The 112,008-nt window shown below is 35.3% G+C and overlaps 3 protein-coding genes across 6 annotated transcripts; 2 read left to right on the top strand and 1 right to left on the bottom strand.

Moving 5' to 3' along the window:
* The first annotated feature begins 30,712 nt into the window (after positions 1-30,712).
* Positions 30,713-51,137, top strand: LOC150095007 (uncharacterized). 4 transcript variants are annotated; one of them, XM_090411511.1, is made up of 4 exons: positions 30,713-30,774; positions 45,082-45,235; positions 50,334-50,498; positions 50,640-51,137. In XM_090411511.1, the coding sequence occupies exons 2-4, from the start codon at positions 45,086-45,088 to the stop codon at positions 50,736-50,738; spliced, it is 414 nt and encodes a 137-aa protein (XP_090267637.1). In that variant the 5' UTR covers positions 30,713-30,774; positions 45,082-45,085; the 3' UTR covers positions 50,739-51,137. The 4 variants fall into 4 exon arrangements, with proteins under 4 accessions (XP_090267637.1, XP_090267638.1, XP_090267636.1 ...); XM_090411512.1 differs by lacking the exon at positions 30,713-30,774 and adding an exon at positions 39,562-39,657; XM_090411510.1 differs by lacking the exon at positions 30,713-30,774 and adding an exon at positions 39,562-39,670.
* Positions 51,138-57,872: 6,735 nt separating this feature from the next.
* Positions 57,873-62,130, bottom strand: LOC150095006 (uncharacterized). Its single transcript, XM_090411051.1, has 4 exons — positions 62,119-62,130; positions 61,280-61,388; positions 58,110-58,292; positions 57,873-58,015 (listed from the first exon to the last, which is right to left on the bottom strand). The coding sequence occupies exons 2-4, from the start codon at positions 61,385-61,387 to the stop codon at positions 57,893-57,895; spliced, it is 414 nt and encodes a 137-aa protein (XP_090267177.1). The 5' UTR covers position 61,388; positions 62,119-62,130; the 3' UTR covers positions 57,873-57,892.
* Positions 62,131-69,006: 6,876 nt separating this feature from the next.
* Positions 69,007-96,526, top strand: LOC150095005 (UPF0764 protein C16orf89 homolog). The gene is made up of 8 exons (XM_090411595.1): positions 69,007-69,214; positions 70,146-70,316; positions 77,990-78,143; positions 78,328-78,430; positions 83,776-83,935; positions 86,280-86,405; positions 86,850-86,912; positions 96,418-96,526. The coding sequence occupies exons 1-8, from the start codon at positions 69,022-69,024 to the stop codon at positions 96,516-96,518; spliced, it is 1,071 nt and encodes a 356-aa protein (XP_090267721.1). The 5' UTR covers positions 69,007-69,021; the 3' UTR covers positions 96,519-96,526.
* The last annotated feature ends 15,482 nt before the right edge of the window (positions 96,527-112,008 follow it).

Raw genomic sequence — 112,008 nt, 5'->3', positions numbered from 1 at the left:
TATTGCCTAAAGAAAGTTTTGGCCTAGCCCTTCTGTAGACAAGCGTTGCTTTGAAGATCACATGATCCCTCAAACAGAATCTGCTTCTATAAATGAGAAGACTCTTGCCGAAGAAATCAGTCCAACAATGTTTGCTGTGGTAATCAGTTGTAACAGAAGCGAGTATGCCAACCCTTGGGACGTTGTCAGCAATGACGAAGATGATGATGACGACGACACATATGTTCTAACTGATTGTGCAAATCTCAAAAACGATGCATTATACGAAGATGATATTAAAACTCCACAAAATCACGTGTTTCTCTCAGAGGAAGGATTCTTTCCCCAAAACACACCTAAATATGCTGAAAGGTTTTGGTGGCCAATAGACAAAGCAAAATTTTTCATCACGGAAGATGATGATTTGGGTTTTGTATTCAATTCTGATGATGATATACCAAAATTGGAAATGGCATCGGTATTGGATGTGCTTCAAGACGTTAAAAAAATAATTCCTGAACAGTTAATGTTATCAATTAATTGTCCATTAGAAATTACCGGATTCAGTGTGCAAACCACCTACGTTTTAAACCGTTGATGACATTTTTACAGGAAACGAAATTCTATTCGAGCTTTCGAATGGTGTCAGTTAAAAACTATTCTGTGTATTATGAACTAAACAACGGAACGATAATCAGATTCCTGTGCAAAGATTCTATATTTGTACTTCAATATCATTGCTTTCTTTCACTTATAGTGGATAATGAAAAAAAAAAGTCTACCATCATACTTATGCTACTTGAAACATTTATCCGGAGCTTTACAGGGATTTTTACTATGTTGATACCGAAGACTATTATGAAATGCATAGAGAAGGTTATATTTCTAATGTAGCTAATCCTAAAGATGGTTGTTTTCCTGCATCATCTGACTTGACTAAATTCGGCCTCAAGTACTGCCTCTTTCTCTCTTAGAAGAATGGGACAAAGCAAAGAAGATTTCATAAAAGAAGCTACCAAAAAACACTTAGGGATTTTACAATGCACTGTAAAATTGTATATGTTTTGTAGATGAAGCTTAAAGCATTTTTACGAACCAGGCGAAAGAGGATACAAACTTGCATTTGAACATTATGTACGAATGCAGAAATGCATGAAAATGTAATAAAATTTACTTTTATTATCGGTTTGTGCAATTATTCAAACACATAACATCTAAAAAAAATATGCTTGCTTTTAAAAATTATAATTATCTTAAATAATCTCTGAAAAATGCAATATAAGAGAGATCTTTGCCTTAGCTCGTTAGATTAGATGACAGTGTCGATCGAATTTAGGTATTGCAACCATTGGGACTTTCATGAAAGTGATGAGGATTCAAGTGAAGACGAAGAACCAGATTCATTTGAAGGCTTATTCAATCTAACCGATTTTACTAAACTCAAAAATGATGCCCTATATGATGATCACATAACAGCTCCCCGAAAATTGAAGAGGACACAATTCTATATGAAGACCAGTATACAAGGAGTGTTCCTGAATCTCCTCTATGGTTTGGAAACGACGTTCTTTCAAAATGGTTTTAAGTTTGGGAAACAGGAAAAAGTATTGGTGTTAAGTCCAGAGAATATGGTGGATGGGGCACAAAGAATCATTTTACAAATTTAGAATTTTTATTAGCAAAAAAGAGTAAAAAGATAAATAAAATTATTTTGGAAATTTAAGTTATTTGTTTCTAATCACAAATTTGAATAAATCATGATCACAAAAAATCATGATTAATTATTATATGTGATACTATAAAACAGATGATTTTATGAACCAGGTAAGTGTTTCTTTGTGCTGGAAAAAAAAACATCGACTTGTAAATCTGTTAGGTCAAAATGTAGCCATCTATTTGTAAATAGATTGAACATTAAGTAAATCTCCTCAGTAATAGGTTCTACCATTTGTGTTTTGATAACTTATCCTCACTTATGAAGATGAGCTAATCAAAATCAGATCAACAAATTATAACTTGCATAGAATTGATATTGGCATTCTGGAGAAGTACCAATGAAACCATCTTGTCACCAATTCTAAAATAGAGGTTGATGTTTGTCTTTATTAGGTATTGTTTTTTCACAGTGTGTCCATTGAATAATGAGACATAATACATTTTAAATTGTTTGTTTTTCTTATTTGATTCTGTGTGAAGGGGTATCCAAGACATGGTCACACACACACACAATCAAATGGGAAAAAAAGGCAAAAATACTGAACAGAAATTATAAGTTGCAGTGACTGTTTTTGGAATCAACGGGAGCTTTAAAACATTCTCAAATCCTCAAGTATGTTGAAAGTCCTGAAGATACTTTCAGGTGCAAACTTTGTTTGCTTACACTTGGATAAAGGATTAAACTAAATTTATTATAGTCTAACCAAGTGAAAAATAAACTTTCAACATCTTTCTAAATCTAAATCCAGAGTAATTTATTAAAAAGGTGGCACACCATTTGGCAACTACTATAGGTAGAGATGACCTTGCTAATGCTTCTATCTGGTATCTCCACTTGGGCCTGGCTCCCACTGAAGAGACCTCAATAAAGGTCGAAACTAGTCTGGGTAGTGGCCCTCCCCTTAATGCATAACATTATACATATCTGCAAGGAGATGTGTTTTGCATTGTGGGAGATACTGAGATAGGAGTGATGTTAGCTTGCTCCACCTTTGGAAAGAGTTGTCCTGGTGTTGTACCACCTTACCCCAGTCCTGAAGATACTTTCAGGCGCAAACTTTGTTTGCTCACACTTGGATAAAGGATTAAACTAAATTTATTATACTCAACAAGTATGTCTCCCAAATATCTGGGAGACAGTCATTTTAAGATCAAATTAGTACTTGTTAATTCTCTCTATCCAACAATAGATGGTGCCAATTAGAACTTTTAAGTCCTAGTGTTGTCCATTACAATTTTTAAGCTGGTCCCACTATTAATTAATTGTTACTATTCACATACTGTGACAAACTATTTCTTTTTGAAGTTTTACTCTGAAGATGCTGGGTATAATATTAGTAAATAAGTTAAATATGTACTAATTTTTTTTCTGATTATTCTTGTCTTGTGAATTGAATATTAAATAAGCTAAACATGAACTGCCAATACATAATCTTTTCTACTCATTTTTTTAAATTAATTTAAGGTGGGAAATAATGCTTCACTACTTGCTATTATAAACATGGGAAAAGTTATCTATCTGGTAAAGTTAGAAAGTACTGTAGTTTTGTTCAAAATTATTTACAATTACTACTTTGATTTATATTTAAAAAAAGTGCCCTGAATGTATAGGATAGTAATAGTTTTGTTGTAGTCTTGTATATTAGGGAAGGGAGGGTATTATTTCTGGTTATTTCATGTGAAAAGGAAAAATATAGAAACAACTACAGGAGACAGCCACAGGTTCAAACCTTTCCCCACTTTGACTAATTTGTATGTAGAACACTTAGAGAATCAAGCACTCAACACAGCCATGCTCAAACCAGTGGTTTGGCTGTGTGTATATGTGTGCTTGCGCGTGCGTGCATGAGCTATTTGGCCACACAGTAGAAACACATTAGATGCATCTTTTCGTTCTAAACATTGCTTCTTTTACTCTCAACTCCTAACACTCTAAATCCATCTAGCTTTGGAGTACTGTTCCCACATTTGGGGTGGAGCACTCAAGACCTCTCTTTACACAACCCTTCCTTCACAGAGACCCCCCCCCCCCCTTTAGTCACTTTGTCATAAGTGCTTTGTTTCAGCTCTCGGCCTTTTCTATAAGTACTTTCATGGGTATTGTTCCTTTGAATTGACTGCTACATTCCTCTACTCTCTTCTAACCATAGAAGAACTAGAGTAGCCACTGGTCGACACCCATACCCTGTCCAGCTTCGAACACACCGAACTAACTTTTTATCAGCTTTCTTCATTCCATCCACCTCTATTTTTTGGACCAGTTTCCCCCCATACTGTTTTTCCCACTGAGTACATTCTCCCACTCTCTAAGAAACATATCAACAGGCTACATTTTTCTCCTTAATCACTTGCCCACACACATATCACTATAGTGTTATAGGTCTTGTGACCATATATGTATGGACGGTCAACATTAAAGAAAAAAAAAAAAAACCTTAAATAGCTAACATCCTAAAATCCACTTTGCAGTGGAAAAGGAATCAGTCATTTCTTTTTTCTATTTACAAAAAGCTTATACATATTGGAAGATATTTGTCCAGCACAGCAGTGTGATATACTAAAAGCACTAACACACATAGCCAGCGTTTTCTGTTTCAATGATATTATTAATTTGCTTATCTTTGCCACATGTTTTTAGCCAATCTGCAGAAAATGCTCTATGCCCACCCCCTCCCCTCAAATCCCTTCCCTAATACACAAGACTACAGCAAAACTGCTACTATCCTATACATTTAGGATGCATCTGAAAAAATGGCCAGAGTACTTAATAAATTATACTCTTATGAAAAACTCAACATAATATTGCTTATGTTCTGCTGCTGTTATAAATTTAAAAAAATCTACTCTGTATTCAAAAATATCTTTTCAGACTAATGACAATTTTATAAATAAAAATAAAAAGATAAATAAAAAAAGATGTGCGAGTATCCATCACCTACAGCAGTGATATAGCAAACCTGTAGTTAGCAAATATGCAATAAATACGCAAGAACTTTTCCCAATTTGCATGCTAGTGTATTACAGATAAGATCAACTGCTCAACATTTTTTTTTTTTTTTTTTTTTTTTTGTGCATTTACATTAAGTTATAAAAGAATGAAAGGTGGATTCAAACTGCAGAAATTTCTCAGAAAAACAGCTGGATTTACCAAGTAGGACCATAAAGCAAATGAAGAAAGTTTATAGTCCCTAAATACAAAACCAATTAACTGCTATATAAGTAAATAAAAATAATAAATAAATAAAATGGTTGGGACATATAAATCAAATAGACAATAGCTGACTACCAAAAATACTATATGGATATACAGGGCCACCGAGAGGGGGTGACATCTGAGATTTTTGTCACGGGCCCCGACTTGTCGCATAACTATATTTATAATGCATGGTTTTAATTCTCGTAATACAACAATGACAAAGGATAATGGCATATCGAGAAAGATACTGTTTTGTTTTAGACGGATGGCTGCGCTCTTTAGCTCGCCACGAGTGTTCGGAAGACACTGATTCTCTTGGCGCAGATCGCTGTAGTTAAGTGGGTGATGACATCAATAGGCATTTGTGCAAGGTTGTTGCAGTTGGCTGTGCTAGCTCTAGCTAGTAATTGCATTCACAGTAATGTTTCCTGCCAGAATGCTTCGTTCTTGTTAGTATTTTGATAGACGAAGCTTTTGTGATTGTAAAGTGTGCAACTGTATAGTGTAGACCGTGTGCTAAAAAAAAGTATTCTTATTAATTTGATTTTTTAATTATTAAAATTATATTTTTAATAATAAAAATTTTACCAACAGAAATGTATCATCATAAATCTGGAAATCAAAAATGAAAGGAGAAACTTGTGGTCCGGGCCCCACTTAAAAAAGTGGGGTCCAGACCACAGACTTGTCACAGCCCAAAAATTTCTCTCAGCGGCCCTGTGAATATAAAATAAATGGAAAAAGAAGAATTGAAAGACCAAGAAAGTAATGACATGAGACCAGAACAGGCCACTTAGCCTAAATTCTATGATAGGAACAAGACATTAATTTATAAGTTAATATAACTTAATGACCTTTTGCAATTATAAGGAAAAAACACATCCAGACTACCTGTCAGAAATTGATTTTATGGACCAAAGAAAGAAAACTCAAGAAAATCGACCGGAGAACCCGCACTATTTTCAGATATTAAAAATATTGTGATAGGCTTAAGTATCACAAGATGGCGCCACTTGTTAGTTGTTTCTTCACTGCATGCTGCTTAATTAGTGACCTTTGGCCAGCTATCTCTGATTGGCTACCAGTGGAAATTGAACTGTCACTCAGTCTCCAAAAGTTAGATAGCTAAAACAGCCTCACCTACTCCTTATATGGGAATAAAAAGGCATTAGGTGATTTTTTTTTAGAAAGGAAACCCAAAAGAGTTAGAATCAAAGATAGATAAAAACAAGATAGCAAACAACTCTTTAGCATGAAAGGAATACAAAAAAAAAAAAAATGTTGAATAATTCACCAGTGAATGTTGTTGCAGATATTTTGCCCAAAATAATAATCCAAAAAGAACTTCCTATTAGGTGTCCAATTTTAAACTGTACTAAACCCAATTGGAGATAATAATGGATTAAATATAGAGGAGTGGAACTTGGGAAACAATTCCTAAATATCTGCAGTATGGTTCTAGCTATATCTAACATTCCATCCCATTGGAGGGAAGCCCTTTTAATATGAATGCTGAAGAAAGGCACTCTAAACACCCAGAAAATTAAAGTGAATTAACACAGCTTGCCACACTTAAAAATCTATAATCTGTTGTGCACTGAACCATTTATAATGTCCCTTCTGCTCAAAAATCAAGCAGGTTCCTAACAAACACAACTTAAAGTGGTTGTGTCCTTTCAAACACAACCACTGTTTTTGGAAGGAGCAAAAGATAAAAACCTGCATTTAATCTTAAACTTCATATATTTCTCCATAGCTTTTTGATTCAATTAATAGTTAAAGGGTTCAGTATTCCTTGTTTTCGTGGTGTACCCTTGAAAATAATTAAAGTGAGAGCAGAACTACCATGTGGGAGTAATGGTCCATGAAGAGATGACAGACCTTTATTATTTCCACTGGAATTCTTCAGGGAGACTTTAGCACTATATCTTTTTATTATTACTCTTGAATATATTTTCTAACTCACAGGAAATGGGTATGGAAGATCAACAATTCAAACCCACACAAGCAGTCTATTTTGGATGATGCCCTAATCAACTGTGTAATATTCAGGCTATCCAAAACCATCTGGATAATCTCTGTAAAAATGCAGCACTGACTGGGTTGGTGATCAACAAGAGTTCAGCTAAAGTCTTAAAAAAAAATAAATAAAAATAGAAGGAACCATTAAGCTGAACAACCACACCCACTTAAATAAGAGTTTCGTTACCTTGATTCCAACATCAGTATGGTTCATTCATGTGTAATTATCAAATTAATAATTAAATTAAAGCTGTACAATTTTGATGAAAGTGGGTTATTTAGTTATTAAAAAAGCGAGAAAATATCTCAGATTTTTCCTGTCATTCTATTCATTATGGTGGCCATTTTTATTTGGTAGATCCACAGAATGTATATCCAGGTGTGTACTTTGATTTCTTATTTTAATTCTTATTTTGATTTCTTTTCTTCTTTTAAGACATGGTAATTTTTTTTCAATGTAGTGGCTACCTGCTTTAGATGCGTCATGGTAGAGTACAAAATGAGAAAAAAGACCATTCTGATGCTCTTTTTATCCATTTTGTATACTCTACACTCCACTGGCTTAGTTTGAATCGATAAATGCTTCATTTATACATTTAATAGAATACATATGTTTAAAATTGCCGTGATTGAAGCATTTCTTCTATGAAACAAGTCTCAAAGTTTGCAAGAAATTAAAAACAGATGAATTTGAAGTAAAAAAAAAAGCTACCTATCAAGAGTATATGTCAAAATTTTGATTTGTTTTATGAGAGATACTCCCAATTGGGACAAATTTTACTTTATAGCTTTATACCTTTCTGTTATTTCATCTCTTCAGCAGAATAGACAGCCTTTTGAAAATGAAAATCACAATTTTATAATAAATTTAGTTTAATCTTTTATCCAAGTGTGAGCAAACAAAGTTTGTACCTGAAAGTATCTTCAGAACTGGGGTAAGGCAGTACAACACCGGGAAACTCGTTGCAAAGGTGGAGCAAGATTACATCACTCCTATCTCAGTATCTCCCATAATACAAAACACATCTTGTGGATATGTATAATGTTATGCATTAAGGGAAGGGCCACTACCCAGACTAGTTTCCACCTTTATTGAGGTCTCTTCAGTGGGAGCCAGGCCCAGATGTGGAGATACCAGGCAGAAGCAATAGCAAGGTCATCTCTACCTATAGGAGTTGCCAAATTCTCTAAATCCAGAGTAATTTAATAAAAAAAGGTGGCACACCTTTTGGCAACTCTTATAGGTAGAGATGACCTTGCTATTGCTTCTGCCTGGTATCTCCACATCTGGACTTGGCTCCCACTGAAGAGATCTCAATAAAGGTGGAAACTAGTCTGGGTAGTGGCCCTTCCCTTAATGAATAACATTATACATATCCGCATGGAGATATGTTTTGTTATGGGAGATACTGAGATAGGAGTGATGTAAGCTTGCTCCACCTTTGCAGCGAGTTGCCCGGTGTTGTACTGCCTTACCCCAGTCCTGAAGATACTTTCAGGCGCAAACTTTGTTTGCTCACACTTGGATAAAGAATTAAACTAAATTTATTATAGTCTAATCAAGTGAAAAATAAACTTTCAAAATCACAATTCCTTTATTGCATCTTTTGGTGTATTTAGTACGTGCACCTATGAAGACAGTTTTTTTTTTTTCAGGATCAGTAGTAGTGAGACGTGACAACAACAAATGATAGAGTAAGAAATAAATGCTTTGAAAATAATATTTATGCACATGTTCATAAATCTTTGAATCAGAGGAACTCTAATTAAATTAAAAATAAATTATTTGTTAATAAATTAATAAATAACAAATGGTAGAGTAAAAAGTAAATGAATACTTTAAAAAATAAACATTTATACACAGCTCTTTGAATCAGAGGAACTCTAATTTAATCTAATTTATTTTTTTAACACTTCTCTCCTTCACATCACTTTTAAGGGAGAGAGCAGCATTTCAATAACTAAAGTGATAATGTGGTCATTGAGGGTTATATGGTCCCTATCTGGTTTTAAGATTAGATATGATAATCTAGGAAAGAGTAGGATATGAACAGGAATTATATAAAGTATTAAAATTCTCCTGGCCAAACCGTTTTGAAGTTAGTCACTTTAGCATTAAAGCACTAATGTGGATGATTGGCTGTGTTTACTTTGGAAACTATTAAAATTAACTATAGAAACACTATTTAAATTGCCAACACGATTATACATATCATTTGGAAAAATAAATTCCATTTAAGAGATGAGTACCAGTTATTTTTATTACTTGGATAAGGAAAAAACTGGTTCTTTAGCTAATAAAATAAAAACAAAACTTAATAATTTTAGAAGCACTTCAAACTTCAGTGTACCTGTTCTTTGCTACCCCTTAGGTTGAGTCCCTTATAGATAAGAGCCTTCTGCTGTTTTCGGTCCAAGGCAAATTCTTTCATATGTTTCCAGTTTTTTTTTTTTTTTTTTTAAGAATCTGTCAGCTGAGATAGTTATAACACTTTTTTTTTAGAAAGTTCCATTCATTTTGAACATTAACTTCTTGTTTTGTGTTATTGAATTTTCTTCACTGCAGTGGGAATCTGTCCAGGGGCGCGCCGGCAAGGTGTGCAATATGTGCAACGCATAAAGGCGCCAGAGATTTCAGGTGAGGAGCAAATACTTTAAAAAGTATTATTCATTAATTATATCAAAATAAATTACATTTTTTTAATTTTAATTATATTTTATAGATTTGTCTTAAACAAATTATAATCACTTAGTTATTATTCCTTAAGATCTTATTTTATTCTGATCCTAGTTCTAAATTACTTGTTTACGCTAAACAAGTAGTTTAGCGTAAACAAGTAAAAACTTGAACTTGCGTGAGTTTACTGTTTACAGGATGACGCACGTTTGAATTTGTTTAATCTTGTTCACACTCGCATTTGCTCTAAACATATATAAGAAAATCTGCTGCAGTTTTTAACTTTATTCTATATTCTGCTGTTGCAGTGTACATACTTTATCGTATCACTAATCAAAAGGTATCAGTTGTAAGTTTTTGTAATTAGACATAGGACAGTACAGTAAAGTGCAGTACATAAGTAATAACATAATAAGAACAAGTAAACCTGAATTTGAACTAAGATCCAAGGTAAGTTATTCATTCTTTTCTCGTACATTTAACATAATATATTTCTTATTTTTTAATTTTGTTAAACTGTCATGAAAAAATTAAATTTTCATGCTTTTAGATATTTTGCTAAAAAAATTAATATATATATTTTTAATAATTCGACATTTTCTTTTAATATTAATTTTTATTTAAGTTAGTAAATTTATACATGGAATATTCATTGTAAAAATTGTGTTTTGTACTATTTTTTTTTAATTCATATTATATAAAAAAAATACCTAATTTCGAATTTTATTTTACTCAATTATAATAAAATGTATTATAATTGAGTATTTCTTCTTTAATTTAATGTCCCAAGAGGGAAAAAAAATGAAACTTTCCGGATATCAAAAATTTAATAAATAAAAGAAAACGGGAAGAAGAAAGAGAGAGAAATGCTTCCAGAATTACTCAGTACTTCACTAAAAGTAATGAAGAATGACTTGGAGCCAGTTCCTGGTTGCAGTAAGGATATTTTTGATACACTCAGTCAGTTGGAAAAGAATTCCAGTGAAGATAGTGAACATGCTGAAGAAACTGTCGCTCATCTGGGGGCCCAAAGACAATACAGAAGGAACAATAAGTGAAGATACTGAAGACATTTTCGCTACTTCGGAACGTGAAGAATCTACTGAAGGTACAACAAGTGTGTTTAATTTATTGATCCCGTACTTTGGCCGGAAACATTTTCTCATACAACAAGGCAAGCCATTTTAGAAATGGGTCCTAAACAAATTAAAGATTTTAATTTTCCACGCGATTCTTCCGGACGAAAATTTTCACATACATATTATAAAAGGCATTTAAAAAATGCCTTTTTAAATGCGAAGAATACAATAGAAATTGATTCATTTATTCAGTTTCAAAAAACGCAGTTTATTGCTTTTGCTGCAAACTTTTCGAACTTTACAATTCCGAACATAATAAATTTATTCAGGGACTTAATGACTGGCAACATCTTGCTATGTACCTGAATCGTCATGCGAAAAATTTAAATCATTTGAACAGTTACAAAAAATGGACAGAATTAATAGAATAGATCAAACATTAGAATCTTTGCAGGAAAGATTTACTTTATTAAAAGAACATATGAATTCACTTCAGTTTTTGTATTTGTTAAGTACTTCACAAAATAAAGAATATTTATTATCTTGTTGTAAAAAGTTACGACAAAAATTAACACCTGAGAATCATTCAGACATTGACGCAGACGATTTATGCGAAGAAATTTTACACTGTCAACCATTTATTTATAATTTAAAAAACGATATATATCAGATAATTCAGTATATTTATTCAAACAACTTAATCACGGTTTATCCAAACTTTACAATTGCTCTTCGGATTCTTTTGTCATTACCGGCATCTGTAGCATCTACGGAACGGTCCTTTTCTAAACTAAAAATTATTAAAAAGTACTTGCGCTCCACAATGGTACAAGACAGACTTTCAAATCTTGCCATTATATCAATAGTGTCAGATATTTTGGATCAACTTGATATACATATTATTATTCGAGAATTTTCATTAATGAAAAATTTCACTAAGTGATTTTTCTTTCTTGTAAGTTTATCTGTTTCTTATTTATACCTGTACACATGACAAAATGATTTTCTTAAATAAAAAGTTAGTTTAATTTTGTACCCTTCTTGAATGTTTATTGTTTTTTATATATTCTTTTTGTAATTTCTGCTTTTTGTTCAATAAACTTATAATATATTTCATTTTTACTCACGGATACCTTTTTATAAAGCGATTTTTTATTGGGGGGAGGGGTTTAGGAGCGCCAACTAAAGTTTTGCACACAGGTGCTGGACACTACTGGCATGTCCCTGAGTCCGTCTTCTCTCTCAGTTGGTTGCCTTACCTAAATAGGCAAATATAGCCGAGGAATGGTAGGCCAGTTACATTAAATTCAACTGCCTCAAACTCACATGGATTATATTGCTAAAAGAAGTGTTGATAATGTTGAAAGTTTTTCCACTTGGTTATATTATAAATTAAAGGTGTCAAGAAATTATATTCTTGGTTTAATCCTTTATCCAAATGTAAGCAAACAAAGTTTGTGCATGAAGTAACTTCATAACAGGCCAACTCGTATATAGAGGCTAATGACTTCTTGGCACTTTTAATTTATAATATAACCAAGTGGAAAAACTTTCAACATCAGTTGCTTTAGTATCCCATAATGCACTGCACTTATCCTTACAGACATGTATAATGTTATGCATTATGGGAAGGATGGGATACTAAGTCAATTGATGTTGAAGTCATTAGCCTCTGTATATGAGTTGCCCTGTCATGAAGTTACTTCATGCGCAAACCTTGTTTGCTTACACTTGGATAAAGGATGAAACCAAGAATATAATTTCTTGGCATCTTTAATTTATAAGTGTTGATAATATGGGGAAGCCAATGTGTTGAATCTTATGCCACAGAGATATGATGAAAAATTGGTTGTGGTTAGCAAAATCCATTCGCTACATACTCACTGTAAACATTCGGACATTGTACAATCCTGGAAAAATGTATTTGATGGAGAATGAGCTAAAGAGATTTAAATGGAGTGTCGTGGGTCATTTGGAAGCACACTGGACTGGACAAGGCCATATAAATCTAAAATATTTAACATTATATTACTTGCACAGGAATGATTTGGCGCACAGAAAGTGTAGCTGTCATAGTCCATAGATCACTTTCCCACAGTGTTGTAGAAGTTAAACCCATCTCAGGAAAGAAAGAAAAAATACAAATATATGCTGATTTTTCACATCCAGAAGGAGATCATATTGATTTCTATCAACTACAATAGGAAATTGACAGAAGATGCAAAAAATCTGATAATTATGGGTGCCAAAGTGGGACAAAATTTGGATGACATGCATGATGCAATGGGTAAATTTGGAATTGGCACAAGAGATGAGTTTCTCCTTGATTTCTGTAGAGGAAATATTTCATAGTTGCAAACACCATGGTTTATCATACACTTGCCCACAAATACACGTAGACTTCACCAGCTCAAATACTAAAAACTGCATTGATTACTTCCTAATTTGCATGTAAAATCGTATATTTCGAATGTCAAAACCCTTCATAGTCGTGAAATGGATTTCTGAAAAAAGAAACAAAAAAGTACTTCAGATCGAATCTGCAAGATTTTTACTTGGATACTATTAAAACAACATCAAAATGAGATCAGTCGATGTATGGAAAGACGAAAGACAAAAAAAAAAAAAAACCTGAGCACATTAATCCAGATATGGTCGTATTAAGACAATATAAAGAGGAATTATAACTCCCTTATCTCTGCTTGTTAGTTTGTTCTTCAATAACCAAGTAATCCTGTGAGCTACCCTGGCTACTTTAGCAATATGCCTTCTAAACTTCAACTTTTGATCTCTTACTACTACCTCCAAATCTCTGGCTTCAATTTCCTAGAGTACAGTTTCCCTTGAATGTAGTAAACAAACACTTGTAATTTTTGTATCCTAAATTTGCACACTTTTCCATATTAAACGTATATCCATTATGTTTTCTCATACCTGTCAGCCTATTTAAATCATCCTCCAAGCTTTCTACATCATCCTAATTAACTATCCTATCCAACTTTGCATCATCAGCAAACAACTGAATATTTCCTTTCAGATTGTTTCCTGTATCATTTATGTACAAATTAAACAGTGGTCCAAGCACAAATCTTGCCGCACACCACTAGTTACCTTCCTTCGATTGGATTCTGTTTTTCAATTTCAATATACTACTTTTTGGCATCTGTCCATCAGCTGCCCTTCTACCCATATCACCAGTTTCATATCCATCCACATTTATTGCAGTTTGCATAAGTGTTCTTACGTCGTATTTGTCAAACACCTTTGCAACATTCAGCAATATCATCATGTAGTCAATTCTTTATTCAGCTCAGCTGTCACTCTATTATAAAAAGTTAATAGATTACTAAGGTATGACCAATCTTTCACAAAAAGTATAGAGTAAAAACCATGTATATAAACAGTAATGTTTATATCGCCGAAATGAAGCCTTTGGCTCTTTATATTTAAGTAAAAATATATAGAGTATTTTCTTATCCACTCATTTCTGAATTCTCTTTTTGACTAACTTGCCACTACTTCTGAGATGAGATACTGATTACTCTATAATTGGCTACCAGGATGGTAGTCAATTATAGAGTAATTGAGATCCTCCTATGCAAAGGAATTATTTTGCCTTCCTTCCAATAGCTGTATTTGCATCCTGATTCTCCAATATTCTGAGCACCTTCAATTCATCAACTTCTGTTCTCACATCAGTCTCTGTCACCTCTGCCATAATAACATTTTCACTTGGGTGATAGATCCATACAAAAGGGTCACTCAGTAGCTCAACAATTTAATCTTCTATCATCTGCTTGGCTAATTTCTTTTCAGTCTGATTTTGTCTTTCGTGCCTGACCTTGCACTATTTATGATTTAGCTGGTCAACTTTCTTCTTATGTACCATCCACAATTTTTTTTTCTTTTTCGGCTCTTGCTTAACGATATTACTGATTAATATGTTATCCGATTTATCTTCCTGACGTTGGGTATAAAGTGCGATATTGCTTCCTCAAGATATCCCTTGACTATTTTCCATGTACTGTGTGAATATCCTTCTTTTGTAATTCTTTATGCCATGGTACTGCTTCAAGCTGCCTCCTGTGTCATACTCACCTTCTACATTTCGACATATACCTCTTTTTAACCATAATTTCCACCTGTTTTGCTAATCTCTCCAAGTCAAGACCACATGATCACTTTCCCCCAGCTGGAGGCAATGTAGCCACCTTAATTATGGACAGATCCACTGAATCTATAACAAGATCTAACACTCTCGTATCGCAATCCCCTCCATCACATTCTTATTCAAGTATGATAATTATCTCTTATATGTCTCTAAATTCAATTTCCTTCCTGCCACATGATCTTTCTTCCAATCTGTCTCTGAAGTTGAAATCCCCCTATTATAATTACTTGGCTTGCACTCGTATTAATCTGCTGATTCATTTGGGTCTTCCACATCATCCCTGGCCTATTGCAGCAACCAATTTTATATTTTGTCCTTTTGCTTCAATCTCATACCTGACTGATTCAAATGAATTGCCATCTACCCAACTTACTCCTAATCTTGTTGGCTGCAATTCATCTGCTATCATCAGAGTACCCTTACTTTAATTATGGCAATATAAACTGGAATCAAGAGACTGTATCTGGGGACAAAGAAAATGAATTTCCGGAGTTTTTGAAAGACAATTACCTTAAGCAGTACGTAACGGAGGTTACACAAGGATCAAGAGTATTGGATTTGATCATTTCATCAGATCATGTTATTATAAATGGGGTGTCAAATCTTCCACCAGTTGGTGAGAGTGACCACGAGGTGATCACTTCCAGGGTAACCAGTCATTCGAGGACATCTGTTAGAAAGGGATATTTGTGGGATTATAAGAGTGGTAATTATGAAAAGCTCAGGAAACAGCTTGTGGTAATAAATTGGAAAGAGGAACTGAATGGAAAGAATATCAATGCTGCTTGAGCCATATTCAAGAACTACTTGGTGGAGGCCATATCAGAATGTATTCCAAAAGTTAAGAGGGTAAATAGAGCAGGTGTGGAATGGATGAATCAAAAGATAAGGTATGTAATCTGGAAGAAGGTATTATGGAAGAAGCACAAGATGAGTAGTTATAACAACCAGTTGTATGAGAAGTACAAAGAGCAGGCGAGGAAGGTGACTCGTTTGATAAGGGTGGTAAAAGTGCAGTATGAGCAGCTTAGCTAAAGCCGCCAAAATAATAAATAAATAAAAATAATATTAATCCTAAGGAGTTTTTTCTATATGTGGCCAGTAGAAGAAAGAATGATTATGGTAAGATGGGATTAATTGGTGAAAACGAAGAAATGATGTTCGCTGCGGAGAATATACTTGAGATATTTAATGAGAAATTTATAAAGGTGTTTCATTCTTGTGAATGTGACATCGTGCAGAACTCGAAAGCAGTTGGAAAGGAAGAGGAGGAATTGTTAATAAGTGAACAGGAGGTATAGAAGGAATTGAATAGACTTGATCTAAATAAGGCTATATGACTTGATGATATTTCACCACGTGTTTTGAGAGAATGTTCCAGGGAGTTAACAACAAGCTTTTGCATATCTTTTCAACATGAGTCTTTCACTGGGTCAAGTTCCAAAGGAGTGAAAAGAGGATAAAATTGTTCCAATTCATAAGGGGAGGTGATAAGAGTAGGGCTTTGAATTATAGAGCAGTCTGTATCTGGAGTTGTGTTTAAGGTGTTAGAGTAGTTAGTTAGTTAGGACCAAGATTCAGAATTAAGTTGACAACAGAAAAATACTCTTTGGTGGCCAGCATGAATTTACTAAAGGAAAATCGTGCTTTAGCAATCTACTTACTTTTTATAATAAAGTAACAAATTCATTGGATAAGGGTGTTGCATATACAGTGGTATATTTAGATTTTGCAAAGGCGTTTGATAAATTTCCACATGACAAACTGGTAATTAAATTGGAACGGATGGGACTGAATAGTAGATTAGTTCGCTGGATTGAAAATTGGCTGTCTGATAGGCTTCAAATAAATGATATTTGAAGAGGTCAGAATGGTGATATGTAGTTGTTTGCTGATGATGCAAAGTTGATGGGAGCTACCAGGAGTTGAGTGGTTGCTGTTTCTTTGTAAGAGCGCTTGAATACACTCGTTGAATAGATAAATGAGTAGGGATATCAATTCAGTGTTGCAATTTGTAAGGGTTTTTAAATTTGGGAAGAAGAGACGGGATGTAGAGTACATAATCGGTGGAAATATCTTGGAAGGGGTAGAGGAGATGAGAGATCTGGGAGTGATTGTAGACAAGGACCTAAAATTTCAGGGACATGTTACTGAAATTGTGATGGGAATGATGCGAAGGGCACTGACTTGCAGAAATAAGGATGTTATGGATGATCCGGCCTTATAAAAGGCCTGATCAATGCCTTTTATAAGCCACATATATGGATTACTGTGCGCGGATTTGGTCACCTGGTTTTCAAAAAGATGATTTATGGTCACTGGAATGCTGAGTATGAAATTCGTGGATAGATGGAGGATAGGGGATATGATCGAGACATATAAACTCTTAAGAGGTTATTACCAGATTAATGTTTTTGCGCAGAATGGGTGAAGATAGAAAGTGAATAAGGTCATACATGAAAGCTGTATAAGGAGAATGTGGGGGCGAGGAGCAGGTTTTTTTTAAGGAGAGTGGTGGGTGATTGGAATGCATTGCCCGAGACAGTGAACATATTTAAGGCGTGGTATGATAAATTTATGTATAACAGTGAACCTCCGACGATGAGGCTTTGACTCCATGGAAGTTTTTTCAACCTCCCAAGTCAATACCGCATGATCACTCTCACCAATCGGAGGTAACTTGGGCACCTTACTTATGTATAAGTTTTCTGAACCTATGACCAGATCCAACACTCTCACCCCCACGAGTTCTTTCAGTTATGCAGTAATCCCTCGATTAATGTGACCGCGATTAGTGCGTCATTTTTTTCGATACCCAAATTCGACATGACAGTGGCCTATATACATCTTAAAAATAAATGTTACAGATTTAAAAAATTTTCTATCTATACATTTTTATGGCTAACTATTTTAAAAGATTTCTCACCAAAATGAAATAATTTATTTACGATTTAAAACATTTTACAAAGTTACTTTTAATGGCATTCTACACTACTTCTATGTGCACTATGTATACTATGTTCCAAATTTTTACTGCCAAAATTTATGTCGTCTGCTATAGTAAGCCCACAGATTCGAGACCCTTTGACATTTCTGCGCATGTCACAAAAAGAAGAATCATCATCATCATCATGCGTATCAAGGATTTAGGCCTAGCATGGCCTGTTCCGGCCTTAGAAGTCATCGTTGAATCGTTTAAGTGGACGCCCTGGTTTTCTTTTTTCTAATGGTTTGTACTTTAAGGCTTGTTTTGGTAATCTTTCTGTTTTCATTCTTTGAACGTGTTCCATCCATTTATGTTTATATTTTTTAATTTTTTCTATTACTGGTTCTTGGTATAATTCTTACATTATTTCTTCGTTTCTTTTGTGATCAAATAGGATATACTTTGCAGTTTTTCTCATAAACTTCATTTCTGCTGTTGTTAATCTTTGTTTGTCTTTTTGTTTTTATTGTCCAGATTTCGCTTCCATACATTAAGACTGGTAGGGCTAATGTATTGTATACTTTTAGTCTGGTTTGTTTTTGAACTAGGCTTGGTTTAAATATAGAGTAAATTACATCTGTTATTTTTAAATATTTTGCAATTTTTACAGTTATATCTTTTTCATTTTCATATGTGATCATTCCGGCCTTAGAAATCATCGTTGACTCGTTTAAGAGGACGTCCTGGTTTTTTCTTTTTCCCAATGGCTTGTTTTGGTATTAAAATAATAAGAGTCTTTCTTTGAATCTTGTTCCTGCGTATTTATATAGTTCTGAACTAGCGTAACTTCTCCAGGTGATTTTCCGTTTCTAGGTAGTTAAATGAGTTCACCTGTTCTAAGATCTTGTTATCTATTACTATTTTAGTTCTTGCTGGATTTTGTCCTTTAAAGGCCATAGTTTTTGATTTTTCTGTTGGTATTATCATACCATAATCTTTGGCTATCTCATTTAGATCTAAAATAGCTTTCTATAGTTTATCTTCAGAATTTGTAATTATTATTTGGTCGTCGGAAAAAAGGAGAGTGTTTAAGTTTACTGTAGGAGAAAGTTTAATTCCTTGATGTAAATTTTTATTCCATTTTATTATTATTTGATTTAAGTAAATATGAAAAAAAGTTGCTGAGAGGGGACATCCCTGTCGGACCCCTTGGTTTATCTCTCTTGTATATGATAGCTCGTGATTTAATCTTATTTGTATTTGTTTATTTTCATATATACTTGTGATAGCTTTTAGAATATTATTTAGTATTTGTCTTTCTTTTAATATGTTAAATAATGTTTCTTTTTAACTTTGTCAAATGCTTTTTCAAAGTCTATAAATGCAATATGCGTTTCTAAATTGTATTCTCTTCTTTTCTTTATTATTAATTTTAGGCAAAAGGCAGGGTCTACACATGATCGTCCTTTTCCAAATCCATTCTGTACTTCTAAAATAAAGTTTTCGGAATATTTCGTTAGTTTGCTGTTTAAAATTCTGCTATATATTTTGTAACAGAAATTTAGTATACTGATACCTCTATAGTTTTTAGGGTCATCTCTATGACCTTTTTTAAAGATAGGAATCACAATTGCTTTTTTCCATTCTATTGGGGGATACCAGTTGAATAAATTTTATTTTAAAATAATAAGAGTCTTTCTTTGAATCTAGTTCCTGCGTATTTATATAGTTCTGAACCTAGCTTATCTTCTCCAGTGATTTCCCGTTTCTTGTTTCTTTCAGGCTGATTTCTAATTCTTCTTTAGTTATTTTCTTTTCATTTTCATTAATTGTTTGCCAGTTGTCTTTTTTAAAATATTTGTCTGTCCACAATTCTGTGTAGTAATTTAGAAATTCTTCTAATTTCAGTTCGGTGTTTAATTTTATGTTTTCTTTGGTATCTGCATTTAAGCGTTTCAAAATCTTATATACATTGGGTCTTATTTTATATAAATCATGTTCTAAATTAGAAACTAATTTATTCCATGATTCTCTATGTCTTTTTCTGACTTCTCTTTGAGCTATGGCTCTTATTCTTTTATATTCTATTTCACTTCTAATCTTTTACTGCTTAACCATTTGTGATAGGCTTCTTTTTTCTTTTTGATTATTTCTTTGATTGTATCATCCCAGATCTTCATCCAAAAAGGAGAATCCATTCCGATAATAGGGTAATCAATCCGTCTTCTGGGATGAGTTGTTTATTATGACATGTCGGAAAATTAACTTCTCTTTTATGATCGTTGTAGTTTTTAAAGTGGTAACTATTTTGCTTGCATAACAGTTGGGAAATAAATTTTATCTATAAAGCACAAGATTTCGCGTGTTGGCGACCAATTCGTACGTCGTTCATTTCTTTCTCCCTTTCAGTGATAACGTCCAAGAGTTAATTAAATCTCATTCTGAAGAATTGAGTGATCCTGACCTGCTAAATTTAGATGCACAGCGGGAAGATCCTGAAGAATATGAAGAAAATGTAAGCACCGATAGTCAGCCAAAGGAGATTTCACAGAAACAATTTGAAAATATTTTTCGTACAATCGAAGTTTTTAAGCAGCAATGCTTAGAGGCTGACCCTAGTGAAGAGAGAAGCAGTAAATTTTGCAGAAGAGTAGAAGAGGCAATAGGGCCATACATCGGTTGTATGAAATGCCCTCCAAACTACGTTAGCTCAATTCTTCGTTAAGAAGTAGAATAATAAATTTATATTCTGAATATGTTTTATTGTCTTTCAGCTTCATGGTTTTCCTTTAACTAGGCTCTGAGATATACCTTAATTCTCTTATAAAAAAATTAAGGTTAAAAAAAAATTCGAGGAACGAATTATACTTTTTCCCATAGGGTATTATATTCGATTAGTGCGTTTTCGATTAATGCGCCTGTTTTCAAGAACGCATTAGGCGCACTAATCGAGGGATTGCTGTATACTGTTTCAAATAATCATCTCTTAGAAAGTGTATGAATTCCATTTCTTTTTTTGCCAGGTTATCTTTCTAGTCAATATTGCCGTAGTTAAAATTCCTCATAATTACTCGATCTGCACTCATTGCGCTAATTTACTGATGCGTCTTCTATATCACTGTTTGTACCCCTGGCCTAAATCTCGCACACTTGAAGTGTGCGAGAAAACATGTATGTTTTTCATATATATGCATTTAAATTAAATTGGAGTTCCAACTTTTCCAATATTAAATCATTTAGTTCAATAATAAACGTATCAGTACGCAAACACATGTACAGCAATCCCTCGATTAATGCGCCCCCAATTAGTGCGTTTTCGATTAGTGCGTCATTTTTTTTTCAATACCCAAATTCGGTTAGTGCGCCTATATATATCTTAAAAATTTTCGATCTATGCATTTTTCATGGATAACTATTTTAAAAAATCACTCACCAGGATGATATAATTTAGTTACCGATTTGAAACATTTTACAGAGTTATTTTTTAATGGCATACTACACTATTGCCATGTACACTATGTTCCATATTTAACGCCAAAATTTGTCATTTGCTTTACATAGCATTTTGCTGATCATATCACGTGCGATTGTTTTCCGTACTTTTTTATTTTAAATTAATTTCCTAACCTTTAATCAAGAGTAAAAGAATTAGTGAGCAAAAATAGAAATGTGAAAATGATTCGAAAAGTAATCCGATTGGTAGAAAAACTTGAAATAATAAAGAAAAATGAACAAGGCGAGTCCAGAGCAAAGATAGGACAAAAACACAAAAATGGGTGAATCAACTGCTGAATACAAAGAGAAAGGTAAGGCTGCTTCAAGTTCATCATGCATGCACTGAAAATCAAAGTATTATAATGATTGAATCAGAGAGACTTCTTTTTACATGGATCGAAGATTGTAACCAAAAACGTATCCCGCTAAACACTGGCCTTATTAAATCAAAAGTCTCTTTGTAACCTGGAAAGAAAGGGTTATCAATGATGGAAAAGAAGAAGAATTCAACGTTAGTGTTGGGTGATTTGAGCGTTTATAAAAGAGAAATAGCCTACATAATGTTCTAATCACAGGCGAAGCTGCAAGTGCAGATAAGGAGATATCCAGAGATTTTGGAGAAAATTGTGTAAGAAGGGGGCTATTGTGATCAACAAATATTTAATGTCGATGAAACCGGCCTTTGTTTTTTTTTTTTTTTTTGGAAGCGAATGTCTTCCAAAACTTTTCTAGCCAAATCAAAGAAATCGCAGCCTGGTTGGAAAGTCGCAAAGTCGAATGAAATTACTGCTAGCAATATGCGAGCCGTCTGGTAGCACATTGTTCCACATTGTGCAAATGATTTTAGAAGCTTTTCAAATGAATCTAATTAATTAAATCGAGTGATTCCGACCTACTAAATTTAGATAAACAGCGGAAAGATCCCGAAGAATATGAAGAAAATTTAATCACTGACATGCCCAAAGAGATTTCACAGAAACAATTTGAAAATAGTTTTCGTACAATCTAAATTTTTAAGCAGCAATTCTTAGAGGCTCCCTGGTGAAGAGAGAACCAGTAAAATTTGCAGACGGGACAATAGGGCCATACCGTCAGTTGTAAGAAAAAAAAGAAACAGAATGCTCGCCAAATTACGTTATCTCAATTCTTTGTTAATAAGCAGAATAATAAATTTATATTCTGAATATGTTGTATTGTGTTTCAGCTTCATGGTTTTCCTTTAACTAGGCCCTGAGACATACCCTAATTCTTTTATAAAAAAATTAAGGGTCAAAAATTAAATCTGAGGAACAAATTATACATTTTCCCATAGGTTATTATATTCGATTAGTGCGTTTTTCGATTAATGCGCCTGTTTTAAAGAGCCCATTAATCGAGAGATTGCTGTAATATGCAATGTATTCTTAAAAAATAATAATAAATAAATAAATTAATTAATTAATAATAATAAATAAATAAATAAATAATAATAACAATACATAAATAAATAATAATAATAATAATTAATTGCACTTTTCTTACAATATAATTTCATCATAAAATAAACCGATAATTATAAACCCAAATTAAAATTGGCATATTCTAATTAAATATTTTGGTGCATCTATACATTTTATTCTTTGAACACCCCTTAAGTAAGTGTGCAGTTGTAACATGGTATTAGCCTAAACTTAATTTTACAACTCACCACATGAATTAGCCCAGTGTATTTAAATACGTGAAACTTTTACATAATGTAGATTTTTTTTAATACTTATTTTTTTAAAGAAATTATCTTGCAAAGACAAGTCAGACCGGATCATGTGACTGAGCGCATTGTGAAAAGTGAGTCTGGTTCCAAATCCAGTGCTACCTACCTACTTTCTTGTATTCGTGTATTTTATTTTTCTTCCCTGTTAAGCTATTGTTCATGGATAATTTATATAAAATTATCCTCAAGTATGAACAAAAAAAAAAAAAAAACTGAGTTGTAGCGTACTTTTTTTTTGGGGGGGGGGGTAGATGTGCTGAGTCCTTGAGTCTTTATCCCTTCATCTGATTGAATAAAATATGTGGATGGGATGTTATTGAGCTAAACGCTCTAGTCATGGCTGGGTAAAGGCAAAGCCTCAGTTAAAACTTCATTGGCTACTGCATCGGCATCTAAACTCTGGACCATTTTTTCTTATTTTTACCTATATATTGTGATTGTTCATTTTTATTCGGTAGAAAATATTAATAATTAGTTTAAATGACTCATACCGAGAGATAAAGAGATGACGGTTTATTTAAAAAGATACTACTAGTTTACTAGTTTCGTTGAATGGATCAACTTCTTCAGGTATCGCAATCAAAGAAATATACAAAAAATAACAGAGACTTAAAAATTGCATTAACAGTACTAGTACAAAAGACAATAGTACATTTTGAAAATAGTAATGTGAGCTTGAGTTCCAAAGAAAAGTTGACTGCGTGCTGTCACGAGTGCGCCAGTATTGAACAGAGGCAATGTGTGCGTCAGAGAGATTGAAACTTAGGCTGTTGTTGATATGAGAAGAATATCTAAGGCAATTTCTCTAGATTCGACAATCTTTCTTTCAAGTTCATCACAGCACACATTGATATTAGAAGTTTCTGTCCAGTCCACAATGTGTTGGCGGCCTTCATCAGAGTTAACAGAAAAAAGAACGTGGCTAGAGAGAGAGCCGGCCCTAGTCCTGTTGTAGGAAATATCTCTAAGGTGTTCTTCCATACGTAAAAGGATGGATGTAGCAGTTTGGCGATAGTATGGCTTTCCACAATCACATAAAATCTTGTAGACTACTGGAAACTGAGTGGGAAGATGTTTCTCTTTAGGTTTACTAAGTATGAAGCGAAGTGTTGGGAGCGTAGAGAAGCAAGTTCTGAAATTAAATTTCTTGAGAATTTTAGCTAGTTTTGGTGAAAGAGCGCTGATGCAAGGCAAAGAAATAAAGGCTCTGGGGGATGAGGGGGGTCTTCAGAAGCAGTTCAGTGACGGAGAGAAAGAAATGTATCAATCTTATAAGGAGAGAAACCATTATTAATAAAAGTATTTTTAAGAAAAAGGAGTTCACTTTTAATTTCTGTTTCTTCTGTAAGTAAAGATTTGGCGCGATGTGCTAAGGTGGAAATAATACCAAATTTTTGCGGAGGATAGTGATGGGAAGAAGCATGAAGGTATCTGTCAGTATGAGTAGGTTTTCTAAAGATTGAGATTTTAATAATTTCAGAATATCTTTTAAGCTTCAGATCTAGGAAGGAGAGGCAGTCATCGGATTGCAGTTCGAAGGTAAAAAAGAGATTTTTTCATGAAACTTGTTTAGGTGGTCCAAAAATATATTGAGGTTGTTGACACCGTCTTCCCAAATGAGGAATATATCGTCTATATAACGATTCCAAAATTTTGGTTTAAGGGGAAGGAGTCAATAGCTTTTTCTTCAAAATCGTTAAGAAATATATCTGCGAGAATCGGAGAGAGCGGGCTGCCCATGGCCAGACCCGAGTTTTGTAAGTAGATCTTATTGTCATATTTGAAGTATCCTGCCTTTATGCAATGGGAGAGCAAAGCAATGAGTTTTTTGGATAATTTGTTCTTAAGAAGATTGAGGAAATCTTGAGCAGGCACATTTGTGAAGAGAGAGAGACAATATCGAAACTAGCCATTAAATCTGTGTTTTTAAGTTTGATGTACTTGATTTTTGACACAAAATAAACAGAGTTTTTAATATGGGAAGAGGAAATTCCGGAAAGATTTCTTAAAAAAGTTGCGAGGTATTTAGAGAGGTTGTAGGTAGGTGAGTGTATGCCTTCAACTATTGGTCTGAGCGGACAGTTTGCCTTGTGTATCTTGGGGAGACCATATAATCGAGGGATTAAAGGATGAAGTGACCTAAGTGAAAGGCAGATGTTTCTTGGTAACCTCCAAGGTGGTTTTTAGTAAATTATTAGTCCTATCGTGCAATTCAATTGTAGGGTCACTGTTAAGTTCAGAGTAAGTATCACTGTTTAAAAGTTCCAAAATTTTATTATGTTAATCAGACTTGTTTAAGATGACAGTCGCATTCCCTTTGTCAGCAGGTAGAATAACGATGTCATTATTATTTTTTAAAGACTTAATAGCTGCTCTTTCCGATGAAGAAATGTTGTCTGGAGGTGGTTTAGCATGATTCATGGCGAAAATGGCTTCCATACGAAGGAGGTTGGCTTCTTTGTTTGGTAATAAAGAGGCCGTCTTTTCTATCTTCGTTAAGAGTTGTTCTTTAGGTATGGAGGTAGGAGCAGTGACAAAATTGAGACCTTTAGCAAGTACACTTTCTTCTGCCGAAGACAGTTGATGGGAAGAATTATTGATAACAACTTTTTTCAAAAAGGTAGAATCAAAATGAGAAGTTTGGCGGTCTTGCATATATTTAAGAGAATCAAATTTTCTGATTAGGTTAATTTTGTTTGAATTCTGGATTTTAGAAGCTTTAGGAGTGCTAATTTCTTTTAAATATTTCCAAGATGAACTATCTAGAGAATGAGATAAACGGGTTTTCAAGATAGAACTTCTTTGAGAAATATGCGGCAAGACAACGTTTGGTTTCAAAAGTGCGTTCCGATAAACGTTCCAGTTTGACTTTGCGGTAAATTCTTTCAGCTTTAGCGGGTTTTATGATATTTTCTACGGAGTAAAAATGAACAATCACAATATCAATTTTCCTGATGACGAGGAATTAAATTCACTTATCAAAGAATATCAGAAGAATCTCAGGACCATTGGATTATCCATTAACAGACTTGTATTTCTCAAAAGATATAAGTGCAATTCCATTATTACACACTTCATTAATTTTATAGAATCCATAAAAACAGCTAAAGCTGAAAGAATTTACCACAAAGCCAAACTGGAACTTTTACCGGACGCATTTTTGAAACCAAACGTTGTCTTGCCTCTTATTTCTCAAAGAAGTCATATTGAAACCTGTTTATTTCATCCTCTAGACAGCTCATCTTGGAACTATTTAAAAGAAATTAGCACTCTTAAGGCTTCTAAAATCCAGAATTCAAGCCAGTCTGGTTGGCTGAGTGGCTAGCGTATCCGCTCTCCAGCCAAAGGGCTGCGGGTTCGAATCCCCACCGTGGGCATGAATGTTTGTGATTGTCTGTGGAAATAGTAGTGGTGGTATTGGACAGTAGATGGTGTAGGTGAGACGGTTTGTGGATGTAGTTGAGTGTTGGAGAGTTGTAGAGTAGGTGCACTCCCTCGATGAGTCTTTGGACTCCCTGAGGTGTCAGATCATCATAATAATAAATAACCAAGACCAGGGGCGCGCCGACCATATGTGCAATGTGTGCGGCGCACACAGGCGCCAGGATAGCAAAGGCGCCAAAGACGAGGAAATACTTTAAAAACGTTTTTATTTTTAAAGTGATTTTTTTATTGGAGGGAGGGGGATAGGGGCACCAACTAAAGCTTTGCACACAGGTGCCAGACACTACTGGCGCGCGCCTGTGCAAGACCGCCAAACTTCTCATTTTGACTACCTTTTTGAAAAAAGTTGTTATCAATAATTCTTCCCATCAACTGTCTTCGGCCGAAAAAAGTATACTCGCTAAAGGTCTCAATTTTGTCACTGCTCCTACCTCCATACCTAAAGAACAACTCTTAACGAAGATAGAAAAGGGGGCCTCTTTATTACCAAACAAAGAAGCCAACCTCCTTCGTATGGAAGCCATTTTCGCCATAAATCATGCTAAACCACCTCCTGACAACATTTCTTACTCGGAAAGAGCAGCTATTAAGTCTTTAAAAAATAATAATGACATCGTTATTCTACCTGCTGACAAAGGGAATGCGACTGTCATCTTAAACAAGTCTGATTAACATAATAAAATTTTGGAACTTTTAAACAGTGATACTTACTCTGAACTTAACAGTGATCCTACAATTGAATTGCACGATAGGACTAATAATTTACTAAAAACCACCTTGGAGGTTACCAAGAAACATCTGCCTTTCACTTAGGTCACTTCGTCCTTTAATCCCTCGATTATATGGTCTCCCCAAGATACACAAGGCAAACTGTCCGCTCAGACCAATAGTTGAAGGCATACACTCACCTACCTACAACCTCTCTAAATACCTCGCAACTTTTTTAAGAAATCTTTCCGGAATTTCCCCTTCCCATATTAAAAACTCTGTTTATTTTGTGTCAAAAATCAAGTACATCAAACTTAAAAACACAGATTTAATGGCTAGTTTCGATATTGTCTCTCTCTCTCTTCACAAATGTGCCTGCTCAAGATTTCCTCAATCTTCTTAAGAACAAATTATCCAAAAAAACTCATTGCTTTACTCTCCCATTGCATAAAGGCAGGATACTTCAAATATGACAATAAGATCTACTTACAAATCTCGGGTCTGGCCATGGGCAGCCCACTCTCTCCGATTCTCGCAGATATATTTCTTAACGATTTTGAAGAAAAAGCTATTAACTCCTTCCCCCTTAAACCAAAATTTTGGAATTGTCATATAGACGATATATTCTTCATCTGGGAAGACGGTGTCAACAACCTCAATATATTTTTGGACCACCTAAACAAGTTTCATGAAAAAATCTCTTTTACCTTCGAACTGCAATGAGATGACTGCCTCCTCTTTCTAGATCTGATGCTTACCAGATATTCTGAAATTATTAATATCTCAATTTTTAGAAAACCTACTCATACTGACAGATACCTTCATGCTTCTTCCCATCACTATCCTCCGCAAAAATTTGGTATTATTTCCACCTTAGCACAACGCGCCAAATTTTTACTTACAGAAGAAACAGAAATTAAAAATGAACTCCTTTTTCTTAAAAATACTTTTATTAATAATGGTTTCTCTCCTAATAAGATTGATAAATTTCTTTCTCTCTGTCACTCAACTGCTTCTAAAGATCTCTATTCCTCAAGAGCCTTTATTTCTTTGCCTTGCATCAGCTCTCTTTCACCAAAACTAGCTAAAATTCTCAAGAAATTTAATTTCAGAACTTGCTTCTCTACGCTCCCAACGCTTCGCTTCATACTTAGTAAACCTAAAGAGAAACATCTTCCCACTCAGTTTCCAGGAGTGTACAAGATTGTATGCGATTGTGGAAAGCCATATGATCTTCCATTCTTTTACGTATGGAAGATCACCGTAGAGATATTTCCTACAACAGGACTAGGGCCAGCTCTCTCTCTAGCTACGTTCTTTTTTCTGTTAACTCAGATGAAGGCCACCAACACCTCGTCGACTGGATACAAACTTCTAATATCCATGTGTGCTATGATGAACTTGAAAGAAAGATTGTCGAATCTAGAGAAATTGCCTTAGATATTCTTCGCATATCAACAACAGCCTAACACACATTGCCTCTGTTCAATACTGGCGCACTCGTGACAGCACGTAGTCAACTTTTCTTTGGAACTCAAGCTCGCATTACCGTTTTCAAAATGTACTACTGTCTTTTGTACTAGTACTGTTAATGCAATTTTTAGGTCTGTTATTTTTTGTATATTTCTTTGATTGTGATACCGGAAGAAGTTGATCCATTCAACGAAACTAGTAAACTAGTAGTATATTTTTAAATAAACCATGTCATCTCTTTATCTCTCGGTGTCAGTCATTTAAACTAATTAATATATATATTAGGGGGGCTCCGCCCACCTGATGCCTACGGCGCCCCCTCCGAGTTCCGGACTGGTAGGCTGGCTCTCCTTGAATTCTGATGACTCAAATTTTGAAGACTCGAAAGGGAGTTTCCACCCCCCCCCCGCCTGGGGGGGATGGAAACTCCGCTTTCGATCTTTCGAAAGCGGAGTTTTCGAAATTTTTCGATCGAAAGTTTTCGATCTTTCGAAGTGGTAGGCCGGTTCTCCTTGAATTCTGATTACTCGAATTTTGAAACTCGAAAGGGGTTCCTCCCCCTGGCGCCTACGGCTCCCCCCCCCTCCCTCGTGTTCCGGACTGGTAGGCCGGTTCTTCTTGAATTCTGATGACTCAAATTTTGAAGACTCGACACTTAGGGTAGCCCTGAGTTTCAAAACATTTCAAATAACTTGACAAAAAACGTGACAGATAAACATTACAAAAAAAGCCTTATCATTTTATATTATAGAGTAGATTTATTATTATTATTATTATTCCTGATACCTCCAAGGAGTCCGAAGACTCATCGCGGCCTACAACTGTCTCAACCTTTCAAACTACACCGAACCTCTACTACGAATCATCTCTATGAACGCCATCTACCGCCTACCTATTCATATATTATTATTATTATTATTATTATTATTATTATTATTATTATTATTATCGCGGACAACTCCAAGGAGTCGACAGACTCATCGAGGGAGGCCCTAACATCATGTCAAGAGCAACTATTCGACATTCACACAGTATCTATCATACCTCGCCTTGAACTCATTCACAGTCATAGCACCCACAACAGACTCTGGCAACTTATTCCACTCATTCACCACTCTCCAAGTAAAAAACCTAGTTCTAACACTCCTGCTAACCATATTCTTGCCCAGCTTCCATGTATGGCCCCTAGTCCTCCCACCACCAGTCCTATTCTCAAAAATATCTTCTGGATTAATCTTATAGAAACCCTTCAGTAATTTGAATGTCTCAATCATATCACCCCTTTTCCGCCTATCAACCAATTTTTGTAACCCACAAATCTTCAACCTGTTCTCATAAAGTTCATTCCACAGACCTGCTATCATATTGGTCACTCGTCTCTGGATCCTCTCCGCCTCCTCCCCATCAAGAAGAAACCCTGGCGCCCATATCTGGGCACAGTAGTCTAGATGGGGTCTTATCAAGGCTCGATATAGAGGAACAATAATTTGTTTGTCTCTGCTTGTTAAAGTATTAAATTAAAATATTCATATATATATATATATATATATATATATATTTTTTACTACTATAGGTAAAGTTGATAAGGCTCCGTATTACTATAACCTTGGTATTTAGGGTCTAGCTACTCACTGAGGAGACCTCAAAAAAGGTTGAAACCGGTCTGGGTAGTGACCCCACCCATAATGCATTGCAGTATATATCTTCTAGTGAGATGTGCTTTACATTACGGGAAAATACTAAGAATAGTGATCAGAGCTTAACCACCTTTACAATGAGTTGCCTGATGTTGTAACATCTTTAGACTTGAACTTTGTTTCAGGCGCAAACTTAATTGTTTGCATACTTGGGATTAGGAGTTAAAATAACCAAGTTTATAAAATAACTTGGTTATTTTGAATATATATATATATATATATATATATATATATATATATATAATGAATTTTACATTAAATTAAAAGATTTCATTTTTCTTTTAATTGATGTATAACGTCAATAGATGGCGGTATGCGTCTTTTCAAGTTAAAACTCACTTCTTTACTTTGATGCCTTGTGGCCCGCTAAACAACATAAGGACTATCCTGTAATTATTTAATAATGTTCTCTGCACAGTAACAAAATCAGATATTAATGTGGTAAGTTCCTTTTTCTTTTTTTCTTTTTTTTTTTTTATACTAGGATTTTTATGTTCAACTAAATTATCAATCCCTAAAGATTGTCCTTTAGCATAGATCTGGGCAGAACCTGCGCAGAAATCTTATACATGAAATTATTCATGATAATGTATTTATTTCAATGAGCGTTTATTTAAAATATTAAAATATGTTGGTATGAGCTCATTTTATTGCATGATTCGTCTTCGAATCATGCAATAAAAAATTCGAAGTTTTCGAATGAATTTAATGAAAATATAAATTCCAGCAATATAATAAAAGTATTAACAACAATATCCCATAATAAAAATAATTTAGAAAAATGCCAGTCAAGTTGCGTTTCTACATTGCAGCTAATCTCTTACTGGCTCCAAATTTATTTCGCCTTTTTTTTCTTCTTTTTTTTTAAATAAGATTCATTTTATGGGCGATTGTAGTGACATATGTGAATGTTGCTTTAGAATGTCCAGAACTTTTGTCATAAAAAACAAAAAAAAAGTATTTCAGTCATTTAAAATCAAGATCTGAACAACGCACTGCATAAGTGTGATTTAGAATTTTAACCATTTTGGAACTTTTTTTTTTTTTTTTTTGTTCTTTATAGGTTGTCAATGGTATGTCAATAGGTTGTTTATTTCTATGATGAACGTCATACTCTATCCGAATAAAAACAACGCATCTCTCAATACATTAATACTATCAAAGATCGTAAGAACATATGGATTATCCCAATTATCCCAGTATTACCACGTAAATGTTCTACAATAAAATAAGTCTTGTTAGTTTATTTCCTGACTTCTTATATGTATAGTTCCCTCTACAAATTAGTTTGCATTCTCTCCAAGAACTTCCTTGAACTTGAGATCAATCAGAAAATAACACTGGCTGACGACAGTAGGAAGAAAATAAACGTGTTGTTTCTGTATTATGTTTACCAAGTAAGTGCCTTTGAAAGGTTTCTGTTTGGTAAGTCTGGAGGGAGTACGAACAGAAGATTTACCAGTGCGAACATTAGGAAAATCGTAAACACGGTTGAATGCTTTACAAGTGATTACAAGATGCATGCAGGAAGATAGACAGACAGACAGAGACAGTCATCTTCGCACAAAATTTGTATGCATTTAAATTTCTGCAGTGCAGTTTAAAAATAATGACTTGTTTTTAACAATGTAAGTAACAAAAATTGAAAGGAATTGAAAAAAAAAAAAAAAAAGAAGAAGAAAGATTGCAGTGCACTGAGATAGAAGAATTACAAAATAAGAACAAAACCAGAGAAGCATTCCTGAAAGTTAATGGAAAAACAAAACGTACATAGTCTAATAACATCAAGGACAAAGATGGAAACATACTCATTGATAAGGAAAAGATAAATGGAGAATGGGTGGAGTACTTATCAGATCTCTATGATGATGATAATGGTAACATGTTAGATGATTCACGACACTTTAAGTTAAACGTAACAACAGATACCACTCTACCCACAAGAAAAAAGGTAGAACATGCAATTAAGAATCTTCCTATTAATAAATCCCCTGGGTGTGATAATATTCCGGCTGAGCTTTGACTGGCAATAATAACAACTGTTTAGAAGAAATTTTTCCAAGCCTTTTTTCGACTGGTTCCCGAGTTAGTCGATTTCTGGCAAGGGCAAGCGGGTTTTTTCTCCCGGAAACTCGGGTTTTTCGTCCCGGAAACTCAAGAAAACCGACCGTAGAACCCACATTATTTCAGATATTAAATGCGAGTGTTAGGGTTAGGGACCACGAGATGACGGCACTTGTTGAGCCGTCTCTCTTCACTGCGTGCCGCTTAATTAGTGATAGCCTTGGGCTAGCTATCTCTGATTGGGTACTATATATGTGTATAAGGTATATTGTGTTAATAATGTATTTGTATTTTGTTTTTTCAGTTAGCAGTGACTTTTAACATTAGTGTTTCGGCGTGTTCTAGGTTGGTTGGAATTTCGGCAACATTCCAACCTTCCTTAAAGAAGGCCACAATGTCATCACCTCTTGGGTACCAGTGGAGATTGAACTGCCCACTCAGTCTCCAAAAGTTAGATAGGGCTAAATGGCCTCGCCTACTCCCTATATACGGGAATAAAAAGGCGTTAGCTGATTTTATTTTATTTTATTTATTTTTTTATTATTATTATTACAACAAGAGACTTCCACGGAGTAGGGACTCATCGAACAAAGCCACATATCTATGCCATCTGCCATACCCCTTCTTGAATTCATTCACACTATCTGTACTTATCACTTCCAATCCAATTACACACCGTTCTATGAGAAAAAATCTAGTTCTTACCCCTTTCCTAATTATATTCATTCTCAACTTCCATGGATGTCCTCTCTCCACCTTCCATAAAAGGAAAAATTTCGTCTATTAGTGTCTGTATAATCCTTTCAGAGGTTTTTAGGTGTCTCTATATCATGTTACCCTTTTTCTGTTTACTAGAGTGTCTGCAGTCCACAAATTCTCAGTCTCTACTCATAATCAACATTCCACATTTCCCGATATCATCTTTAACACCTTTGCACCCGTTTCCACCGCATTTGCGTTATCTCAGAAAATCAGAAGTCATATGCGCACAATAGACTAGATGAAGTGGTATCATATCCTTGTGAAGAAGCAAAATGACTTTCATATCCTCACATGTCAATGCTCGTTTCATTGAGATGTATTCGCAAGTTTGCTTTTTTCCCCTGAACTTCAACTTTCTATCCACAAAAACTCCACAAATCCTTGGCCTGATCAGATTCTACTAACATAATCCGGCCAACATATAACATTCAATATCTCATTACACTAAATGCATAACTTTACACATACCAATATTGAACTGATAGCCATTTTCACATGTCCACAATTCCAGCGTATTCAAATCATTCTGAAAGAGTACTGTATGTCAGTTTTATTCCTGATTACTCTGCCTATCTTTGCACCACCAGCAAATAAACTACATAGTCACATGTTAAATCCCTCGCAAGCTTTAATGTAAATATCGAATAATAATGTACCAAGGCCCATACTACTGGTCACCTTAAAATATGTGTAGCAATAATATTCTTATTTCTACAATAATAACTAGAATATTTTTTAGTTTTCGAGATATATTTAAATTTTCTGGATTATATATATATATATATATATATATATTTTTTTTTTTTTTTTAATGAATGACTAGAAAACAAGAAAAATGAAAACAAAGTTTAATAGCACAACTAGTTTCAGCTTGTATCAGACTTCTTCAAATGCACATTAAAAAAGAAATAACCAGTAAAACAGAGGAAATAACTGTAAACAACACGGAAATAAATATATATATTTATTTTATTTTTATTTATTTATTTTTTTTTGAGATGTAGGGGATTGAGAATGATTTCTTTTGATTCTATTATCTTTCTTTCTAATTCATCGTGGCAACGGAAAATGTTATTAGACTTGTCCCATAGGACTGTATGGCTAAGGTTTTCTTCATTCGAATCGGCCGAGAACATGACTAGACAAAACACTGGCTCACGTTCTCCTGTAACTGACGTCTCTCTTATGTTCTTCAACTCGATCGATTTCTCTGTTTGGCCAAAGCATGGTATATCACAGTTGCACCAAATCTGATAAACACAGGAATATTTAAGATTGTGATGTCTAGGTTTCGGACGCCTCATTAAGGAGCGGATTTTCGGAAGAGGAGTAAATAAAGTTCTTATGTTTATTTCCTAAGAACCTTGGCCAGTTTGGGAGAGACAAAGCCTATGTATGGTATAGATATTACCTTTCACCCTATTGGTCTCTTCATAACTGCGAGCGGGTGGATTTAATAGGAATTTGTCAATTGTTTTTTGTGAATAACCATTTAGTTGAAAAGCAGACCTGAGAAAATGGAGTTCTTTCTTAAGTTCTATCTCATCATCAAGAAGAAGAGAGCGAGCACGATGTCCTAGTGTAGAAATGATTCCAAACTTTTGAGGAGGATACTGATAGGAGTGACCGTGGAGATATCTGTTGCTGTGGATAGGTTTTCTGTAAATCGAGATTTTTAATTTCTCCGAGTTTAATGTCCAAAAAAGGAAGAGAACCATTAGTTTCAAACTCAGCCGTAAATTTTATGTTCAGATATTGATTATTTAGATGTTCTGGGAAGTTCAGGAGAACTTCTGACAATTGACAAATTCCTATTAAATCCACCCACTCGCAATAATGAGTTCTAATGAGCAGGGACGGCTCGTGCATAGGAACTGCAGCATCCCCAATTTTTCTCGATATATAAATATATACCATACATAAGCTCTGTCTTACCCAAATTGGCCAAGGTTCTTAGGAAATACAAAATAAGAACTTTATTTACTCCTCTTCCGAAAATCCGCTCCTTAGTGAGCCGCTTACACACACACACACACACACACACACATATATATATGTGTGTGTGTGTGTGTGAAAAAGTTTTTACCTTGGGTATAATATATGTTAAAGATACCGTAATTTTATAACCATGGTTTTAATCCTTTTTCCCAAGTAAGCAAACAGACAAGTAAGTCAAGTTTGTGCCTGAACGTGGTTCAAGACCAAGAGTTGCCTTGGTGGTGGTGCAACATCAAGGCAGCTCTTGGTATCTTTCTCTCATCTGGAGATTCTTAATTAATAAGATCAAAGCACCTTGTGGCAAGTTGCATAGGTAAAATTGATAGCTCTGTATTACTTAAACCTTGTCATTTCAGGGTCTGCCTACTCACTGATGATACCTCAATAAAGGTTGAAACCGGTCTGGGTAGTGACCCCCACCCATAATGCGTAACATCATACATCTCCTAGGAAATGTGTTTTACATTTATGGGAAATACTAAGGAAAGTGATCAGAACTTAATCCATCTTTACCACGAGTTGCCTTGATGTTGCACCACCAAGAGTTGCCTTGGTGTTGCACCACCACCATAAGTCTTGAACCACGTTCAGGCGCAAACTTGACGTACTTGTCTGTTTGCTTACTTGGGAAAAAGGATTAAAAAAAAAATCAGCTAATGCCTTTTTATTCCCGTATATATGGGAGTGGGCGAGGCCGTTTTTTAGCCCTATCTAACTTTTGGAGACTGAGTGGGAAGTTCAATCTCCACTAGTACCCAATCAGAGATAGCTGGCCCAAGGCTATCACGAAGTAAGCGGCACGCAGTGAAGAGAGACGGCTCAACAAGTGCCGCTATCTCGTGGTCCCTGACCCTAACACTCGTATTTAATGTCTGAAATAATGTGGGTTCTACGCTCGATTTTCTTGAGTTTACGGGACGAAAAACCCGAGTTTGCGGGAGAAAAAACCCGCTTGCCCGTGCCAGAAACGGCTAACTCCGGAACCGGTCGAAAAAAGGCTTAGAAAAATTATTGTATATATATATATATACTGTGTTTACCACAGTGTCATATTGCAACGAACGCAAGCATATGCATGTCATAATGAGATGCGAGCTAGTAGCGTGATGCGGCACTGCACTGTCCGTTGCGCAGTTTCACTGTTGTTTATAGGCAGTTGGTGTCAGTAGTAAAGTGTTCGTAGTGCTTATCGTGTTTACTCCGTCTTACTTATTTTATTTATTTTTTATTTACTTATTTAACAAAGATAAATTAGCTAATTTTAAGAATAAATTGAATACAGAAGAAATAAAATTGACCACTGAAGTATATCCCATGATCAACAAAGAAAAACTTGAAACTGAACTTCGAGTAGTCTACAGTAGATCCGACATGCATGATTATTGTAAATTAATTGACTTTTTATAACAGAAAATAATTTAGATTGTGTTCTTAGTGATGAAAGTACTGTATTGATAAAAATTCTCTTGACAATTGCTATGACTACATCAGAGCCTGAACGTTGTTTTTCAACATTAAAGAGAATAAAAACATTTTTGAGGAGCACTATGAATCAGGATAGGTTAAATGCACTTGCGATGATTTCAACGGAGAAAAAGATTGTTGACCTTTTCGCTGGAAACAAAACAAGAAGAATGGATTTTATTTTTAAGTAATTTTGAATTATTTTTATTATTAAATTTTATCGATAATAAACAATATTTTTTCATGTTTAATTTTTTTAAAATTTTTACCATAATTTTGATATTTTATCCATACACGTATACACTGTACTTACAGTGTGTATGTATATTTCGAAAGTTGCAGCACCCCCACGATTTCAAGCTACGAGCTGCCACTGCTAATGAGAATCCAAGACATCCATGCCCACGGCAGGATTCGAACTCGTTTGATGATGAAAGCCGATGGTACACTCATCACTCTACCAACGAGACTTATAGTGTACAAGTAAACAAATACAAAATTATATCATAGCCATGCCACGACATATTTTCCATCCAAGGATGGCTTGAGTCCTCTGATTAAGGAGTTTAAAAACTTTTTTAATGCAGTCGTTTTTTTCATTCCTCTGGGGCTGGTTTGCCTACTTTGCCTCGGTATGAGGCCATGGATTAGCCATTATCTGCTTTTGCCTAAACCTCTCCCATTCAGAAATGACCGAGCTGCTATCCCTACACACATACTCAGATTATCGCTATTGATGACAGACCACAGACCTGTTCTAAATGACTAGCTATATACTAGGCTTTCCCTGCCAGAAATTCCCGTATAATTTTGTGTTTCATTATGTGTTGTATGGAAAAATCATTGAGTTCCAAAACTCAAAGTTTTCCATCCATAAGCAATACAAGTAGTTCCTATTATAGCAGAAACAAAGAAGTGAGTATCAATCAGAAAACCAGAACACCTTATTGATTTCTACCAGTCATGGATTATAATAGCAAATTCATGATTATGCAGGTGAAAATTTGATTTACTTATGTAACATTAAAGTGATTTCGTATCTTAATATAAATATATTATTATATGAAACTTCCATGGAGTCTAAAAACTCATCGCCAGTGGCCATTTCCACTACGCAGTATTTTTATCTGTTAACTGCGTGTGTTCTTTGGTCGATTTGCAATCGGTCTCATATGTCTGTACTGTATATTCTTAAACTAGTTTTTCTTTTTCCAAAATGAAAAACTAGTTTAAGAATATACAGTACAGACAATCACGATAGATGGGCCAGCAACAAATGATCTCAATGCTGAGCGACTGGAAACTCCCTCAATTTTCGAGGGATTGCTTAAAGCTAGAATGGAACATGAATTTAGGATATGAAAATAATTTAGATATATTTGTCTCCTTCGCAGCGATCCTAGAAATGTGTATAGATCTGGGGACTACATACGCAAGATTACTTCCTGCACACGCACATTGAACTCCATTTACTCAGATAAACAGAAGTCATCTTCTGAAGATCTGGACAGCACTAGTGAGTGCTGGGTTTTCCGTGTGTAGCTTAAATAAAAACATAGATCCCTTTTCGTTTTCTACATGTTTTGGAACTCTATGCACTGATTCAGTATCACCTTACTGCGAGGCAGAGAATCTATTTACATTAAAACAAGGGAAATTCGTTCAATTTTAGTCCATCAAATGGAACATATCATAAGCTTAAAGGCTTAATCAGGGGCGCGCTGGCCATATGTGCAATGTGTGCGACGCACACAGCCGCCAGGATAGTAAAGGATAGCCAAAGAGGAGGAAATACTTTAAAAAAAAAACGTTTTTTTAAAGTGATTTTTTTATTGGAGGGGAGGGCGCCAACTAAAGTTTTGCACACAGGCGCCGGACACTGCTGGCGTGCTACTGGGTATAGGGGCGCCAGCTAAAGTTTTGTACACAGGCGCCGGACACACTGGCGCGCCCCTGGGCTTAATCACTTGTACACAAGGATTAAGTTGATTGGAATTACGAACCAAGGATGGTGGTTAGTTCTTTAGGGATGACGTCCGAACCAAACTAAGACTGACCACTGTATTATGTCTGTAAAGTGCGTGCATTTTTGGCCGGTTAGCCTATTTTGTTGGCTATAAAAACCCGTGTTTCTGGGAGGGAAAACCCTACTACTTCCATATGTATAACCAAGGGTAACAAATGTTATTTTATTTTTTTCTTAAATTGGTGTTTCAAGCTAATTTATGTGTTCAGACTTTCCGCTGGGATCAAAATAGTTCATATTTAGCAAAAGCACTCATAAATGTTCCTCACGCCTAAACAGGATTCGAACCTGTTTGTGCTACGGACTTAGTAACCAAAGCAAATAACCAAAATAAAGAATATTTCCATATCCGTTTAAATTTTAAAAGGAAAAAAAAAAAGTTAGCTGTAAATTAAGATGAAACAAAGTAGGTAAAATGATTTGAATTGCAAATGATTCTCTAATAATACACCTGTCGAGTGGGGGGAGGGGGGGGGCACTAAACTAACAAGTAATTAACTTGGGAAAATGACAGCAACGTAGTTAGCGAAAAATGACAACTGATTGTTTCATCAACGAGTCGTTGAATTTGTGTATATTACGTGATAGTGATATATCCTGAGGAAAATTACAAGAAGACGTCATGATTGCCAACTTCCGGTTTGACAACATTTAATGTCAATTTGGGGGTATTTAACTGACGAAAAAAAAATATTTACTGTAGCATATCCGCTAAAAGAAGTCTGTCTGCGATTATCCCAAACTCAGACGTCTTTCCCACCCTCTAGAAAAAATGGTTGAGCCTTGAAACAGGAAACTTCTTTGTTTAATTCTGTCTGCTGGACTGGCCAGGTGCTAGCTAATAAGTATTATCTGTCGTAGCATGTAAATTATTCATTTATAGCATCTTTCCGGGTGTTGTCACGTTGAATATTTTTTGACCTTGATGGTAACCCATGACTTCTAATTGCACGTCTGTAGACTAAGCTAAACAAAGTTGTGAGAAGTTACGAGAGCTTAAAAAGAAAAGGGTAATCAAAAAATGTAATACAATATTAAGTTATTTAGTATCTGTAATCTATTTATTTTGTTCGAGCTATTGCATAGCAGATTGTTTTAATTATGCTGTCTAATCAAAGCTGATGTAAATATCGATAATTTTAAGTTAATTTAAATACATAAAATATACAATAAAATACATTAAAAATTAGAAACCTATAAGCAACTTTTTTTTACAAAAGTTAAGCAGAAGATCAATAAAAAAATTGAAACATACAAGCAACTTTTTTTTTTACAAAATTTAGGCAGTAGATCAATAAAAAATGAAACATACAAGCAACTTTTTTTTTTACAAAATTTAGGCAGAAGTCAATAAAAAACTGAAACATACAAGCAACTTTTTTACAAAATTTAGGCAAAAGATCAAAAAAAAAAAAAAAGAAAAGAAAAGAAACGTACATTACAGTAAAAGCATACACATCACTATTTGACTTATTTGCCCTCTATATAGACATTGTTTTTAAATAATTCTACTACCAAGGCAGAAGAATTTTAGGGAAAAGAAATACAGTGTTGTATTAATACAACAAAGAATTAAAAATTGAAAGAAAATTTATAAGAAAAACTGCAAAAATATGCATTACTCAAAAGGAATAAGTTTAAAATCAGTAATTAATTATTTTTTCAATCTTATTAGATTCAAGAATTACACTGGAATACATCAAAAAGGTTTATATCCAACTCCAATAGTGCTATCAATGATAATTGTCACGTTTGAATGAACCAATCCGCATTAATCTAACGGGTGGGTGGTGTATTTATCAATATATAATTTCCATTGCAATGCAAATTTAAAATATTATTTGTAAATGAAAGCCTTTTTTTCCTCTTTTGATATCATTTTTCCCAATAAAAATGCTTTTTTTTTTTTTCTAGTTAAAATGGTAATTCTATAACATTCGACTGTTATTTTAAGTTACAAGACGGGGGGGGGGGGCATATTTTTTGTTTGGGAGGATGAGAGTTGCACACCCAGTTTTGGTGAATGCTCTCTGCACAGTAACTTACGATAATGTATAAACGTGTACCTTTTCAACAGGCAGTGCATTCTGGGAATACTATCAGGTGTGAAAATCCCAGTAGTTTTTCAAAACAATTTAAGCCAATATATATTTCGATCACGAAAAAAGGACGGGAGAAGTTTAGACCTCAATGTATGAAGGTCGAAACAGGTATCACATGTTCGATAAAAGGTTAAATTCTCATAATCTGCACTATAGCTCTATTTTTTATTTTATTTTATTTTAATTTTGCAATTGGATAGCAATCGTGACTATTACAATACTCAAGTAGTACCTCCACACTCATCAAACATTACATTCGAAATATAATATCCTTTTGTCTATAAATGCAAGTAACGTTCAAACTCGTAATAATGTCTTTAGCATGAAGAAATGAACTCTCATGGAATAGCTTTAAGAAAGTGGTGAATATTTTAACCCCCGTTCCCCAGTCTCTTAAAATACTTACTACAAATAAATAGTGACAATCCTGCTTTTAAATAAAAATTCCTTCGCTTTGTAAGATATTTTATGAGACTTTATTTTAGAGAACGTGTCTTTTGCTTTTCTTTCTTTCATCCATTTTTTTTATTTTATTTTTTATTTTTTTATTTATGTAACAAAGCTTTCTGTTTTATGTGCTTTAGCACTGGTGGATTTTTCACATAAGCTAATGCAGAAAAACAGTAAAAGAATTTATGTCTATTTCTAGCTCGTGCAAATCCTCTTGCATCAAATAGTGACACGTGATCGAAATACACAACATGCAATTTTCTGTTTATCACCATTAATTTGATATTCTGCTGTTGAACCTAAACTCTTCACAAGGTGATACGGGCGTGCTTAGTTAATATTCTGCTCCTGGGAACAAATGGATAAACATTACTATAAATTTCCCCAGAGCATCCAACCGCTGCGTTGATTTCTACCAAAGGAATTGCGTGGTGTCTAGGAAGAGATAAAAGGCCGTTCTTTTTGCGTTTGTTTCTACAAAAACGACGATGTTAAAATTTGAAGTTAATTCTTCTTTTAGATACCAAATGTGACATAATCAATTCTGCTGTGAGGTCAAGTAACACTGAAGTTTCCGAGAAAGTGTGAGGGTGTCAAAGGTGTTCACTCTTTAGTAAGGTTTCGTTTGTTCTGCAATCCGGAAATTGGTTTTTCACCCTACAGCCACCACTATATCTCCATGTTTTCCCTCCCTTTTTTTTGCGCAGCGAATCACGGGTGATGTCGTCAGACGCCAAACAAAACACTGGTTTGAACTAATTAGCGTTGACGTCCACAGGTGCCACTGTAGATATATAGTCGACACGGACCATCCAGCCACTATCACATCTGTACAAGTTGTAGAACGAACAAGAAAGCCTGTGGCGACCTCTAGTGGAACATTTTGGTAAGAGAAAGTTGCTGGTATTTTAACTATGTTTACCTATGAAAATTTGTATAGACTTGTACATTTCTAGAATATATATTTTTTTTTAAACTCATAGAAATATACTATAAACAGCCAATTAGGTCTAACTTGGTTGTTTAAAGAAATCATTATGATATCTGTAAATCAAGAGGGACCAATCATTTTTGGCTAACGAGCCAGATTCCCACCTTAGTGTAAGTATTGTGAGCCCACATTTGGTGATTTAGAATTACGCCTGTTTTAAAAATGGTTGAGATCTGTATGTTTTATTTGTCCATAGAGAAAATTAAGTATATATAATGAACAAGTTAAAATTTAGTATCTGTTAATTAAAGAATAGCAAATAATTGAGCAGACGTCTTGATTATGATCTATATATACAAGGAACGAATACAGCGATATAAACTAATTGCATTGAATAGTTTAACTACAAACAATAACTTTTAATTTTGTTTAAATGAAAAAATAAATAAATTTACAATCAAATTTCTTAAATTATTTCAAATTTATGGCTAGATAGAATCATTTGGGGAGGGGAGGGGGAGTGGGATATGGCCCACTGGGAGTTTTTTCTCTTCATTCTGATGTAGATTTTAATATATTCTTGCAATAGTTAAAGAGAAGGTTGATATTTTTTTTTTGTTTGTTTTGTTTTAAGACTACGTTAATGGACTTTAACAGATCCTATTCAGCCATTATCAAATTCTTAAGGTTGGCACAATCTCTCTCTCTCTCTATGTTCTTCCGGTGTCCGCCTTATGCTAACCCACGTTTTCACCTCCTGGCGATACTGATGCAACACATTTCCGCAGATTAATAACAGATCGTCTTCTTGCTCAACAGATATGAAAGTTAGACGCATGTCACATATTAAGATTTTCTGATAGAAGGATGTGGGGAGAGAATGAGGTAATTTCACCCCCCATTTTCTTGTCAATTCCTTTTTCTTTCTTTTTCTTTTTTTCCTACTAAAGATTGGAACCGTTAGAATCTGATCCAAACTATTTTTCAAGTAATTTACAGTGAAGTTATCCAAACGGAAACTGCATCTTTGAAATTATAACAATTCAAACTCAGAAAAAGAAACTACGAATGTTTCCACTGCAGATATGTTACTTAACTCTTCAAAGAGCAAATGGAAACAGAAATATGTAATTTTAGAAATTAAGAAGCGGCTCCGTAGCTCAGTCGGTATAGACGAAGCCCTTTGGTGGGGAAAGACCTGGGTTCGATTCCCGTCAGTGACGTGAGGAAGAAAGATCTCTTTTGTCGAAAGAGACCTTTATCGCGTCTCTTTTGACTAAAGGTGAGTTAGCCGGTCTCATAAGGAGGTAGGGTTTTTTTAACCCCGAAACTTGGGTTTATCGTCCCCCAGAACAGGCAAACCGACTCCGTGAACACACGCATCTACAGACATAGGACACATACACCGGGATTCATAGAGCTAACCACTTTATCCTCGGGACGGGTATGGTTTGGAAGGGTTGAGGATAGCTCCGTAACAGGCCAGTAGGCCTAATACGTAAAAGGGAAGAAGAAGAAGGAAAACAAACTAAGGGGGAAAATTCCGTAATGTTTGACGGAAATTGTGCGTCTAATGACAACCAAAAGCAAGAGATTCACGTGTTAAAAATCTCCATAAAAATGTTTGTTTCTGTTCAGAAGGCAGTCAAACTGGCGTTCCCCTACTCCCTCTGGAGCACTCACACTGCTCTATCACTTCAACAGTCGTTTTTGTCTTTTCCACAAGCCATTCAATCCAAATGACACCCATAATCCCTCCACTGTTTTTGAAAGTTAGAAAAAACGCAAGTAACAATTGATTAATGGAATGTCTTTAAGGTGTACGATTTTCGACATCAACTCCTTTTTATTGTAAGCCTGATATAACCTGATAAAGAAGCCTTTTTTTTTTTTTAGGTTATGGTTTCTTTATCCAACCTTTGATCACCTACTAGTGAACATTTTCTTAAGTGAATATGGCATAAAAAAAAACTACCTACTTATTCTTCGAAGCAATTTTTCCACTGCCTTTCGAGAAAGCTGTTTTTTTCTCCAAACATAATCTCCAGCTGTTCGAAAACTAAAATAATTTTTCTCCTTTCTGTTCTTTAACCCTTGACTTCGTGTCATTATGCACTGCAAGTTATTCCGTATTACAAATAATAATAAATCTGTTGAATTCGGGGTGAGAGAGACAACTAGACTAATACATTAGAAGCAACTTAAATGCATCCTTTGCAGGGTCATCCTTCACAAGGTCGCTGCCACGTATAAAATATGAGTACGTTCAGTAATCAACATACTTAATAAGGTGGCATTTTCTTTCTTTCTCTAGACTTTCAGTCCTTAATTAAACCACTTCCGTCCATTTCGTATTCCCTCTTGACTGAACTTTTTTTTTTCTTTTTTTTTTTTTGCTTGTTTTCCCTTCTATGGCTACTCTAAGTGCTCAAACATTTTTTTTCCCCTTATGTACGTCATAATGAATGTAATTTGTGGCTTTCTTTAAGGGAAAAAAAATGACTTCTCAGAATCCCATACGATTTAAACTACCAAGGAAAGCTTTACGTAATGAAATGCAACAAATTTATTTCTTAAACTAGTTGTTAATGATTGCTGTTTCCTGTCGTAAGGGCAATGAGTTCCCTATTTGGAATGTATGATTCTATCGCTCTTCAAGGTGCGCTAAATTGGAAGGAAGAAAAGTCTTAGGTTACGCACTGATCAGTAGAACGAACAACCATCTCGTAAGCCTAACAATGTTGCTTATTTAATAGACAAATGTGGGCTTGATAGCATTAAGAGATTTCATAACAACTAGGGAGTTCGTAAACATGCTCAGATCATCCATATTCACTGATGATTAGGTTAAAAAAATTCAAGCGTAATTATATATTTTTTAACATTAAAATAATTAAAATTAAGATTCACATTAAAATATATTTAGATTTTTTTTTTTTGTTACTTTTCAGAATCATGTCTGGCATTCGGTTTTCTCAAGCCATTGTGTGCCTATTTCTGTCCTTTTTACTTCCATGTCGACTCTTAGGACAAGAATATAAGAGAAACGTTAACGACGAACCAAATGATGTATTACCGGCTCCAACCTTAAAGGCAAGTCTAAAGGTAATTTTGCTTTTAATATATTTTTATTATTTATTATATATAAGCTGCTAAAAACGTAGGAGAAAGGATTAGGCTAGGATTAATAGATCAAGACACAGAAGAGGTGGGGCGGGATGTATCAGTCTTTCTTTATCAAAAGTTAGGTAAATTTGATAATATTATTAATGTTTCGGTTGATATTTTATGGGAAAGAGGGAGATATACAGTTCGATAAAGTAAGTAAAGTTCGGTGCTAGAAAGTCTAGTGAGCGCTAGGATTCAGAACTGGGCTGACACCATCAGCATTCTCTTTGATGGACGACATGGGTTTGCCAAAGGAAGATCGTTGTTTAGCAAATCCACTTATTTCTTATAGCAAGGTGTCAAATGAATTAGACAAGGGAGATGGAATACACAACGGCATATTAAGATTTTACAAAATCTTTTGAAAGATAGATAGTATATTAGTATGCTGGATTGGATATTTCTCTTCTGTGATATCGCTCTCGCGATATTACAGAGGAGAGAAGTCACTAGTGATATGTCCTATGGGTCTGTTCTGGGACCGTTGTTGTTTAATTTGTATGTAAATGATATTGGGAAGAACTTGAATGGTGAACTACGTATATAGAAATTTGTTTGTAGAGGATGCGCAGTTAGGAAGAACTATGAAGGGTAGAACGGATGTTATAAACTTGCAAGAGGACTTGAATAAGCATATGAGTGGGACCACTAGTTTGGTGTGTAGCAAAGCGTAAGGTTTTAAAATCTGGGACGCAAACATGGGGTGCAGATTAAGATTGGTGAGGATATGGCAAAGATGCGTAAGACACTGACATGATGTTATGATTCCATTGTATAAGGCTTTGATCAGACTGCATACGGATTACTGTGAATTGGTCATCTGGTTTTCAAAAAGATGAAGAAAATGTTGGAAAGGGTTCAGAGGTAATTGACTAAGGTGGTTTCTGGTCTGTAGAATGTTGAGTATGAGGACATATCGAGGGGAAAATGCAGATTGCAGAGCCTAGTATATAGAAGGAGGAGGGGGTAGACATTATAAAGACATAAGTTAGTAAGGGATAATTAGAAGATTAATGCGGATGTGTGATTTTTCATAGGGGGGGAGGTGAACAAGAGGCCATCCTTGAAAATGCATAAGGAGGGTATGAGCAAAAGGGATGAGGAGTAAGATTGTTGCTTGAAGACTAGTAAGCGATTGGAATGCATTGCCCGAAAGCGTGGTAAGTGCAGTAAATGCATTCAAGTCAGCATGATGAGCTGCTTCTACAGAGTAGGATTTCCCACGATGAGTCCTTTGACTCCATGGAAGTCTGATAATGTTTTGGATAAAGTTTGTCTACTTGTGGAATGAAAAAAACCTTGCAACCGCTATATTAAACTAGCTAATTCATCTTCATTAAAAAACGAAAAAAAATATTTCAGATAAATTTCCTCGCATCATTGACGAAAATGGTATTCATGTCTTTTCTAATACAAGAGTGCAGTTAGCATTGTTTATTCGACTGTGCCATGGAGGGGCGCCTCAGGAAAAGAAATACTGACGAGAAATCTTTCCATTTCTTTTTTTATTTGGAAACTAAAGTGTCATATTTATTGTCTAATCAGAGTGGAACTGATATATTATATAATATATGTAGAAAGTTTTTTACCTTGGGTATAATATACGTTAAAGATGCCAAGCTATTTTAAATATAAACCTGGTTTTAATCCATTTCCCAAGTACGTCAAGTTTGCGCCTGCAAGTAGTGCAACTCTGGGTGATCCCGCACGTAGTGCAAGTCTTAGGCAACTCGTGGTAAAGGTGGAATACGCTCTGATCACTATTCTTCATATTTATCCTTAATGCAAAGCACATCTCCTTGAGGAGATATATGATGCTATGCATTAAAGGCAAGGGGACACTACCCAGACCGCTTTCGACCTTTATTGGGGTCTCGTCAGTGGGAGCCAGGCTAAGAAATACTAAGTTTTAAGTAATACAGAACTTATAAATATTTTACAAAACAAGTTACCATAAGGTGCTTTGACCTTATTAAATAAAAATCTCCGGAGGAGAGATAGATGTAGAAAGATTTTTACCTTGGGAGTTGCCTAAGACTTGCACTATGTGCGGGATCACCTAGACTTGCACTACTTGCAGGCGCAAACATGACTCTTACTTGTCTGTTTGCTTACTTGGGAAAATGGATTAAAACCAGGTTTATATTTAAAATAGCTTGGTATCTTTAACGTGTGTGTGTATGTATGTATATATATATGAGAGAAACAAAGAGGCACAAATTAATTCTGCGTGTAACTGCTACGTAAAATGTAGATAGCAAAACATCCGGTGAATTAGGGGGGGGGGATTCTAAGTTTCATGACTTGAAGAGAAATTAGTTTCAACTGAATTATGAATTAAAATGGCTCCACTGAATTTTGGTAAAAGATCCAAAATATCGAATTTAATTAAAATTCATCCATTTAGAGCAACACTGTATACAGAGGGGTCAATGACCGACCTTGCAGATTTTTATATTGTCGAAATGCACCCGGAAAATCAGGTTTTTTTTATTGTTGATGTTTATTAGATTGGATCTAATGGAATGTCTATCAGTTTTCTTCCTATACGCACGTCGGCCATTCTCCACACTTCAGCTATCACTAGCAACTGAGCTTAAGGCTATCAAACAAGACAGGAGAGAATGCTGCAGACAAGTGCCACCATTTCTTAATTCTAAACTCTAACAGATATATACACACTGGTGTCAACCAAGGATGAACATTGTTTTGAAGATTACAATAAATTCAGACGAATTAGCTTGGGGCAATTTGTATAACTGATGATTTCGAGGAGAAAGCAGATACACATTCAGATTTTCGAATCACGTGCAAAAGGATGTTTTGTAATGTCTCAAAGACATCACTAGATGATTTCATGCGGGGAAGGATTATTGGAAAGCTTGAAGAAGGCCGCAGAATTACTGATATTGCCAGAGAGTTTGGAATTTCACATAGTGTTGAATCCAGACTCTAGGCAGCGTTTAAAACCAATGGAATATGTTCCAGACGTTTGCTAAGAGGTCGCCTCGCACTACCACGGAGCATGAAGACAGATTTCAGGTTATAACAGCAAAACGTAATGGATGCACCACAGCAGGTCAGCTTGCAAGTTAGCTCCACTGAAGCACAGGTATGCGGATATCTCGATAAACTTCGGCAATGTGTCTGCGACAAGTAAGCCTATACGCTGAAGACCTGTAGTCTGCGTCCCTACATCCACAGCTCATCGCAGAGCAGTTTTCAGTGGCATGTATCCATAAAATTGGGCACAGACCAATGGGCTCTGAGAGTCGATTTAGTCTTTCCTCCGATTCTAGACGACACTTGACCAGGCGTGAAAGTGGTACTGATTTCCATCGCGAGAATGTTCTTGAAAGGGATAAATATATATAGCGAACTACAAATACTAGGAAAAGGGACGGTGACTGGTGAATGATATTGCAACGAAGTTCTTCCACGTCATGTTGATTGTTCGTTGGTGCTGTATGCGAAGAATTCATTTTTATAGATGACAATGCAACACCATATCGTACTCGAGCGGTGGAGATGCTTCTGGAGACCGAGGATATTAATTGAATCGAGTAGCCAGATCGCTCCCCGGATCTCAACACCAGAGAATAAGTCTGGGATAATAGAGAGACGCATTGTTACTCGAAATCCTCCCTCCAGAAAACAAATAAGGCCTTGTCCTTCCTCTGAAGGAGGAGTAGGCCAGTTTGCCTCAAGAACACCTGAATCACTTGGTTCTAATCATGGTATGACGTTATGAGAGCTGCATCGTAGTTCGGGGTGGTTCTGAGTGTTCTGTTAAGCACTATACTAATTCTTTAACTACGTCATTTCCATAGGGGTACAATTTTTTATTTTAGCATTTATAATTTTGTTTGTCTATAATAAGATAGTTTCGTTTGCTTGCTCTCAACTAAGATAGATATGCCTTAATGTATCCATGAAATATGTAAATAAATTTTTGTTCCTGATGACAGACAAATACAGGATGACATTTTAATATTTTTTTTTCTTTTTGATGTAATGGTGTATAAGTTCGCCAAATTAAAATTACTATATTTGAAAGTTATATTTTGTTTAACAGAATTCTGCTTTAGACATAATATACGCATGATTTACGACCATGACATAGCAGCACTTGGGTATAATCTCCCTTGAAATTCCCGAATCATCGATGGCCTCAAGCTCACGGAAAGATAAAGACATAATGGAGCTCTGTCTACTCCCTTTGAGAATAAACGCGTTAAAGGGTTTATTTATAGCAGATAACATATTTAGATCTAGAACCTTTCAAATTTGGAGTCGTTGCTGGTGCATATATTTTCCAGTATCGCATCATATTTATGCACATTTAAACTATTGGGTTCAAGACGATAGGAAGTAGAGGATCCATATCGTTTCAGGGATGACAATTATTAAATATTACGGAAGAGATTAGTAAAAAAAAAATATATATATATTCACTCAAGACATTTCATATTTAGATTTATTATAAATTTAAAAAATAATATGCAGATTTCGGATTTAATTTTGTTGAGGGAGGTCGTTCCCCACGCCTAGAAATTTGCAATCAGGTAGTTTCCCATCAGCAACAGACAAGAAAATTCAAATTTTTGAGTTCAAGTAGCCCAAATATTTTTGAATTTTCTAAACACGCTTTTTATTATTTTTTAATTTCGGAAACGCTCCAAGGCATTGGAAAGGGACTTTCCATTGTGTAAAGCTTAAGCAAAACTCTTACACTATTGAGTTTTTTTTTTCCTTCTCCGTAGACGTGATGGGATTATCGTTGTGACCACCCCATCACGTCTACTATTGAAGTATGCTCTTAACAAAGCCAGTATACTGGTATTTCTTATTGTTTCCTGTGACGAACCCTGAGGATGTCAAGAATTCAAGTCAGATGGTATTGTTATGTTAAATGAACAGTTTGTTTTAAAGCCATTTCATGTGCGAGTAATTGAAGTAGATGCCTAAGAACACGCACGTAAACAAAAGGTAGAAGTTAAATGACTTGCTTTTAATAATTTATTTTTATGTTTAGGGTAATCCCTTGAGACAATATTTGTCTTCATCTCCCGGTCGTCTCCTGGGACGTTTGACTGAGCAAGACATTGACGCATTACGTCATCCTCTTAGCCCCGAGGACTGGAAGCAGTTTACCCCACCCCCAGTAACAAATCCCGAGTGCTACGTGGAAGTACAAGTGGTAAGTGTAGCTTTTGTTTCCCGTCAGCGAATTATTTTTGATTCAAGCTTATTTATAGAAATAGCCGACTTAATACACAAACTGCAGTCTATTTGTATGTTAGGAACACTCGTTTTCTGATTGCAACTATTGATTTTACAGACCCAGAGACTACCCGGTAGATGCACCCTTCTTGGAGGTCGTATGCCTGCTTGCCAATCACAAGAATTCGTCAGCTTTGCGCACGGAGAATGCAGTTAAACCGTCTGGATAAATATAGTTTTACGGTAAAACATGGAACCAACCGGTACTTTTTTTTTTTCAAACCTTAGTCTCCGACCCTTATTGTAATTTTAGCTTAGCAATCATTTGTATTTCATACATTTCATCAATAAGAACACGAAAAAAAAAAAGAAGAAAGAGCTAGAATGCATTGAGGAACTGCTTAAATATTATTTATTCTAAAGAAAGAGAACGATATTTGGAATGAAACAAAATTCGTAAAGTGAGTAACAGTATGTATGCAGCATTTCACAATGTTAAGTGCAATTGGCTGGTCCTATCTGCTTAAAAATTTTGTAGCGAAGTAGCAAAATGTAAGTGCGGTGAAGTGTATTTTCTTTTTATATTTCTCCATATATCGGTCATCTTAATGTACATTTCTATGTTGATCAATAGCTTCGGCTTTTTGTATTTAGCTTTCCTATATACATGCTAATAAAAGAGTATCTTTATTTGGTTGTTTTGTCAAATGACTCCATGACACGAAGTTTGTGAAAAATGAGATCGTCGACCAATAAGAAACCACCACCTTACTGAAGTACCACATATCAAAAGATAACTCATCCGCTTTCATTTTCTCCAATGTTCAATCCCACTCTCATACACATACCAAAAATATCTAGATCGGAGATGCGGGCGTGCTGTCCTAGATAAGCTTAAGGTTCTCAGTATCATGGATATCTATCAGCTTGTAGCATCCTGAAGTCTATTTTCCGCGAGCGAATTGAATCTCAGGATTCAATTTGCTAACTATCAATCCCAAATTTAATTTAACGAGGAACTACTATTCACACCTTTGAAGAAGTACACCCAAAACCATAAAAATCGTAGGATTCTGTTCAAGACCAAGGATCCTTTGAGTCGCTGATTCGTGCTTTAAAACCCAATGATTTTCTGCTCTATCCATCATAAATATTTGCTGATGAAAACTGTCAAAATTAACGTTCTTCCCTAAAAGCAAAAACTCACGGCACTATCCGAATTCCGTTACTCAAAAAGTAATACATTTTTTGAGTAATGGCGAATTAGCCAAGATAAGGTTTCTTCCTGCAGAAATCTTGGGCTCTTCTTCCTCTGCGCGTTTATCCCCGCTTGTAATGCAGAATTCGCGTGCTATAATTAATGCAACTCTTGTTAGTACAACCCAATGGGCCTGTCGATGGGGGTAGTGGATGTTTTTTTTTTTTTTTTTTTTTTTTTTTTTGACTAACGGCGTGTGTCCACAGGGGTGGTTTCCCCGTTCAGAGTGACGAAAAACCATATATATTTCCGTATGAGACCGGGGCTAACTCACCTTTAGTCGAAAGAGACCAGATAAAGTTCCTCACTTCCCAGGTCTTTGACCCTTTGGTCGGAAAGTCTGTACCGATTGAGTTACGGAGGATACGAACTTCGTCTGTACAGATTGAGCTACGGAGGATCTTGCAGAAATCGTGGAATAATTCCCACAAAATGGCTTGAGAAAGGCAATTAAGACATATTACTTCATACTAAGTAGTCCATTACTTTAGCTGGGGGTACTAGGTTTGTTTTCGGAATTTGACCTAATATATTATATTACATTACACGAGGTGAATGAGTTACAAGAAATCCTTCGAGTATGTTTTAAGCGGGAAAAACGCTGAATATTTATTTAAGGGGAAAAGATTTGCCTCGATTTTAACCAGCATCCCCCTCCCCCGACTGAAGTACTTCGGATGTGCTTAAATCGAAAATGTAGTTTGATTAATCATTTATGAGCCAATTTTTAATTTCTCTGAAGTCTTTTGCTTCGAGAAAAATGTGCAAACGATTTAGTAAAGGATTATTTAGAGAAAGGAACACATTAAGTGGCTTTGGGTGCTTCGAATTTAAGGTAGCGTGATATTAAGCCCATTTAAGGTTTAGGTCCGTAAAGCAAAATTCGGCACTGGCTTAAGCGGCTATAAATCATCCACCAGTCTGGGTTTACAGACGAGGTTATGAGGAGAGTGTATTGTGTTTGTAAATTGGACGTGTTCTGCCAGTTGAAAAATGCGAGCTTTTGGGAGGAACAGCTACCATCCCTGCATGAGACTTGCTGATTCAAAGTTCGAATGAAAGTTCCTGATAAACGTTTCGTGTTCCAAATGGGATTTGAACCCAGTGCTTTCCAAAGGAAACTGCCGATAATACCGAGCTACAGATTACGGTATGGCATTGACAAATTTAATCTGCGTTCCGTGCATCGTAAGAGGTAGGTGCAGTCAAATGAGAAGATCTGCAGTTTTGAACTAGTTCCATATTCTGACACATCTGTTCCGCGTGCGTTAAAAGAAAAATAATTAATCGTCCAGAAGGCTGCCAACAAATATTCAACATTGTAATTCAAACGTCTCCAGGGAAATTAAATTTTATTACACCCTTGGGGAAAGCTAAGATTACATTGAAATATCAATTTCATTAGCATTTGATCCTTCCTGCGCCTAAATTGCGTCCACACCTGAGACATTCCTCGTCTTACTTTTACTTTGCGTTGCAACTTACACTGAATTTTGCATTTCAGGATCGAAGTTTCAGTTTTAAACTTGCTGGGGAAGTGTTTTTTTTTATTGAAGCTCAATAGGATCTTTTACTTGCAAAGGATCCTGTTGCCCCTCCTTATAGTCGTGCCCTAAGCTGCAATAAAAAAAAAAACACTGGTGTATCTCTTTCCGTTATTTTTCTCCCAAAACGGAGTTGAATATTTGGCCACAGTTTTTTTTTATATATGGGAGGAAATCGAGCATATGGAATGTCAAAGTCCTGAACTTTCCCAAATGTTGTAGTTATAAAATTAAAATTAGCCTAGTGCCTATGCGCTTCGCAACCATATGCCTGGGGAAGAAGTATCCTAGGTTCGATACCCGTCGACGACGCGAGGCGCTTCTTCAGCCATAGCCAAGTTAGCTGGTCTTGGGCGTGGACAGCAGGATTTTTTCCACCAGTTTATCTGGGGTTTTTCATCCCGCAAGCAGGTCCAGTGAACACACACGGATTACAGTCAGGAATACTGACTCAGCCATAGGTCTGATTCGTCAGCTATGCCGGTTCCGGAGCCCAGATAAAATTTGGGGAGACTGAGATGGTCCCGTACCTCCCTGTAAAGGGGACTCACGGCCGTGTGTCATCATACGATTGTTATAAAACCTAAAAAGAAATTCTTGAGGATAAGACCTGCCAGATCTCGAAAGAGGAAATTTAACTATCAACCAATTTTCTTGCTGTACCGAGAGTTGAATATGTTCCATTAGTTTATCTTGAAAAAGCTCCAGGCCATACTGACTATTTGCGAGTTATGAAGTGTAATATTCTTTTAACTAGTGCGCGAGATTCAGAAGTGGCCTTGACCTCGAAAATTTGAAGGATATCGCTGATTATCATATCGATATCAGTTAAATTAAATAGTTCAATAAAAATGAAAATATTAAAGTTTATATTAACCGTGCCATATTCCTACATAATGCTGTAGGAATAGCATTTGGCTTGTTAAAATTATATATTAATTTACCTGGAGTCAACTCATCGAGGGAGGGAGTTTTTACCATTAAAAACTACATTATATATAAGAATGTAATATAATTACGTACACTCAATGTGAAATAAGTGTACATATTACTCAAGTCTAGACTTACTGAAAATCTTCTGCCTGTAACATCATATTCAGACAATGCATTCCACTCGCAAAAAAAAAAAACTGTCTTATTTACCACTTCCTTGCACAATTTCCAGGGAAGTCCTCTAGTTCCTTATTTTTCACAATCTAAAAAATCTTATCCATCAGGTAAATACCTAAATGTGATACTAAACATCTCGATGACAAAACCCCTTCACCGCCTAGCTATAAACTTTGCAAATGACATGACAAGTATACACACAGCATGCAGATGGCTAAGCGCATCTCGGCCATCTGCAGTTCCCAATACCTTGCGCTTAGCAACATTAAACCGCTATCCCCATTCATCTGCTCACGTTTCCAGCTTTATCCTCCCGAAGATCCCATTACACTACTCAACCTTTCAAACACCTGAACATCTCATTGAATTCTAGTGATTATCATTGATGTATATATAACAGGTTGATAATAGTGATCTTAGTACAAAGTCCCTGTGGAACCCCACTGATAATTTTCCTTTTCACTGATATTGTCCCTTTATATACATACACCCATTTGTTATCTCCAACTTAATATCTAAGCTGCTACGTATGGGTCTAGATATCAATTCGTCATGTGGCATCCTATGAAATATCTTCCCGAAATCTAAACGAAAAAAGTGTACGCATTTCCCTCAGCCATTGTTTATCATAAAAGTAAAGATTACTGAAACAAGAACGAACGTCCCTTAATCAATATCGACCTTCAGGTATTTTCATTTCCCCAATTTTGTATACTAGCTCAATTTTTTTTTAGTACCTTAACCTCAGAAATAATACAAACTAGTCTATAATTTGAAGCCTCCATTCTCCCACCATCTTACCCTCCTCCCACTCCTAAAGGAGTTTATGAAGCTTTCATTAAATATATATATAACCAAGTCAAGGGTGCAGCAAGTTCTTTAGCGCATTCCCTCAAGACAAGTGGCGAAATTTAATCGAGTCTCACCGTCTTGTCGACATCCGGAGTACTTATTGTAAATACATTCACACCATCTAATTCAGATCCCTCAACTCTCTCCCGTCCTGGCATACGACTCCTTACAGGAGTAAACTGAGTAATTATTAAAACAGCTCTAAAATATCATTCATCTTATCATTAGACATCTGTCCATCTAACAAGACCATTCATCCACAATTGCTAGGATTGTCTTGAAATGTAGAGCTAGCCTACTCCCATTCTAATTTCCCCCTCTTTACTATACTAGTCACCTTTCTGCTTGAAATTTATTAATGTTCACCACCTCTCATTTTTTCCATAACTTATCTGCAATTCTTAATCTGTGGCCATCGGTTTAAGCAAATTTTTTTCACTCGTGGCACAGATTTACTGCTGATAAATGATCCTTAATTAGCTTCCATCCACCACTGACCCTTCAATTCCTTCATTCACAGCACTTAAGTTTATTTCTAAAATCGCCTACCTCATAATTCTAAATCATTTCTCTTTAAGACGTTCGCTCGCAAGCTGTCCCCCCTCAGGTCAATACCACATGGTCACTCATCAAGGAGAGGTAAGTATGAAATTTCCATCAAATCCAGACGCTATAACCAAATCCAGAACTCTTGATCCTCGCGTTCCTTCTAACACGTCCCTGAAGAATTTCGAAGACCTAGTTTATTACCACAGGCTGCTTTCTCCTTTCAATCTATTTCCATAATTGAAATCGCCCGCTTTCCACTTGCCAAGCCAATTTGTCCGAACAGTTTCTAGCCTACAACTATATTCATCTGGCCATTCCAACCTCTAATTCATACCATACACCCTGAAAGCAGGGCGTATATATCCCTTCTAGTTACCCTTAGAAAGCGCATCTCAGCTATCATAAGCTATACTCCGCCACTCTTTCTCTCCCTAGAGAAAGATGTTTTCTTGCCGGAAAATAGTATATTTTCCTTTTATTCCTGTCAGCAGTCTCGCATTTCACCAATAATTTTAGAAGAGAGTAAATCAACACTAGTTCATTCTCTTAACTCCAATGCTCCTGGTATTTTAGTATAGAAAAATACTAGTCCTCCATATATATATATGCCAACTAAGTCAGTACTGTTGACTCATCTTATCCGTAATTTCCAGTCGGATATTAAATTATAATACAATTCTTATGCTTTTAGTTCCTGCAGAGACGAGCAAACGAAAACTGCATTTGTAGATGCAAATGATTATGCATTACATTTTAGTCCAGAGGACAAGCGTTCTTGTGTATTTAGCACAGCCATTTCCCCCTCTGTAATCCGATTGAGTTTTAAATAAATCAAGTGGGTTAAAGTTTATTAAAAGAGTAAGCAAAAGAAGTTTATCGTAGACAAAAGAGATTCCAACTTAATGTGCTGAAATAGTGAGCGCTAATGAAATTCATAAAAATTTACTTTCACACCTCGTAGATATTCAGTATAAGAGTTGCAAAGTGAATTTCACTAGAGCTCTAAGCTTATACACATTAAGTGAAACAGATTTTAATAGTATTTAAAAGAAGGCTGAGGGTCATCTGAATACGTTGAAAGCAAAATAAAAAGTCGAAGTTGACCATTTACATTCAAGTTTTGAAAAACTTGCCATAAAATGTTCTTTCTTTCACTCCATTTGTTTCTGTACTGCACGATGTGCTTTAGGTAGTTTTACTTTCGCATGTGGGTTACGAACCCCATTTCACCGGAAACCGGCTTTTAAATTCCACTAAACATCCACCGTTTGTTTTAATGGAATTAGGAAAAAATCGCCTGATGTGCCCCCATTTTACTTATCGAAAGTTTTAAGTGGCATGAGTTGTCAACGGAAGTTTGAGTAAGGAAATTTTCGAATGAGTTAATCCACTTCCACCGGAAAGTAGAGACCTGAAAACATTTCAGGTCAGACAAATTGGGTTAAGCAGGCGATTTTTCGAAACCTAATGAGAATCGCAACAGCTATAAGTAAACTTGAGTAACCGGCGCTCACACTTGGTAGAAGTATTTTTAGATTGCGTGAAGTCTATCTGAATCCAGCGCAGTTGCCGTAAACTAAATACCACTTGTGTGGATGTTATTTTGCGCAAGTTTCATTCAGTGGATGTTAGGCAACTTATATTACCCCGACAGTGTCGTAGCTAGGATGTTTCTTCCCATTACAATAATTGGAACTAACATTAAGATGTACAAGTTGATTAATATTTTAAAATCCCAAAATGGGATTTTTTCAATCATTGCAAGTTAAATGCAAAATAAGGCATTTGACGATCGTGATAAATTTCACGAAAGAACCCAGAAACAAAAAATTCATCGTTTGTAACGCTCGAAGCTGAGATGTTTTATGTATTGCTTAAGCATTACGGAACCATCGGATAACAGTAATCCAAATCCGAGTTCTTGCATTAAATTCAAGTGAATGAGCAATTCTAAATCAAATTCATTGCCGGGGTAAGAAACCCCCGGAATTTATTAACTAATCAGAATTGTAAAAAAAGGTTCAGTACATTAGTTTGAGATTTACAAGATTCGGGTCTTCAGGGATCGTGTCGGGAGAACATCTTCATGCACTCGTTATGGTGGGGGAGGAGATATCCCTGTGCTTGACAACTTGGTAAACCTCCTCGGAGACGAATACAGCGGCCAGGGATTTGTTTGATCTGAAAATGCAGTTCATTGTTAGATGTTTAAAAAATTCTTTTAATTTTTTTTTTTTTTTTTTTTTTTTTTGGATCAAGGAATGCTTTTTCTTACCATTTCGACTTCCACGTAGCAGTGAACTTCAGTAATAGGTGTTGGTGTATAATGCTTTGCCTCCTCAGACCCAAGCAGGATGTTTTCTATCGTCTTCTGATCAGGAATTAGTTGGCGTACGCTACCGATTTTTGCTTCTGAATGTTCGCCAGATTGAATGACGTAGCGTGTCACAGGGTTTTCCTGGGGGCAAAAAAAAAATAAATAAAATAAAAATGCATGCTTTTGAGTAAGAAGACAAATTATCGTTTGTAGTTTCTGAAAAACTAGTTTAATTATGGCCTATTAGTTCGGTTTTCGATTAGATGTTTAAATCCTTCGTGACTTATGGGCAACCTTGTTTACAAAACACGGCGTATTCACGATGTCTCAAATAACTGCACGCAGTCATTTGAGACATCTTGGGTGGATGGAACTCTTCACTCAGCATTCCGTTTGACGAGTCCAGAAATAAAATTACTCAATTTGCAGTTTGACCATGCAGTTACTGTATAGATGTTGCCGCGTCTCGCGGAAGACAGTTCCATTAGTGGTTGCTTATAAGAGCACGGTTTTAGTTATAAAACCGTCATTCCAGGGAAAGAGTACGGAATCTGAGAATGCTTTGCCATCGTTCCCAAGATGTAGTCATTAGAAGTTGGAATTTCGAAAGTTCAGACATCAACTATCTGAATTTGATAGAAAAAATTAAGTTCTGTTTATAAATTGAGAACTTTCAACAGATGCGATGGCGATTATCTCTAATCTTTGAGTAGAATGGTAAATTAGCATTTCGTGCTACTTTCACCTACAGATCATGCAATCAAAGAAAAAAAATCTGGCATTTTCATGCCATGAGCAGAGTTTCAGAAAACTAAGTTCTCCATGAAAGCTAATTTGTGAAAGTATTAGTGTAACATTCCGCTAATAGGGTTTTAAGCAAGTAAACCATCTCATTGTGATACCTGTACTCGAATTTTAGAAACTGGTAAAATTAGTACCTTTGCACTGAAATTTCACTATACACATTCCTCATGAATTAACTAAAAATTACTCCGTTTTATTTGTAGTCAACTCAGTCAAGGTCGAGAGAGTTTACTTTGGAGTCAGGGGTACCTCCAGAATTTAGGAAAGGACAGGACTTTTCGTTAACGAAAAATGTTCGGTTATAAATAGGATTCCCTTGCATTTTTTTAATGCTAGTATCTCGTTAAGCTATGGTATGCTATAGTCTTCGTGCGCTATTGCAGTGCCGGATATTCATAGGTTCTCCAATCCATCGGCAATTGTTCTATTTTCCCGATGAAAGTTCAATATGGATCGCTAAAATTGCACCTATATTTGTAGTGCTGGTGATCTGAATATGAATATTAGGGCATTTAGCACTACCAATTTCAGTTTTTGAATGAGAAAGTTCGTTCACTAAAGTATTTGTTGAATGCTTTAGAAGATATTCCCCATTATGTATGGGCGCTTTCTCTGCAAGCTACCAAACTTAAATTTCATCAAAAAAAAAAGGTGCGTATGGTCCAAATTAAGATATGCATGAAATCACGCAAATTAAAAATTAGTAATTCGCTATTTAAACCCAGGTTTAAATTGGAGCGCTAGTAACGAAAGCATGAATTGAGTTGTCACTTAGCAATTTAAATTAGGTACTCTGTACTAAAAGATGATCTCACGAAAGAACTAAAATGCGGACTCAGTACATATGCCAGCATGAATTATTCAAGTTCTTTAACTTAAAATTTAAAGTTCTATACGAGACTGCCACCTTACAAATACGAAGTAGCTTGAAAGCACTAAAGACGTTTGGCCTTTCCAGGTACTTATGCTAATGCGCTAGCAGAGTTTACAGCCTTTCGTGGATGGGATTTACAGAAGATCCGGCAACGACCAATCCAAATTCGACCGCAAAAGTAAGAAATCTTTTCACTTTAGCTGAGTGAGGGAGAGAGAGGGTTGAGGGCTAATGGATCTGAACTCTGTTCAGAGACCAGATGTACTTTTCAAATCAATACCATTTTAACTCCTCATAAGGGAGGGGATCACTCGTGAAGAGTACTGGGTTAACTTGCGCAAATCATCTTGGCGAATAATGTTATTGAATCTCAGCCCGACTAAGGGTAGAATGCCCTTGGATTAGTCATTTTTAGGTTAATCTTATTTTAGTTTAAAAAAAGATTATGGTATTAGTTTAGAGAACAGTTTCATTACACTAAACGAAACTACTGGGCATTAGAACAAGCCGATGAGCGTTATAAATCACGAAATAAGTGTTAAATGCAACGTTCGTCCTATAGCTGCTTATAATTAAACAGCTTGCCATTCTGGCATTAATGTCAGATCTACACTACACGTAGTATAAATGTGGTCGTGCACTGGCAATCTTAGTTGCATTAGTTTGATACATTTCTCGAACGAGATTAGCACGTTTCACGAAACGTTGAAAAGGTTGGACGTGAAAAACCTGGGTTTTGAGAAGAAATCTGTTCCCACTATAAAGACCATTTGAGAAGCTCGAGGCTTTCAAAGTGTTCTGACGAATTACAATATTGAGATAAGACAACGACTATGGTAAACAAACTTAGTTCTCCATACCTCCTACAAAATTTCAAGAGGAGCGACTATTTACGAAATTTCGCAGTGTGGCTTTTTACATTAAAATAACTAGCCAGGCAACTTCTATTTTGTCTTTCAAGTAGAAGTTGTCATACATCAAGAATTAAATTTCGTGGGAGTGGAGAATGCCCACTGCATTACCATATTTAAAACACCTCTAAATGATCCAACTACGCAGTTATTCGCTTTAGTTTAAGCTAAATGCGATTAATAGCTTTATGTCAACGAAGCTCATGTTAAACTAGTTATGAATAGCAAGCGCGATTTTGTTTAATACATTCGAGTAAATTAAATTTATAGTCAGATGAAAATGAAAAAGAATACTTATCAGCAAGCAAACGCCAGTCAGGTCAATAGCCAGTATTCATCGAGTTTGCCGATAAATTCAAGTATAGTTTCACTATTTCAAATATATAGTTGCAGATAAATCATGAAAAAAAAAAGAAAACGCTAGCGTTTATTTCATCGAACATCACGACAATAGTAATCATTGAATGATTTTTTTTTAAGTGACATACTACAATAGAGCGTTAATATCCCTCTCCACTTAAACTTGAATTATTACTTACATGAACATCTTGAGCCAAACTGTCGTGGACTTCTTTTGGATCCTGATCTGCAGACAGGAATACTATTAGAGCTGACAAGATGACTGAAATAAGAGATGTTCGGTTCATCCTACAATAAGAAAAAATCGTCAATCGTGGTATTACTCAAGAGCATCAATTAAGAGTACGATTTACTCTATTAGTACAGCCATCTGTCCTTAGGGCTCAACCTTTCCCCATTACAATATTCGAAAGGAGGAGTTGCTTCTAAGTTATTCTAAGCTGATTTAAAACAGCCTTCCAATTAATCCCGAGGGATGCAGAACAAATCTCAGCCGTTGATTTGTAGGCCGGTTGTTCCATTCAAACAAATGCATTCTTTCCGAAAGAAATTCTTTCGAAGCTTTCATGGGCTATTTCAGTTTGATAAATTTAAGCATAAAGGTCGACTTCCTTTCTCTTACTTTGAGGTTCGCCAATTCGTCGACAAGATTTAATGCTTAAACAGTTCGATATTTGCATTTCATTTCGATATGAAATTAAACGTTAGTCTCTAGTAACCTGTTCCCCCCCCCCTAGACACACGAACACAGCATTACTTTTTGCTTAGAATTTTAATACTGTATTGTATTCTAAAACAAACAGAATTAAACATTTAATGCTTATAAACCACTCCGTTTGTTTTACTACGATTTCAATGACTGCGAAACACTCAAAAGAAAGCAGACGAAAATAAAAAATATTTCGTATTTTCTCAAAAATTCGAAATATTTTTTCAAGCAATTAAAAGCAAGAACCAAAAATAAAACCACATGTTAACAACGTATATTATTAAACCTCTTCTAAAAACTCTTGCATACCTGAATAGAAACCAGAAAGAATTCTCCTCGACAAAAAAAAAACCCCAAAGATAACAGAAGACTGTGTACATCCATTTTATATTAGATGCGTGACGTCAATATATCAACTAGGATTACGATATTTCCCATAATTCCTTGTTTTCACAAGAGTGACAATAAAATCCGTACCAGAATTATAAACTAAAGATTATTTAAATTCATAATATTTTTCCCCTTAATTTTTTTAATTTAATCTTTAATTCGAATAGTCCAAATAAAAAAAATAAAGATAACATAACATTCACCTTATACTACGCGTACGGTTTGTTACTATACAATATTAGACTCACAAAAAGTATCGTTTTTAAGTATTTTATGACAAATATGTATAATTTAAATAGACAGATGAAACACAAAGTTCGATGCCTCGAAAAAGTGAAATGCAGGAAGAATAAGTTATTGAACCACCTTTCATTTTTTAAGAGATGAAGAGATTTTTCAATCATCCCGAAATTCTTAATAATTAAAGGATATATTCAATCTAAACGTGCCCAAAGTATCTACAACAAAGCTCCTCTGGCACTAATTCGAGAAAGGATACAACACATCAGGTATGAACTAAATATTATTGACCTTAATTGCCGGAACCATTGTGACGATATTTCAAACAGTTTAGACTACACCACCTGGAACAGTATAGACCACGTGTTACAATTTAGCTATGAGAAAACTTTCCAGTTAAGCAAGGTGAACCAAATTAAAAAATTTGAAGAACTGTATAAGAAAAAATACCATTCTTATAACAACCTCCCAGATGACAAAGTGATCTTCAACATGTCGGATCACGGCCTTACCAAACAAGAATCCGACATCCTACAGAAACGTTTCAACTTCACCATCACCCCTAATTTCATTCCAAAAATGGACTTCATTTGTGGAATTGAAAAAGACCTCCGTCCTCTCCCAGAGGCTGCAGCTAACGATATTAGATTCCAGACCACGATTATCCTTGCAACAGCAAAACAAACCTAACAGAACACCACTCCATACGATAGGAAGGCCATTCGTAACTTACGAAACAACAAAGAGATAATCATTACTAAGGCTGACAAGGGGAACTCCACAGTCATTCTAAACTCAAAAGACTATTTCACTAAGATAAACAATCTCCTGTCGGACAGTTCTACTTATAAAATACTAAAGAAAAATCCTATCATGACAAACCACCACGAAACAAACCTGTTGATCAGAAATATAACTGGTTGGCCTCAGGAATTAAAAAGAAAACTCAAATCCGCACATCCCATAACTCCTCGCCTTTATGGTGCACCCAAAGTGCATAAGGAGGGTGTTCCACTGCGTCCGATTGTAGATGGCAGATCCTCCCCTACATACCTATTGGCTAAACACCTTGCCAACATACTAAAAGGAAACATTATTCGACAAACAGAGTCCTATATTAAGAACTCTCAACAATTTGTAGAGAAACTGAAGTACATCAAGACATCACAAATGGACATAATGGCCAGCCTGGATGTAGTATCTTTATTTACGAATGTTCCAGTGGAGGAGGTCATTAACATTATTAAAGATCTCTTCCCTACAGACATTACACAGCTGTTCAATCACTGCCTTAAATCAAATGTCTTCAAAGTAAACAACACAGTTTACCAACAAATGGAAGGCCTAGCAATGGGTAGCACTGTCACCACTTTGTGCAGACCTATTCATGGAAAAGTTGGAAAATGAAATTTTTACCAAAATTACACCTAAACCATCGATATGGTGGAGATAGGTTTATGATATTTTCATCATTTGGAATGAAAACATGGAAAACCTACAGGTGTTTTTAGAGAGAATAAACTCTCTTCACAACAAGATTAAATTTACTCTAGAAGTTGAAAAAAACAGACAACCCCCCTTCCTAGACATACTAGTGAAAAGGCAGGAGAATAATTTTATAAAACCTACAGATACTGGACGTTATTTACATTATTCTTTCAACCATCATAGATCACAAAAACATAGCATCATTCACATGTTACGGAAAAGAGCCAAAAAGTTTATTTCAGACGAAGAAGAGGTACAGGCAGAACTTTCTCAAATTGCTATAACACTATCGCAGAATGGTTTTCCTACAAACATCATCAACAAGTTCCTTTATAAAGACAACCTCCAACAACAAGGAACAGTCACCCAGTACGCTTCAACAGTAGTTATCCCTTATGTAGATTCAGTCTCTTCAAGATTAGCGAGAATGTTAAAATCTCACAACATCAGAGTGGTATTTAAGCCTACCACTACCATCAGACAAGAACTAAGATCTCCTAAAGACAGTGTACCATTTTTCAAATATCCAGGTGTTCACAGAATTCCATGTACGTGCAGCCTTTCATATATTGGGCAAACTTCAAGAAGCCTGGAAATCAGACAGAAGGAGTGTGTTGGGAATGTCAATCACAACAGGACAGTCTCCTCAGGCTTAGCACATCACTTGGCAACTTCCAACCATGCACTTGACTGGGAAAATAGCTCTATGCCGTATTTAGATGATGATTACGGTTACAGAATTTTCAAGGACGCGGCAGTGGTATTAAGAACGGGTAAGAACCTCAACAGAAATCAGGGTGCATACAACACGTATCCATGATACTGACTGAAGCTTCTCAAAACATACACGCCTTGTCACGTATAGTTTCAAACTTAACTGCCTAACAGTTAGCAACGTTTCTGTATTTGCTCATATTTTTTTGTGTGTACCGTGTGTGCAGGATTATGTTAATAAAGTACCGATGGTCTCATAACCACAAAAAGTCTTAAATATTTAAATATTATTCTGCAACTCTATTACGCTGCAACCAGTTCATAACAAGAAAGGCTCCCTCTAACTCCTTTTCACACACCAAAGGAAGAAGTTTCCTTTAAATCGATTTAATTAATAAAAAAACTGATTAAAATGAGCAAGTGACTTTAAATATCATTGTAATATATTTAAAATACTTTCACGAAGTTTATTTTCTTTAAGACATTTATTATATTTTTATCTTTACTTGAAATAAGTGTTTTGTTGATTCATGAGAGAGTTCAATAGGATCCCTGATTTCCTCTGGAGTATAATAACAATATCTTTTATTAGCGGAATGCAAATGGAATTTGGTATTTAGGATTGCTAACATTTGTCGAGTTATTTCATTTTTGACTTAAATCGAACTATTTCAAGTGGCAAAGTACGAAAATGAATCGGAAAGAGAAAACCAAAATGTTATTTATTGTGCAGTGAACAATTGAACTTAAACTCGTTTGTAAGTTATGAGCCACAGGCAATTTATTGTTCCTCTGTAACTTATAATCGCTTCGATTATTTTTCTATTTTTTTTTATTCATCTATAGGTTCTATAGATGAATAAAATCCAAGGTGCTGTTTTAAAAAAAAAGATTTCTACTAAAGACATGATTCTTTAAACAGACTTAAAGGAGTTAACCAGAGATGATCTGCTAGTCTTGAATTTTCATGTTATTAAATTCAGATATACTTTCTTTCCTTCTACAGAACAACCAGCTTATTCGATATAATTTAAATTAGACGGATCAGGAAGCTTGCAAACTTTCAGAAGATGGATGTTAGTTACTCGATTAAAGACCCATTTTGTAAGCTACAATACTCAGCGATAAATTAGTAAGAGGGAATATATTAATTTTATAAATTAAGGGGAGAGAATACGTTGAATTATAAGAATATCTGTATATTTTTCCAACGATCACTTACTATAAAGCATAGTAAACTAATGAAAGGTCGTTGTATGATAGATTTAACCAATCTTCTTTTAGGGAAATCAATCAATCAATCATTAAAATAAATTATGAATTAAGTCTTCTGTTTGTTGCAGCAAACAGAAGACTTAATTCACCAAGTGCTTAGCGTGTCGGTTGTCCGATAATAGGTTACAGGTTTTAATCCTCATCATGATATAAATGTTTGTAATTGACTTTAAGAAGTAGATGAATTTCATTGCTTGGTATGACACCACCTTCCCGCTTATTGGAGGTTTGAAGTGGCATGAAAGAGTTCCATGGTCTCTAGAACAGGGTTTGAGGATTAGGTAAAAAATAAATAAAAATTATAAAAATGGAAGAGAAAAGAATCATTAGCTGATTCATTCTACTAAGGTACTTTAGGTTTACAACCGTTCGTAAATGCAGTCATATATATAAAAGAACAATAAATGTGAAAAGATCCTGCATAGATATTTGCAATTTGGTGTAACTGAGCATATGAGTGGTATTTCTAGCGGGGAACGATTAGGCACGAGACTCTCAAGGGTATTTTGGTTTTAATGAATATATTGAAGAAGAAGACGGATATGATTGAGCGTACAAGTTGATGAGAGGTTGTAACAGATTAATGTAGAGAAAATTTTTCAAACAGTAGAGGGGCAGAACAAAAATATTCTGGGAACTGAATAAAAATGGTTTGAGTTAAGGAAATGAGGAGCAGATTCTTTGCATGAAGAGTGGAATCCGTTTCCTGTGGTGAATGGAAAATACCAAATGAAACTGTGAATGGGTTTAAGGAACGGTTCGATAATATTTTTATATTTTTGAGCGGGAGTGTAGATTGGTTTTTTGACTCCTTGGAGGTCCGATATTAATAATAATCTACCATCTCAGAGAACTTAAAATCTACTTTTTTCGATCTCCTTTGAATAAAAATCTTCTTCAATCAGTAGATTCATTTGCTCCTCTATAGTTTTCCTAATGGTACTAACCATTCTGAACTCATGGTTACTTTCTTTAAATATTAATTTTTTTCAGTCCGTCTTTCTAATAGCGAAATCATCTCTGATGATTTCAATGCTTGCCATTGGGAAAGGAAAACCAATTGGTTTTCCTTTTCCAATGGCAAGGAAAATATTTTTGCTTTCTTCCTGACTAGTGGGACCGTTCTAAGCATGCTATCTACTAAGAAATTCGATGCAATCGTTATTTCGTGGGAGAACTCTAGTTTGGTATTATAAAAACATCTGGGGCATATCGATTTCATGATACGTACTTGAAAGAAGACAAGATACTCTGACAGTTTCACATGAGGTTACAATATTACTACTCTCTGTCAACAGTATTATTCAATATAGTCATATCTTATATTTCTGTCTTCAAGGACAATTCTAAAAGAATCAATTCATCTAGATCTTAGTCTTTCTTTCTTTGGATCTTTTCCCTGCCATTTCGGCATCAAACATCTGTTTTTGCTAACCATTCCTCTTTCATTCTGTTTACGTGACCACAGTATCTTTAATTAGCTCTGCTCACACATTCTTGAATGCTAAGAATATCCAGGTTATCCCAAATATCTTCATATGTAATGCGATTCTGCGATATTTCCTCCATTTTCAGTCCTTTAATTTTCTTAGAACTCGCATAACCATAGTCTCTAGTCTTTGGTCAACTGTATTATTTCTAACGCAACTCTCAGATTCAAATTAAAACTGGTTTGAACACTGCCTTGCATACCGCTAGTTTTTCTACCTCAATCATTGATATGTACTTCTGATTTCGTTCCCCTCGTATATTTTCTATCACTCTTCTGTCACTTTTTATTTGTCTTTCAAAGTAATTACTCCAGACATCTAGAATATCTCTAACTTCAGTTTTTTATGTCGCCTTAATCATTTCTGATTCTTTTTTGCAGTACGATTTTTTCTATTTCTCAGTTTTTTTTTTCAATAGCCTCAAAATATTTTGCCACCTTGCTGATATTTATTTCTATATGTTCTTATCAGTCTTCCCATGGACATTACTTATCTATGCCAAACATCGACTAACTTGTGAAAGCTGCTGTAAAAAAAAATTAAAAAAAACAGGAAAGTTCTAGTCGGCGACTATGCTCGAACCTATAACCACTGCCGTAACGAGGGCGTGGCGAAAGAGGCGCCCGCCACGGGCGCAACTAGGTTTGGGGCGCAAAACGTAAAAAATAAAAATAAATAAATAGATAGAAAAGTCCGCTCTTTTTCAATTTCGGCAATACGTCGCTTTAGGCACACACAAATTCTGCAACACGCTGCAACTCATTTTGATGGAGTTAATAGTAAGTATTTAACATATTGCATTTAATAAAATTTAACTTGTTACACTTAAATTTTTCAAAATTTTTGTCATTTTTGTGTTAGGGGATGCAAGTTAGACAGTTACCACAGGCGCTTTATACCCTCGTTACTGTACTGCCTATAACGTCTTCTTCTGGAGGTCTAGCACTATGGCATGTTGTAAAAAGTTTAATTGAAATATTGGATACCAAATTAAATGCTACTAGCGTCATTAAAAAAAAAAAATTTTTTTTTCGTGTTGAAGATGTTAGCAATATTAATGAAATGTTGAAAACAAAGTTCTTTTATTATTATTTCAATTACGCTCGCGCGCGCATGTGTGTGCGTGTGTGTGTGTGCGTGCGTGTGAACTTATTTTCACCCATAGAAAACATTATAGTTGACAATGTTTTTTAGTTTCAAAACTGTATTAATGACAAACATGAGTGTCGAAGTCGAAATATATCTAAATAAAGAATGATTATTATTTTTTTTTTCCCCCCGAAGAATATTGGTCGGGTTGCATGCAAACTAATCTTACTTTCTTTTATTATAAATTGCTTTCTTTTTTTTTTCGCCTAATTTCTTCCCTTTTACAAAACAAATGAAAATATAAAAAGTACGTACGATTGTTATTATGAAATCACCCAATAGGAAAAGTCTAATTGATCCCTTCATTACGTAGGTCGTAATAGCTGTATTAGTAAACATAGCAATGACGTTCCTTTGGGATCTTCTACGCATGATGCCAAGCTCTTTCTCGCTTCTGTGTCGTTGTAGAAATCCAAGCTAACTCGGTGGCAGGTTCATTCCTTTACCAACACGCACACGTCTCCAGATGTATCAAAGAAGATGGTTAGTAAACGTCTGTTTTCTTATTGTGTTTTCAGCGTCACAATCTAGAGATGTAACAAACAAAATAGAGTTGGTCGAAAAGGTTGTCGAGACTCTTAGCATAGGGTTGGATTTTATGTACGTCGAACAGAATGATTTGAACCTGGATGGTGTGCTAGGAATTCGTATAACAGAGGGTGAGTGTCTGTACAAGAATTTATTCTAATATTAACAAAAAAATTCTTTTTCTTCGGAAAATGACTTTATGGCAACTCTCAACTTTTCGCTTTATATATAATCTTTTAAGAACCTAAGCTATTTTGCCTACTTTGCTAATATTCCTCTTTTTTTATTCGTATAAAAATGGTGTGCTGGATGGTGTTTTTATCTATAAAAATTATTCTATATAAATTACAGCACTTTATGAGGTTTTATCTATGTAATTTTTTTAAAAATAATCCTTAAATTCCTTTAACCCCTTAACATACAAAGACGTCTGTGACACGATCTTTTGTTTATTGCATCAAAATTTATTTTGAATTTTGGTTTCACATATAAATACAACCGAATATAGACGCTAGACAATCTTGTGACTATTTCCTTCAGCCGAGAAAAGTTGCTAACGGCGTGCATCGGCTATTTCGTTTGCGTTTGCACAAATTCATCATTATTTGAAAAACAATGATGAATTTGATACAGCAAATCACCCTCGCCCAAAAACAGTGGCAGAAAAACGACCGCTTTCTGATTTTTAATTGGTACGCTAAGGGATTAATTCTTTAAACGGAGTTACTTTAGTCCCAACTATCTTTTTGAAGACAGGTAGGCAGTCACGTTCCATACTAAATGCCTTCATTACAGCGAATCTATGCTGCCAATGAATCAAAGCTTTTTCAATGTAAATCATTTTATAACATTAAGGTAGTTTATGACTTTTTAATCTACATAAATTATTCTATATAGGTTATAGTATCTTGTATCATACATTTCACAAAGAATTCAAGCTTTTTTTTTTTTTGCAGTTTTTCAAAGCCCTCGTACATTTTTGCAATTTTTAAATAAATAATATTATAAAATCAGTAAACGAGTGATTAAGTTTGGAATTTCATTCATTCATTTCGACTTAAGATCAGTTGGACGTACTACTGGACACTTATATGGCGCAGAATAATCTGGATGCAAAGAATGAAAGAGAGCGTCACCTCCTGGCACAACTGTCCCAACTTCAAGCGAAGGCCAGTTCAATCTGCAACCAGACTATATCAAAGGTGAAGATGGGAAACCCCTCCTACTTTCGAAGTAAGATATGTACAAGTATAAAGACACTTGATGTTTATAAATTTTCAATGATATAGTACTAATTTATACAACCTCTTAGTCACTGTTATGTCAAAAAACTTTACGAAAAATGGTTGGGTGTGTTTAATTTTTCTGTAAACAAAAATTAAAGCTGGCTTACTATATGTGTCGAGCTAACAAAGACCGTTTAACTATTTTGTACTTTTTGTCCAGAGGAAAATGCAGATACCATGAGCATATATGCACTAGACATATTGCAGTAACAAACACGAAAATAAAATGTTTCAGGGCGTGGCACTTCTTCAATTACTTTTTTTCCCCCCAGAAAGTACACATTATGATATCTTCGCTCTGGGTGAAAGAATTTTATTCAAATTTCGAGTTTGAGATCTTTACTAATATTTGTCCCGTTATCCAAATGCAGCAAGGGCTGCATCTTTAACTTCGCGTGGAAAGTCATACATAGTGTTCAAGTATATTTCCGTCGATCCAGGAAGAGTTTAGTTTCGAAAAATGAAAATGTAATACTAAAGAAACAACAATAGTTGTCTGTGCTGCCATCTATTAGAGGCAGGCATAATAAAGTGAGGTAATCAGCTGCAACCCTCTCAAAGAGAGGAAGCCACAGGATCAAATCAGATCAGATAGAATGGTAATTGCTGCATTATTTTTATATATAATAGTTTTATTGTACTGTTTCAGTAAATAAATAATCATTTCAAAATAAAATTCTCTCTCTCTGTGTCTCTCTCCGCCAAATGACATACAACTGATTCACATTATAGGAAGCATTTATCCCTTATCTTTTGTTCTTTTCCTACACGATATGACCTGCCCATGATCATAACAACACAAGTCAGACAAGAATCAGATTAAGCAACGAAGAGGCCATCGTTGTTTATTTAGTTTTATTGTATTTTTTTTTTTTTAAATAAAAGACAAGCCTTATAATACTGCTGCTCTACAAGTTAGTTCAGATGAGATATTTACAAAACAACCGAGCCTTGCACTGGATTTGACCCGCAGACTTTGAGGAAAACAAGCAGTGACTTTTACCAAATTGTATATTTGTATATTTCAACAAATGCAAACCGACCAGAGAACACACGCAATTAACGCAGGGTTTTTTTTCGCTATAAATTTAAGTGAAACAAAATTATGTATACAATCCAAACGAGACGTTTTTTCTGATTGGTCAGCGATTTCCAATTAATAATTACGGTCAATATAACAAAAGACGGGGGGCTCGGTATATTACGCCTGTTAACTGTGTGTATCTGTATAATATTTTGGTAGTCTGCCGTTGTCCATTAAATGTTTTAATGGACAACAGCAGACTACCAAAATATTATACAGATACAAATGTTTAAATGTTCTAGCCATTTTTGTTTATACTGTCTTATGTAGTAATTAATTGGTTTTATTTTCAGGGATTGTAAGATTTCCTCATTTGTTTTATGATCCCACTTGGTATATCCAGCTGTTTTTTTATGAGAAACTTCATTTCTGCTGATTGAATTCGTTTTTCATCTTTCCTTTTTATAGCCCATGTTTCGCTTCCGTACGGTAGAGTTGGTTTTGACAAGACATTATATAGTCTGATTGTATTGTGTTTTTTGTAACTAGGGATGGTTTAAATATATTATTTGTTATGCCATTTACTTTGACAAAGTGATATTTTAGTGTCTATGTCTATGGCTGTTTCAATTAGGAACAAGAAGGAAGAATTATTGGCCTTGATTGGTTCTTCCTGGCCACTGGTTATTGGCATTAGTAAAACATGGCTGACGGAAGATGATATAGTTAGTGGGAAATGTGACTGTGTTTAGGAGAGAGAGAGAGAATAAAATGGGGGGGGGGGAGAGGAGTGTTATTGATGATAGCTGATGAACTACAGCCAAGAAGAATTTTAGTTGTATTGCAGGATAGTAAAAAGAGTTCATTTGAGGCTATTTGGTGTGAGATTGAAACTGGCAGAACAAAATATACAGTTGGGTGCTGCTATAGACCAGGTAATGGAATAGATGGTGGAGATAGTATGCATAAACAGATTGATGAAATGAGTGGAAGGAGGGAAATTATTATGGGGGATTTCAACTATGGTAACATTCATTGGAAGGAGGAGAGGACACATGTGAGGAAGGAAATGGATTTTATTCAATTATTAAGGGATAACTATCTCAGACAGCATGTAATTGAAAATACTAGAGGTTTGAGAGTGCTTGACCTGGTAATAGCATCTGAGAATTTGACTGTAATGATTATGACCATGTTGACACCTATTGGTGAGAGTGATCATAAGGTCACTTTCCACACCTTTAGCCACATCCCAGGTGGCTAAAGGTGTGGAATTTTCGATTAAGACAGGGTATATGTGGAATTACCGTGCTGGAAAGTATGCCAAGCTTAGGAGATTGCTTGGATAAGTGCATGGCATGTAAAACCGCAAGGGCTGGATGTCGATAGAGCATGGGAAGTGGTCAAGGAGCATTTACAGGAGGTTATGGCTGATTGTATACCTAGGGTCCGAATAATAAAACAAGTAGGGGTTAAATGGATGAATAACACCATTAAGCTTGAGCTTCAAAAAAAGAAACAACTGTGGAGGGAATTTAAAGAGAAAGGTGACCAGCAGGCACACGAACGGTATAAAGCGCAGGCCAGAAGGGTAACGAGTGTGGTAAGAAAAGCAAAAGCGGATTATGAAAGGAAACTAGCTATGCAAGCTAAAGAGAATCCCAAACAGTTCAATATGCTGCAAGCAAGAAAAAAAGTGTACACGGCAAAATGATTTTAAGGAATGACAATGGTAAGGAGGTCACTGAATCAGTCGATATAGTGGAATTACTGAGCGAGCACTTTGCAAGAGTATATCATGCAGGTGGTGACATTGAAAAAAAGAAGGAACCATTAGTTTATACGGGAATTGTGATGAAAGAAGTGGAAGTGAATAGTCTATTACAGAACCTTAATGTGAATACATCTGTGGGATTGGATGGTATACCGGCACGGGTCTTGCGTGAAGTGGCTAAAGAATTATCAGTGCCCTTGACCATGCTGTTTAATCTGAGTCTCGGGTCTAAGTTAGTCCCGAAGGTGTGGAAAGAGGGTAAAATATTTCCACTGCATAAAGGAGGATCCAAGACTACTGTTGCAAATTACCGACCGATCAGCATATCAGGAGTCGTTGTCAAGGTCTCGGAGAAAGTAGTCAAGGGAAAAATACAGGAATGGATTGATGAAAATGAGATACTGTACAGAGGACAGCATGGCTTTGTGAAGGGTAGATCATGCCTCAGTAACTTGCTCAAGTTTTATAACAGGGTGACGGCCGAACTGGATAAGGGAAATGGGTTTACAGTGATACTGCTGGACCTGGCAAAGGCGTTTGACAGGATACCACATGGAATACTAATCCGTAAACTACAACACATGGGAATGGATATAGGGTTGGTGAGATGGATAGGTGGGTGGTTGATGGAGAGATATCAGAGAGTAGTTTATTCAGGAGTAGAGCCCAAAAGACGGCCTGTGACTGGCGGTGTGCCGTAGGGTTCTGTTCTTGGACCACTGCTATTTAATTTGTCCATTAACGATATTATTGAACTGTTCTAAGAGGAACAGTTCATTTGTTCTCTGATGATGCAAAGTTGGGTAGGACAATAGTGAATGCAGATGTCAAAATCTTGCAGGACGACTTGGATAGATTCGAGTTTTGGGCTAAAGAGAATGGATGTCAATTTAATGTGACAAAAATGTAAGGTTATGCATTTTGGGGTGGAAAGATTAGCAGCAGTATACCACATTGCTGGAACTGTACTCCAGGAGATTGATGAGGCCATGGACTTGAGTGTTGGCGGATAGGGAGATGTAGTTTAGGGGTCACATTACAAAAGTGGCTAAATCAGCTCATCAACTCACTTGGTTGTTGAAAAATACTTTGACGAGCAGAGACAAGCAAGTTATTGTACCTCTGTACCAAGCCTTGATAAGACCTCATCTCGACTACTGTGCCTAGATTTGGTCACCTATGTTTTTTCTTGATGGGGAGGAGGTGGAGAGGATCCAGAGGCGAGAGACCAAGATGATAGTAGGTCTATGGAATGAACCTTATGAGAACAGGTTGAAGATTTGTGGGTTGCAGAAATTGGTTGATAGGCGGAAAAGGGGAGATATGATTGAGACATTCAAATTGCTGAAAGGTTTCTATAGGATTAATTCAGAGGATATTTTTGAGATCAGGACTGGTGGTGGGAGAACTAGGGGACACCTATGGAAGCTGGGCAAGAGTGTGGTTAGCAAGGGTGTTAGAGCTGGGTTCTTTACTTTTAGAGTCGTAAATGAGTGGAATAAGCTGCCAGAGTCTGTTGTAGGTGCTATGACGGTGAGTGAGTTCAAGGCAAGGTATGATAGATACTGTGAGAATGTCGTATAGTTGTGTGGACATGATGTTTAGGGCCTCCCTCGATGAGTCTAAGGACTCCCTGGAGTTACCCGTAATAATAATAATAATAATAATAATAATAATAATAATAATAATAATAATAATAATAATAATGTCTTTTTCTTCTTCGTATGATAAATCACATCCCAAGTATTTGAAAGTATTTATTTGTTCTAATATACAAATTAAGTGGATATTAAATCCAACACCATTTCAAAGCCGACTACAGAAACCATAGAAGTTTGTGTAAAATTTGACCAGAGAGCTTACGGAAATATGTGCGCCGCCATACTACCAGTTGCCCTAGACAAACCTAAAGGTGACATGCACGCTAAAGCGTCCATATATTCGCCTCCTATTGGTTCATTTTGATAAGGTTTCACTGACCCGACAGCTGTTTCAAACTTATTGGTTTTAGTCAGGGATCAGGCAGAAACTTAAGACAGCAAAAACTTTCAGTACTAAGAAACTCGAAGCGTCGGAGAGGCGTATTTTTCGTAAGCGAACTCTCGGTCGGTGCGTAAAGTATTTACTAAAAATAAAGAGCCAAAGGCTTCCCATCGGCGATGCAGAATTATACAAAATGTTCTAGTATTTTATTAACTATCACTATTTTACTTCTTATTGGGTTTTCTCCTTTGAATGCCATTATTTTTGTTTTTTCTTTAGATATTGTCATGTTATATTGTTTTGAGATATCATTTAATGATTTTAATGATCTTTGTAAATCATCTTCTGATGTAGCTAATACTATTTGATCATCCGCAAATAGAAGTGTATCTATCTTCATTTGTGGGCTATTTGTTTTTATTTGTGGGGAAAATGGGTTATACTGTTTCCAGATTGTTATAATTTTATTTGTATTGAAAAGCAGAGGTGAGAGGGTACATCCTTGTCGTACTCTTCTTAATGTATCTTTCCATTCTGAGGTGTGTTCTAATTTAATTGCTATTTTATTTCCTGTATATATTTCTTGAATGGATTGTAAAAGTTGGTTTGGTATATTTAAATCGGTTAATGTTATAAACAATTTTTGTCTACTAATTTTGTCAAAGGCTTTTTCATGATCAATAAAGGCCCACGTGGGTTTCTTTTTGAAATTCTCCTCTCTTTACTATTAATAATTTTAGAGTAAAAATTGGATCCACGCAGGATCATCTATTTCGGAAACCTTTTTGTTCTTCTAGTAGTTTGTCCTCTATAATCCTGCTTAGCTTCTATTTTAATATTCCTGCATATATTTTATATCCTATATTTAGCAGACTAAATACCTCTATAGATATTCCCCAATAGATATTGCAATCGTTTTGATTTCCTTTTTTATAGATTGTGAGTGCTTTTTCCAAGAGTTAGGAGTTTTCCAGACATCGAAACCATATTAAAAAATTTCAGAAGTCTTTCGTTAAATTTTTCACCTGCATTTTTGTATAGTTCTATATTTATATTGTCTTCTCCTGGTTTTTTTTTTACTATTTTTCATCTTCTTTATTATATTTTTCGGTTCTAACATTGTGATATTTTCTATTAGGTCATTCTTTGTCTTATAAAATTTTATTTCATTGTTCTCATCTGTCCAGAGATTTTGGAAATAGGTCACCCATTTTTATAAATCTATTGTTTGTATTTTTATCTTTTCTTTTATTTCTTTATTCGGTTGTGGCTTAAATAAATCCTTTGCTAGTTCTGTTACGAAATTGTTCCATCTTTCTCTATGTTTTTTCTTTACTTCTCGTTTTGTAATTGCATTATTTCTTTTATACTCTATTTCTTCTTTTATTGTTTGGAAATTTAACCATTTCTAGTAACTGTCCATTTTGTTTTTATTATATTTTCTATTTCTTTGTTCCAGTCTCGTAGTCCTCTTTTCTAACCCATTTGCGCTTTATTCCTGTTTCTGTGCTTTAGTGAGAATTTGTTTCAAATTTTCCCATTCTTCATGTCATTTGATTCATTTGTGGTTTCTGTTTTTTCTGCATTTTGGATATTGTTGTCTAACACGGGGATCCTTTAATGAAGAAATTTTGAACCATTTCTAGTAACTGTCCATTTTGTTTTTATTATATTTTCTATTTCTTTGTTCCAGTCTCGTAGTCCTCTTTTCTAACCCATTTGCGCTTTATTCCTGTTTCTGTGCTTTAGTGAGAATTTGTTTCAAATTTTCCCATTCTTCATGTCATTTGATTCATTTGTGGTTTCTGTTTTTTCTGCATTTTGGATATTGTTGTCTAACACGGGGATCCTTTAATGAAGAAATTTTGTAACTCGGTTTGATAAGAATTTTCAATTTAATTTATTTTTCAAATTTCTTGTTTCCTATTCTGGCATTTACACCTCCTGCTAGTAGTAAATAGTTTTATTTGTTTTATCTATGGCATTCTGTAGTTCTTTATAAAATATATTACTGTCTTCTTCTTTTCCCTCTTCTGGTGCATACGCACCAATTATTGTTATGTGGCCTCTTAATGTCTTGAGTCTAATTTCTATGTCATTGAAATTAGACTCAAGACATTTGCTCTTTCTTCTTCTTCTTTTTTTTTTTTTACCCCGTTGTAGATTTATATATAGTTGTTTGTTTCTTTTGTACCTTTTTTTTTTGTTACTATGCATATCTTTATGTTTGCTTGGTTTAGTTGTTTATCAAGTTCTTTGTGTGCTATGCTTCTCACAATTCATGTTGCAATCTTCATTATGTGTTCCTTTTTCCAATTTCGTTTACCTTTTCCTGAATTGTGGTCTTTTGCCTGATAGTCTGTCGGGCTTTTCTTTGGATGAGACTTGAAAGTTTATTGAATTTCCCCAGGGCAGGTTACTAACCTGTCGCTGGGTAAGTCCAGTGGTAGGGCTGCTACCTAACGCCTCTGGACAGGCAGATCTAATAGCATTCACTCTGTTAGGATGTTAGGGTTATACCGCCTATACTCGGTCGTCAGTGGCTCGTTTGTACACGAGAAGGTGAGGTTGGCATTTGAGTGGGAGAGGCCATGTATTGTGCTTCACCACATCTTCCAACCAGAGTAGATTTATATTAACTTAATAAATAACCAGATTTTATCTCGTAGAAGTTTTTTTTTTATTTTTATTTATACTAGGTGTTTATCTCAACATATTTCGCTGTCTATATGGCTGATAGGCAATTTCGATTAATATTCGATACTAATTCAGCCTCTAAAATAATAAAGAATATATGTTTGTATTCTTTATATAATGCTTTTTGATTTGTTACTAACAGAAATCGGAAGATTACTTGAAGATGGAAGATGGAAGCTCAATTATCCTCTCAGACACGTAAATCTCTATTTGCTTGACACTCCATATCCTTGTCAAGTAAAAACCATCAGAGAAACTCAATCAGATATATGCATTGCTGAACTTTTGACATCGAGGTGAGTTACTATTTTAACATGATCTGTCATTAAGTCTTAATATATGCAACATATCATTAGATATGTGTTGTTATTATATGCATCAACAAAAATTGACTCACAAGAATCGCTTAATGAGCTGTCAACGTTTTCTTTTTTTTTTCTTTTTTTTTTTCCACTTACATATAATCGAAATTTCTTCCAGTCCATGTAATATCAGCGAAGCATGTTGGGAAGCGATGACTTCATCAGGTTACCATGGTTACGCCCTCACCCACCAAGTATTTTATTTAGAAATTGGCGTACAGGTAAGTATTGCTAATTTTTACCAACAATAAATCAATTATTAATTAATAATAATAATAATAAAATAGATAAAAATTGATGTGTGTACCATTTGTAGTTTAAGTGAAGATTCTTAAATAGACCACGGCATTAGTTTTTGAGAGTGGGTGAATTATATTGAGGTAACTAAGTTGTGAGACCAATTTATTATAACGGATTTTCGCCAAAGAATATAGGTTTTAAAATGCAAATATTTATTGAAAATAAGATAAAGCACTAATACTGCGAACAGACTAATGTGTAGTTTTTATTTGGAATGAACAAGTTCAATATGAGCTCCTGAATATTCATACAAATATATAATATATGTATATGCATACAAACCAACCAGAAAAGCACATGCAGTTAACAAATGTAATACACAGTCTTAGTTACTTAGCCCGAAAACATTCGAAAAGAACCAATCCATCTCCTAATTCTCCTCCTCGATGCGACAATAAAAAGTCATTCAATTTCGGTACATTTTAAGTATTTGAGATATGTCGCCAAAATTCCATCAGCGAATAAACCGAAAACAAATGGATTATTATCATAAGCTGTCATGTTAATTATCGAGTCTTACATCGGTGGATTCTCTCACCAAGGGTCGGAGAATTCATTGGTTGGTGGTACCAGAACACTATGAATTCACTCCACAGTCTCAATTTTCGATGAAAGTTGAGGTTACGGCCACTAGTGCATCTAAGGAAGACGCCATCCATAATCATGTTGGATTTATCTTGAGCGGTACATAGCTCATTGTGAATAGTTGAATCATTCTTCAAATTACGCAAACGTGATTCGTTTTTGTAGCTGCTGGGAGAATGTCATATACCAAAGCGTATTATTCATCTTCTAGGTGTAGTGGAGGTGATGTTATGATTGTAGGAATGTTCTGCCTTGTTTGAAATAGAACTCCTTGTCTTAGCAGTGCTAGGAATAATGAACACCGAATATTATATTGATATTATGGACAATTCTGTTTTGCCTTCTGCGCTTTTGAAGGGTCTAAAACACTGCTGAGGTGAGCATTAAGATGATAATGAACTATATTATGTTGTAAAAGTCAAAGAAATGGGAACGCAGAGTTGGACTAATAGGCACAGAATCCAGATAATCGACATAAAAGTTCACAGTCATGTTGCATATCCAATACATCCAATTTCTCTACATTGGTTGCCATTTTAGTGGTGTAACGCACCAAAATATTAGTTTCCGTTTATTAATATTTAGGGAAAAGTCCTCCCTGGTGAATAGCACCTGTAATCGTGAAGTAATTTATTGATAAGACCATTGGTTTCGGTACTATTTAATCAATCCTGTATGCTAATATATTGATTCCGATGGCATTCATATTCATATCTTCCTCCCCAATTTCTATTCCAGCTATGAGATTTTCCTTAAATATATTATCTTAGGTTTTAAACCTCCCGTGTTTCAAAATACAAACCAAATCAAGTGATTTAAAGCAAACTGTTCATTAAAAATATAAATCGAAGTACAGTATTCCATTTAAGTTATTGATTCTTAGGTAAACATTGCAACCAGATGTTCATTCCAGGAACAGCTACTCTGACATATTCTTAGAAACTTCGTTTCCTATATTAAATCTAATTCCTTGAGTTGACATTTGGAAGAATGGTGTACAACGCAGGCGGAAAACATTGCAAAATATTTTTGATAGCAGTTGGCAGTGAACATTTCTTTTTAAAATAATTTCTCTAGTTTTATAGATAATGGAGAAAGTTGTTGCTTTTCTTTCAAATAGTAGCTAGAAGAAAGAGATTTTCTCTCCCTTTTTCATCTAGACTTCATAAATGAGGTACCCCCCCCCTTTTTTTTCAGATTTTTAGATACTCCATTTGTCACAAAATGGTATATCCCTGTTTATATACTCAGCGGGCCAAAATATTAAACACGTCCCTAAGGAAAACGCCCTCTATAAAGTGAGGGGAGATTGCTTCAACAAAACAGTATAAGTTTCTGTGTATGTGTGCGTGCGTGTGTGTTCCTGTTATTTCGTGCGAAAGGTAGGCCAAGGTATGGCGATAATACACGAAGTCATGATCACAGTTGTACTCCATCTCTTGATATAAAACGAACATAATAATACTGACTGTAAAGAAATTTTGTCTATGAACTACATGTGCCGGGTGACCCTTTATGTGATCCTTAGGGTGATCATAGGATGATCCATAAGTCATGGAACATGCCGTAGAAAAGCCCCGTCTTGATGAAGCAACTACATAAGTTTTTAAACATCACCAGGTTTTTTTTATTAGTTATGAAAAACCAATCGCGTAAATGTTTTCCATTTTCGGCTTCACAAAGAACGGCCCTTTCTACATGTTTCATGACTTATGGGTCATTGTGTAGGCTTGGTTTGCTTAGTTTGAGGAATGAAAAAAATCTTAGTTTCCAGGAGGGAAAAAGTTCAACCTTCATATGAAATTCTTTATAAAGATTCTTCTCGTTGTAAACGAGATTCGAACTCGGGTCTTTCCATCCCAAGAACAACATCGCTAATTCTAAGCTAAGGAGGTTTCATGTATTCGCTAAAAAAAGAAAAGATAAAAATAGCTTTTATACAAAGGTTTATTATTCAATTACAAGCCGAGATATATCTCGGTTTGTGATAATCATTCAAATGCTTGTTGGATAAAACTTTCTAAAGGGGAGGTGTCAGCTTTCTTAACAGAGTAGAAGAAAATTCTACTAGGTGAGTGAGCCCATCTCATATCGAGTTTTTCTTCCCACAAACTGAACTGGTTCATCTCGCATACAGGCAAATCGGCCAGGGAATGCACAGACAAAATTTATTACAAAAATAATATTAGTGAGCAGTAGATAGTGATGTTGAGCGTAAATGGAGGGATGTTCCAGATATATATGGCATAACGGATTTACTTGGCTGAGAGACATATTTTTTTTTAAAAGATTAAATGACTGAAAGCCGAGAGATAAAAAATAAAAAAAATAATGTTTTAATTCAGCACGACTAGTTTCGTCTTCAAGAAGACTTCTTCCGATGCACAAATAAGAGAGAATAACCAACAAAGAATTGTGAAAGAATAAAAAAGACTAAACATCAAAGCGTTAGTGTTTGAACATTTGAAACTGTTCTCTGCATCTCCTCATTGTTGGACGTGCGCATGCGTTCAAATTCGCGTGCACACCAAAGTTGGATGGCAACATAATGGCAATCTGAGAGATTATAGCTGAGTTTGTTGTTAAGATGTATTCGATTAGGAATGATTTCTTTCGATTCCACAATTCTTCTTTCTAGTTCATCATAACAGTGAAAGATATTTTCAGATTTGTTCCATAAAACTGGATGAACGAGATTTTTCTCATCAGTGTTAGCAGAATTCAGAACATGGTTCGGCAGAGCACTAGCTCTTGTTCTGCTGTATGAGACGTCTCTTTTATGTTCTTTAAGACGTAATTCGATGAATTTCTCCTGGCCAAAATGAGTTTTATCTCAATTGCACCAAATTCGGTAAGATCTTTTTAATTTGGAGCCATGGTCCTGAATATCTAAAGAACTTCCTTGACCACCTGAACAGTCAACATACAAATATCAAATTTACTGCAGAATTAGAGGTTGGTGGTTCTCTCCCATTCCTGGATGTTAGACTCACTCGCATTTCTGAGAAATTTAAAATCTCAATTTACAGAAAACCAACTCGCACCAACAGATATCTTCATGCAGAGTCTATCATTGTCCACCACAAAAAGTTGGCATTATTTCTACGCAAGGCAAATGCGCTCGCTCACTGCTGTGTCAAGAGGAAGACATTAACAAAGAGTTTCAGTTTCTTCTTACTACTTTTCGGCAAAATGGTTATTCGAAGCAAACAATTAATAAGTTACTTTTCAATCCACCTCCAGTTTATATCCAGCCACATTACCCCCCTAACAGAATCGTAATACGGTCTTTAAGAGCTTCGAAACCAGGCATAGATTTTAGCCTTTGATGGATGAATGTCCGCTCGGACATTTTTTTTCCAAAACAAGGAAGTCTCATCCATATTAAATATTTGCTGCGGCAAATAATTTTCCCCATAATAACTTTATCCAATTTCTCTACAAACTCTTTGGCAGGCTTCTCATCGGCACTTGCAGATTCACCATACATTTCAACATTATGTAGCGTAAAACTCTGCTTGAATCTCATGAATAGTCGGAAGAGGAGTTGAATTGGTCCTGCAGAATCGTAATCGGGTCCTGCTTTCTCCTTTAACACGTTGAAGAGACTTAGTGCCTTAGCGGTTATGGTCGTAGTGCTAAGGGGTATGTGCTTTTAGTCCAGGTCCTCTGTCCATGATGCAAGTAGCTTTTCCTGCTTGGTCACTGTCGTCGATTTAATGGCAGTAGATCCTTTCACAGTCTCTACGATTTTATCCTTATTTTTAAAAAATGGTCGTCACTGTAGAACGAGACCGTCCGAAGTCATGCGCGATCACCTTGATCACGCATGACTTCGAGCTTACCATCTTCATGTTGCTTTATAACTTGCAACTTCGTTTCACGATCAATTGCTCGCCTCTTTTTCTGTGATTCTTCACTAGGTTTTTTGATTGGGCATAAATTGGATAGAAAAAGTTCCTCTAGTTAGCAATTGGAATTTAACGTATAATGGTCTTTTCTCTGGAGGTTTAGTACTATGCAGTTTTGCGAAAGACTGCATAGACATCCTTGTCCATAGAAAAGGCATAAACTACAAAGAAGTCTATTTACTAACAACACTCCGCTGATCATTCTGTTCAGAAAAAAAGGAGTTTTCGTTCTAAAATATTTGTATATAGTACATAATTGTTAAAGTCAAATAATGTCTGGAAGGAAGAGAAACTCCACTTCATTCAGATGGCTTGGAGAAGTATAAATATGATTTTTTATACTAGGCTACCGTTCATGTGGTAGCCTAGTATAAGTACACTTATGTCTAGAGATAAGATGCATGTATCATGAATAACTTACTCTCTGACTCATTATAATTTAAATTTTACTTGGTTAAGGAAGGAGAGAAAAGTAAATTAAGGTTTGTAGAAATATGGTTGTGCATTGGCAGCCTTAAATATGCCATGAATTCTGATACTGAAACCAGAGAATTAAATGATGATCAGTGCTGCCATCTATTAGAGAAAAATCTATTCAATTGTTTAGCTACTTGGCCACGAAACAATAATGGATATTTATTGCTATTTCTTTGAATAGTTTGAATAGTGACAGCTGACGCCTTGTAGGTACTTTTCTGCTACGCTTACAACTACAGCTAATTATTAAATATTTAGTGGATTAATTTTTAAATATTCACATTTTCTGTCAGTTTGGCTGCCAGCAACAGATGGAAAACCAATGTATTCTGCATGGCCAAGGAAACATTTCTTACCTACAAGATTATTTTTGCACCAACGTACTGAGGGATGCCGAAATCATTGCTGCATATGGTTTTACCGATTCCAATCGAGATTTATTCATGGAACAAGGTAAGTTTTATTTTAAAAATAAGACTGAGAAGTTTTAAAAAGTTGCTGAATTTTAATTGAAGTCACTGAAGAACGACAGACATTGCGCCATTTCTATTTCAGTTCAAGGTTAAACCGATCAATACAGATAACTGGCCCAAGGCTATCAATGATTTTAGTAGGATCCAAGGAGGACAACAGGTAGACAACTGCCGCCATCTCGTGGTGCCTAACCTTACATTAGACCATACACATTATATATTATTGTCTTGGAATGTGGAGTACGAGGACAGATTGAGAGAAAACTGGCATTCTATAATTCCACAGACCAGGTTGTAATAGAAGCCAAATTGTTTGTTGTCAGTAATGGTCTAACACAAATCGTTCATCAACTTACCAGAATATCTCAATCATTCTCAACACATTGGACCTCGTTTACCAGCTCTCCCTCAGAATACATCGATGATATTAGCTCTTCCCTTGGCAACTCTGACCATAACCGTACCCATGTTTCCATTTCTGTAGATTGTAATTTTCTTAATCAATCTCAGATCTTCGGGATTTCTGTTCCACTTTTTCGTGATCTGATTATTACTTCCTTTCTTCTGATCCAAACTCTTGCTCTGATCAAGTTGCTCTTCTGATAGTTATTCCGCAATCTACTCAAAACCCCGCAACCCTCTTCAAGTACTGGATTTCCAAAAAATATGGCAAAGCAATCAAACGCGAAAATTCGACATGCGTTCAATGGCTGGAAATAAAAATTCAAACTTCTCACTCCTTACACTACACAGTAACAACTGGCTTAAGCTGGTCTTTTGGTCAAATGGCAGTCCAGCCTACTGGTGACTCATCAAGACCCTGGGGTTTAACAACAGCGGAACCATATACATGAGGTTAGTTGACCTTAGACTGTAATTATAGGGTTGGTTGTCCTCTCTGTGGGTTTTGGTTTTCCCCTTACAGACATAAAAACGACCTTCAAGGTATTTGGCAGCAGCAATCAAAATGGAGTTTATACCGCTGCCACTCTAGATGAACTTGTGCTTGGTGGAAGGAGATAATAATAGCTTTCAAAAAGATAATCATTAAAATATTCATGAATATTAATTATTTTTAATAATTAAAATATTTAAGTAGGCCTATGCAGCTCAGTAGCCTCTGTAGCTCAGTCGATTTAGACGAAGCCCTTTGGTCGGAAAGACCTGAGTACGATTCCCGTCCAAGACGTGAGGAACTTTTATCTGATCTTTTTCTACTAAAGGTCAGTTAGTCGGTCTCATACGGAAGTAGCTGGATTTTTTCCACCCTGAAATTCGAGTTATTCGTCGTCCAGAACAGGCAAATCAACCCCGTGAACACACGCACCTACAGAAATAGGACACACCAGGAGGCATAGGATTAACCACCTTATCCTCGGAGGTCGCGGTTTCGAATCGTAATAGGCCATGCCTAATAAGCAAAATGAGGAGGTGGATGTAGCTCAGTGGAAGTGGTGCTTGGATTCCTGCGCTAGGCCGTCCAAAGATAGAATTATAGTTTAAGTCTAGTCGCTGACTGGAGAAACTTTTTCTAAGCCTTTCTTCGACTTGCTCCCGAGTTAGTCGATCTCTGGGTTTTTTTGTTCTGCTGGAAAGTCTGGTTTTTCATCCCGTAGATTCAAAAAAATCGACCGTAGAACCTACATTATTGCAAACAGTAACACATCCTGTTAGGGTTAGGCACCAAAAGATGGCAGCACTTGCTTGCCGGTCTCTTCATCGGTGGCGGCTTATAATTTGTGATAGCCACGGATTAACTATCTCCGATTGTCTAGCAGTGGAGATTGAACTTCCTACTCAGTCTCCAAAAGGTAGATAGGATTGAAACGCATTGCCAACTCCCTATAAGGGAATAAAAGGCATTAGCTCAGTGGCATACACAGAGGGAGGTGCCAAGGGAACATGCACCCCACAAAGAAAAAGTTAAAACCCACTAGAAAATTTTCCAAAAATCTTTTCCAAATTAAAATTCATTTTTTTTTTATATATACGTTGTGTCGTGTCTTCTATTTCTATACTACTTATGAATTAGCGATCATTGCAGATGATCAGTCATAGGTCGTATGCGATGCGTAGTTTGTATTCTCAAATCGTGTACTCAACTCGGCCCCCAAGATTAAATCTTGAGTGCGCTACTGCATGAACTTTTATTATTTTTTTATTATCAAAATGTTTGAAATACTCCAAAAGTAATTTTAAAAATCCGTTCAAGTTATTATATGTTGAATATCCATGGATTTATTTTTTTTTGTCAAGTTATTTATTTTATTTTGTAGAAATACTGCGGGAGTAAAATCGCGTGGATTTAAATTGCTTTTTTACAGTGCTTTTGTGTGGAATGCTAGGATACCATGAATTTTTTCGTACTGATTGGTTGGAAAAGATCATCGAATGGCAACAACCTGAAGGGTGTTATAATCGGGCAATCAGAAGATCATGGCGGTGCCAAGGTAAGTTGATCATAAATTGACCAACGTGACTAGTTTAGTATGACTTCTATGTCTCTTTCATAAAAGGTTTTCAACTGTGGGATTTTTTTAGTTATATATTTATTAAATACTTAGGGTGGTTAAAGAAAGAATAATGCCGGCTGAAAATCAGGTTCAGAGGGCTCTCTTTTATGTGGATTTAGCTTAAAAGATATCCATCGGAAGACTAAATATGTAGATTGGTCGAATGGTTACCTACAGATGTGAAACCTGGATATTTACGGCGTAATTTGTTTATTTTATTTTTAAATTCGGTTAATTAAGTAATTTGTTTACAATTATTTGTGACTATCACCGTCAAAACTTCTAAAAGAGGGAAAAAATGAAAATTTCGTTGTCTCTTTGTATTCATTTAAGCTATTATCAATTATTAAAATTACTAATAATGTTTGTTATATATTGCAGATTTAGAAGGTCTGTGGAGTGCAGATTATACAAAGTCTAAAAGAGAGGAAAAAGAAATGGAAGGTAATGTATTATACTGAAGGAATTCAGAATATAACTTCACCGAGGTGTTTTAAAGTCAGAGCGATGATCGAAATGTATAATAAGTGATATCTTCCACGAGGCATATTCGAATAAAATATGCCTCGATGAAAAATAAAAGGGAAAGCTTGGATTTCTTTTTGACCCAATGCATTGAATGGGCAAAAGATTGTTAGATAACATATTATATCATTTGCAACCAACCTGAATATGCACATGCAAAGATACAGCTTTAACCACATATACTCGTACAGGAGCATTTCTTAACATTGACAAGGTTTCCCCCCTTTGGCTACTGCATATACAATGTCCCCGTCAAATAATGAGACAGTAATTATTATATCAAAACAAAGAATTATATTTGGATTGTCAATTACACAGATTCAAAATAATCTCCCTCCAACTCCACTCAACGTTTATATCTGTCATATAAGTGTTCGAAGGTACGGTGGAAGAGCCCCTTTGGTCTCTTTCATTACTTTCATTACATTTTCATTTGTCCGTGTAGAAACAGGGACTCCCTCCCTCCCCTCTTTAAACTTTAAACTCATCACTGCTCAAACAGTCATCGCTGTAAACATTTTTAGCTCTTGGTATGCTTCTGTAATAATATTTTTGTAATTTATAGTAAAATTTTATCACAGCTCTTTGCTCCATGACGAAACTTTTGCCACGCTCCACTCACACACTCTTATTTCAACGGTTGCCACACGAAAACTGCTGCATCCCCCAACTCGAAAGTTGCACCTGCGATTACAACACACTCTATCGGTCAAAACTATAAACATGTTTGTTACTTTTATTCAAAGGGCTGTCCTGGAAAAAAATCAATCTCATTACTTAACGGGCATACGACAAGTGTACAAGTGCGAACAAAATAGTCACTATTACGATCGTCTCAGAAATTGTACCCCCCCCCCCTTTCGTCTGAAGAATAATCAAGTTTAAAATTGAGTCTTAATGCTGTTAGGTCTTACGTCGGTCGTTAAAGATCCGACGTTGGCAAGAAATTCCAGTCAATGAACAATCAGAATGATTGAACACGAAGTACTTATCTAATATCATATTCAGTTCTTGGAAAGCTGTAACACATATTAGAACAGCATGGCATACTAAAAAAGAACCAAGGATTAAAACTGCATAATGAAGCAGCTCATTCTACTGTAACAAGACTCGGCCGCAACTATTGACCCCACACCCATGATGGTTGAAGATCCAAGTGGTCAAAAGAACGATTTTGAAACCTTGTGTTTTAGTAAAATGATTTTTGCACTAAACTTGAAAGTGTTACACTAAACCGACGTGCTAACTTTTCTCAAAAACGCTCTCTAGAAGTTCATAAAGGGATTTTTTTTTCTGCTGGTAAATTTAGCCTTTACTCCTATGATCACGAATCATATCGCCAAAGTTCTTGAAGAATTGTAAGGTGCATTATTATGATGATATCCACCCGAATGACTTCTATAGAACCTCCACAGCACAGACAGTGCAATGCACAGATAGTCCAAATGCCAACAGAGCGTTCATTTTTCAAGGTATTAGAAATATGTCCTGTTTCAAACCACGTGAAATTTTCGCAACCATAATATAACCATCAAAACACTCAATAGATGGAATAATATACCATTTTACTGATTAATGTACCCAAACATTGAATGATTTCAGGAGTGTTCAAGTGATTAATTCTTCCAACCTCAGAAGTCTCCAACAATCTACTGTCCAGTTATGGTGAAAGTGCACCGTGCAAGTCGAAGAGCATGGTTTGACTTATGCGTAAACCTTTCATAAAAACAGGCTATAAATTTCAGTACATTGAACTCTTTACATTGAATTCATACCGTAACACGGTATGACGCATCATGCCCATGGGGCGCTTGTTGTCTTCTTTCTAAGCAGCGTATATGTGGCAGATCATCACATTTCCATTTTTGAATTACGTCAACTACAGTAGATATTCGACGCGCTAATTATTCTGTAGAGTTAAAAAGACTAACTGATTACTAAAATGATAACCGATGGTAACGCCTTTGTGAAAGTTGGTTAACTCTAAACTACTCCATTTAAAGTACAGCGCACACCCTTGTGCGTGCATCTCTTGTCTTTATACTTTGCTGTCCTCCATGATTTATCAGCGAACAAGCGGTATTCTGGAAAAAAATGGGGATGTCTGTACAGTTTTTGAAATATGGTACAAAGGTTGTAATATTTTACAATACTAAGCAAGTATTGCAATCCAAGTCTTCAGAATTAACAAGTGGAAGGCATCTTGTATTTGGCAATTCAGTGAAGAAAATGATTACTCTTCGATCAATACTATTATAGGATGCTTGTCAACTATTAATGCAAATTTTCAGATCTTTTTTCGTGCTTTTCCATGAGTTATCAAGAATTAAGAGTATGAGGACATTTTCGCTGTGCTAAAGCAAAAGTTTTTAAGGCGGTTGTGAAAAGACGTGATAAAAAAAAGGCTACAGAAATGGAACAGCGACATCTGATTTCTCCACCATGACAATACTCCCGCTCACTACGCATTGTCTGTGTGTCAGTTTCTGCAAAAAATCAGATTGGTAACACTCACTCATCGTCGTATTATTGAGTTCCACTGTATTTTTTTTTGTTTCTGAAAAGAGAAATCAAACTGGAATGGCGTCATCTTAATGACACAGAGGTTAGTCAGAAAAGCAAGTTGGATTGAATGATATTCCTAAGAAGGAACAATGGAACTGCTGCATCAAAATATATAGGTGAATATTTTAAAGGAAATGCGATGAAAAGTGTAACTTTATAAACAAATTTTTGAAACGTTTTGAATTATACTTCATAATAACACTTAAAATTTATTGTATTTTTGTCATGGCATCAGCTAGCGAATAAAAACTAGAGTAAAAACAAAACAAAGCAAAACATAATAATAATAATAATAAATATATATATATATATATATAAATAACTCATCACATGTAAGATTGGTTACCTCATCTTCGATTGGCATTCTCGAGTTCTAAACAGAATTCTAATCCAGGGTTAACACCACTAAAAATGAATCTAATAGTATTCTTCTGCTTCTTCTTGGCTTCTCTTATTAGGCAATTGCTTGCTGTAACGCTTTCAAGGGTTTAAAGAGTCTTTTGCCCATCTCCTCTTGATCGGTGTCCCTTTGGTTGATATTTCTAGACAATATTTGGCCATCTGTCCTCATTCATTCTTTCTATGTTTTTTATAGTTCTTTCTATAGTTTGTAATGTCTTCTGTTATGTTAATTATGGATAATTGTTTTCTTATTTCTTCATTTCTTGCTTATTCTTTTATAACCTGCGAGCGGTCTTAGCAACTTCATTTCTGCAGCTTCCATTTGTCTTTTATCTCGTTCTGCCCAAGTCCATGTTTCACTGCCATATTTCAGAATAGGTTTCGCTATTATTTTATATAGTTTTATTTCAGTTGTTCTCGACATCTGCTTACTGAAATGTTTATCCAAAGCTCCAATAACTGCTAGGAATTTTTGCTTTTTATATGCAATGTCGATTTTTCCGTTGGGGCCTGTGTGATTTCCTAGATATTTAAATTTGTTCACTTGTTCTATTACTTTGTTGTGGATGACTAGTTTGCATATTTTAATTTCTTTATCTTGAAATGCTATTGATTTCGTTTTATTTATTGAGATTTTCATGTCATACTGTTCTGTTGTTTTGTTCAATACGTGTAGATTTTGCTGTAATTGGTCTTCATTTTCAGCAAAAATAACTTGATCGTCAGCATACAAAAGGCTGGTTAATTCTTTATTTCCTATTTTAATTCCTATGATTTTGTTTTTCTCCCATTCTCTTGAAATTTTTTCCATATATCCCCCCCCCCCCCATATATATATCCATATATATCCTAATATACAATATCCCCAAGTTAAAAAATTTATTACATATATATATATATGGGGTAAGCAAACAGAAAAGTAAGTCAATTTTGCGCCTGCAAGTAGTGCAAGTCTGGGTAACCCCGCACGTAGTGCAAGTCTAGACAACTTGTGGTAAAGGTGGAATAAGCTCTGATCACTATTCTTAATATTTACCCTTAATGTAAAGCACATCTCCTGGAGGACATGTAAGATGCTATGTATTAAAGGCGAGGAGCCACTACCCAGACCGGTTTCGACCTTTATTGAGGTCTCGTCAGTGGGAGCCAGGCTTAGAAATACTAAGATTTAGGTAATACAGGGCTTATGAGTAATTTATCAAAATAAGTTACCAAAAGGTGCGCTTTGACCTTATTAAATAAAAATCTCAGGATGAGAGATAGATGTAGAAAGGTTTTTACCTTGGGTATAATATACGTTAAAGATACCAAGCTATTTTAAATATAAGCATACTTATAAGCTCTGTATTACTTAAATCTTAGTATTTCTAAGCCTGGCTCCCACTGACGAGACCTCAACAAAGGTCGAAACCGGTATGGGTAGTGGCCCCTTGCCTTTAATACATAGCATCTTACATCTCCTCCAGGAGATGTGCTTTGCATTAAGGGTAAATATTAAGAATAGTGATCAGAGCTTATTCCACCTTTACCACAAGTTGCCTAGACTTGCACTACGTGCGGGGTCACCAAGCACTACTTGCAGGCGCAAACTTGACTTACTTGTCTGTTTGCTTACTTGGGAAAATGGATTAAAATCATGTTTATATTTAAAATAGCTTGGTATCTTTTACGTATATTATACCCAAGGTAAAAAACTTTCCACACACACACACACACACACACACACACACATATATATATTGAAGAGTATTGGTGATAATCCACTTCCTTGGATGACACCTCTATTGGTTTTAATTTTTTCGGTTGTTTCATTATTAATTTTAATTTTAATATAGCTTTCTTCCATTATATTTTCTATTGCTTTTGTGGTTTGAGGTGGAGCTTTCAATTCAGACAGTATATTGATTAATATGCTTTCTCGTAATCTAGGTAGGTCATATATGTTGGCAAGTTAAATTCTATTCTTTTTTCCATAATTTGTTTGAGTATAAATGTGGGATCTCTGCAGGATCTTCCTTTCCTAAACCCGCATTGTTCTTCTCTAATAATATCCTCGGACCACGGTGTTAATTTACTTTTAATTATATCTAGATATATTTTATAGCATGTATTTAATAAGGATATTCCTTTATAGTTTCAGCAATCCTTTCTGTTTCCTTTTTTGAATATGTTTATGACTATTGCTGTCTTCCCTTCAAATATGGGATGTTTCCTTGTTCCCATATTCTGTTTAGAAATTTAATTAATCGTAATTGAAATGGTTTAGAGCTGTATTTGTATAGTTCTGAATTTATTCCATCTTCTCCTGTAGCTTTTCTATTTTTTAGTTTTTCCAATATTTTCTTTAAATCATTTAACTGTATTGATTCTTCATTTGTTTCTTGACTTATTACTTGTTTTATTTCAATTTGATTATTATTGTTTAGAAGCTGGGTGTAGTAATTGGTCCAGTCTTTTATGGAGGGACCTTATAATTGTAGATTATCCTTTGTTTTTTGAGTAATTTGTTAATGATTTTACAGCTCTTTAGTTGAGGTCGATTTACGTCATGCTTTAATCTTGATACAAATTTTTCCCAGTCTTATCTTCTTATTTTCCCGGTTCCTCTTCTTGTTATTGCTCTGATTCTTTTATATTCTACTTCATTTCCTATGGTTTGGTCTAATAGAATCTAATAATATTCTATATGTAAATATATCTTACTTTTAGAATCTTTGCTGAAAAGGTTTTGTTTATTTTCTATAATAAGATGAGAAATTATTTTTATAATCTATATATATTTCATAGCTTAATGACATGAGTTGCAGATGTAAAGAATGAAAGTATTGATTTTGTTTAGGCCGACAAGAAATTTAACTTTTTTTTTTTAATCGGAGAATGTAACATAATTTAAAGGGTACATTTTTTAACCTACTCGTTTTTCGTCTGCGCGTAGTCTACAATTTATTAATTTCCGTTTTTATTACTAAAATTAATTTAAAATTAGAAACCTAGTTCAAATTAATTCTGAAATAAAAATTAAATAAATTAAGTAAAGAAAAAAATTTTATAATTTTTCCAAAATTCTTCATTGGCATTTACGCTTAAATTATAATCTTAAACTTTATCAATTAATAGGCTGGTAGTTCGGTAATCGGTGTAATCGTGTTGGAATCGATGTTACAGTACGTTTTTAGCTAGTAGATTTCATAATTTATTCGCTAATTCGTCCATATTACCAATCGCTTTTAACTGTTTTCTATTTACTATACGTGCTACTAGATGGCATCACTATGTAACCGCTTGTTACGGAAAATTAAATTTCATAGGACCGTTTTAATATTAATATATATTATCTATAAATACCCATCATATCAAGTCATCTATTAGAATATTTCAGCTTGCTTTTCTGTTTCATCTCTGTGTAAGGCCACCTTCCCACTTAGTGAACGCTTGAAGTAACCTTGTTACTTCAGATAGATAAAATTATTTTTAAGAAATGAAAATAAATATTTAGGTACTAATATACTACAAGTTCACAACGTTCCATGGGTGACAATGATATAAAAAACGGCAATTCAAAAAGAATAATAAAATAAACAACGCATACAAAGAAAAGAGGCTGGGAAACCAATTTACAGCAATCCCAAGATGTACAGTAATCAATCACTGGATTTGGAACAGCGTGACTGTTGTACACTTCATCAAGTAATCACTGGATTCCGAGGTATACATCTCGGAATACATGGCTGAAATGAATAAAAAATAAATAAAAAACATTTAGTGTAGCGTACAACTTTGGAAAGAGAATATTAAGAAGAAAAAATATATATCGATTAGGAAAAACACTGGCTTTAAAGATAATAGCGCATATCAACAGAAGTGATGGAAATGGGAAGTCATGTGATAAGGATGGTAGACAACGTGTAGATTGGTTACTAAGAAGAAAGAAAATAAAAGATGAGACCTAAAAGAATATTAGAGAGAGAGAGATTAAAATACTTGGAAAAAAATTACTTCGAGAAGCCTGTGACAGTAATGAATAGAAAAATGTGTAAGAGTGATAGCTTCCGTAGATCAGTTGGTAGAGACAAGTCCTTTGGTTGAAAGGACCCGGATTCGAATCCTGTATACCGCGTGAGGAATCTTTATCTGTTGTTTTCAATCAAATTGAGAGTTAGTCGGTCTCATATAGGGTTAGAGGGTTTTTCTCTTCCTAAAAAGGTAAACAGGCAAACCCTGTGAACACAGCTCTTATAGCTGTGTGTTCACAGGGAAGGTTCACAAAAAAAAAAAAAAAAAAAAAATGCGATATGGAGTTTTAATTCTAACTCGGTGTTATAAATCGCGACTGGTTGAATTGTTTCTTAATCTCAGCGAAACTAAAAGGATGGAATTACGAAGGTAATCAATATTATATACCATTTCCATAGAGCTTCGTGTCATCATTAGGCGGGTAACTCCAGTAATTTTGTCGAATTTTTGATCAGCACACCCATATTTTTCTCTTTTTCTCCTTTTCTTTTTCATTTTTTTTTTAAAATATTTATAGTAGCTTTTCAACCGGGCTCATCTCAATTGGTCTCATATATAAATTTTTTTTTCTGCCTGCTTTTAATCTGGCAGAATTGGAATAAACGAATTAACAGACAATCATAAACTTAGTTCCTTTTTTGTAATTCAGAGCAACCTAATCCGATTTTTTAGCCAATATTTATCTGGATGTCTTCTTTTCTTTCAAGCTAGGAAAAAAAAAACTTCCAATGTTTGGCTCATTTGAACGGCATTAATCTTTTGCAGAGAAGTACAGTGTTTAGTAATAAAAATTGATTCAACAATAAATTAAGTGTAGTGTTTTAAATTTCCGCGTACATATTTATATTACTGCTTTTATAGAACTTATTTATTTCCTATAAATAATTATTTATAGTAAAATATAAATTAACGCAAATGCATCAGTTGTACATTATATTATGAATTCGAAATATGTTAAATTGGCTGAAATAACTGCATGTAGGTTTGCAAAAATTCAGTGATTTTTAATGGCATAAAGTACAACGGTATCCTGTTCAAACGCTAATTTTTATTTATTTTTCTGAGAGCACAATATTGTACTTATACTGCAGAAAATGTGCATACCATTCGGATCAGATAGATATAATTTAGTCTATCACTTCGTCAACAGATGGCGCCATTAGTTTCTAGTGTTTTGAAAGAGCAATTTTCCACTCTAAATTCGAATATCATCTGGGAAGCGAAGAACCGTTATAAGGTCTTCGTAAGAGCTCTCATACGAATCTGATCTTCACATGATACTGGAGGTAGGAGGGTTTTTTCCTCCCGAAAACTCAGGTTTTTCATCGGGAAAACCGGCCAAAAGAACATTCGTAATTAATATATATAATACATTAGTCTCATCACCTTAGTTGCCTCCACCTACTCCGAAATAACAATCCATCTTCCTAAATGAATATTCATATTGCTAGTCTGATTCATTTTCACGTAATCAGCATTGTCGTTCACGATTCTACAGCGTTCTTTAATGATGGCGTCATCCCTATCAGTATTAGTAGAAGTAATAATATTTGTATCGCAACACTATCTCTCTCTCTCTCTCTTGCTCAGTGGTTTTTTAACATTTTCAAATGGCACGATCACTGGCGAACGGTTGATTATTGAATAAACATTGTCTGAAATTATCTTACTTATCTGGTTTAAGCAGTTAAAAATTTTAAAAGTTAGCAATTTGCACTAATCTTGTCGTATTGTATATAATATACAAAACGTGTGTCCGAAGTTTACATTTAAAATACCGGTATTATTTTAATAACACTTATTAATTACTTATAAAAATCATAAAATAAAAGCTAGCGTCTTTTATTCCCTTATAAGGAATAGCGAGGCCCATGACTATCACTAATTATAAGCGGCAACCGATGAAGAGATTGTCGAACACGTGCTGCCATCTTATGGTCCCTAACCTTAACAGGATATGTTATTGTCTGAAATAATGTGGGTTCTGCGGTCGATTTTCTTGAGTTTACGGGACGAAAAACCCGAGTTTCGGGAGGAAAATACCCCCTTGTCCATGCCGGAGATCGACTAACTCGGGAACTGGTCGAAGAAAGGCTTAGAAAAAGTTCCTCCAGTCAGCGACTGGACTTGAACTTAATTTATTTATTTGGAAATACTGTTTTGAGTTTCTGCTTATATAATCTCTATGAAAGAAATTGTAACTTAAGTATCTGTGTATTTTAAAAAGCCACGCATAAACAAATATCGTAAACACGCTGCGTTGACACACCTACTTGAGCAAACACTGTGCATATTATATTGGACATTTAACAATGTTCTCCGGTGGCATGATAGTGTGCTGCTTATCCATTCAGTCATTTTTAATAATAAATGAACATTTTTATGTTAATTATTTACACAGGAAAAAAAAGGCTGATGTAATATTTGCAACTTTTTTTTTAAGGTGGCTGTCTTGCTCACAGGACTGGTGTAGCACTTGGAGCACTTAGCGTCAATATTCGTCACATGATGTCGGAATTAAATTCCCCAGAAATTATTCAGTGATGTCAAACGTTTTCTCTTGCAACTTCCCTGTTCGTTATCTAATAATAGTTTGTATTGTACAAATGAGAAAATAAAAGCAATCTGCATCTCGTGATTTATCTTTTGTAATGAATTTTAAAACTTAGCATAAGTCCCGAATCACTTCAAATACAAATCGTTACTATGGCAACAGTAAAAATTTTCATGGGTTACAGTAATATGTTATCGAGTTGTAGAAAGCTGATCACCCAAATCTAGATATTCATATTTCAGTGTTAAATACCTCTCCTCGTCCTCCCCTACCCCCGATGGGGGGGTTACCCATTAGTTAATCTTATTTACGCAAAGCGTTGTGGTATTGAAGGGTTCACTCACTCATGTATCCTCTCACATCAACTTCACAGTTAACTCACTCCCACAGCTCTCGTCCCCTAATTAACCACACAACCGAGGGGTGATTTCTGCTGACCACTATTCGTGGCCACTAATTTCCTGTTGCCCGAAGCTAACCCCAAGTGGCACACTCTAACACAGCAATCCGGGTATTTCTGAAACGAACAATAAAGAGCTCGGAGGTTGCTATGGTTACGCTCGTGCAGCTGTATGCTGATTACTCGTTTTAATTAGCATTAAAAGTTTGGGAAGTAAGATTCCGGTTTATTTTTTTTAAAGAATGAATAATATTTGTTGCATTGGGATTATTTATGTTATTTCCTTGTGAAAGGAACTGTTAGTACTGTGACCTTTTATGTGAATAGGTGTGTACAATCTCATAAACCCCTTTTCCAATGGTAGTAATGATCCTTTTGTGTCTCATTGACATGAAACATTGTCGAAAAAAAAAAAAAAAAAAATCTTAGCTTCACCTTATCCGTCGTCGTAGCTACTGACACATTTAAGCCTTAGTAGACAACGATGCATGTTTCGATTTGGAGACTAACCCTAAGTTGTGGGCCGTCAAGGACGTGACTGTGAATACTAATATGCTTTTGGATGTGCATCTGCTTAAAGCAGTTGACCTAAGTATTGATCGAAAAGACAATCACCTTTCTGCTTTAGTTTTTTTATCACTATTTCGCTCGATTATACTTATGTACAATATAGAAACATAATCAAATAGCATTTCTTGAAGGGGAGATTAACTAAAATAAATTATTAAAATAAAATAAATAAATAATTCCATTATTAAATCCATTAATTTGTTTAATTTATATATAAAATATATATAAGCGAAATGCAATTCAACACGACGCCCTCTATCGTTCAAGTAAAGATTTTCAAATACCCATCATTCTGATGCCTATTTCCTAAATCTTATAGGGATCTGATTCTCCAGAGAGTCAGTGGATCATCGAGAGAGGACCCTGTAAGTGTAATACCTCTCTTTAAAAATCAGATCCCTATAAGATTTAGGAAATAGGCATCAGAATGATGGGTATTTGAAAATCTTTACTTGAACGATAGAGGGCGTCGTGTTGAATTGCATTTCGCTTATATATATTTTATATATAAATTAAACAAATTAATGGATTTAATAATGGAATTATTTATTTATTTTATTTTAATAATAAAATAAATAAATAAATAAATCACAGAAAACGCACTCACAATGTCCGCTGTGAAATGTGTAAATGTCCGGGTTCTCTGAGGCGAAAAGAACCCTCGTATCTATACTGCAAGAATCCCATACTAGGATAAAGAGCCAAGAGGCTATTTTTCTTGCGGCGTACATTAAGTTAAGGGGATAATAAATCCCTCATTATTTTAAAGTCGGATACAAAACTCGGAGATCGAAATCTAGCGAAATCTAAGAGTTTCATGCCGAAGAACTATCGGCGAGTCCAAGCGTAAGTCAACACCTGGGTGGTACAACACTAGGGCAACTCGGAGCAAGGGTAGAACAAGTTCCATCACTATCCTTAATATTTTCTCATAATGTAAAACGCAGCTCCTAGGAGATGTATTACTGTTTTACATTATGAGGAGAGGTCACTACCCAGACCGGTTTCGACCTTTATTGAGGTTTCATCAGTGAGTAGGTAGAGCTGGATAATATCAAGGATTAAGTGAACCGAACGTACCTCTACTAACGAATTGCCAGACCGGTGTACCCATATATTTTTATTACTACAATAAAGAGCCAAGAGGCTATTTTTCCGCGGAGTAATTAAGTTAAGGGGATAGACCTCAATAAAGGTCAAAACCGGTCAGGGTAGTGACCTCTCCTCATAATGTAGAACAGTAATACACCTCCTAGGGAGTTGCGTTTTACATTATGAGAAAATATTAAGGATAGCGATGGAACTTGTTCCACCTTTGCTCCGAGTTGCCCTAGTGTTGTACCATCCAGGTGTTGACTTACGCTTGGACTCGCCGATAGTTCTTCGGCATGAAAGTCTTAGATTTCGATCTCCGAGTATCGTATCCGGCTTTAAAATAATGAGGGATTTATTATCCCCTTAACTTAATCCCATACTAGGTTGTATGGTTCTATCATATCTCCTCTTCTCTTTCTATTTCTCAAACTTTGAAGACCATACTCCTCAGTCTGTCTTCATATGAAGAGTTCTACAAGCAACATATGATTTTGGTTAGCCAGAACATGACCTTCCGGCTGTTTCCTCATTGAAAGAATATGACCATCTGAGCTCAGATGGTAATCTTCAGTGACCATCTGAGCACAGACATGGTCCTATAAAAGCAACATCTGGAGTAGAAGGGAATAATATCTTCCTTATTTCTATTCTTTTGAACATTGCAGTTATATTGTCTGCGATATCTTATCTACATTGGCAATGTGGCCTCTAAACTTTCGCTATACAAGAACTTCCCATTAATATAATAGTCAGACTGCAATGTCTTCAGTTCAAAATGAGCAACCTTGAACCAGTAACATTAAACTGAGCCTCGTTAACATTTGCTCAATGTCCCTTGTCTCCCGAGCCAACTTTGCATCATCTATATTTAATTGAACTTCAGAACATCTCCATTGTCATTAATATAAAAATTAAACAGGAGTGGTCCAAGAGCAGAACTCTGTGGTATCCAAATTCAGCTCTTCCATTGCACCACTCTTTGATACTCTCAAATATTCACGCTCCAAATTCATGGCACAAGTCTATTTTGTTTACGCATCCCTTTGAGTTTGTATAATAATCTCTTGTGTAGAATTCCGTCAGATTGTTTGGCAAATAAAAGAATTATGGTGCAGCCATTCTGCTTATCTAACTACGTTATCACTCTATTAGCACAACTTCAAGCTGTCTTCACAGTTTATCATAATCGCCTACTTTATAGTTCCGCCTACATCCCTTCAGCGAAAGTTCTTACATGTTTTGTCACTTCCTAAATCATAACATGGTAGATAGTGATCACAACGGATGATCACTTTCAGCAATTGTAGGCAAAATTTACCTCATTTACGGTCAGATTCTCAGATGTTATTACCAAATCTAACCACTTCTGTTTGGTCGCCTGGCTGGCTGAGTGGTCAGCGTATCCGCTCTCCAACCAACAGGTTGTAGGTCAAATTCCGTCTTGGGCATGGATGTTTGTGATTGTCTTTAGGTGGGAGATGAATTTCATTCTCCAGTGAGAGATCACTTCCCCGCTTACTAGAGGTCTGAAGTGGCTGAGAAAAGTTCCATATTTGATTTTTAGAGCAAGATTTTCGGACTATGTAAAAAATATATTTAACTCATTCACGGTTCTAATGTACTGTAGGTCTACAACCTTTCGTGGGTGGGAGTTACATTAAAAAAAATCTTGCACCACTAGTCTCTTTCATAACGTGCTGTTTAAGGAATTGCCCAGCCAGTAAGTCTCTAAATTTTCTTGTCTCCTCTGTATGCTTTCGCCTCCCTCCAATCTATGTTCTCATAGTTGAAATCACCCCTAATGATACTTTCTCTTGTTTCCTTCCTCATTTAATGTTAAACGAGGAAGGAAAGAGATTTGTACTTGTTATGAACTTGGAAAAATGGTATTTGGTGAGAAGAACATAAAACAAAAGATACAAGTGGATGGAAGTGATATAGAAAATGTACACCAGGTTCATATTTGAGAAGTAAAGTGACATGATTTGGGCTGTAAAAAAGAAATAAAGATCAGGATTGCAAAGGGAAGAACAAATCTGAAGGCTATGGATAACATCTGGAAAAGTAAAGTGATCAGCCTGCAAACAAAACTAAGAGTGCTGGAAACATGCATCTTTAGCTGTGCACTGTATGGATCTGAAACCTGGGTAATAAATAAGGAATCAAGAAAAAGAATTTTGGCATTTAAAAGAACTTGTTACAGGGAAATTCTAAGAATAGAATGGGTACAGAAAATCACCAATGAAGAGCTCTATCAGAAGATACAACCAAAACAGAATCTAATGCAGAAGATTACAAAACGGAAGTGGCAATTATTTGGACACATCTGCAGAATGAGTGAGGACTGGAAAATAAAGACATTCATGTTTGGTATTACGGATGGTGTAAACAGAAGAGGTAGACCATACAGAGAATGGATAGACGACATAAAGGACTGGTGTGGAATGAATGTACAGAAACTGCGACACTGTGCACTGGACAAAGAAAGGCGGAAGAATATAGTGAAGGAGGCATTGGACACCAACGGCCAGTGAGCCCACGGTTCGTAATGATGATGTAATGATGATAATGATACTTTTTCTTGTTTCCATAAGGTTAATTTGCCTGTGCAGCTCCGAGTACTTTTCAGTCCATACCGGTCTATAGGAGAAAAAACCAATTACACATTTTGTAGCGCCCAGTCATTAGCAATACCTCATCTCCCTTTTTATTCTGCCTGTCTTCCAGGTCTAATGCCAATAAGTTTTGGTTCATTTGCATTTACTAATGCCGGAATTCCTCACGTTTATTCTGATGCTTCTGTCATTAGTGTACAGAACCACACTCTTAAAACCTGACCTATTATCACTTGTCTTAATTGGAACAGTGAAGCATAAAAAACTGAACCATAAAAAATGAAACATAAAAACCAAAGTGTCATCTCGGCTAACGCTTTGAGAATGACGGTGTGAACTCGAGACGTGGATGTTCATAATGTATCGGGCTGAGTTCGTACGAATGGTTCTTAGTCTCTCGTTGTGTTAGAGATGAGAAGTTGTTTAGATATGGGTCAACTAGTAATGATGTTAACAACGGCAAAAAGTCATTAAACCATTGAGAGAGAGACAACCTTATCGTGATGCAAATACATTATTATCACTACTAATGGTGATACAAGGAATTAAGCTAGTTTTGTTAAATCAATTCATGGGTATGAAAAAATATGATGATGAATGACAATCACCTTACTGCTTTATTTTTTTTATCACTATTTCGCTGAATGTATACTTATGTACGATATAGAAACATGATCAAATAGCATTTCTTGAAGGGGAGATTAAAGATTAACTAAAATACATTATTAAAATAAATAATTCTATTATAAATTCATTAATTTGCGAAGAGAGCGCAGAAGAGGATGAATTTCCATAGTAACGAAAAAAAAAAAAAGGTTAGATTTTTTAAACTTTCCTGTTGTATGAGAAACGAAAATTTAAATCTGAAAGAGAGATCGAAGGTGAAAAACCGCAATGCGAAGTTAGCATAAGATCGCATATCATAAGAGGAACTTTTATCGCCAAGAAAAAAAAAAAAAAAAAATCGCCAGTATTTCGTTAATCTGAAACTTCAGAAAGAAAACAGATGTTACCCACATTTCTCATATTCCAGTTCAGACATTATAATCTCCTTTCCGTAATTTGACCAGTTGTTTTCCGCTGTGCCACGAAGAGAAGTGGTTCAACGAACAAAAACCAAGTTTCCGTGTGGATGAATATTTGCCGAGACACACGAGGGAACTAACCGATATTTCGAAATCACGCAATCTTTTTTCGTTTGAAAATTTTCTTTCTTGTGGATACATCGATACCAAAAAGGAAAAATCAAGGCAATGGAAATAGTACAAAAATTCCTCACAAACATAATGACAATTAATTGAAATAAGAAGAAAAAGCAAGTACGTTAATCATTCGGACAACCAGGATAGTACGACTGTTACAAATTCAAATATAACTCTGAAATTTCAGTGACAACAACAAGCTAAGAAAAATAATGTCATCTAAGAAGCCGCTTCTAAATTGTATGCCTACGCCTGCTTTCCTATCTGAATAAAATGTGGAACCAAGTTATCAATATATATATGTAGAAAGTTTTTTTGCCTTGTGTGTAAAATACGTTAAAGATACCAAGAAATTTTATACTTGGTTTTAATTCTTTTCCCAAGTAAGCAAAACCAAGTTTTGCGCGTGAAATATATTCACGTCTGAGCTACTTGTATATAGAGGCTAATGACTTCATATCACTTACCTTAGTATGTATCTCATAATGCAATGCATAATTGGAAGGGTCAGTCACTACCCAAACCGGTTTCGACCTTTATTGAAATCTCTTCAGTGGGAACCAGACCCGGGAGAGATACCAGGTTGAAGTAATGCAGAAGTCACATATATATCTCATATACAAGTAGACAAAAGGTGATTGACATTCTTAATAAAAATCTCTGATCTCTGGAAGTCATTAGCCTCTATATACAAGTAGCTCAGACGCAAATATTTTTTTCACGCGCAAAACTTTGCTTTGCTTATTTGGGAAAAGGATTGAAACCAAGTATAAAATTTCTTGGTATCTTTAATATATATATATAAAGATAAGAAAATTTGAAACGTTTTTATGTCACTTTTTTTTGTCTTACCAGCTTACCGGTTTACCAGCCCGGAACTCGGGAGGTTGGGCGCCAGAGGGGGGGGCGGATCCCCTTAGTATATATATATATATATATATATATATATATATATATATAAGTATTGGGGTAACGATATGAATTTTTGTATTAATTATTCTTGCAACAAATCCAATAGTGCAGGAAATACCTCATTTTATGGGTTCTGGAAATGGCCCTCTTCCGCCAGGACCTACCCTGTAGCATATCAGTAGCTTCATCCTCTACAAACATAACCAATAGTTCATTTACCACCCGAACAGCTCTTAAGGAAAGCGAGCTAGCAGGTCGATGAGTGAATTATAGCCATATTACATAGGGTCCCTGGTAGTCATGCACTTATATAGCAAGCGGTTATCTTCCTGACACGTTTAAATCCACAGTGTCACGTGCCATTCCTAGTACAGTTGAAAAGCGAGTGAGGAGGGGGGCAAGGGGGGAGAGAACACAATTTCCATTCTTGGCGGCAGAGAGAACGCGCCGCACGTGGATTTATCCGTAGTCGTAAGACGCAGCTGGGAACATCACCCTAGGACGGATTGACTATTGAATCTTCCGCAGCCTAATTACAGATACGAACCAAGAAAAGAGTCTTCCTACGATCCTAGAGGCTTGGGAATGAGGAGGCTGGTCGTGATAGATGTGGACGGAAGTGATGTACTTGACCACCATTATAGATGCCTCGCTAAACACATATAGCACATTCATGAGGTTAAGAAAAGAATAATGGCGAAGAAGAGATTTTGGGTAGCTATGCTAAGAAGAAAAACGACCCGAACAGGACACGGAACCTCCAAAGTCTCGTGGCTTTGAAAGAGAGGGTTGTGAATAATGCATGCAGTGGAAATCTCCTAGTGCGCCTGTATTGATTTAGTACAGTGGGTATTTCTGTCTTGAACTCCAGAGCTTTTGTTTTTATTGATGTTATTCTAAGAAGGCAGGTTAAAAAGATTACAAAGGCTGAAATGACAAAGAGAAAGCTCTATACTGACGCTGATGATTTAATTGATCTACATGTGAGTTGTCTTTATTATGACAATCGCCCATAAGAGTATTCTTTGAGAATCAGTAGATTATTTAACCTCTTATAATTATTTTGCATGACTTTTACTCGCTAATATTTATGATATATCATCGTTATGTGATTGATAATAGTCAAGTAAGCGGAAATATGTTTAAATGAAACATCATATACATAAAGTATATATTTTAATAATTTTTACTTTTATTTAAAGAATAAAACTACATCATTGGTATGTATGCAGTTTAGTTTATTAGTTGGAGAAAGGTGGCAGCAGTTGTAGTCATGACAATATACTAAGCGACAATTAAAAATGAAATTAATATTTTTGTTTTATGATTACTAAACTAAGTTTAAAATTTATTATTATTATTATATTAATGCATAATGAAATACAATTATTACATAATGAAAAATAACTAAGGAAAAAATGATAATAAATAGAATGTCCAAAGAAATATTTTTAAAAAAATATTCTAAGTTATAACATTATGCTCACAACATTGTCCTTCAACTTAATGTTATTTTGTTATGATTCATATTCCTGCCACAGGAGGCGCTGTGAAAAGTTAGTTTAACCATGAATAGCATGAACAAATTCAGTAAATCTCGTTATGGCTTTATGCAAAGGCGTACACAAAAAGGTTTTAATGTATCTCATTTCAGAAAATTTTTGGCAACGCAAACAGCAACATGAATAATTTTAATCTGTATACGGGAGATGTTTCACGGAACAGAAAATGGGCCGTGTAAATTATAGGATTACAAAGTAATGCGTTGTGAATCGACCGCTGAAGTAAATGGCGTCTGCTTTTCTATCCGTTCATGAAAAGTTTGTTTGCATTTCAACGCTTTTCTTTTTTTATGTTGAATTTTTACATGGTTGTCATTACTATCATAGAAACAAAAAAAAAAGAAGAAAAAAAAACAGGAAATTTATTTAAAAGGACAAATAAAATCGCATTCTTTGCTATTACTAGAAAAGAAGAGATGTAATTTAAATATTTTCTTTGCGCTTGAAATGCACTACATCAAATAAAATTCATAGCAAAATACATACGCGATTACAAGCTTGCAACTGAAAAAATTTTGGGAAAGAAAGACTCAGCAATTTGCAAACCATAGCATTATAACACACACACACACACACACACACACACACACACACACACACACACACACACACACACACACACACACACACACACACACACACACACACACACACACACACACACACACACACACACACACACAGTTTCATTACTTTGACGAAAGATGGCGCATATGTCCATATAACGAATGTGTGAAATTTTAAAACACAAACTTTAACCTTTGTTTGATCTGAAGCATCTGCCGGTAGGTGGCGTACAGACCAATATGTGAGAAAAGGTGGAAAATTGGTTAAGCCTTCTGGAAAAAGACGCCGCTGATTAAGTTATAGTTTGCTGTTCAGCAAAAATCCAACGGAGCCACTTTAATTGAATCTGTATCCCATGACAACACCTCTTCAAGCTCGTAACAGTGATGACGACGCAGACCAATCGGTTAGGCAATACGAGAAGGTAAATTAAAAGCATTCCTTATACTCAGCCACAAAGAATTTCCTTTCTTGCTTGTATTCTCTGCGTCATACGAGCCCACCCACTCCACGGAGACCAAAGCATTCAGGAAAGCTAATTTATGAGGACACAAACTTGTCGGAAGATATTAATTAAAATTAGTTCATTTTAATTTAATTAAGTTGATGGAACTGTTTTCGGTAGCAGGAAAATAAATGTTGGAGTTCGAAAACATTTTTCAAGTCTTGGGAGTTGTAACTTTTTTTTTTTCGCCTGTCTCCCTGCACGAATTTTAAAGTGTCTTCAATTTTATATTATAAATAAAACTGCAAAATAGATGAATAATAAATAAATATTGTTTATTTTATTTTTTGTGTATAAAGAGAAGTATAAATTAAAATTGCAGATGGCGCTTCAAGTGTCTCATTTATAATTTATAGTGAAATGAACAATAAATTGTCGTCTGGTTTTCAATGGTAGCTAATGAAAATTTTCAAGCTGAAAGAGATGACGGTTTATTATTGAGGTAAATTAAACTTTTTTATTATCAAACTGGGAATAGTGAAAGGTTTTAAAATAATTTCCATACACGGTGTCTGTCTCGTGATAAAATAAAATCCAATATCGTTAAGGCAGCATAATATTGATATTTGGGTAATATATTTTATACTCTCTTCTAAGTTAAATCCCGGTTTTATTCTTTTCTCGTATTTTCCCCTGTAGTACTCAACAGGAATAATTGTTTTCATTTCGTTCCTTTGTTTATTATTATGTAGAGTCAGAAAAGCCATCATAGTACCACTGAGGTTCTAATCATCATTAGCACACCACGATGAGGTCTGGGAAGAAACCGTCACAAGGAAAGGGAAGATGATGAATTAGATATGTTGAATAGTGACTGAAATGAGGAAAACGCAGGAAGTAATCACACGGGGGAGGGGATTTGACCTACAGGAGATCGATTGATCAGGGAAGGGAAGTGAGCTCTAAGTACAATCTGAAATATCGCACTGAATTCCGATTCCTTTCATAATTCTTTTTGGGACTGATTTTTGTATTGTTTGTTTCTATATTATTCAATGCCAAGCAAATTTAAACAATTTTGTCTGCTGTAGTTTTGAGCGAAAAACTGCTTTCTAAATTTTCGATTTTTATTACTGAAATATAATAACCACATGCACAATGCTATGTATGTGTTACCGATTCATAGCTGGTATTCCGTTTGTTTATATCTATGGAATTTTCGGGAAGAAAAGTCAAATATTGTACAATTCGTATTTGTTTTTGAATTGCCGAAATGTCTTTGCAGTTATATGTAAAATCAGAAAAGTAACTTGAATTAACAGATGAGGCATGTTAAAGCATTAATGACTATATCAAAATACTGTGGAACATAAAATGCATACTGTCCATTTTATTAGGATAATATCATATTTCTTGCTCTCTCTGGTGACCAATTTTGGAAACTCGAAGACGTGAATAAAATGCAGTTTTTCTTCCCCTAATGTTTTAGTCACCCTCAAACGGTAGTGACATCATAATGCCTCAATTCCCTTATCTTTTCTGTGTACCCACAGCTGATGACCCGTGCAATGGGTACTGTACTACCGTCTTGTGCACATCAACACCACCCGTCGTCGGCTGCCATTTAGCATCACCCTTTTGAAGCTAATGGAGCAAAAGAAGGACTCGGCGATTTCCTGTCATTTGGAAACTCCGCTTCCTTCATATTCTTTATCCGCATCTCCACACAATTGCCAGCCAGAGACATTACTTTCCCCTTTCCCAGTTCTTCCCAAATTCCAAATTGGATGGGTAGACACCCTACTGTGTTTGTATCTCAGTCTAAGTTCTGCTTTGGTACATTTAAGACTGAGCTTTACTTGAAAACCTTGCAATTTATGGAGAAAGTTAAGCAATATTTCCACTTAAAGAATACACAAGATTGGAAATAACCTGAGTTTTGGATCCTTACATATAACCTTTATGACTTCCTAGCCCTAAACCTGACGGTCTTGATACGCCTAACCACCACAAATTTGCATGCTTCATAAACGTAACACAAATATCCCTCGTTGTTTATTAATGTAATTACCAATTAGTGTATTAGAGATCGCTATAAAATTATGGATGATCTAATTATTGATATACATCGATAAATATATCATTCACAATGAAAAAAACAATAAAATAAACTATATTAGAGGATAAAATCAAAGTTAATAAAAAACAATTGCTTAAATTTTTATTTAATGCCTAAACATTTGATTGAGTTACTTTTTTACAAAAAAAATAAAAATAAAATAAAATAAGTAAAGATGTTTGAATCTTGCTCGACTTTTTCATTTTGTCATGCAATTTGCGATAGATAAAGATCGGTTTATCAAGAATTCGGCGGACTTCGAAGCTTCGTTCCACAACTGAATCAGCATCAAACAAAATTTCCTTAGCATGCTCAATGTGATTGAAAACTAGCTGAAGTTCTTTTGCAGTTAGCTTCTTAGTACTAACGAAGCATTCTCTTTTTGTTCGCACTCTTTATCATCTTCTTCATATGCACGCTGTTCTTCTAGTTGAAGGAGATCATTCTCGCTTAAATGTTCTGAATGGCAATCAAGCAAGTTTCTCACATCTTCATTATCCAGTTCATTAAATCCAAGTTCTTTTCCAATTGTGCTGATTTCTTCAATGATGTTATCAGCTTTTCGAGTTATTAAAACCGATTTTCAAAGTTACTAAAACCAATAAAACCAATGAAATTTCGCATAACGTAAAAAATTATCATTAACTGATTAATCACGCGCTTAAAGCGGGAAATAGTATCATTTCACTCAATCGCGCAAAACGATTATCGCGCAAATCGAATTCGCGTTAAGCGAGGTTTTCATGTATATCGATATATAAATAATTCAGTCGCATTCTTTTAAATGGGAGATGAATTTTATCGCCCGATGCGAGACAGCTATCCCGACAATTTGAGACCTGAAGTGACTTGAAAAAAAGTTTCATGTTTGATCTCCAGAGCAGGGTTCTGAGTTATATAAAAAATAAACTAAAAAAATGAAATATTTTAGTGCACCCATATATGGAATAGGAATGGGAATCACATAAAAAAAATCCTCCCCAGTGATAATTTATTATCGCAGCTACGCACTAAACGTCTTAAGAGTTTGGATCAGTAATTTAGTTAACTTTTAACGAGAATAAGACTCTACATAGGTTTAAGAATCGCTTTATCCGTCTGTGCAAGTTACTTTGAGGCCAACTATAGCTACACGGACTGTATCAAATTTGTATTTGAAATTCTTACAAAAATTTGCCAGTGTTGTTCCAGTTTTGTTACAATCGGATCTGCAGAGATACAAAGAGATAAAATGTATCGAAATTATATATTACAATAACTCTGCTTCGGGTGGGAGAATTTTAATAAATGACACACACACACACACACACACACACACACACACACACACACACACACACACACACACACACACACACACACACACACACACACACACACACACACACACACACACACACCGTGTCTGATTATTCAACTTTGCTGTCTTTAGTTTAAAATCATCATTCCAGGAGAACGGCCAATGGTGGTATCTAAGTTGGCTTTGTATACCAAACAATGGGATCCAACCAGTGATTGTAAATTTCCCCTGGGCATACAAGCAAGCAGAACTGTTTGTCTGCATGAGATTACGTTCTGTTCATCACAGTCATGAAATATGATCTCCAAGAATTTACCTTGCAGAACAGCTAAGAATAATATTCAATCAATACACTTTTCTTCATAGCAGTGGACGGTTTCATTCAATGTTTTAATAACGCGTAACGAAGTCATAGCGGATTCACTGAAGCAAAATCGTTTAACGACGTTGATATTTGGACTGAATGCCCCAATCATTAACAAAATGAATAATGACTGTTAAGAAAAGGTTGATGCAGTTTCAATTGAGTTCTATGAATGTCAATATGCTAACGCGTGATACCTAACTACTTGTTGTAAAGCTAAAAACCAATAGAGATAATCTTGTAATTAAGTAAATTAGCACTGGACATTATTCAAAAGACGACCTGACCAGAATGCGAAAATGTTATGCAGTTAGTCGCGTTAAAGTTAAAAAAGATAATAAAACAAAATTCCATTCCTTTCTTTTAAAATTATTGTATATAGAAACTCTCCTCTACGTAAAATTTTCTTCATAAAATTGTGTGTGTGCGTGTGTGTGTGCGCGCGCACGTACTTGTTCAGCAAGAAGTGTTCTTGTTGAAGACTGTAGATGTTGTCTCCGCGTTCTTGTCTCCGAATTTCTGCCACTCTTCTAGTTTGACCAATTGCATGGTCTGAAACATCTGAAATGACACAGCCGATATTGTTTGTCTTTCACGAATTCAAGTGGTGAAGATAATTTTAATATTGATCAGAAATGCAATATATGGGATAGCCTTTCTTAGAATTCTAGAGATACATTAGGTGACAACGCGAACACGTGGAATCGAAATACATTGCGCATTCTCTTGTCGCTGTTTGAAGTTGCTGGGATGTGTAGTTTGAAGCGTTTTGTATAAATTCAGTTATCTGCCGTTAAGGACAAAGGTAGAGTTTATCTAATCAAGTTATTTTTTTGTAGAAAAGATGCAGAAGAGTTTCATACTCCGTGAATTCTGTCCAGAGTGATGGTGTGAAATAACACAAAGTTAACGGCTTGTGCGCTTTCTTCTTATATATTATAAATTAGAGCGAGCAGTTAGGTTGTCTCGTAAAAAACGTGTCAAAAAATAGAAGGCTTAGTTTTCAAGGTGAATCAATGAATGGATACATGGAATCGATGCGTTGAATTATCAGTCATTCAATTCTGGGTGCAAAGCTTGTCAAACTGCCAAGACAAAGTTAATTAGCATATGTTATGGATATGCAGGTCCCATCTGCCTTTCTCAGTTATTTTATGGAGTTTTGTGAAGAGCATGACTTCTTCATATCCTACTATACAGCTTTTTTTTGAAGGCATCTTTGTATTTCAATTTTAGTTTAAGTTGGACTGCTTTTATCGGCGTACCTAAATTACACAATCTTGGGTACAGAGAAAGAGAGAGAGAGAGAGAGAGAGAGAACGAACTGTGTTCAGGTCAGTTATTGCACAAGAACACCAGATTTTTATTTTATGATTAATATTCAAGGAAGCGTAGGAATATATCTATTTAAGATTTGTAAATCTTGAAAAAACAAGTGAAAAAGTGTCCAGGGGAAAAAAAAAACTATTCAAAAATTACAGTTATATAGTATAAATGAATACAAAGCGACAGTGACTAACAGGTCAGTTCAATTTCCTGTGTTCATCACCTTCAGTGGTGCAGGAGCAAGATCATTTGATGTTAAATCAGTTGTAAAGCAGTGTGACATGCTACCGAGGTAAACAATCATAATGATTGATAAATATAGCCACTCTGCCAACCAGGCCGGCCTGGTTGGCCGAGTGGTTAGCGCATACGCTCTCCAGCCAAAAGGCTGCAGGTTCGAATCCCGCTGTGGGCATAGATGTTTGTGATTGTCTGTGAAAGTACTAGTGGTGATAGTCGGCGATAGATGGCATTGGTGTTAGATGATGAAGGTTGGTGGAGTAGTGAGACGAAGAGCTATCGAGTAGATGCCCTCTCTTGATGAGTCTTTGGGCTCCCTGAAGGTGTGATGTAATAATAATATGATGCAAATGGAGGATATGAAGCTTCGTTTTTTATCTTTAGTATATATATATATATATGCTAAAGAGCCTCCACGATTCCGTCAGTTGCGTGAGGAACCTTTATCTGGTCTCTTGCGACGAAAGGTGAGTTAGCCGGTCTCATACGGAGGTAGGGTTTTTTTTCACCCGGAAGCTCGGGTTTTTCGTTCCCAAAACAGTCAAACCGGCCCCGTAAACACACGCGTCTACAGACATAGGACACACCGGGCTCTTATCCTATAAGATATATCTTATAGGATAATATATAAGATATATATATATATAAGATATACATATATCTATATATCTTTCCAAACCATACCTTATCCTCGGGAAGGGTATGGTTTGGAAAGGCTATGGACAGCTCCGTAACAGGCCACTAGGCCCAATACGTAAAAGGA

The sequence above is a fragment of the Typopeltis vanoorti genome, chromosome 21 (assembly GCF_054136105.1).
Source record: "Typopeltis vanoorti isolate ZY-2024b chromosome 21, IOZ_Tvanoo_1.0, whole genome shotgun sequence".
Lineage (NCBI taxonomy): Eukaryota > Metazoa > Arthropoda > Arachnida > Uropygi > Thelyphonidae > Typopeltis > Typopeltis vanoorti.
This window is presented reverse-complemented; position numbering and strand designations above follow the sequence as displayed.

Excerpts from the sequence above, each read along its gene's own strand:
- LOC150095007 (XM_090411511.1), top strand. The coding sequence starts at position 45,086 with ATGTCTGGCATTCGGTTTTCTCAAGCCATTGTGTGCCTATTTCTGTCC. Across the intron at positions 45,236-50,333 it reads CCTTAAAGGCAAGTCTAAAG|GGTAATCCCTTGAGACAATA; the intron begins GTAATTTTGCTT and ends TTTTATGTTTAG. Across the intron at positions 50,499-50,639 it reads GCTACGTGGAAGTACAAGTG|ACCCAGAGACTACCCGGTAG; the intron begins GTAAGTGTAGCT and ends TTGATTTTACAG.
- LOC150095006 (XM_090411051.1), bottom strand. The coding sequence starts at position 61,387 with ATGAACCGAACATCTCTTATTTCAGTCATCTTGTCAGCTCTAATAGTA. Across the intron at positions 58,293-61,279 it reads GTTTGGCTCAAGATGTTCAT|GAAAACCCTGTGACACGCTA; the intron begins GTAAGTAATAAT and ends TTTTGCCCCCAG. Across the intron at positions 58,016-58,109 it reads GCTACGTGGAAGTCGAAATG|ATCAAACAAATCCCTGGCCG; the intron begins GTAAGAAAAAGC and ends CTGCATTTTCAG.
- LOC150095005 (XM_090411595.1), top strand. The coding sequence starts at position 69,022 with ATGTATCAAAGAAGATGGTTAGTAAACGTCTGTTTTCTTATTGTGTTT. Across the intron at positions 69,215-70,145 it reads AGGAATTCGTATAACAGAGG|ATCAGTTGGACGTACTACTG; the intron begins GTGAGTGTCTGT and ends TTTCGACTTAAG. Across the intron at positions 86,406-86,849 it reads AAGATCATGGCGGTGCCAAG|ATTTAGAAGGTCTGTGGAGT; the intron begins GTAAGTTGATCA and ends TATATATTGCAG.